The sequence below is a fragment of the Carassius gibelio genome, chromosome A5 (genome assembly GCF_023724105.1).
Source record: "Carassius gibelio isolate Cgi1373 ecotype wild population from Czech Republic chromosome A5, carGib1.2-hapl.c, whole genome shotgun sequence".
In the NCBI taxonomy this organism is placed as follows: Eukaryota; Metazoa; Chordata; class Actinopteri; order Cypriniformes; family Cyprinidae; genus Carassius; species Carassius gibelio.
Window position 1 is genome coordinate 38,340,385 of NC_068375.1, and position 121,896 is coordinate 38,462,280.

A 121,896-nucleotide genomic window follows, 5' to 3' on the forward strand; every position below is an offset into this window, starting at 1 on the left:
ATAGTTAAGCATCATGCTCTGTTGAGATTGAATCATGCAAAAATTAATTGCATTAAATATTTCCCCCAAACAAGCATTAGAAATGTGAAATTTTTCATGGAGAATATTTGGAAACTGTTTGATGCCCATCATGAATTCTCATATTACACTTGTGTGCAAATAAATAAATAAAAAAAATGTTTTATTCCGATCTGCCACAAGATAAAACAATGAAAGGCACCAACCTCTGGTCTCTGGGTTACTTGATCCAGACGTGTTCAAATATGAACTCATGCTGAACACTAAGTTCTGCAGCTCAGAAACCTTCTTTTCTAGATCACCTCCTGTCAAAATAATCCGTAATTAAAAGTCCATTACCAAAACTGATCTGTGACAATGATGATGATGAAGTTCTCACCTGTGTACTGAAATTCAGATTTGACTGAGGTTAGATCAGAAGTATGGCTTTTCATCCAGCTCTCCAGCATTGAGAACTTTCGTTCCTGATGGGAATCTTTGAACCAAAGTAAACAGAAAAGAAAAAAGATTTTCACTGGAGATTATGTAAAATCTGTTCAGAGCCTGCAAGAACAAGATTCATAACACAGTTTCTGGTTTATTAGTTAACTGAGCTGTTTTTAGAACATTGCAACACTCTTCATATAAATTTATTCTAAAAAAAAAAAAAAAAAAAAATCTTTATTTTTTATTTTTTATAATTAAACGGCTTTATAATATCATATTAATAGACAGAATACTGTAAAATGTAATATTTTTAATATTTTAAAAATGAATAGGTGATACTACATGACATGAAAAATACTAACACAAAATATAAATAAAACAATTTCTTATAAAATAATATTAATAATAATAATAATAGTAATAATAATAATGTATAACCATGGTGTTTAATCCACTCACAGATGACAGAAGTCAAAACCATGAAAATAATCATGCAGACTGTTCCCATAAGCACAAAGATGCCAGTTTGTCTCCTGTTTAGAAGACCTGCAGAAAATAAAAACATCCCCTTGATTCCTGCTGTTCATTTCGTCTCCTCTTTTAGACTTTAATACTCTAAAAGAGTTTAGAGTAATAATACAAGCACTGTGTACTGTATAAGCAAAAGAACTAATGATAAACATATCAGTACAAAACATTAATAACCATATACTTAGCACATGAATGTGAAAAAGTTTTACTAAATGTCTTTCTCAATTTCAATTACATTCCAAATATAAAAGTTGCTTTTAAAATGATAATTAAAAAAGGTGTCAACACATTTTAAAAAAGTGCCATTGCAGGACTTAATGAAACATTTTCCATTTCACCTGAACTGTAAAAGTCAAATGAAGTTTAAAGTCTCAAGATTCAAGTTAGTTTCTCTATTTCTCTTTCTGTATCAAATAGAATGTAATTTTAATAAATCTTTCAAACCTCTCTGAAATGATTTCTTTGGTTCACACTCCATCTCCATTTTACTGTATTCTTCCAAGCGATCCATTCCCATTTTCTGAGGCCGTGAATTGTTAGTAAAATAAGCAGTTGCTTGCTTCTTCCAGCGAGAAATTAAAATACCTCCCTTATATCATAATCCATTATGCAATCATGTTCCTTAAATGAAACCAAAGGTACATTCACTTCCACATTCTGATATTTAGGGAACTGGGAGAATTCTAGGTATTTTGTTACAGAGACACTGATGAGAACATTTCTAGAACAAAATTGTAACTTTTTTATTTAGTGTTCTTCATTAGAAGTATGATGCTGGTTAGGTCATGCATTAGCTAAATATTATCTGTTAATAACCAAAAAAAACTGTATTAATAATAAATAAATAAAAATAAAATAAAATAGAATTCTCCCAAAAAAGGGGCCCCATTCCATGGATCTAGTTTGCCATTTTGATATACAGTATATACACATACACTCACTGGCCACTTTATTGGGTACACCTTGCTAGTATCAGGTTGGACACCCTTTTGCTTTCAGAATTGTCTTAATTCTTTGTTGCATTGATTCAACAAGGTGTTGAAAACATTCCTCAGAGATTTTGGTCCATATTGACATGATAGCATCACGCAGTTGCTGTAGATCTGTTGACTGCACATCCATGATGTGAATCTCCCGTTCCTCCACATCCCAAAGCTGATCTATTGGATTAAGATCTGGTGACTGTGGAGGCCATTTGAGTAAAGTGAACTCACTATCATGTTCAAGAAACCAGTCTGAGATGATTTGAGCTTTGTGACATGGTGCATTATCCTGCTGGAAGTAGCCATCAGAAGAAGGGTACATTGTAGTCATAAAGAGATGGACATGGTCAGCAACAAGACTGTGGAGTTTAAACGATGGTCCATTGGTACTAAGGGGCCCAAAGTGTGCCAAGAAAATATCCCACCACACTATTACTCCACCATCACCAGCCTGAACTATTGAGACGAGGCCGGGTGGATCCATGCTTTCATGTTCAGAGATGTTATTCTTCATCCCTTGATTGTTACGAGTGGTTATTTGAGTTACTGTTGCCTTTCTATCATCTCTAACCAGTCTGCCCATTCTCCTCTGACCTCAACAAGAGATTTTCATCCACACAACTGTTACTCACTGGATGTTTTCTCTTTTTTAAGACCATCCTCTGTAAACCCTAGATATGATTGTGTGTGAAAATCTCAGTAGATCAGCAGTTTTTGAAATATTCAGGCCAGCCCGTCTGGCACCAACAACCATCCCATGTTCAAAGACACTTAAATCACCTTTCTTCCTCATTCTGATGCTCGCTTTGAACTTCAGTAATTCGTCTTCACCACATCTAGATGTCTAAATGCACTGAGTTGCTTCCATGTGATTAGCTGATTAGCAATTTGTGTTACTTGTGGCCGGTGAGGGTATACGTGTGTATGTGAATATATGTATATACATGTATATATATACTGTATATATATATATATATATATATATACTGTACACTATCCTGTGCAATGACTTTTTTACGTTTGTGACGGCTGTAGGGAATTTTACTTTTTACTACTTCCATATTCCGTAGCATGGTTAGTGAAAGACAAAAATAATTTTGCTGATTTAACAAAATACTGCTGTTTTGCTGATCTTGGACTTTTAAACCAGCACAAAAAAGAAAAGAAAACCTGAACTGACCTAGGGAAGTGAAAATAATTATTATGAAATTTATAATTCTAACCATTTTGGACATAAATAAAAATGGAGTTACTGTGAAAATGACGCATGAAATCTGCCATGAAAAATCCTGTACCTTTCTTTTAGTACAATCTGTATGAAAATACCAGCGACCAGACCTTTTTTATTGCTTAAACATATTGATAAGCAGATGTCAACCAAATGCATCTAATATGAAATTTCTTTAAAAGTTCTAACAATGTCGCACGGTAAATATAATACTTATAATACAAGTAGAGCACTATTGACTACATTTGTGACATAATGACAACTGCCACAAAAGTATTTGTACATTCAAATGCACACTTTAGCCAAAATACTAACCTTTAAGTTTTCACATGATTAAACTGTTCACAGGTTGACAAGTTTCTGATTTTATTACAGTTCATCAGTGTGATTATTATAGAATTTTTGACAGAATGAGTAGGGTCCGTTTGCTAGGATGAGATATTAATTTTGTCATGTTACGGGATTCCTATGGAGCCTTAAAAGCCTTAAATTTGGTTTAATAGGCCATACAATTTCAAATAGTACACAAAAAAATCTTGATTATTTTAAGAGGTCTTAAATTTGTGGGACAGAAAACAATAATTGCAATACGGATATGCAACTATTAAACTTCAAAAGGCTAATTGAATATGTTTTAGATGGTTGCAAGAGTGCATATCTCTCATTTTTCTGAATGAGCATTTGGAAGTAGCAAAGCATAGCCATTTCAAAAGTACAGTTTCCGTGTATTTCAGGATTGTTTATGATTAAAAGTCCCTCAATATGCATAAAATGCTTGGTATTGGTATTTTGGTTTCACACTAATCCGTATCTGCATTTATATCAGCGTAAACCCATGTGGCTTCTCTCTGGGTCACAGGAAAGAAAGACTAAGAATATTATTTAACACATTCAAAATGTAGAGTTTATTAGTACAATGCAATCATTTTTTTTTAAATGCTTTTCTTCAAAAACACATGATTGTATCCAGCTTAAATTGACTTGTAGTTTATGTGCATTAATAAGAGAACAGCATTTCAATAACAAATTCCAATGCAAATGTAAATATTGATAAAAAAAAACAGTTTTGATCATATAAACATGCAGTTGCCCTGTTTTGCAGTTGAATATATATTTGTTTTAAGATTTAATGGGTTTGTACTGGAATGGCATGCAGTATTAATTTTAAAAAGTCTTACATTTGATTTGTGAATCTCTGGAGAAAGGCTGTATTAGTCATACACCAAACACATAATTCATTTGATTAGTAATTTACACCCAAAGATAACACCCCCACCACACACAAATTCTTTTTAAAATATTCTTTCAGTTTTGACCACACTCAGTCCTGTTTTCTCCTTTCACATATATAGTTCATTTTGATAGAGCAGTGGGCATCATTTAGCAGCCCGTATGCTGTAATGTGCACACAGTCCTCTCCTTCCTCTCCCAGGCCATGGTCTTTCCAGTCATCTGGCTGACCAGGGCTCCACTCTCTGTGAAATTGAAATTTGAAAACCTGTTTCAGCATTCATTCACAGTTCTTGTATTATGCTATATGCAATATGCAACCCAACCAGACCTGGGTCATGTCCAATCTATTTATATTCGAGTTCTCTCTCTGACTGCACTTACAAAGGGAACTAAATATCCAGTTCTCTATATATTCAACTCACATTTTATTCATGGTGTAAGGAGTTTCATCCGCCCATCTCCACTGCCCTGTGTTCTGGTCCGTTAGACCAGTCCAGTATTCTTGTGGTTTGGCTGTACTGGTAACAAATTCCTGGTAAGGTAGAAAAAATAATCACTGAAAGACTTAATGGAAAGTTAAAGGGTGTGTGTGTGTGTGTGTGTGTTACGCACCCACTCCCTCTCAGAGCCATCTTCTATTTTTAGGAGTAGTGCGCCCTTCTCTTCACAGTAATTTTTAGCTTTGGTCCAGGTCATCGAGTCATGCGAGAACAGGTAACAGCTGTTTCTGAACGGGATCCAACCAGATTCAGTACATCCTGGTATAAGTAAGTCTGTAAGAGAACGAGCGAATGAAGGAGACAGAACAATTCAGTGAATTCTCACCAATAAACCCTCTTTGGGCAGGACTAGTTTTCTCTGAGAGAAGGTTTTGTAATTTCTCAGTACTGATTTTATCTTGTTTATCCACAAACAAGTAAAAAAACATTTTTTTTAATCACACAGGATGAATGTTTGTGCGTGCTGAACATTATGTGACCCTGGTACCTGGGGTATATTTGTAGCAACAGCCAAAAAAACATTGCATGGGTCAAAATTATCCATTTTTCTTTTATGTCAAAAATCATTAGGATATTAAGAAAAGCTCATGTACCATGAATATATCTTGTAAATTTCCTACTGTAAATATATCAATTTTTAGTTAGTAATATGCATTTGGACAAATTTAAAGCTGATTTTCCTCAATATTCAATTTTTTTTTTTTTGCACCCTCAGATTCCAGATTTTCTAATAGTTGTAACTCAGCCAAATATTGTCCAACCTAATTAACCATGCATCAATGGATTGCTATTTATTTTATCTTTCAGGTGATGTATAAATCTCAATTTAAAAAAAAGACCCTTATGACCGGTTTTGTGCTCCCAGGTCACACATTATTAACCCTATTAACCCACCCCACAATGCTTGTTATTTTGACCACCATAGCAATGGTAATTCTGACAAATGACAGCATTAGAAGATGCATATATTTCAGCACAATGGAAATCAGAGTTTACTCACTGGTAAAAGATAGTCTATAACTAAGAGACTGAACTGATGATTTCACTTCCGACATTAAATCCTTCAGATCCGTCAGTGTTTTTGACATATCCACTTTAGTTGAAGATAAAAAAATAAATAAATTACATTAGCATGATTACCTCTAATGTAGAAAAAAGCACAATTCTATAAACAGAATGATTCATAATATTTATATATATTCTATGTTTGCTGTCTTACCCAAGAAACGTTGTGTGCGTAAAATAGACCTTGGATTGTCCTCTGTTAGTTTACTCCTAAGAGTCGATACTTCTGAACTCAAACCGTCCATCAAACTCTTGACTTCAGTGTGTGACGTATCCTGCTGACGCTCTAAAGGAGAGAGAATAATAAACCAATTAATAAACAGATTGTCATTTTATATTTGAGGATTCAAAGCTGACGTGTACGTCCAGTGCTCACCAAGCTTTTGTAGTTTTTCTTCTTGTTTGGATGCAAGTGAACTCAGTGACGAGCCGAGATCGCTCATCAGGGTCTCAATATTAGACAGCTTCTTTATTTGCATTTCTTTTGCATATAGAGTCAAAGAGACAGATAATTAGGAAATAACCAATGCTTTTTAAGCACATATCATGTCTAAGACTATTTTCAGCGTCAAAATTCAAAGAGGAAAGGAATAGTCAGCCATCATGGTCTATTGAGATTGACTTTTCTGTCAAAGTCAAAATATTCTTTGCATTAAAGATGCCAAGACAGACTTTAGATGCAACATTCTTCATGGAGACAATCTGAAGAGTTTTCTGTTGAAATTTCAGATCAGGTTATAATTAAAAGATTACAATCAATCAATTCATTCAATCTCCCAAGAATAAAACATTAAGGCAAAGACAAGGCACCAACCTCTGGTCTCTGGGTTACTTGATCCAGACGTGTTCAAATATGAACTCAGGCTAAACACTAAGTTCTGCAGCTCAGAAACCTTCTTTTCTAGATCACCTCCTGTCAAAAATAATCAGTAATTAAAAGTCCATTACCAAAACTGATCTGTGACAATGATGATGATGAAGTTCTCACCTGTGTACTGAAAATCAGATTTGACTGAGGTTAGATCAGAAGTATGGCTTTTCATCCAGCTCTCCAGCATTGAGAACTTTCGTTCCTGATGGGAATCTTTGAACCAAAGTACACATATTACAATTACGGATTAGTACCGGATAGTTCATTGAGCAGTGTGTAGACTATTAACATAAAACCCCACTCTTAAAAATGCTGTGTTAAATACAACCCATCGCTGGGTAAAATATGGACAAACCCAGCGATTGTTTTGTTTTGCCCCAGCAGATGGGTTATTGCCCAACTTTGTTTAAACGTTTATTGGTTGAAACAACCACAGGTCTTTTCACAAAAAAAAAAAAAAAAAAAAGGTGGGTTGTTTCAACCCAATTTTGGGTCAAATATGGACTAACCCAACCATTGGGTAAAATTTTTACATTCAAAGGTGCTGTAGGGAACTTTTGTAAAAAAAAATATTTTTTACATATTTGTTAAACCTGTCATTATGTCCTGACAGTAGAATATGAGACAGATAATCTGTGAAAAAAATCAAGCTCCTCTGGCTCCTCCCAGTGTCCTATTGCCATTTGCATAAATACATCGCTCCCGGTAAGAAACAACCAATCAGAGCTGCGGTCCGTAACTTTGTTTGTGTTCAAAATGTAGAAAAATTAACATAATAAGCGAGTCCACCATGAATCCATTTTCCAAACCGTGTTTTTAGCTTGTCCTGAATCACTAGGGTACACCTATAATAAGTGTTTATATTCGGACTATTTTAGATTGCTTCGGGGGTACCGCGGCGGAGTAACCCAGTACCTTTGTGATTCTTCAAAGACATAAACAGAGAGAAGTAGTTCCGGCTACGATGTTCTTCCGCAAGACGCAAGCAGTTCTGTTTATTAACCGCTAGAGCGTCAAAAGTTACCGACTGCAGCTTCAATTCTTTACCCAAAAGTTGGGTTAGTCCATATTTGACCCAAAGTTGGGTTGAAACAAGAGGCGAGCTATAGCAGAGCTGCTAGAAAATATGAAAAAATAGTGGAAAAAATCATGAAATGAAAAATTTATGTCAGTGTTATTGTATGCCAAAACTGTGCCGTTTAATCCACTCACAGATGACAGAAGTCAAGACCATGAAAATAATAATGCAGACTGTTCCTAGAAGGATCACAGTTAGTCTCCTGCATGGAAGATCTGCAGAGAACAAAAACATCCCCTTGAGACATTTGTATTTTTCATTTTAAAAGGTTTCTGCTGGTCTTAATATAATCTTAAAAACACTTATTTCACTTTTGCATCAATTAAAAAAATTACACATTCTTAGAGAAATAATTTGCCCCCAAAAATATTTTAATTTGATGAAAATGTGCTCAACCTCAGTCCATCCAAGATGTAGATGAGTTTGTTTCTTAATAGTTTGTTTCTTCAGATGAAGAAGCCCATTAACAGACATTTGTTCTTTTTTAAATTATAAATTTGCTACATTTGTATCAGAAAACTAGATGACTTCTATATCATTATGATTCTCATTTGCACTGGAAAACAAGACAAAAATAGTGAGGAAGAACAGTATAGTAGTATTACAGTAAAAGCATTTCAGTGTTCAAGTGTTTGGGAGCAAAGCTGTTCAAGTCATTTAAATCATTATTATCATTATTTACAGGCGGTATGTATAATAAGCAATGATATCAATGATGCATGCATCAGCACAAAGCATTTAATTAGCACATGAATGTGATCAACAGTTGAAGCTCACTGGTTACAAATTCGTGACGATGTAAATACATTTATTTCAAACCTCTCTGAAATGATTTCCTTGGTTCAGATTCCATCTCCAGTTTACTGTATTCTTCAGTGTTATCCATTTTCCTGAGACAGAAGAGAGCAATATGAGCAGCTGCTTGTTGTTGGGATTCTGCAGATTTTAGTTCCTTATAAAGTTGATGGGAATGTTTATAATGGGAGGATTGTTATTGAGACACACTAAAAACCTTCTTTTCCATCCCATATGACTTTTCTTAAGTCTTATGACTGTTATGTCATTTCTTCACTGTAGGCCAGGGGTCGGCAACTTTTTGGTCATGAATTGCCTTTTTTTCTGGTTAACCACTGTGCCAATAAGCTTCCTGTTTTTTAAATATATTCTGTGTGCGGTTATACAGTACATAATCATAAATGTCCAGATACTCATCTGTATTTGATTATCATAAAAATAGTGCATAGTGCATTTTTTCATAAATCTTTTAAACTTTTCAAAACCTTAAATTTAAATTTTTTTATTGGACTTTGAATATCAGATTTACAGTGTGACCCTACTGAACCCCATTGTATGCGTGTGAAGGATGTTGTTCACTAAACACTGTCATTGTGTGGATCGTTAAGAACTTTGTATACACACTTAAAAATAACTAGCATTTATAGCAGTCATTTTTATTGCTAATGCAGAATAAACAGTGTACTTTACATCATGCATTTTGTTGATGTGTCAACATGTAAAACTATCATTTAGCCAACCATTTAGCTAAAGATTGCCAGTATGTTATAGAAGTTTCTGAAATGTTCCATGGATCTAGTTTCTAATTTTGATTTCTTTAAACATCCACTTTCTTATGAACTGACTTGCATGAATCATTTTGCTGAATGAACAAAGCACAGTTGTGCTGAGCTTGTACTTTGTAAAAATATAATGGGATGATAACTTGGGATATGAGAGTGGCTGTCAAACTAACGTATTTACTGTCTAATCGTCTTTCGTTCAATAAATACCTGTTTGTTTTTGAACCCACTGCAACCTAACCAAGTGACACAGAGTGTGCGCACTGTTGCCAACTTAGTGACTTTGTCAATAGATTTAGCGAAGTTTTTCCAAAAAAAAAAAAATGGTCTTCAGTGTTAAAGGTCCCGTTCTTCATGATCCCATCTTTTAAACTTTAGTTAGTGTGTAATGTTGTTGTTAGAGTATAAATAATATCTGTAAAATTCTAAAGCTCAAAGTTCAATGCCAAGCGAGATATTTTATTTAACAGAATTTGCCTACATCGAATGACCAGTTTGGACTACATCCCTCTGCTTCCTTCACTAAAATTGCTTTTTTTTTTTACCTCTGCCCACATGAATACACAAAAAAGGGGGCGTGGTCTTGTTGCGCCCACACGGAGAAGAAAGAACAGCTGCGTTTGTGTTTGTCGCCATCTCGGAGTCCAATCATCTTTGTTTGGGCTTCCCAGGGACACTGTTCTTAGAGATCAATGGTACAATTTATGTTTAACTCGGTTCCCGAAAATTATAATCCACATGTAACACTATGTGCAGCACATTTTGCTGAGGACAGTTTCCTCAATCTCAATCAGTTTAATGCCGGATTTGCACAAAGATTATTCTTGAAAGATGGAGAAGTTCCCTCTTTGTCTGGAGAAGGCGTTGTTTATGGACCACAACCGGTAAGTGTATTTTATTATTTAAGTTGGTGCGTTTAACAGTTCCTGTAATTTATTACACAAAGTGCAACACTGTTTAGCTTTGTTTACTAGATGGTAGTGCTGTGCAAAAAAAATCAAATGTGATTTTCATGCGCATCTCATCAGTAAAAGCGTTCTGTGATTAGAAGTACATCTCCAGCACGTGCGTTCAGATCAGGATTGCCAGGTTTTCAAAACAAATCCTGCCCACTTGCTTCTTAAAAATTTGATTTTTTTGCACAGCACTACCATCTAACAAAGCTAAACAGTGTTGCCGTTTGTGTTATAAGTTACATAAACTGTTAAACGCACCAACTTAATGTAACGCCACGCCAGCAGAGGGAGCCCTCACCGGAGTATTGACTGTTCACCACTTCCTCTGCTTCTACAGTCATTTCCTGTTTGGGACTATTTAACATGTGCTAGCATGTCACTTCACTGCGAAGTATTGCCAGTTAACCTGCCTTACCGAGCGTTTTCCTTGTGAGTATTCGGACTGCCTGTTTGATCCGGATTCTGCCTGTTATCTCGTTCACGTCTTTTGGATTGCCCCTTTGGATTTTATTGCTTGATTGATGTTAGTGTTTGACCTGTTCGCCTGCCTACTCGTCTCTGCTTACTGGATAACCCCTGTGTATGTTGAAAGATCAGACTGCCCTTACGGTATTGACATATTGTCTGGTAACATGACTCTGATTGTACGATCTTCCTTTAATAAACTCCTGCAAATGGATTCACATTCTGCCTCAGCCTCTTTGTTACACTTACATAATAAAATACACTTACCGATTGTGGTCCATAAATATTGCCTTCTCCAGACAAAGAGGGAACTGCTCCATCTTTCAAGAATAATCTTTGTGCGAATCCGGCATTAAACTGATTGAGATTGAGAAAGCTGTCCTCAGCTAAATGTGCTGCACATAGTTTTACATGTGGATCTAACTTAAAGGGATACTCCACCCCTCAATGAACATATTGTCATTTATCACTTACCCCCATGTCGTTCCAAACCCGTAAAAGCTTTGTTCATCTTCGGAGCTCAATTTAAAATATTTTGGATGAAAACCGGGAGTCTTGTGACTGTCCCATAGCCAAATAAATAACAGTGTCAAGGTCCAGAAAAGTATGAAAGACATCGTCAGAATAGTCCATCTGTCATCAGTGGTTCAACTGTAACATTGTGAAGTGAATAGAATACTTTTTGTACACAAAGAAAACAAAAATTACTTTATTCAACAATTTGTCTCCTCTGTGTCTCTCCATATCACCGTAGCACCATTTTGGAGAATATGGGCCATGCTACAAGGATACGTTTTTTGGGTGTATTTACGCTTTGATTTGAAAGAAAACAGAACATCAGTGCAGTGTTGGCTGACACAGAAGAGCATACGCTGCTTGCATTCAGATAATATTCTCTGAAATGTTGCTACGGTGATATGGAGAGACACAGAGGAGACAAACTGTTGAATAAAGTTGTTATTTTAGTGTTTTCTGTGTACAAAAAGTATTCTCGTCGCTTCATAACATTACGATTGAACCACTGATGACAGATGGACTGCTCTGATTATGCTTTTCATACTTTTCTGGACCGGGACAGTGTAAGTTACTTGGCAGTGTATGGGACAGTCATAAGTCCCCCGGTTTTCATCCAAAATATCTTAAATTGTGATCCAGAGACAAGCAAAATTTTTATGGTTTTGGAAGGACATGGGGGTAAGTGTATGTGGACACTTTTTGAGTAGAAATTCATATTGCAATTTTGTTTTGTTGCAAATAAAACTTGCATAGTCCATAACTACTGTAGTTTGAAGTTATTTTAATATATCAATTCAGTTAAATCAAACATTTGTATGACTTGACAGTGACTTGCTTGACCCAAGCTATGACTTGCCTTGAATTGCTTGACAAAAGCAGTGACTTGACTTGCTCACAAAAATTGACTTGGACTTGCTTGAGACTTGAAGGTTAATACTTGAGACTTACCTGTGACTTGCACATGTGTGACTTCCACCTCTGCCTCTTACCATCTGGGAAAAGGTACAGGATAATAAAATCTAGATCCAGCAGGTTGTGCCATAGAGTTATTACCAGGTAAGTCCCCATCTCAAGGCAAACTTTACACTCTTTCTATTCCTGAGATGGAGGCCATGGAGAAATGTATTTCTACTAGAAAGACTCAGGAGGTGTAGATAAGAATGAAGTGTTTATTTACAAAAACATACAAAAAACAGAATTATTTTGGCATAGGCCCCATCCGTAGCGTGGATCTGAAGTTTGTAGATACCAGCTAATCCTGCGAAGATGAAGGCAGGGCGGAGCCTACCCCAAAAGAAAGAAAAACGGACTGCAGAAGGAAATTACACTTAGATAATAGAGGAATAGAGGGGAGGTCACGGAAGGAAAGGCTAAGTTAAGCTACAGGTAGTAACGATTGGTTGAAAAGGGGTAATACAGTATTTCACCACCACCACCAGTTTTTGCAAATAGATCACTTAGCCAGACATAAGAATACAAAATCAGATTATAGCAGTCTGGATGTAAACAATAATTGTTTGTCTTTGTAATCTTTAATCAAAATCTGAACATTTACTTCCACACTGTAATGCATTTGTTTTCTGATGACGACAGTTTGACAGCATGTGCAAAATATCCTTAAACACCCCTAAGCCGTTAGTTTGCTATGAGTGAGAGACAGAAACCAGGAGCCCAACCAAACCATGCATTCTAATTAATATTCTTTTTCAGCTGGAGATGTCACTACAATGAAATGAAATAAAGTCAGCAGCAGCTTCCGGGTCACATGGACTTTAAGATGCCTGCGGAGCACTGAGCCGAATCTTACCTAGAGTCAAATGGAATAGGACCATGTATACATCAGCTTGATAGATCCAGTGATCATAACAGAGCCAGTCCGAAGAGTGAGCTGTGTAAAGATCAGGTGAGAGCAACGGTTCTCTGCATCTGCATCCATGGAATCTAATTGATTGCATTGCAATGAAATACCAAGGTTTGTAAAATTATCTAATAAACAAATAAAAAAGCAAGAAAGCATAAAAACACAAGCATAAATATTGAAACTGTAAAACAGAACTATTCTCTAGCTAACTCCCGCAAAACATGACAGACTCCATTTAACCATATGAACCCGATGAGTGAACTCCCCAAAAGAAACCAGACCAAAAATATTGGTAATGCATGGACTAGGACAAAGAGAGAAAAATAAATCTTAATACATTACCATAGCAGAAGGATAAAAACGCTTTACATTACTCAATGATGCCTTACAAGCCAATTAAACTTCAATGGCTATTGAATCCTGTAAAAGGATAGGAAGTACATAAAAACAGATTACAGAAAGGCCTTGGGAGATTATGCGAAAGTATGATGAAATGATTAGTCAATATAATGTGTATTTGGAAAACTTTAGTGTTTGAGCATAGCAACAAAACACATCTGTTTACGTTCATGCTCTTATTCAGAGGATGCTGGTGCAGGAATAGACAGCAAAGACCTCTTTGCAGAATGGTCTATGTGACCAGAGAGACGTAAGTCATAAAACTTATCCCATTCCAGTACAAAGCATTCAGGAATTGATGTAGATAGACGCGAATGAAACAATGGCCGAATAAACGAAGATGAAAGCATATGATTAAGACAACAAATACATTTAGTGTGCTAAACTTAGCATGTTTTTCAGAAATGAATAATGCGAGCAACAATCTTTATCAGTTTAAAAGATTTGATGTTTATTAACAAGTCTTAAAATGCTTCGTTACAAACGAGTTATTCCAAAAATTGTATCCATTAATTTGATCAACATCTTAATTATGCAGTGCGAGTTTGCTAGATAAGCACGAAACTCCCAGCGCTTTATCTTGAACGTGTGAGTATGTATTCTCGAAGAGAATAAAATTAATGCCCAAGCGCCACAAGTGCATAAAACATAAGTGATACTTATAATGTTGTAAATAATAATTTTTTGTTGGTAAGAAGGATGGTTCTCTGCGAACTTGTATTGATTACCGAGAGCTGAACAACATCACGGTAAAGAATACTTATCCTTTGCCATTGATGTCTTCAGCCTTCGAGAGGTTGCAGGGAGCATCCATCTTAACAAAATTGGATTTACAAACACTTATCATTTGGTCCGCATCAGGAAGGGGGATGAATGGAAAACCGCATTCATCATCCCCAGAAGGCACTTTGAATATTTGGTTATGCCGTTCGGCCTTTCCAACTCTCCAGCAGTTTTCCAAGCTCTTGTGAATGACGTGCTGAGAGACCTGGTAGACCAATTAATATATGTTTATCTGGATGACATATTGATTTTTTCTTTGTCTCTCAAGGAACACGTTAGGCATGTCAGGCGAGTACTCCAGAGGTAGCTAGAGGATGGGCTTTTTGTCAAGGTGGAGAAATGCGTTTTTCATGCACAGTCTGTTTTCTTCCTGGGTTACATTGTCTCTTCTGAGGGAGTATGTATGGATCCTGACAAGGTTAAAGCTTTGATAGATTGGCCAAGTCCAGATTCCTGTAAGGCCCTACAGCAGTTTCTGGGGTTCGCCAATTTCTATCTGCGTTTTATTCCCAACTTCAGCCAACTAGTCGCATCTCTGACCGGCCTTGACTTCCCCCAGAATGACGTTCAGGTGGTCTGATACAGCCGAAGCTGTATTCACCAATCTCAAATGTCACTTTGTTTCGGCTCCCATCTTAGTCACCCCTGATCCCACACGTCAGTTCTTGGTGGAGGTCAACACGTCATAGGTGGGGGTAGATGCAGTGCTTTCCCAACGCGCTTCCTCAGATGACAAGATGCACCCTTGCACGTTTTTTTCCCATCGTTTATCACCCGCTTAACGTAACTATGATATTGGTAACAGAATTGTTGGCCATCAAGTTAGTGTTGGAGGAGTGGCGTCATTGGTTGGAAGGGTCGGGGTTAACTTTAATCATCTGGACCGACCATAAGAATCTCGAAAATATTAGATCTGGCAAAAGACTCAACTCCGGGCAGGCTTTTCTTTGTCGTACCGTCCGGGTTTCAAGAACATCAAACCCAATTCTCCTCTGGATTACTGCATTGAACTGTTTCACTTTGCACTACCATGTTGTGTTTATATTTGTACTTAATCCAATTCTCCTTTTGTATTTATGCCTTGGTCACAAGTCTTTCCTTTGTCTATATTGCTCATTTGCTTATAAGTTTGTATATATTTTTTTTCCAATATATGTCTGGTCTTATGGTTCACATTTGATTATACAGCTAATTCTGTGCTGCAAAATAAATAAATAAATAAATATAAAAAAATAAATTAGATCCCTTAAATAATAACAATTAAGAATCTTAATCTATTTTTAATTACTACAGAAAAGCATTTGTCCTCATTTGAGGAACTAAAAGAGAACTTAAAGGGGTAGTTCACCCAAAAAGGAAAATTATGTCATTAATAACTTACCCTCATGTGGTTCCAAACCCGTGAGATCTCCGTTCATCTTCAGAACACAGTTTAAGATATTTTTGATTTAGTCCTAGAGCTTTCTGTCCCTCCATTGAAAATATCTACGGTATACTGTCCATGTCCAGAAAGGTAATAAAAACTTCATCAAAGTAGTCCATGTGTCATCAGAGGGTCAGTTAGAATTTTTTGAAGCATCGAAAATACATTTTGGTCCAAAAATAGCAAAAACTACGACTGTATTCAGCATTGTCTTCTCTTCCGGGTCTGTTGTGAGCGTGTTCACTGCAGTGTAGAGATATCCGGTTCGCGAACGAATCACTCGATGTAACTGGATCTTCTTGAAACAGTCACCCAAATCGAATTGAATCATTTGAAATGTTTTGCATCTCTAATAAGCATTAATCCACAAATGACTTAAGGTTTTAACTTTTTTTAATCTGGTTGACACTCCCACTGAGTTCAAACAAACCAATATCCCGGAGTAATTCATTTACTCAAACAGTAGACTGACTGAACTGCTGTGAAGAGAGAACTGAAGATGAACACCGAGCCGAGCCAGATAACGAACGAACGATTGACTCGTTCTCGAAATGAAATGAAGACGGACACAGTTTTTGTTATACCCACTGTAAAGACAAAGATTGAGGTGTGTTTTACCCTGTCCTGGGCCCGGAGGAGGAGGAGGTTTCATCTCAGGGATGGAGGGTCTTTTAGCATCCATCAGGAAGTTATTGAAAAAGATGACCTCTTTCTTTACTTCCTCAATCTTGTGACCATGTTTGTTTAGAATGTGCAATATATATATATACAGTATAGACCAAAAGTTAGGACACACCTTCTCATTCAAAGAGTTTTCTTGAACATGACTATGAAAATTGTAGATTCACACTGAAGGCATCAAAATTATGAATTAACCCATGTGGAATTATATATGGAATTATATACATAACAAAAAAGTGTGAAACAACTGAAAATATGTCATATTCTAGGTTCTTCTTTAGCTTTGTTTACTGCTTTGCACACTCTTGCCGTTCTCTTGATGAGCTTCAAGAGGTAGTCACCTGAAATGGTCTTCCAACAGTCTTGAAGGAGTTCCCCGAGAGATGCTTAGCACTTGTTGGCCCTTTTGCCTTCTGTCTGCGGTCCAGCTCACTCCTAAACCATCTGGATTGGGTTCAGGTCCGATGACTGTGGAGGCCAGGTCATCTGGCGCAGCACCCCATCCCTCTCCTTCTTGCTCAAATAGCTCTTGATGCCTTCAGTGTGACTCTACAATTTTCATAGTCATGAAAATAAAGAAAACTCTTTGAATGAGAAGGTGTGTCCTAACTTTTGGTCTGTACTGTATATATATATATACACACAGGAAATCGACAAAATATATTCATAGAACATTAGCTTTACTTTTAATATACTAGTGATTTTTGGCATAAAAGAAAAATCAATAATTTTGAACCATACAATGTTTTTTTTTTTTTTTTTTTGGCTAATGCATATACAATTTAACAAGGCATTTTAGTAAAAATGTACATTAAACACTTCTTTGAAAACACAGTGTGACTATGAACTTAATGTCAGCTTGTTATAAATTATAGTTTTGCATATTCAAACATCATACACATCACTACAACAATTTTATTTAGATTTAATCTAATTTTTTATTTAATTATAATCTTAGAATCTAATATACTAAATTAATGAAGCTAAAACTAAAAATAACAAAAATAACAAAGAAATCTAAACTGACAAAAATCTGATTGAATACAAACAAAATTACAAAAAAGAGACAAAGCAATAAGAATTAATTTACTATATAGTGAAAAATCTAAACTAATTCACTAAACAATATATATGTATAAGCTTATATTGATACTGTTTACTGCATTTGACTTAATGATTATTCGCAACCAAATCTATTACCTTACAGAAATAAAATAAATGTCAAATGTAATTTCAAACATTTGTTAAAAGTTTCAAATTCAAGTTTTAGTACTAAAAGGACTAAAACTAAAATAAAAATTAAATGGACGTATACAAATTTACTAAAATTAAAACCTATTTAAAATGTAAATTAATTCTATATTACTATATTAAAGTTACTATCAGGTTTCCTGAGATTCGGCCCTACAGGAACAGACAGAAAGCAGCCAACTACTTGTGAAATATTTTTATTTCTATTAAAAAGTTGAAGTTAACACAAGAAAAAGCAAGAGAGGTTTCGAACAGTCCTACACCGTGTGATGCAACAAACCACTTTAAAAGAGATCTGATCTTCCTGGTCATTTTGACCACTCTTCATCACAGACATTTTGAATTTCAGATTTGCACTCTGCAAATAAATCTCATTTTGACAGAGCAGTGGTTGTCATTTAGTTTCCCAGTGTATGTTATCTCCCCACAGTCCTCTCCTCCCTCTCCCATACCATGGTCTCTCCAGTCATCCGGCTGCCCAGGACTCCAGTGCCTGAAACAACGCATATAAATGTTAATACATGTATTACTTCTACATGCATATAGAGCATCTTTCTGACATCGCATCTAAAATTTGCTTTATGTTATGCTTTATGTTAAACATGTAAATGTAGCTCCATCTTAATGCCAAAATTTGTAAATAACCTCGTGGAGGAATAAATACGCCTGTGGTCATATCTTTGGGATAATTTAGATTTTTGTTTCTGAAAGAAGTCTTATCTGCTCACCATCAAAAATACAGTAAAAAAGAGCAACATTGTGAAACATTATTATTTCAAATAACTGTTTGAATATTTTGTAAAGCTAAAATATTCCTGTGATCAAAGCTGAATTTTCAGCATCATTACTGCAGTCTTCATTGTCAAATGATCTTTCAGAAATCTTTTGTAACTTTATAAATGTCACCACTGTCAATTCTGATCAGTTTAATGCATCCTTGCTGAATAAAAGTATTAGTATTACTATTTTTAAGCTACCCTAAAATTTTGGGGTAACTGCTTCCATAAAAATATTTTGCAGCACAGCTGTTTCAGCATTGATAATAATAATAATCAGAAATAATTCTTAAGCAGCAAATCAGCATATAAGAATGGTTTCTAAAGATGACTTGACACTGAAAACTGGAGTAATGATACTGAAAATTCAACTTTGTTCACAGGAATAAACTACATTTTATAGTATGTTATGATTAGGGCTGGACCAGAATATTCAATAATTCGTTCGATGGGTTGACATTCGATTTTAGTTCATCTGGAAGAGGAGACAAAAATGCAGAAAACCTCAGTTGTGTGGGAGCCCTTTAAATTGAGAGAGGACAAGACAAAGGCAGTGTAGGTCCGGTTTCTTTTTTTTAATTGGAAAAAACTTGTGAATACGGCGACCAAAAAAATTTAATAAAACTGTAATAATATAAACTCCATAATCATCGGGAAGAAGGAGGCAGGAACCGGCAGACAATCAAAATGAAACCGTAATTACAAAAATAAACACAAAACAGTGCATCAGCCCCTCACGGACAACTAATGCACACAAATAAAAACCAAACATAAAATAAAGCCCAGGCCTGTTCCTCTCTCGTCCTTCACTCATCCTTCGTTGCTCCAGTATTATATCCTTCCATCTCCTCTGTGGGATTTGAGACCGGTGGGTCGAGCAGGTGTCACTCACTTCCCAATCACTCCACCGGCCTCGCTCGTTCCCACGTCCCTCGGCCCCCCCCACTCGTCACATACCCCCATCGCCCCTCGCAGGCCGGGGGGTACTCCCAAGACTGTGCTCTACGCTCACCGGGACCTGCGGGAACCTAGGGGTAGGACAGACGAGGTGAGAGAAAAGGAGATGGAAGGAGGAGTGAGGGTAGACAGGAAAAAATATAAAATTCCGGTTCCCAGACGCACTGCTGCTCGGCCATCCACCAGCTGGGTGATCTCCTCCGCGGTGCGTGGCGGTGGAACTGGACGGCCCTCGGTGGACGGCACGTCACTCCTCTGCCGCCCGGTGGACGGCGACGGCTCCTACGGTTTTGGGCAGCCGGCAGGAGTCCCACGTTCCCTGCTCCTCCCCGTTCCGGGGAATGGCAGCAGGCTCCGCCCCCTGGCGAACGGCGCCAACTCACTCGCTCCCTCACGGACGGTAGCCACCCCTCCACATCCCGGGCAGCCGGAAGCGAGCTTGCCCGTCCCTGGCAACTCCCTCCAGTCCACCGCCTCGAGCGTCCATGGCGGCACACTTCCTCACCTGCTCGATGACACCGCGGATTCACCACAGCGGCGAGGGATCTTCAGCAGCGCGTCCCTCCTTCTCCCGGGCTTCGGCACCACTAGAGGGAGTGTCAGCTACATAAAAAAGTTAACAGCTTAAGTCATTTGTGGATTAATGCTTATTGGAGACGCGAACCGTTTAAATGATTCAGTTTGATTTGGTGAATTGGTTCAAAAAGATCCGGTTACATCGAACGATTCGTTCACTAACCAGATATCCAGACTGCTTTGTTTTGAAATATCTCTCACAACAGACATGGAAAATAAGATAATGCTGAATAAAGTCGTAGTTTTTGCTATTTTGGAGCAAAATGTATTTTCGATGCTTCAAAAAATTCTAACTGACCCTCTGATGTCACATGGACTTCTTTGATTATGTTTTTCTTACTTTCTGGACATGACAGTATACCGTACACACAGCTTCAATGGAGGGACTGAGAGCTCTCAGACTAAATAAAAAATATCTTAAACTGTGTTTCAAAGATAAACAGAGATCTCACGGATTTGTAACAACACGAGGGTAAGTTATTAATGACATAATTTTCCTATCTGGGTGAACTAACCCTTTTATGCTCTGATGCTAACTTAAATTTGATTCCTTTTAAAGCTAGAATGTCTCCTAAAGTTTATTTACAAAAAGGCATGAGTGGACAAAACCGAGGCAATTTTATTTTAATCAAATTTTTCATAAAACTGGGCTTACTTAAAATTTTGTTAGTTTAGTTAGTTACTTAAAGTTTAGTTAGTTGATTAAAATTTAGTTAGTTAAGAGCTAAACAAAATGGCCTGAAATACTGCAACTTTTGGATACTTTATACAAACCCGATTCCAAAAAAGTTGGGACACTGTACAAATTGTGAGGAAAAAAGGAATGGTATAATTTACAAATCTCATAAACATTATAATATATTCACAATAGAATATAAATAACATATAAAATGTTGAAAGTAAGACATTTTGAAATGTCATGCCAAGTACTGGCTCATTTTGGATTTAGTGAGAGCTACACATTCCAAAAAAGTTGGGACAGGTAGCAATAAGAGGCCAGAAAAGTTAAATGTACATATAAAGAACAGCTGGAGGACCAATTTGCAACTTATTAGATAAATTATTAGGTTGATTGGGTATAAAAAGAGCCTCTCAGAGTGGCAGTGTCTCTCAGAAGTCAAGATGGGCAGAGGATCACCAGTTCCCCCAAAGCTGAAGCAAAAAATAGTGGAGCAATATCAGAAAGGAGTTTCTCAGAGAAAAATTGCAAAGAGTTTGAAGTTATCATCATATACAGTGCGTAATATCATCCAAAGATTCAGCGAAACTGGAACAATCTCTATGCGTAAGGGTCAAGCCCTGAATGGCAGTGATGGCACTGCATCACATACAGGAATGCTACTGTAATGGAAATCACAACATGGGCTCAGGAATACTTCCAGAAAACATTGTCAGTGAACACAATCAACCGTGCCATTCGCCGTTGCTGGCTAAATCTCTAGAGGTAAAAAAGAAGAAGCCATATCTAAACATAATCCAGTAGCGCATTTTCTCTGGACCAAGGCTCATTTAAAATGGACTGTGGCAAAGTGGAAAACTGTTCCGTGGTCAGATCAATCAAGGAAAACCCAAGTAGTTATCAGCGCTCAGTTCAGAAGCCTGCATCTCTGATGGTATGGGGTTGCATGAGTGTGTGTGGCATGGGCAGCTTACACCAAAAAGGCACCATCAATGCTGAAAGGTATATCCAAGTTCTAGAACAACATATGCTGCCATCCAGATGCCGTCTCTTTCAGGGAAGACCTTGCATTTTCCAACATGACAATGCCAGACCAAATACTGCATCAATTACAACATCATAGCTGCATAGAAGAAGGATCCGGGTACCGAAATGACCAGCCTGCAGTCCAGATCTTTCAGCCATAGAAAACATTTGGTGTATCATAAAGAGAAAGATGCGATAAAGAAGACCTAAGACAGTTGAGCAACTAGAATCCTGTATTAGACAAGAATGGGACAACAATCCTATTCCTAAACAGATACACCTTAAAATTACCTTATTTATGTAATTTTACGGTTATGGCCAGTATCTAGTTACTAGTAATTTAGATATTGTAATAATATTACTTTTGCAACTAGTAGTGTAACTAATTAATAATGTTCCAGTAATAATTTTACAGTTACCAACCATGAAACAGATTAGTTACTTAGTTGTTAACCCTTTAAGTTTGATCACTATTGAAGCTAGAATATCCACTGTGTTTATTTATGAAAAGGCATGAGTGGTGAAGAGTTTTTAAAAAAGACAATAATTAGGCTGTATAAGCTGATCTATAACATGTTAAATGGTGGTTGCCTGTCTATGAATGGTACACCCCCCCTAAGCTCACAGAAGTGGTTTTGTCCTCGCAGCCAATGACACTGACCTGTTCAAACTGATTTTTAATGTGTACTTCACATATATTTAACACGTATTTAACACTATAAATTCACGTATTGACGTGCTGATTTTTTCACGCATAAACAACATGTTGTTTACTTGTGAAATACGGGTATTTAACGCGTTGTTGACCTGTTAAAATTCATGTGTTTTTGACCCTTTTGGTCTTCCATAGTTCTGTAGTTTATTAAAAGTTTATTTATTCGGAACGTGTCGCGTGTGCATATTGCACCAAAATTTGACACTGCACTACCTTTGGGTCTGCAGCAACACACCCGCCCATGCATGAAGTCGATTGGATGTACAGTTATCGACATAATAAAAATGCGTACATGAGACAGTTATGTCGCCCTGCGCCCCAATAGCTAAAGTCTGTTTACACTGGACGCAACAAAGCGACTGTCTAAAATCATTAGAAATTTCTGTCAGTACGTCATAAATAGAATGCAGCAGCACTGTACTGTCAGAAATTGGTCAGCTGCATGCACCGCATCCAGTGTATACAGCATAATATGTACTACTGTATTATGTCGTGCCGCGCCGCGCCTCTCGAGTCCGGTGTAGACATGGTGTTAGAGAGAAGAATATGATCAGCCTCCTCCCTCTGAATATTCGGTGTTGATTATTACTGAAGCTTCGAAACTCCAAAAATAGTATTCGGACCAGCCCTAGTTAGGATAGAAAACCGTTCATTTTAATTGTAATAATAATATTATTCAATATTTTTGATCAAATACATGCATACTCGCTCAGTAAACATGAGAGACTTCTGTCAAAATCATTAATACTGCTAGATATTATCGAAAGGTAAATTATTATTATAGTGTATGTTTGCTCAGAAATGTAAGTTGTTGTGAATAATGCATGATTGTTTATAATAAATCAGCTCACTCTTCATTCATGATGTAACGAGTTCCATCCGCCCATCGCCACCGTCCTGTGGTCTGATCAGTTAAACCCACCCAGTAGCTTGTGGGTATGGTATGTTTTTTCAGAAAGTCCTAGTAGGAAAAAAAAAAAGAAATAAGAAAATGCGAAAAATATGAACACCAAATATTATATTATGTATGGATATTACACACCCACTCCTCATCGTCGTCTTGTATTTTCAGGAGTAATGCATTCTGAGCTTTGCAGTAATCTCGTGCCTCTGACCAGGTGAGTTGATTACTAGAGAACAAGAAACAGCTGCTTTTGTACAAGATCCAGCCAGATTTACAGACGGCCACAGAGACGTCTGTGTCAGAGACAGAGAAGGCATGCCAAATGTGAGAGGGACGAAAGAAAGGAGAGAATATGCACTTTTTAGTTTTGATTATACTTATACTTAATTTTAAGTGAAATCACATGTAACCATGTAAATTAGTGCTAAATACCTGCTGTTTTGGCACTTATTTTATTCATCAGCTCCTTCAGAGCGTTCATGACTCTTTCCTCTGATCGAACACAAGAAGAAAACACATCAGTCAGTCAGTGCTCGGGGATTTCAATCCAATTAATTCAATGTGAAAATCATTTCAACCTTAACTCTAAAATCTCTGCATGCTGACAGTGATATATTTCTGAAATCATGTCTTCATATTCAATTGCAGTAATATTGCAATGTTGAGTTCATGTCAGGATGATGGTCTGTTTTGGTTTCATTTCCAGTGTTTCCTTTACTCTCCTTTTCCCATCTACTAAGTTTCTATGGTTTTCACTCACCAGAGGTTTGTTGTTTTGAGGAAATCGATGCGAAAGAAGAAGTGAGATCTGACAATGAACTCTTCAGGTCCCTCAATGAGCTCTTCAGAGACTCTTTAACACGAGACAAAAGCCGTAAATGTGATTTACTGCATGAGACAGGCTTGTAGGCAATGCAGTTAATTTAACAATTAAAAATACACAAAACAGGTATTCATCCTAATGTTAATGTCAACATTTATTAATGCATTATTAATATCAAAAGTTGCATCTTTTAATATTAAGGAACCAGAGCTAACACGAACAAACAAATGGAAATATATATTTTATTAAATCATGTTAACAAAGATGCTGTATCAAACGTATTGACTAATGCATTAAAAAACAGTAACTAATGGAACCTTATTGTAAACTTTTATCGTAAAGGTCTATAATAACATACAAACATTTATGTATTCATGCTTCTGTAAATATTAGCTGTGTGGTTTGATGTTTTTGTCTCACCCAAGCCACGCTGTTTGTTTTGTTGATCAGATTGTACAGAAGACTTCAAACTGTCCAGGGATCTTTCTGTTTCCCTCTGTTTCTGTTCCTGCTTTTTAACTGGGAGAAAACAAAGGATGCAGTTAAACAAATTATGTCCTTTAATACAGAGATAATATGAACAGTGTGAAAATATGAAAATATTTCCACACCTGCATTATTTAGTGTAGATGTCAGTGCTGATACTGTAACATTCAAACTATTCATCAAGCTTTTCACATCCTGCTGTTGCACTGTGAAAAAAGAAGAGTTATGACAGATGCATTTAGATGTCGAATGAACAATGATCAGCAGCGCCAGCTGGTTTCAATTGTTTGTTGCCTTTATAAGTTCACTATATAACCTGTGTTTCATGTTGTCAGATCGTTGTTCTCCCCGGTGTGTGCCTGTACCTGTTCCCATGTCTGTATTAGTCAGCTGGAGTCCCCGTGTTGACGTCGTTCTTCCCTCAATCTTCACTCAGCACTGGATCACCGAGCACCGTCACAAGGATTATTCACTCACTGGGATTCATTCGAGGGATCATCACTGGACTGAGCACCACCATCCGTTGTCCACCGAAGTCCCTGCGTTACCATTCCACCCTGCCTTGTGTCCGCCCGCTTGTGCTGCTGTGCTACTTCATCATTTATGATCTTTGTGCTGAAATATAATAAACTATGCTTTGCATTTACATGCTTTTTCTGTTTTACGTAACAGAACGATCTGACCCATCATGGATGTAGCAGGCGCTACCACGTGGGATGAGTTTGTGGCTCGAAGCATCGCTCGAATGGACACCCAAGAGGAGAACATCTCTCTCACAGGAAGGGCAGTCCAAGCGCTTGTGACGCAGGTGTCCGAGCTCACCCAACAGATACAACAGCTAAGAGTTTCCACTGCGCCACCCACACCGCCATCTCTGCCCCCTCTGCCCCGCGGCGAGAACCGAGACTGCCGACGCCAGAAGCATATTCAGGTGAACCAGAGTTTTGCAGAGCTTTTCTGACCCGATGTTCTATGCACTTTGCATTACAGCCTCAGACGTTTAATCAGGAACGATCCAAAGTGGCGTTTGTGCTGACGCTACTATCCAGCAGGGCGGCTCTCTGGGGAACGGCGGCGTGGGAGAATCAAAACCCATGCTGCGCCTCGTTCCAGGCACTCTCTGAGGAAATGTAGAGGGTTTTCAATCGGGCGGTGGCGGGTAGGGAGGCGGCCAGACTACTCGCCGATCTCCGCCAAGGTCACGGTTCGGTGTCGGAATATTCCATCCAGTTCCGCACCCTGGCTGCAGAGTGCTGATGGAATGAGGAGGCGCAGTGGGACAGATTCCTGCATGGGTTGGCTGACCGTATTCAGAGAGAAATTTATATGCTGGACCTTCCCACTAGTCTCAATGGACTGATCGAGTTAGCACTTCGAGTGGATGCTCAGCTGAGCAGAATGAGCCGTTTCCAACAAGACCATCCGTTTTGTGGCACGGAGACCAGACGCTCTGAGAACCTGGATACGGTCAGTCCCCTTTACGACCCTGAGCCCATGCAGGTGGGTAGAGCTCGGCTTTCCCGGGAGGAGAGAGAACGGTGGAGATCCCAAGGACTGTGCCTTTACTGCGGGAGGGCGGGCCACTTCATCCACTCGTGCCCGTTAAAAGATCAAGCCCGGTAGTAACTATGAGGCTACTATCGGGTGGGATCTCCACCGAGAAGACCTCATCCTCACCATCATCATCTACTCTCCTTCCGGTAATACTAAGGTGGGCAACCAACACACACGACACCCAGGCCTTACTGGATTCGGGGGCAGAAGGTAACTTTATGGATTTAGAACTGGCTCACCATCTTCACATTCCTACCACCCCCCTCATGTACAAGATATCTGTCAATGCTAATAATGGACAACAGCTTCCCAGCATTTCACATGCCACAGAACCCATTACTCTGGCTCATCACGTCCGGCAACCACACCGAGACTATAACATTCTTCCTCATGAACTCACCCCTGGCACCTATCAAACTTGGTCATCCTTGGTTCACTCAAGCACAATCCTAGAGTCGATTGGGGGCACAATTCTGTATCCATGTGGAGTAATACGTGTCATGAGTCATGTCTAGTGTCTGCGTGTTCATCTGTACCTGTGTCTGTTATATTCACTTTCTGTTCCAGAGAGGGAGGCTATGGAGAAATATATTTCTGATTCTCTAGCATCCAAATTCATTAGACCTTCCTCATCTCCAGCGGGGGTGGGGTTCTTTTATGTGGGGAAGAAGGAATGGTCTCTGCGACCGTGCATTGATTATTGAGGTTTGAACAACATATCATGGTATAGAATACTTATCCTTTGCCGTTGATGTCTTCAGCTTTCAAACGATTACAGGGAGCATCCATCTTCACAAAATTGGATTTACGTAAGGCTTATCATTTGGTTCGCATAAGGAAGGGAGATGAATGGAAGACCGCATTTAATACCCCCAGGGGGCACTTTGAATACTTGGTTATGCCCTTCGGGCTATCCAACTCGCCCGCGGTCTTCCAAGCACTCGTCAATGACGTGCTGAGAGATATGGTTGATAAATTCATATATGTTTACCTGGATGACATATTGATCTTTTCCTCTTCTTTCCAGGAACACGTTCAGCACGTCAGATGAGTGCTTCAGAGGTTGCTAGAGAATGGGCTTTTTGTCAAGGCGGAGAAATGCGTTTTTCATGCACAGTCCGTCCCCTTTCTAGGGTACATCGTCTCGTCTGAGGGAGTGCGTATGGATCCTGACAAGGTTAAGGCTGTGATAGATCGGCCAAGTCCAGATTCCCGTAAGGCCCTACAGAGGTTTCTGGGATTCGCCAATTTTTATCGACGTTTTATTCGTAACTTCAGCCAACTAGTCGCTCCTCTGACTGCCTTGACCTCCCCCCGACGTTCAGGTGGTCTGATACAGCGGAAGCTGTATTTGCCAAACTTAAGAGCCGCTTCGTTTCGGCTCCCATCCTCGTTGCCCCTGATCCATCACGTCAGTTCGTGGTGGAGGTCGACGCATCAGAGGTGAGGGTAGGAGCAGTTCTTTTCCAACAATCTGCCACAGATGATAAGACTCACCCTTGCGCATTTTTTCTCATCGCTTATCACCTGCCAAATGTAATTATTACATTGGTAACAGAGAGTTGTTGGCAGTCAAGTTAGCACTGGAGGAATGGCGTCACTGGTTAGAAGGGTCAGGGGTACCTTTTATCGTTTGGACTGATCACAAGAACCTAGAATATATTAGGACCACTAAAAGACTCAACTCTAGGCAGGCTCGGTGGGCACTTTTTTTCGGGCGTTTTGACTTTTCTCTTTCATACCGCCCAGGTTCCAAGAACATCAAACCCGATTCTTTATCTCGTATTTTTGACCATTCCGAACACCCATCCACTCCCGAGTGTATTTTACCCGAGACATTAGTGGTCTCCACTCTCAGATGGGAGGTCGAATCGAAGGTCATGAAGGCCTTAGAAGGGGTAACGCCTTCGCCCGATTGCCCACCGAACCGGTTTTTTCGTGCCTGAGGAGTATCGGTCTGAAGTCATTCAGTGGAGTCATTGCTCCAGTATAGCGTGTCATCCAGGAGTAAATCGCACCAGTTTTTTGGTTAAGCAATGATTCTGGTGGCCTTTAATGGCTCGTGAAATCCACAGTTTTGTTTTGGCTTGTTCGGTTTGTGCCACTGGTAAGACTTCCAACCGACCCCCTGATGGGTTACTCCAACCGCTGTCAGTCCCTTCGAGACCCTGGTCCCACATTGCACTAGATTTTATTACCGCCCTCCCAGGGCAAGACTGTCGTTTTGACGGTTGTGGACCGGTTTTTTGAAGGCGGCTCATTTTATCGCCTTGCCCAAATTACCGTCAGCCAAGGAAACATCGGTTGCTGTCGTAGATCACGTCTTTCGTTTACATGGCCTCCCGATGGACGTGGTTTCCGACAGGGGTCCACAATTTGTGTCCAAATTTTGGCAATAATTATTGTAGATTATTGGGGGCGTCTGTTAGTCTCTCTTCGGGGTTTCATCCCCAAAGCAATGGTCAAACTGAAAGGGCCAACCAAGATCTGTAGAGAGTGTTGTGATGTTTGGTTTCGAAGAATCCTTCCTCTTTGAGTCAACAACTTTCTATGGTGAAGTACGCCCACAATTCATTACCAGTGTCATCCACGGGCCTTACTCTGTTTGAATGTAGTTTAGGTTACCAGCCACCAGTTTTTGCCAGTACGGAAACCGAAGTCGCGGTCCCCTCTGCTCACGCCTTTGTCCAGAGGTGTCACCACACTTGCACTAGAGCCCGTGAGACTCTTCTCCAAGTGGGGGCGCGCACCAAGGCCAAGGCCGATCGCCACCGGTCAAAGCCTCCCGTATACGTCGTTGGTCAAAAAGTGTGGCTTTCTACTAAGAACATTCCTCTCCGCTCCGTGTCTAATAAACTTGCTCCCAAATTCATTGACCCTTTTCCTGTCACCAAGATCATTAGTCCAGTGGCAGTCCGCCTCAAACTTCCTCCTACGTACAGGAGAATTCATCCCGCCTTCCATGTATCTAAAATTAAACCCGTGTTTTGGGCACCCATTAATCCGCCTGTCCCGGTTCCTCCCCTGCTGCGTCTCGTAGATGGGGAACCTACTTATTTGGTTAATCGTATTCTGGACTCGAGAAGGAGGGGACGCGGATTCCAGTACCTGGTTGACTGGGAGGGTTACGGTCCAGAGGAGAGAAGTTGGGTTCCTGCTAGAGACATTCTTGATCACTCTCTGATCGATGATTACAATTGTCAGGTAAGTCCATCAGGGAACGACAGGAGGCGTTCTTAGGGGTGGGGGTACTGTCACGGTTCATGAATTCACTCTCTCTCTCTCGTCTAGCGTGCTGTTGTTTGTGTGTGTGTCTGTGGGCGTGGTCACTGATCAGCGATGATCAGCAGCGCCAGCTGGTTTAAATTGTTTGTTCCCTTTATAAGTTCAGTAACCTGTGTTTCATGTTGTCAGATCGTTGTTCTCCCCGGTGTGTTCCTGTACCTGTTCCCGTGTTCACTCCCTGAGTGTAGAGTTATTGAATCGAGTGCTGTATTGCACGTGATGTAAGGTTTACTCACTGTGGACTGATGATAGTTGAGAAGAAACAGTTGAGACAGAAGAAGAGAGATCTGAAACTGAACTCTTCAGGTCCCTCAGTGAGCTCGACAGAGACTCTTTAACACAGAGACGTAAATTAGACAGAATGTTTCCCCAGATGGAGCAATTATAGAAGTGCATAAAACAATAATGACATTCTATTATTCTTTTGCAGATTTATTTAATTTACTTATGCTTCGATGAATAGCTTATAATAATGCTTTTACTTCAGGTCCCTCAGTGAGCTCGACAGAGACTCTTTAACACAGAGCCATAAATTAGACAGAATCAGCAAGGTTACTGTGCGAATAGGAGTTTATAGTGATTTTTTCCCTAGTTGGAACAATTATAGAAGTGCATAATGCAATTATGACTTTTTTATTATTCTTGTGCAGTTATTTTTATTTACTTCTGCTTCTATGAATATCTCAGTAGCTTATAATAATGCTTTTACCGAAGTCACGTTGTTTGTTTTGTTGATCAGACTCTACTGATGTCTTCAGACTGTCCAGTGATCTTTCTGTTTGACTCTGTTTCTGGTCCTGCTTGTTAACTGGGAGGGAAGAAGCATTGCAGTTTAAAAATCCACAGATAATAATATTAATGTGATGCAATTGAAAGATTTCCAGACCTGCATCATTCAGCTGCACCGTCAGCGCTGACACTGCAGAACTTAAATTATTCATCAAACTCTTTGTCAGTTTGTGACACATCTTTCACTGTGAACAAGACGTTTGTGGGAAGATGTTGCATTTACTGGACTGTTATTGAATCGAGTGCTGTATTGCACATGATGTAAGGTTTACTCACTGCTGACTGATGATAGTTGAGAAGAAACAGTTGAGACAGAAGAAGAGAGCAGCCAGCACTAATTCGGAAGTAAAATCAGCAAACACTTTAATACAGTTTGTATGGTGCCCTAGTGGCCTGTATACAGTAGCCAAAATAAATATCAAAGGGGATTTATCATTAACACTTGTTTCTCTGGATAATGTTATATGCATTACTTCGAACAAGTTATACTTAAAGCCTGCCCTCTGAGAAATCCTGAAAACATTGTTATAAATTGAAGCAACACCTCCCCCTTTGCCTTTTGGATGTGGCTCATGTTTATAACAGTAATCTTTGGGGATTACAGCACTACCACTTTGTGTTGTATATTTGTATTTAATCCAATTCTCCTTTTGTATTTATGCCTTGGTCACAAGTCTTTCCTTGTCTATATTGCTCATAAGTTTGTATATATTTTTTTTGTAACATATGTCTGGTCTTATGGTTCACATTTGATTATACAGCTATTTCTGTGCTGTAAAATAAATTCAATAAAATAAAATAAAAATAGATCCCTTAAATAATGACAATTAAGAATCTTAATCCGTTTTCAATTACTACAGAAAAGCATTTGTCCTCATTTGATGAACTAAAAGAGAATTTAACCCCAGTGTCAAATTAAAAAGGTTGCGCAGAGGTCCTTAGAGAACAAAAATATGTTCAAAAAGTAATGATTTTTATTTTCTTTTTTAACCAACATTAGTTAACATTGTGAAACCTTGCCAGTGAAAAACAAAAACATTCAAAAAAGAGAATGCATGAATCTATGCTAAAATGACCCTGGTTTAAAAAAAAAAAGTGTTTCAAGGTGGACATTTAATTAGTCGAAATATTTTTTGATTAAATGAGTGAAATATGATTAAAAAAAAACATTTATGCTGTTTTTAATAAAACAAATGAAAAATACAAATGTCCCCAAGGACATGTAGTTAAAATGGAAGTACACAGGACAATGCAATAAACAAAATTTCAGAAATTCATCCACCTAGAGAAGGACAGTTTACTTCTAAAAAGGTCCATTAAATAAAAAAAAAGATATGGATCAAATAAACTGGCTTTTTAAATTCACCCATATGCAAAAATACAAGCAACCCATTTGTTTTAGCCCCTCTGCAATTCTAAGAGTTTAAAGTACTTCCAACGGAAGTGAACATGATTTTGTTGTCGTTTAAAAATTTTTTTGAAAATTTTAATTAATAATTTAATAAAAAAATTGATATAAAATGTAATTTAAAAACCAATACAGCACACAAAAAGTCCAAAATGAAAGTTTTATTGGAAGAACAAAAAGGCGACAAGCACAAGCTAAATATGCAGTGAATTCAACAAAGGACATGCGTTCATTTCAGGTGCAGCACTACATACGAGCGAACAGAGGACAGTAAGGGGCAGCTTCTGCAACCAATGCAAAAAAAGTATTCTGAGACAACTGTTAAATAAAAATAGAAAAGGATTAAAATGGAAAGAATAAAACTGGAACTCTAAAAGAAGTCCACATCATCTGGAGCGTCTAAATCACGATATTCAATGATATTTCGAGGATCCCCACGCATCATTCTGGAAAAGACATAGACATTTTATTAGATTTTGTCTATTATAACTCTAAAAGAGCTTCTAAAATGATCACTTCTGTTCCCTAACGGCAATTAAAATACAAAAAAGATTCACCGGTTGTTCCTAGGTTTTCCAGGGTAACCGCCTTGTCCACGGAAGTTGTCGTAGTTGCCCCTGCCGCCTCCACCGTACTGGTTGGGAGGGTAAGGAGGACCACCTGTTAAAGTGTCGAAGAAACACCTCAAAAATGTGTTTTACAGATGCACCACACTTATTTGAATTTCTATCACTGCGTAACTTCAATAAATGCACACAAAAAAAATAACTAGCTTGATAACCCCTGGACCACAAAATGAGATTTATACATTATCTGAAAGCTGAATAAATAAGCTTTCCATTGATGTGTGGTTTGTTAGGAGGACAAAATTTGGCAGAGGTACAACTATTAGAAAATCTAGAATCTGAGGGTGAAAAAAAAAAAATCTAAATATTGAGAAAATCATCTTTAAAAGTTGTTCAAATAAATTCGTAGCAATGCATATTACTAATCAAACATGAAGTTTTTAAATATTTACAGTATGACATTTACATAATATCTTAATGGAACATGATCTTTACTTAATATTCTAAAGATTTTTGCCATAAAAGAAAAATCCATAATTTTGACCCATACCATGTATTTTTGGCTATTGCTACAAATACACCCCAGAGACTTCAGACTGTTTTTGTGCTCCAGGGTCACAAATACATTATGTCTGTGAGAACCCAGCTATTTTCTCAATTCTGTAGAGAACTTGAGCAAATTTCAAAGCTTAGATAATTTTGAAAAAAACAAAAGGCTAGATCTATATACACATGTTTTAGGGTTGCACCCTTGTTGAATAACTGAGCAGCAAAAACACACCTCCATAACCCATAACTGGAGGTCTGGGCTGGCCAAAACCCATGAGCCCCTGAGGACCCTGAGGTGGGAACGGAAGACCTCCAGGTGAAAGCACTCCTAACAAGACAAAGAACAATTAAAAAAAGTTTCTGATCATGTGTTTTTCTTCTCATATGCAGTGGCTTTAGAAAAGATCACCCCACATTTGGTTGATTCGCAGCTTGAAATGAAGCCGGACACAGTTTTTGTTTAACCCACTGTAAAGATCAAGATTGATGTGTTCTTACCCTGTCCTGGGCCTGGAGGAGGAGGAGGTTTCATCTCAGGGATGGAGGGTCTTTTAGCATCCATCAGGAAGTTGTTGAAAAAGATGACCTCTTTCTTGACTTCCTCAATCTTGTCACCATGTTTGTTTAGAATGTGCTTCCTCACGAACTCTGGGCCCTTGAGAGAGATTCATATCTTTATTAATTTGGTCCAAGATGAACAATCTCCCTCCACTGGAACAACTGGTGTATGAAATAAAGTTTCACTCATGAAATCACTAGTAAAGGTCACACACACTGAAAAAGAAATGTCAAGAAAACATTTACTTGTAAACTGTAATTAACGTAAAAAAGGAGCATGTTATAAATCACACACCTTAAACTTTTTGCCACTCAGAGGACAAAGCCACTTGTCTTTGCCCAGTTCCTGTGTGTTGGACAGCACGAACTTCTCCACTTCCTGTTCTGGATCCTTGCGGCCCATCTTTGCTGCCTCGTCTTCAGACAGGGTTTCCTTCACACTGAACAAGTGTCCCAGCTTCTCTTCGAACGTCTTCTGCCAGTCGGCCACTACAAGACGGTCAGTTCATTTCTCTGTTGCTAACATTTAAATCACATCCTACACTTTTGGTTGAGTCAGAAATATTTAGACACGGTTTAGGAAGTATTTACACATCAATCACACTTCAGTTATCAGTAATGTCAGCGTTACCCTCTCTGAGAGAGATGCGGTTGGGGGGAATGGGTCCTCGCACATGGATGATGCCGCAGCGGTTGGGCATCTCGTCCTCGCTCGGGTACTCACAGGTGTTGTAATAATCAATAGAGTGAACGATGCGCAGATAGAACAGGAGACGATCCAACACCTGGGAGAAGACGAACACACAACACTCCTGAAGCTCACTCAAAGCAGCACCAGACTGAAATAAGACTGAAAGTCTCAATTACACTTTTTCCTGACCTTGACCAGTTTCTCATCTCTCTCCACAGTTATCTCGGTGGGGTTCCCCTCTTTGGATGCGTCCTCCGAATCGACTCCCCCTGAACTTCCCAGAAGCTCTTCCTCTTCTGCGCTCACTTCCTCAATCAGGTAATCAGTGATGTTCTTCAAAATAGGGTTCTGTGCAGGGAGCTTCAAGAAATTTGAGAAATGGGGAAAAAATAAGCCAAGTAATCACTTTTAAAAGCTCAGTGTAAAAACAAACACATATCTGATGAACCTCCAGAGCGTGCGTCTCTTCTCTGGGTTTGGGGTTCCACAGCCTCTCCCTGTCATCCAGTGCATGGATCAGTTTAGCAGCCAGCTTGATGTCATTACGGAGAACCTGTTTGTGCTGAGTGACTCCGTTCACGTTCCGCACACGGCGTGCCAGATCTCGATTGACCCCAGGAGCCAGCTCACAGTCCCGCAGCTGCTCAGAGAGGAACAGGAGGAGAGAGAGAGTGAGCGAGACGTCTGACAGACGCTGTGGTTCTCCCGGAGGATGGTTCTGAACTCACCCGGATGTTCTGCAGGTTCCAGCAGATCTCTTTGATGTTCACTCCTCGGTCGAAGGTCACCCAACAACGCCTGAAAAACCTGAGTCACAGAGATGGATATATTTGAGCTTTCTCCTCACTTCTGCTTTCATGTACTAGAATAATTCAAGGAAACATTTCAACACTGGCACAAATGGAGATAACATTAAGATTCAAATTGAATTTTTCTCATTTATTTGTGTTCTGGAATTTGAAAGCCTTTAGTCCTAAAACTAACCCTCTGTGCTCCTTGTGTGGCAGTCAAAAATGTTTTATTTCAATTCAATAAAAGTACTATATTTTAGCTTGTTAATTGTTTTTATAGAACTTTGTATTTTTAAATTGCACTAAATCTAAATGTATTAGTTTATCCTGTTAACCACTTTTTGACCTTCGCTTAGACTTTAAAACTAAATATAGCTGCAAGCAGCGATGGCGGGCTCAAGCCACCAATGCCATCGCCACCCCGGTGGCATCGGGAAAACTGTGCCCAGCGGGCACATGCATTCACAATATCCCTCTGGCAGTGAGGTTTTAAAGGATATGGCAGTTAAAGGGTTAATCAGAATCATCAAGACTTTAAAATCACATTCACAGAACAATATATATATAACTTTAGTAACACTTTACAATAATATTTCATTTCTAAACATTATGTTAACATGAACAATATTTATATAGCATTCATTCATGTCAGTTAATATTCCAAACTTAAACATTAAAACATTGTTTTATTGTGATTTTTTTCCAAGCACATTTTACCAATTCCAAACCATATCAATCTTAATAACTACCATTATTTTTTTATTTAATCATTTATGAGTGCTATACAATAGTCCAGGAAAGCTGGAAGAGAAAAACTCCTTATATTCATGTGTGCAGAATTATTGGGCATGTTTTCTTTTACAGATGAAATGCGCTAAAAAAAGAGTTTTAACTCAAACTATAAAGCCCATGAGAAATATCAAACACAAATGCAATACAGAAATTGATAAGTTAAGACTTGGCCATTGTACAAAAAATGCTGACTGGGTCATGAGGTCAGAAAAGAAGAAGAAAAACAGGTCAAGAAGAACTGACAAAAAGAATTGCAAAATAATTAGGAATTAATGTGAAGATTAATTTTTAGTCAATTCTGCAAGACAGACTTTCAGGAACAGAGATGGAATAAAAAAGAGCTCCTAAATCTTAATCCCAGATTCTGGAAGATATATTCTTCAAACCATCGGACAAGAGGAGGTGGTGCTGGTCCTTCATGAGTCACTCTAATCTGTTCATAAAGCCTATATATAAAGTCTTAATATATAGTATTTCACAATACTTCATGGTATTCTAATTAAATCATTTTTTGGAATCTTTGATCTCTCAGAACCTGACACAGAGTAATTCTGAGACTCCAGGAAAGTGGCAGTTCTGTAAAATGTTGGCGCTGGAGACTAAATGCACCCTGATAGTTTCACCCCTAATTCACTTACACACACACATTACCCACAGTGACAGAGGGACAGAGTTACATCAGATGTTTGATAGTTTTTTAATTTTCTATCATCCATATAGTGTTGTATAGTCATGAAACTGCATATTTCCTCAGAATGACTTGTCTTCTATGTGTACATTTTTTTAAGTGTTTAGAAGCTGCACTTTAAAAAAATAAAAGATATTTACTGGTTACTTTTTTACTGTTATTTCAATAAATCACCACAACAAAACCATTCAAGCTATCCAAAATTCATTCGCACCTGTTCTGTAAGATAAATTCTTTAAACAGTGGTAAAAGAGGATGTGGTGCTGATCCTTCAAGAGTCACTCAAAACTTAACTGTCCAAAAAGCCTATAAAGAATTATTCTTAATATACAGTTCACAATACTTCAACTTGTTATTCTAATTAAGTGAGGGTCATTTTATCAGTAAAATACATAAAATTCATATTATTTTTCTTTGAAAGATTTCTATAAATGATTTAAATCATACTCGTTTCTACAATAATTATTTAAAAGTAATCCTATAGCGCCATCTGGTGGCCATTATTGGTACTAAGAATTGCCAGCTTGATTTATAAGTTAAGATAGTTTTAATTTTATGCTGGCTCTTGAAAATGATAAAGCTATGAAACTTACTGTGCTTCCTTCAAATGATGACTTCTACATATATAAAAAATTATGAAGAGTTGAAATGAAAAATTTTAAAGATATCGTAAAATAACTATTGTATTTTTTTATGTTACTTTAATAAATCGCTATGGCCACACCATTTAAGGTATCCTAAACCCATTCGCAATTTAACATCTTCAGTATATTAGCATCATGTTGAAAAAGTTTGGTGTGAACTACTTATGTCTTCTCGGAGGAGTATGAATTCATTTTTACATGCTGATTTTATCATAAATCCACAATAAAATTTCTGAGTTCTGTATCAATCTGTGTTGTTTTTTTTTTTTTTTTTTTTTCATAGGAAGATAACTGACCCTTTACTCTCCTTTTTAATAAATGTGCTTATAAACCAAGAACAAGCTATTTATAGCTGTATTTATAAACTGCTTACTACTGACTATTAATATTGGGACATGGCTCTATAAAGCATAAACTGACTATTTACTAATGAGTGCAGTTATTATAAAGTGTTACCAATGCATTTACTAATGTTAACAAATTAGACATTATTTTACAGTGTTATTAAATCCTTTAATGACTTATAAGCATTTGTGAAAGAAGCTTAGTCTTGATCTGTGAACTGAACAGTTTTACTGTTACATCCATGAGATTTTAAAAATGTAGATACATGTCATGTCACAGGATGGAATAGGTCAGTATCAAATGAGTTGAAATTATTATTTGCAGCACAAATAAGTATTTTTAGAATTTTGTTTTTAATTCCTGAAACTGTCAGAAAGGATAAGGCCTAAGAGATTTCTTAAGCTGTAATGAAAACAGCAATGTTAGCAACAGCAACAAAAAATAACAATTTAAAATACATTTTTTTTTCTGGTGATTAAAGAGATGATTAAGTCTCTCTCTCTCTCTCTCTTTCTCTCTCTCATTGTGTCTGCCACTCAGCTCATGCCCATCCCCCACTCACACACACACACTCACACACACACATGCACTCAGTCAGCACACATACATTGCTCAAACAGAGGGACAGAGTGAATTGAGATGTCTGACAGTTTTTTTAATTTTCTGTTGTCCATACAGTGTTGTAAAGTCATGAAACTATGCATATGTCCTCAGAATGATTTGATCTCTGTAGGATTTTTTTTTAAGTGTTTGGAAGCTGCAATTTAAAAATACAAGACAATTAATGATTCCCTTTTTACTGTCATTTCAAAAAATCACCACGACAAAACGGTTCAAGCTAACCAAAATCCGTTCGCAATTTAAGTTCCTCAATGTTTTTTCAACATGTAGACAAAGTTTGGTGAGTATAGTGAACATTTCCTCTGAGGAGAATGCATTAAATCAGAGCTCAATTTAAATATTCAAATAAAAATAGCCGACTTCCTGTTGGTCGTAGCTGATGACTGTGAATTAGAAAGTTGTCCGTCTTGATAAGAACAATTTATGTACCAAGTTTGGTGTCTGTAGCTAAAACTAACCCCCCCACTTTTGACAAAAGGTGGCGCTATAGAGTGCCTCCTTCACGCCCTTTTAAAAGCTTTTGCCATTGTCTAGCTATCACTAATACTGATATGTGTTTTGAGTTTCATGTAAATCTGAGCTTGTTGTCTGCCTCAAACTCACCATAACAGAACATTCCAGTTTGACACATTGCCATGGCAACACTATATCAGATATCAATATCCCCACAGCAGATTTACATCGGCCGTGTTTTGTCATTATTCTGATGAAGTTTTAAGGAAATTGAGTAAAAATAAGATGCTGAATTCAAAGCATTTGGAAAATGACACACTTCCTGCTGCCAGTTGGTGGCGCTATAATGTTGACTCTTAATAGTCACATATAAACGATCGGTATCATACATCGAACAAACCAATGAAGTTTGATCAAATTCAGGAAATGTATGTGGATGTTATTAGACATTTCCTGTTTCTCATTTCTCGCCATAATTTCAACGCCTCGCCACGGGCAAACCGTTCGAGATATCAAAAATCCCCTCGCAATTTTCCATCCCCAATGTCTTGAGATCATGTTGACCGAGTTTGGTGGCAATCAAGTAAAAGACCTATGACAAGTATATCAAATTCCAGAGCATGCTTTTTATAAACAGCCCTAAATAGCTGACTTCCTGTTGGGCGGAGCCTATGACATAGAGTGCGAAAATTGTTCGGCTCAATGAGATCTATAAGTGTACTGAGTTTCATATAAATACATGAAAGTGTGTGTGAGCTATGGTTCAAGATTTCTGACTGTGTTCCAGGGGGCGCTGTAGAGCCCCTGTGCCACGCCCGGGTCCCAGTCTCTGTGGCGTCCTGATGGCCGCAGATTCCAATGTGTGTGCCAATTTTCAAGAGTTTTTGAGCATGTTAAGGCCTCCAAAACCCCCCGGAAGGTTTAATAAAAAATAAAAAAAATAATAATAAGAAGAAGAAATATAGCTGCAAGCAGCGATGGCGGGCTCAAGCCACCAATGCCATCGCCACCCCGGTGGCATCAGGTAAACTGTGCCCAGCGGGCACATGCATTCACAATATCCCTCTGGCAGTGAGGTTTTAAAGGATATGGCAGTTAAAGGGTTAATCCGAATCATCTAGACTTTAAAATCACATTCACAGAACAATATATATATATATATATATATTTAGTAACACTTTAAAATAAGATTTCATTTATAAACATTATGTTAACATGAACAATATTTATATAGCATTCATTCATGTCAGTTAATATTCCAAACTTAAACATTAAAACATTGTTTTATTGTGATTTGTTTCCAAGCACATTGTACCAATTCCAAACCATATCAATCTTAAAGCTGCGGTAGGGAACTTTTGACGCTCTAGCGGTTAATAAACAGAACTGCTCGCGTCTTGCGGAAGAACATTGTAGCTGGAGCTACTTCTCTCTGTTTATGTCTATGAAGAATCACAAAGGTACTGGGTTACTCCGACGCGGTACCCCCGAAGCAATCTAAAATAGTCCGAATATAAACACTTATTATAGGTGCACCCTAGTGATTCAGGACAAGCTAAAAACACGGTTTGGATTCATGGTGTACTCGCTTATTATGTTCATTTTTCTACATTTTGAACACAAACAAAGTTACGGACTGCAGCTCTGATTGGTTGTTTTTTACCGGGAGCGCATGACTTTCTGCAATTGGCAATAGGAGCACTGGGAGGAGCCAGAGGAGCTTGATTTTTTTCACAGATTATATGTTTCATATTCTACTGTCAGGACATAATGACAGGTTTAATAAATATGTAAAAAATATTTTTTTACAAAAGTTCCCTACAGCACCTTTAATAACTACCATTATTTTTTATTTAATAATGTATGAGTGCTATACAATAGTCCAGGAAAGCTGGAAGAGAAAAACTCCTTATATTCATGTGTGCAGAATTATTAGGTATGTTTTCTTTTACAGATGAAATGCGCTAAAAAAGAGTTTTAACTCAAACTGTTTTAACTCAGTCGAAAATTATGAAATACCCATGAGAAATATCAAACACAAATGCAATACAGAAATGGATAAGTTAAGACTTGACCATTGTACAAAAATGCTGACTGGGTCATGAGGTCAGAAAAGAAGAAGAAAAAAAAACGGGTCAAGAAGAACTGACAAAAATAATTGCAAAATAATTAGGAATTAATGTGAAGATTAATTTTTAGTCAATTCTGCAAGACAGCCTTTCAGTAAAGGAGGTGGAATAAAAATGAGCTCCTAAATCTTAATCCCGGATTCAGGAAAATATATTCCTCAAACCATCGGACAAGAGGAGGTGGTGCTGGTCCTTCACGAGCAGAGATGTATAAAGTACTAGAGAACCATACTTGAGTAAAAGTACAAGTGCTCTATCAAAAAAGTGACTTGAGTAGAAGTAGAAGTGCTCTTTAAGCACCACACTTAAGTAGAAGTACTAAAGTATTCAACATTTTTTGTACTTAAGTATTGCAAGTAGTCTATTTTAAAATTTACTACTCAAGTACTGAAAGTAAAAGTAGAAGTATTGTGTTATGTAGCTATTAAAGAAAGTAGTCAAAAGTTTGAACATATTGTTTTTACTATTTCAAATGATTAACCTAAAGGACAATCACAATTCCTTTGACTGTAACTTCTTGTAAACAAAAAACGGTTACTAGGGTTAGTTAGCCCAATTTGCAAAATGATGTCATTAATAACTTACCCTCATGTTGTTTCAAACCCATAAGACCTCAGAGGGTCATTTAGAATTTTTTGAAGCATCGAAAATACATTTTGGTCCAAAAATAGCAAAAACTATGACTTTATTCAGCATTGTCTTCTCTTCCGTGTCTGTTTTAAGACAGTTAAAAACAAAGCAGTTTGTGATATCTGGTTCGCGAACGAATCATTCGATGTAACCGGATCTTTTTGAAACAGTTCACCAAATCGAACTGAATCGTTTTAAACAGTTCGCGTCTCCAATACGCATTAATCCACAGATGAATTAAGCTGTTAACTTGTTTAATGTGTCTGACACTCCCTCGGAGTTAAAACAAACCAATATCCCGGAGTAATTCATTGACTCAAACAGTACACTGACTGAACTGATGTGAAGAGAGAACTGAAGATGAACACCGAGCCGAGCCAGATGATGACTCGTTCACGAGTCAAGAACCGTTTGTGTCAGACGCGTCCGATTCGTGAACCGAGGAGCTGATGATACTGCGCATGTGTGATTTAGCGTGAAGCAAACCGACACACAGAGCGTCTGGAACCGAACTGTTTTCTTTTGGTGATTGATTCTGAACTGATTCTGTGTTAATGTTATGAGCCCATGTGCAGTCAACGCCAATGACGCCATTGCATCGAGCGCAAAAGAATCGGTGAACTGTTTTCTTCAACTGGTTTATTGAATCGAACTGTCAGAAAGAACTAACGTTACTGGTCATCCGAAAACCGATGCAACCGGTTCTTGACTCGTGAACGAGTCATTATCTGGCTCGGCTCGGTGTTCATCTCTCTCTTCACAGCAGTTCAGTCAGCACGCGCAGTGTCGCTTGATTCGCTCAATGATGTGCCAGCTTCATCAAATCTGCCATCTACAGTTCTGGCAGTGGTTTGTAATGGAATGATTCGTAACATTATTATAATTGTAACGAGTAACGATGCCGCACATAAAAAAAATATCGGAGTAAAAGTATTAAACTCAGCGAAAATATGTACCGAAGTAAAAGTGGAAGTAGGAGAAAAAAATAATACTCTAGAAAAGTACAGATACCGCCTTTTAGTACTTAAGTACAGTAGCGAAGTAGTTCTACTTCGTTACTATACATCTCTGTTCACGAGTCACTATAATCTGTTCATAAAGCCTATATATAAAGTCTTAATATATAGTATTTCACAATACTTCATGGTATTCTAATTAAATCATTTTTTGGAATCTTAGATCTCTCAGAACCTGACACATTGTAATTCTGAGACTCCAGGAAAGTGGCAGTTCTGTAAAATGTTGGCGCTGGAGACTAAATGCTCCCTGATAGTTTCATACCTAATTCACTTAACACACACACACACACACACACACACATTACCCACAGTGACAGAGGGACAGAGTGATATCAGATGTATGATAGTTTTTTAATTTTCTATCATCCATATAGTGTTGTATAGTCATGAAACTATGCATATTTCACATATTTCCTATGTGTACATTTTTTTGAAGTGTTTAGAAGCTGTACTTAAAAATAAATAAAATAAAAGACATTTACTGGTTACTTTTTTACTGTTATTTCAAAAAATCACCACGACAAAACCATTCAAGCTATTCAAAATTCATTCGCACCTGTTCTGTAAGATACATTCTTTAAACAGTGGTAAAAGAGGATGTGGTGCTGATCCTTCAAGAGTCACTCAAAACGTATCTGTCCATAAAGCCTATAAATAATTATTCTTAATATACGGTTCACAATACTTCAGCTTGTTATTCTAATTACGTGAGGGTCATTTTATCAGTAAAATACATAAAATACGTATTATTTTTCATTGAAAGACTTCTATAAATGATTTAAATCATACTTGTTACGACAATAATTATTTAAAAGTAATCCTATAGCTCCATCTGGTGGCCATTATTGGTACTAAGAATTGCAAGCTTGATTTATAAGTTATGATAGTTTTAGTTTTATGCTGGCTCTTGAAAATGATAAAGCTATGAAACTTACTGTGCTTCCTTCAAATGATGACTTCTACATATATAAAAAATTATGAAGAGTTGAAATGAAAAAATTTAAAGATATCGTAAAATAACTATTGTATTTTTTTATTTTACTTTAATAAATCGCTATGGCCACACCATTTAAGGTATCCTAAACCCATTCGCAATTTAACATCTTCAGTATATTAGCATCATGTTGAAAAAGTTTGGTGTGAACTACTTATGTCTTCTCGGAGGAGTATGAATTCATTTTTACATGCTGATTTTATCATAAATCCACAATAAAATTTCTGAGTTCTGTATCAATCTGTGTTGTTGTTTGTTTATTTTTATTTTTTTTTATTTTTCATAGGAAGATAACTGACCCTTTACTCTCCTTTTTAATAAATGTGCTTATAAACCAAGAACAAGCTATTTATAGCTGTATTTATAAACTGCTTACTACTGACTATTAATATTGGGACAAGGCTTTATAAAGCATAAACTGACTATTTACTAATGAGTGCAGTTATTATGAAGTGTTACCAATGCATTTACTAATGTTAACAAATTAGACATTATTTTACAGTGTTATTAAATCCTTTAATGACTTATAAGCATTTGTGAAAGAAGCTTAGTCTTGATCTGTGAACTGAACAGTTTTACTGTTACATCCATGAGATTTTAAAAATGTAGATACATGTCATGTCACAGGATGGAATAGGTCAGTATCAAATGAGTTGAAATTATTATTTGCAGCACAAATAAGTATTTTTAGAATTTTGTTTTTAATTCCTGAAACTGTCAGAAAAGGATAAGGCCTAAGAGATTTCTTAAGCTGTAATGAAAACAGCAATGTTAGCAACAGCAACAAAAAATAACAATTTAAAATACATTTTTTTTCTGGTGATTAAAGAGATGATTAAGTCTCTCTCTCTCTCTTTCTCTCTCTCATTGTGTCTGCCACTCAGCTCATGCACATCCCCCACTCACACACACACACTCACACACACACACATGCACTCAGTCAGCACACATACATTGCTCAAACAGAGGGACAGAGTGAGTTGAGATGTCTGACAGTTTTTTAATTTTCTTTTAATCATACAGTGTTGTAAAGTCATGAAACTATGCATATGTCCTCAGAATGATTTGATCTCTGAATGAAATTTTTTTTAAGTGTTTGGAAGCTGCAATTTAAAAATACAAGACAATTAATGATTCCCTTTTTACTGTCATTTCAAAAAATCACCACGACAAAACGGTTCAAGCTAACCAAAATCCGTTCGCAATTTAAGTTCCTCAATGTTTTTTCAACATGTAGACAAAGTTTGGTGAGTATAGTGAACATTTCCTCTGAGGAGAATGCATTAAATCAGAGCTCAATTTAAATATTCAAATCAAAATAGCCGACTTCCTGTTGGTCGTAGCTGATGACTGTGAATTAGAAAGTTGTCCGTCTTGATAAGAACAATTTATGTACCAAGTTTGGTGTCTGTAGCTAAAACTAAACCCCCCACTTTTGACAAAAGGTGGCGCTATAGCGTGCCTCCTTCACGCCCTTTTAAAAGCTTTTGCCATTGTCTAGCTATCACTAATACTGATATGTGTTTTGAGTTTCATGTAAATCTGAGCTTGTTGTCTGCCTCAAACTCATAATAACAGAACATTCAAGTTTGACACGTTGCCATGGCAACGCCATATTAGATATCAATATCCCCACAACAGATTTACATCGGGCGTGTTTTGTCTTTATTCTGATGAAGTTTTAAGTAAATCGAGTAAAAATAAGATGCTGAATTCAAAACATTTTGAAAATGACTCACTTCCTGCTGCCAGTTGGTGGCGCTATAACGTTGACTCTTAATAGTCACATATATACGATCGGGATCATACAACGAACAAACCAATGAAGTTTCATCAAATTCAGGAAATGTATGTGGATGTTATTAGACATTTCCTGTTTCTCATTTCTCGCCATAATTTCCACGCCTCGCTACGGGCAAACCGTTCGAGATATCAAAAATCCCCTCGCAATTTTCCATCCCCAATGTCTTGAGATCATGTTCACCGAGTTTCATGGCGAATGGGTTGAAAACCTCAGAGGAGTATTTCAAATTCCAGAGCATGCTTTTTTTAAACAGCCCTGAATAGCTGACTTCCTGTTGGGCGGAGCCTATGACATAAAGTGTGAAAGTTGTTCGGCTCAATGAGATTTATAAGTGTACCGAGTTTCATATAAATACATGCAAGTCTGTGTGAGCTATGGTTCAAGATTTCTGAAGGTGTTCCAGGGGGCGCTGTAGAGTCCCTGTGCCACGCCCGGGTCCCAGCCTCTGCGGCGTCCTGATGGCCGCAGATTCCAATGTGTGTGCCAATTTTCAAGAGTTTTTGAGCATGTTAAGGCCCTTAAAAACCCCCGGAAGGTTTAATAAAAAATAAAAAAAATAATAAGAATAATCCTTAGAAGAACAATAGGGCTCTTCGCCCCTTCAGGCTTGAGCCCTAAATATAGCTGCAAGCAGCGATGGCGGGCTCAAGCCACCAATGCCATCGCCACCCCGGTGGCATCAGGTAAACTGTGCCCAGCGGGCACATGCATTCACAATATCCCTCTGGCAGTGAGGTTTTAAAGGATATGGCAGTTAAAGGGTTAATCCGAATCATCTAGACTTTAAAATCACATTCACAGAACAATATATATATATATATATATATATATATATATATATATATATATATATATATATATATATATATATATAACTTTAGTAACACTTTACAATAAGATTCCATTTATGAACATTATGTTATCATGAACAATATTTATATAGCATTCATTCATGTCAGTTAATATTCCAAACTTAAATATTAAAACATTGTTTTATTGTGATTTTTTTCCAAGCACATTTTACCAATTCCAAACCATATCAATCTTAATAACTACCATTATTTTTTATTTAATCATTTATGAGTGTTATACAATAGTCCAGGAAAGCTGGAAGAGAAAAACTCCTTATATTCATGTGTGCAGAATTATTAGGCATGTTTTCTTTTACAGATGAAATGCGCTAAAAAAGAGTTTTAACTCAAACTGTAAAGTCGAAAATTATGAAATACCCATTAGAAATATCAAACACAAAGGCAATACAGAAATGGATAAGTTAAGACTTGACCATTATACAAAAAATGCTGACTGGGTCATGAGGTCAGAAAAGAAGAAGAAAAAAACAGGTCAAGAAGAACTGACAAAAAGAATTGCAAAATAATAAGGAATTAATGTGAAGATACATTTTTAGTCAATTCTGCAAGACAGACTTTCAGGAAAGGAGGTGGAATAAAAATGAGCTCCTAAATCTTAATCCTGGATTCTGGAAGATATATTCCTCAAACCATCGGACAAGAGGAGGTGGTGCTGGTCCTTCACGAGTCACTCTAATCTGTTCATAAAGCCTATATATAAAGCCTTAATATATAGTATTTCACAATACTTCATGGTATTCTAATTAAATCATTTTTTGGAATCTTAAGTCTCTCAGAGCCCGACACCGAGTAATTCTGGAGACTCCAGGAAAGTGGCAGTTCTGTAAAATGTTGGCGCTGGAGACTAAATGCACCCTGATAGTTTCACACCTAATTCACTTAACACACACACAAACACACACACACACACACAGACACACTACCCACAGTGACAGAGGGACAGAGTGACATCAGATGTATGATAGTTTTTTAATTTTCTATCATCCATATAGTGTTGTATAGTCATGAAACTATGCATATTTCCTCAGAATGACTTGTCTTCTATGTGTACATTTTTTTGAAGTGTTTAGAAGCTGCACTTTAAAAAAATATAAGACATTTACTGGTTACTTTTTTACTGTTATTTCAAAAAATCACCACGACAAAACCATTCAAGCTATCCAAAATTCATTCGCACCTGTTCTGTAAGATAAATTCTTTAAACAGTGGTAAAAGAGGATGTGGTGCTGATCCTTCAAGAGTCACTCAAAACATGTCTATCCATAAAGCCTATAAAGAATTATTCTTAATATACAGTTCACAATACTTCAGCTTGTTATTCTAATTAAGTCAGGGTCATTTTATCAGTAAAATACATAAAATTAATATTATTTTTCTTTGAAAGATTTCTATAAATGATTTAAATCATACTTGTTTCTACAATAATTATTTAAAAGTAATCCTATAGCTCCATCTGGTGGCCATTATTGGTACTAAGAATTGCAAGCTTGATTTATAAGTTATGATAGTTTTAATTTTATGCTGGCTCTTGAAAATGATAAAGCTATGAAACTTACTGTGCTTCCTTCAAATGATGACTTCTACCTATATAAAAAATTATGAAGAGTTTGGAATGAAAAAAATTAAAGATATAGTAAAATAACTATTGTATTTTTTTATGTTACTTTAATAAATCGCTATGGCCACACCATTTAAGGTATCCTAAACCCATTCGCAATTTAACATTTTCAGTATATTGGCTTCATGTTAAAAAAAAGTTTGGTGTGAACTACTTGTGTCTTCTTGGAGGAGTATGAATTAATTTACAGGCTGATTTTATCATAAATCCACAATAGAATTTCTGAGCTCTGTATCAATCTGTGTTGTTGTTTGTTTATTTTTATTTTTTTATTTTTCATAGGAAGATAACTGACCCTTTACTCTCCTTTTTAATAAATGTGCTTATAAACCAAAAACAAGCTATTTATAGCTGTATTTATAAACTGCTTACTACTGACTATTAATATTGGGACAAGGCTTTATAAAGCATGAACTGACTATTTACTTTTTGAGTTTGAAATTATTATTTGCAGCACAAATAAGGTTTTTTGGGATTTTTAAAAATCCCTAAAACTGTCAGAAAAGGATAAGGCCTAAGATTTCTATGTGAGTGGCTAAATTTATTTGTTTTTATAACTATAATGCATAAACTATGAAATTATACAAAATGTATAAAAAAGTACAACAGTTATTGTTTTCCAATGTTTTTTATTTATTTATTTTTTTTTTTTTTGGGGATTTACATTTAAAAAAAATAGCCTACTGCAATCATTCTAAACAGCTTGACTAAAACCTGTTAATATTTATTATAGACCACTGTAACTGTGTATAATCTAACAAACAAGTTTATTATGAAAATAAAAGTGTGTACACCAGATAAATTGGACGATAAAGAAATTGCTAACAATAGTATAATAGAGCATGTTTTATGTTTTTAGGCGTTTAGATGCAGAAATTGACAAATCAAATGTAAAATAAAATGTAATTGATTTAATTAAATGTAGATTAATTATTGTTAGAGCAAAATAATAAATAAATAAATACGTACACACATTAAAAAAGCACCCAAGATGAATGAATTTCATTTTTTATATAGATTAAAATTGAAGACAGAAGCAGCTGGTATATGCGGTCACTTAATATTAAAATCCAGTAGATCCGTTTCAGATATATTTCTCAACAGTTTATGTTCACGTGGCTGTTGTTGTTTATGGTCGCCAAGCTATTATGTATTTTGAAATAATCTTGTCCGTGATGTGTTCGTTCGTACGACGAAAGGCAGAATCCTGCAGCTCGAGAGATATATGTTATTCTGCCAGTCGCGCTTTCAAATAGTCTTGCACACTTAAACGGGTCACAAACACCTGCATTTAGCTCTTGTAGTGTTACAATGGGTTTATTGTGTGCATTTGTGGTAATATTTTATTTAAAAAAGCTCTTAAACAAGAATAAATTCGTTTGTTTTGAGCTCGACACTGTACGCGCTGATCGGAGGCGGTGATTTCAGATAGGCAGCCGCAAATAATTCATTTTCACACAAACAGTTCAAAAACATCTGAATTTAGCTCTTGGTGTGTTCTAATTGGTTGATTGTGTGATATCGCTGTAATAATTTATTTTTAAAAGCTTTAAAACAGGAATAAATTCGTTTTTTCTGAGCTCTTTACTCCAGACACTCGTGATCACAGCGGTGATTCATCTCTCCTATTTCTCACGTATCTCTGGCCAGAAATAATTTATCCATGAGCCCTGAACCGGTAATAATCAGATATGTTGGTTTAGCTTGTCAGTGTGAATTAAATCTAAGTATCTATTTGTATTTTTAATCGATTTAAAAGTGAAAGTAAAAGTCCGGGAATTGAACCTGTAGGGGCGCTATTTCTCTCAGACAATGGAAGTCTGAAGCACATATACTCAAACAGAGGGACAGAGTGAGATGAGATGTCTGAAAGTTTTTTAATTTTCTGTTATCCATACAGTGTTGTAAAGTCGTGAAACTATCCATATTTACTCAGAATGACTTTTTTTCTGTACGAAAAAAGGTTTTGAAGTGTTTGGAATTTAAAAATGCAGGAAAATTAATAATTCCATTTTTACTGTCATTTAAAAAAATCACCACTACAAAACCGTTCAAGCTATCCAAAATCCATTGGCAATTTAAGTTGTTTAAAATGTTTTGGCATCATGTAGACAAAGTTTGGTGTGTATAGTGTTACTCTCCTCTGAGCAGTATGCATTAATTCACAGTTAAATGTAAAAAAAAATCCACATTCAAATCAAAATAGCTGACTTCCTGTTGATCGTAGCTAATGACTGTGAATTAGAAAGTTGTCCGTCTTGATGAGAACAATTTTTGTACCGAGTTTGGTGTCTGTAGCTAAAACTAACCCCCCCACTTTTGACAAAAGGTGGCGCTATAGAGTGCCTCTTCCACGCCCTCTTATGAACTTTTGCCAGTGTCTAGTTATCATAAATACTGATATGTGTTCTGAGTTTGATGAAATTCTAAGCATGTTATAAGCCTCAAAATCACCTGAGAAGTATTGCAGTTTGACATGTTGCCACGGCAACAATATTTTTAGATATCAATATCCCCCCAGCAGATTTATATCGGCTGTGTTTTAACATTATTCTGATGAAGTTTGAAGCAAATCGAGTAAAAATAAGATGCTGAATTCAAAGCATTTTGAAAATGACACACTTCCTGCTGCCAGTTGGTGGCGCTATAACTTTGACTCCTAATAGTCACATATATGCGATCGACATCATACAACGAATAATCTGATGAAGTTTGATTAAAATCAGGAAATGTATGTGGATGGTATTAGACACTTCCTGTTTCTCATTTCTCGCCATAATTTCAACACCTCACCACGAGCAAACCGTTCGAGATATCAAAAATCTCCTGGCAATTTTTCATCCCCAATGTCTTGAGATCATGTTGACCGAATTTGGTGGCAATCGGCAAAAAAACCTATGACAAGTATTTCAAATTCCAGAGCATGCGCTTTTTACATAACTCTAAATAGCTGACTTCCTGATGGGCGGAGCCTATGACATGCAATATGAAAGTTGTTCGGCACGATAAGATCTATATGTGTACTGAGTTTCATATGAATATGTGCAAGTATGTATGAGCTATACATCAACATTTCTGACTGTGATCCAGGGGGCGCTGTAGAGCCCCTGTGCCACGCCCGGGTCCCAGCCTCTGCAGGCTCCTAAAGGCCACAGATTCCAAAGTGGGCGCAAATTTTCAAGAGTTTTTGAGTATGTTAAGGACCCCAAAAGCCCCCACAACTTTGACGAAAAATATGAATACTAAACCCTAAATATCCAACTTCCTGTTGGGCGGAGCCTATGACATGCAGTAAGAAAGTTGTTTGGTTTGATGAGATCTACATGTGTACCGAGTTTCGTGTGTCTACGTGCAAGTATGTATGATATATGGCCCTCAGTATTCCAGGGGGCGCTGTAGAGCCCCTGTGCCACGCCCGTGTATCAGTCTCTGCCCGGCCCTAATGGCCGCAGGTTCCAATGTGTGTGCCAATTTTCAAGACTTTTTAAGCATGTTAAGGACCCCAAAAGCCCCCGAAACCTTGGAAAAAAATTAGAGGAATAAATAATAAATATAGCTGCAAGCAGCGATGGCGGGCTCAAGCCACCAATGCCATCGCCACCCCGGTGGCATCAGGTAAACTGTGCCCAGCGGGCACATGCATTCACAATATCCCTCTGGCAGTGAGGTTTTAAAGGATACGGCAGTTAAAGGGTTAATCCGAATCATCTAGACTTTAAAATCACATTCACAGAACAATATATATATTAGTAACACTGTACAATAAGATTTCATTTATAAACATTATGTTAACATGAACAATATTTATATAGCATTCATTCATGTCAGTTAATATTCCAAACTTAAACATGAAAACATTGTTTTATTGTGATTTTTTTCCAAGTACATTTTACCAATTCCAAACCATATAAATCTTAATAACTACCATTATTTTTTATTTAATCATTTATGAGTGCTATACAATAGTCCAGGAAAGCTGGAAGAGAAAAACTCCTTATATTCATGTGTGCAGAATTATTAGGCATGTTTTCTTTTACAGATGAAATGCGCTAAAATAGACTTTTAACTCAAACTGTAAGGTCGAAAATTATGAAATACCCATGAGAAATATCAAACACAAATGCAATACAGAAATGGATAAGTTAAGACTTGACCATTGTACAAAAAATACTGACTGGGTCATGAGGTCAGAAAAGAAGAAGAAAAAAGCAGGTCAAGAAGAACTGACAAAAAGAATTGCAAAATAATTAGTAATTAATGTGAAGATTAATTTTTAGTCAATTCTGCAAGACAGACTTTTCAGGAAAGGAGGTGGAATAAAAATGAGCTCCTAAATCTTAATCCTGGATTCTGGAAGATATATTCCTCAAACCATCGAACAAGAGGAGGTGGTGCTGGTCCTTCACGAGTCACTCTAATCTGTGCATAAAGCCTATATATAAAGTCTTAATATATAGTATTTCACAATACTTTATGGTATTCTAATTAAATCATTTTTTGGAATCTTAGATCTCTCAGAACCTGACACCGAGTAATTCTGGAGACTCCAGGAAAGTGGCAGTTCTGTAAAATGTTGGCGCTGGAGACTAAATGCACCCTGATAGTTTCACACCTAATTCACTTAACACACACACACACACACATTACCCACAGTGACAGTGGGACTGAGTGACATCAGATGTATGATAGTTTTTTTTTAATTTTCTATCATCCATATAGTGTTGTATAGTCATGAAACTATGGTCATGAGACCAGTCATTCTGAGGAAATATGCCTCAGAATGACTGGTCTTCTATGTGTACATTTTTTTTTTTTTTAAGTGTTTAGAAGCTGCACTTTAAAAAAATAAAAAGACATTTACTGGTTCCTTTTTTACTATTATTTCAAAAAACATCACGGCAAAACCATTCAAGCTATCCAAAATTCATTCACACCTATTCTGTAAGATTAATTCTTTAAACAGTGGTAAAAGAGGATGTGGTGCTGATCCTTCAAGAGTCACTCAAAACGTATCTGTCCATAAAGCCTATAAAGAATTATTCTTAATATACAGTTCAAAATACTTCAGCTTGTTATTCTAATTAAGTGAGGGTCATTTTATCAGTAAAATATATACAATTCATTTTTTTTTAAAAGATTTCTATAAATGATTTAAATCATACTCGTTTCTACAATAATTATTTAAAAGTAATCCTATAGCTCCCTCTGGTGGCCATTATAGGTACTAAGAATTGCAAGCTTGATTTATAAGTTATGATAGTTTAAATTTTATGCTGGCTCTTGAAAGTGATAAAGCTATGAAACTTACTGTGCTTCCTTCAAATGAGGACTTCTACTTATATAAAAAATTATGAAGATTTAGAATGAAAAATTGTAAAGATATAGTAAAATAACTATTGTATTTTTTTATGTTACTTTAATAAATCTCTATGGCAACACCATTTAAGCTATCCTAAACCCATTCACAATTTAACATCTCAGTATATTGGCATCATGTTGAAAAAGGAGTATGGAGTAGTATGAGTAGGAGTATGAATTCATTTGCAGGCTTTATCATAAATCCACAATAAAATTTCTGAGTTCTGTATCAATCTGTGTTGTTGTTTGTTTATTTTTATCTTTTATTTTTCATAGGAAGATAACTTACTCTCATTTTTAATAAATGTGCTTATAAACCAAGGACAAGCTATTTATAGCTGTATTTATAAACTGCTTACTACTGACTATTAATATTGGGACAAGGCTTTATAAAGCAAGAACTGACTATTTAATAATGAGTGCAGTTATTATAAAGTGTTATCAATTAATTTGCTAATGTTAACAAATTATACATTATTTTACAGTGTTATCAAATCCTTAAATGACTCATAAGCATTTGTGAAAGTTCTGCTTGTATTACAGCTTAGTATTGATCTGTGAGCTGAACAGATTTACTGTTACATCCATGATATTATGTAAATTAAAATAAATATAATGTCACAGGATGTCATAGGTCAGTATCAAATGAGTTTGAAATTATTATTTGCAGCACAAATAAGGTTTTTTTTAGGATTTTTAAAAATCCCTAAAACTGTCAGAAAAAGGTTAAGGCCTAAGCTATTTCTATGTGAGTGGCTAATTTTATTTTTGTTTTTATAATTGTAATACACAAACTATGAAATGATACAAAATGTATAAAAAGATAAATAAATAAATACGCACACATTAAAAAAGCAGCCAAGTCGAATGAGTTTCCTTTTTTATATAGATTAAAATTGAAGACAGAAGCAAGTGGTAAATGTGGTCACTTTAATATTCAAATCCAGTAGATCCAGTTTATGTTCACGTGGCTGTTTTCGTTTATAGTCGCCAAGCTATTATGTGTTTTGAAATAATCTTGTCCGTGATGTGTTCGTTCGTACGACGAAAGCCAGAATCCTGCAGCTCGAGAGATATATGTTATTCTGCCAGTCGCGCTTTCAAATAGTCTTGCACACTTAAACAGGTCACAAACACCTGCATTTAGCTCTTGTTGTGTTACAATGGGTTTATTGTGTGCATTTGTGGTAATATTTTATTTAAAAAAGCTCTTAAACAAGAATAAATTCGTTTGTTTTGAGCTGGACACTGTACGCGCTGATCGGAGGCGGTGATTTCAGATAGGCAGCTGCAAATATTTCATTTTCACACAAACAGTTCAAAAACATCTTAATTTAGCTCTTGGTGTGTTCTAATTGGTTGATTGTGTGATATCGCTGTAATAATTTATTTTTAAAAGCTTTAAAACAGGAATAAATTCGTTTTCTCTGAGCTCTTTACTCCAGACGCTCGTGATCACAGCGGTGATTCATCTCTCCTATTTCTCACGTATCTCTGGCCAGAAATAATTTATCCATGAGCCCTGAACCGGTAATAATCAGATATGTTGGTTTAGCTTGTCAGTGTGAATTAAATCTAAGTATTTGTTTGTATTTTTAACCGATTTAAAAGTGAAAGTAAAAGTCCGGGAATTGAACCTGTAGGGGCGCAATTTCTCTCAGACAATGGAAGTCTGAAGCACATATACTCAAACAGAGGGACAGAGTGAGATGAGATGTCTGACAGTTTTTTTAATTTTCTGTTATCCATACAGTGTTGTAAAGTCGTGAAACTATGCATATTTCCTCAGAATGACTTTTTCATCTGTATGAAAAAATTCTTTGACGTGTTTGGAAGCTGCAATTTAAAAATACAATAATGATTCCCTTTGTAAGGTCATTTAAAAAAAATCACCACGGCAAAACCATTCAAGCTATCCAAAATCCATTCACAATTTAAGTTCCTATCAGAAATACTGATGTGTGTTCAGAGTTTTGTGAAATTCTAAGTATGTTATTTGCCTCAAAATCACCTGAGAAGTATTCCAGTTTGACATGTTGCCACGGCAACAATTTTTTAGATATCAATATCCCCCTTGCAGATTTATATCAGCTGTGTTTTAACATTATTCTGATGAAGTTTGAAGCAAATCGAGTAATAATAAGATGCTGAATTCAAATCATTTTGAAAATGACACACTTCCTTCTGCCAGTTGGTGGCGCTATAACTTTGACTCCTAATAGTCACATATATGCGATCGACATCATACAACGAATAATCTGATGAAGTTTGATTAAAATCAGGAAATGTATGTGGATGGTATTAGACACTTCCTGTTTCTAATTTCTCGCCATAATTTCAACGCCTCGCCACGAGCAAACCGTTCGAGATATCAAAAATCCCCTGGCAATTTTTCATCCCCAGTGTCTTGAGATCATGTTGACCGAGTTTGGCGGCAATCGAGAAAAAAACCTATGACAAGTATTTCAAATTCCAGAGCATGCGCTTTTTACATAACTCTAAATAGCTGACTTCCTGTTGGGTGGAGCCTATGACATGCAATACGAAAGTTGTTCGGCACGATGAGATCTATATGTGTACTGAGTTTCATATGAATATGTGCAAGTATGTGTGAGCTATACATCAACATTTCTGACTGTGTTCCAGGGGGCGCCGTAGAGCCCCTGTGCCACGCCCGGGTCCCAGCCTCTGCAGGCTCCTAAAGGCCACAGATTCCAAAGTGTGCGCAAATTTTCAAGAGTTTTTGAGTATGTTAAGGACCCCAAAAGCCCCCACAACTTTGACGAAAAATTTGAATACTAAACCCTAAATAGCCAACTTCCTGTTGGGCGGAGCCCATGATATGCAATACAAAAGTTGTTTGGATTGATGAGATTTATATGTGTACCGAGTTTCATACGTCTACGAGCAAGAATGTATGATATATGGCCCTCCATATTCCAGGGGGCGCTGTAGAGCCCCTGTGCCACGCCCGTGTATCAGTCTCTGCCCGGCCCTAATGGCCGCAGGTTCCAATCTGTGTGCCAATTTTCAAGACTTTTTAAGCACGTTAAGGGCCCCAAAAGCCCCCGAGACGTTGGAAAAAAAAAATAATAATAATAATAATAATAATAAATATAGCTGCAAGCAGCGATGGCGGGCTCAAGCCACCAATGCCATCGCCACCCCGGTGGCATCAGGTAAACTGTGCCCAGCGGGCACATGCATTCACAATATCCCTCTGGCAGTGAGGTTTTAAAGGATACGCCAGATAAAGGGTTAATCCGAATCATCTAGACTTTAAAATCACATTCACAGAACAATGTATATTTAACTTTAGTAACACTTTACAATAAGATTTCATTTATAAACATTATGTTAATATGAACAATATTTATATAACATTCATTCATGTCAGTTCATATTCCAAAATTAAACATTAAAACATTGTTTTATTGTGATTTTTTTTCCAAGCACATTTGACCAATTCCAAACCATATCAATCTTAATAACTACCATTATTTTTCATTTAATCATTTATGAGTGCTATACAATAGTCCAGGAAAGCTGGAAGAGAAAAACTCCTTATATTCATGTGTGCAGAATTATTAGGCATGTTTTCTTTTACAGATGAAATGCGCTAAAAAAAGAGTTTTAACTCAAACTGTAAAGTCGAAAATTATGAAATACCCATGATAAATATCAAACACACATGCAATACAGAAATGGATAAGTTAAGACTTGACCATTGTACAAAAAATGCTGACTGGGTCATGAGGTCAGAAAAGAAGAAGAAAAAAACAGGTCAAGAAGAACTGACAAAAAGAATTGCAAAATAATTAGGAATTAATGTGAAGATTAATTTTTAGTCAATTCTGCAAGACAGACTTTCAGGAAAGGAGGTGGAATAAAAATGAGCTCCTAAATCTTAATCCCGGATTCTGGAAGATATATTCCTCAAACCATCGGACAAGAGGAGGTGCTGCTGGTCCTTCACGAGTCACTCTAATCTGTTCATAAAGCCTATATATAAAGTCTTTATATATAGTATTTCACAATACTTCATGGTATTCTAATTAAATCATTTTTTGGAATCTTAGATCTCTCAGAGCCTGACACCGAGTAATTCTGGAGACTCCAGGAAAGTGGCAGTTCTGTAAAATGTTGGCGCTGGAAACTAAATGCTCCCTGATAGTTTCACACCTAATTCACTTAACACACACACACACACACACACACACACACACAGACACACTACCCACAGTGACAGTGGGACTGAGTGACATCAGATGTATGATAGTTTTTTAATTTTCTATCATCCATATAGTGTTGTATAGTCATGAAACTATTGTCATGAGACCAGTCATTCTGAGGAAATATGCCTCAGAATGACTTGTCTTTTATGTGTACATTTTTTTTTAAGTGTTTAGAAGCTGCACTTTAAAAAAATAAAAATACATTTACTGGTTCCTTTTTTACTATTATTTAAAAAAATCACCACGACAAAACCCTTCAAGCTATCCAAAATTCATTCACACCTGTTCTGTAAGATTAATTCGTTAAACAGTGGTAAAAGAGGATGTGGGGCTGAACCTTCAAGAGTCACTCAAAACGTATCTGTCCATAAAGCCTATAAAGAATTATTCTTAATATACAGTTCACAATACTTCAGCTTGTTATTCTAATTAAGTGAGGGTCATTTTATCAGTAAAATACATAAAATACATATTATTTTATTTGAAAGATTTCTATAAATTATTTAAATCATACTCGTTTCTCCAATAATTATTTAAAAGTAATCCTATAGCTCCCTCAGGTGGCCATTATAGGTACTAAGAATTGCAAGCTTGATTTATAAGTTATGATAGTTTAAATTTTATGCTGGCTCTTGAAAATGATAAAGCTATGAAACTTACTGTGCTTCCTTCAAATGAGGACTTCTACTTATATAAAAAATTATGAAGAGTTAGAATGAAAAATTGTAAAGATATAGTAAAATAACTATTGTATTTTTTTATGTTACTTTAATAAATCTCTGTGGCAACACCATTTAAGCTATCCTAAACCCATTCACAATTTAACATCTCAGTATATTGGCATCATGTTGAAAAAGGAGTATGGAGTAGTATGAGGAGGAGTATGAATTCATTTACAGGCTGATTTTATCATAAATCCACAATAAAATTTCTGAGTTCTGTATCAATCTGTGTTGTTGTTTGTTTATTTTTATCTTTTATTTTTCATAGGAAGATAACTTACTCTCCTTTTTAATAAATGTGCTTATAAACCAAGGACAAGCTATTTATAGCTGTATTTATAAACTGCTTACTACTGACTATTAATATTGGGACAAGGCTTTATAAAGCATGAACTGACTATTTACTAATGAGTGCAGTTATTATAAAGTGTTATCAATGCATTTGCTAATGTTAACAAATTAGACATTATTTTACAGTGTTATCAAATCCTTAAATGACTCATAAGCATTTGTGAAAGTTCTGCTTGCAATACAGCTTAGTATTGATCTGTGAGCTGAACAGATTTACTGTTACATCCATGAGATTATGTAAGTTAAAATAAATATAATGTCACAGGATGTCATAGGTCAGTATCAAATGAGTTTGAAATTATTATTTGCAGCACAAATAAGGTTTTTTTAGGATTTTTAAAAATCCCTAAAACTGTCAGAAAAAGGTTAAGGCCTAAGCTATTTCTATGTGAGTGGCTAAATTTATTTTTGTTTTTATAATTGTAATACACAAACTATGAAATTATACAAAATGTATAAAAAGGTAAATAAATAAATACGCACACATTAAAAAAGCAGCCAAGTCGAATGAGTTTCCTTTTTTATATAGATTAAAATTAAAGACAGAAGCAAGTGGTAAATGTGGTCACTTTAATATTCAAATCCAGTAGATCCAGTTTATGTTCACGTGGCTGTTTTCGTTTATAGTCGCCAAGCTATTATGTGTTTTGAAATAATCTTGTCCGTGATGTGTTCGTTCGTACGACGAAAGACAGAAACCTGCGCTCAAGAGAGATATGTTATTCTGCCAGCCGCGCTTTCAAATAGTCTTGCACACTTAAACAGGTCACAAACACCTGCATTTACCTCTTGTAGTGTTACAATGGGTTTATTGTGTGCATTTGTGGTAATATTTTATTTAAAAAAGCTCTTAAACAAGAATAAATTCGTTTGTTTTGAGCTCGACACTGTAAGCGCTGATCGGAGGCGGTGATTTCAGATAGGCAGCCACAAATATTTCATTTTCACACAAACAGTTCAAAAACATCTGAATTTAGCTCTTGGTGTGTTCTAATTGGTTGATTGTGTGATATCGCTGTAATAATTTATTTTTAAAAGCTTTAAAACAGGAATAAATTCGTTTTTTTCTGAGCTCTTTACTCCAGACGCTCGTGGTCACAGCGGTGATTCATCTCTCCTATTTCTCACGTATCTCTGGCCAGAAATAATTTATCCATGAGCCCTGAACCGGTAATAATCAGATATGTTGGTTTAGCTTGTCAGTGTGAATTAAATCTAAGTATTTATTTGTATTTTTAACCGATTTAAAAGTGAAAGTAAAAGTCCGGTAATTGCACCTGTAGGGGCGCAATTTCTCTCAGACAATGGAAGTCTGAAGCACACATACTCAAACAGAGGGACAGAGTGAGATGAGATGTCTGACAGTTTTTTAGTTTTCTGTTATCCATACAGTGTTGTAAAGTCGTGAAACTATGCATATTTCCTCAGAATGACTTTTTCATCTGTATTAAAAAATTATTTGACGTGTTTGGAAGCTGCAATTTAAAAATACAATAATGATTCCCTTTGTAAGGTCATTTAAAAAAATCACCACGGCAAAACCATTCAAGCTATCCAAAATCCATTCACAATTTAAGTTCCTATCAGAAATACTGATGTGTGTTCAGAGTTTTGTGAAATTCTAAGTATGTTATTTGCCTCAAAATCACCTGAGAAGTATTCCAGTTTGACATGTTGCCACGCCAACAATTTTTTAGATATCAATATCCCCCTTGCAGATTTATATCGGCTGTGTTTTAACATTATTCTGATGAAGTTTGAAGCAAATCGAGTAATAATAAGATGCTGAATTCAAATCATTTTGAAAATGACACACTTCCTTCTGCCAGTTGGTGGCGCTATAACTTTGACTCCTAATAGTCACATATATGCGATCGACATCATACAACGAATAATCTGATGAAGTTTGATTAAAATCAGGAAATGTATGTGGACGGTATTAGACACTTCCTGTTTCTCATTTCTCGCCATAATTTCAACGCCTCGCCACGAGCAAACCGTTCGAGATATCAAAAATCCCCTGGCAATTTTTCATCCCCAGTGTCTTGAGATCATGTTGACCGAGTTTGGCGGCAATCGAGAAAAAAACCTATGACAAGTATTTCAAATTCCAGAGCATGCGCTTTTTACATAACTCTAAATAGCTGACTTCCTGTTGGGTGGAGCCTATGACATGCAATACGAAAGTTGTTCGGCACGATGAGATCTATATGTGTACTGAGTTTCATATGAATATGTGCAAGTATGTGTGAGCTATACATCAACATTTCTGACTGTGTTCCAGGGGGCGCCGTAGAGCCCCTGTGCCACGCCCGGGTCCCAGCCTCTGCAGGCTCCTAAAGGCCACCAATTCTAAAGTGTGCGCAAATTTTCAAGAGTTTTTGAGTATGTTAAGGACCCTAAAAGCCCCCACAACTTTGACGAAAAATTTGAATACTAAACCCTAAATAGCCAACTTCCTGTTGGGCGGAGCCTATGATATGCAATACAAAAGTTGTTTGGATTGATGAGATTTATATGCGTACCGAGTTTCATACGTCTACGAGCAAGAATGTATGATATATGGCCCTCCATATTCCAGGGGGCGCTGTAGAGCCCCTGTGCCACGCCCGTGTATCAGTCTCTGCCCGGCCCTAATGGCCGCAGGTTCCAATCTGTGTGCTAATTTTCAAGACTTTTTAAGCACGTTAAGGGCCCCAAAAGCCCCCGAGACGTTGGAAAATAATAATAATAATAATAATAATAATAAAAAATAATCCTAAGGAAAACAATAGGCCTCTCGCCCTTTGGGCTTGAGCCCTAATAATAATAACAAATAATCCTAAGGAAAACAATAGGGCTCTCGCCCTCCAGGCTTGAGCCCTAATAATCCTTAGAAGAACAATAGGGCTCTTCGCCCCTTCGGGCTTGAGCCCTAAATATGGAATGCTTTGGATCACAGGCTCACGTTCGGTCTCTTTTTGAAGACGACACGTGGCCAATTCTTACTTAAAAGGTGCACTAAGCATTATTTGAAAAACACTTTTGACCACAGTGTCGGAGCGAGTACATATTACAGATATGCCCATTTATTTCTGGACTATTTAACCTTTTCGAATCACGTCCAAGACATATTGAAATAGCAAGTACCAGTATCTTTACAAAGTTTTTTACCATTCCGATAAAGTATTAATAGTTCAAAAAAAAAAAATCTATGCAGAAAATTTCAGGGTCAAAAATGACAGAAGAGAACCAGAGGGCTACGGCCAGGTGGTGACCCTGAAAACACAGTTTACATCAGCGTAACAGAAAATGCAACCCCTAATATCCTCAATAAGCTGAAAATAAGAATTTCATCTACACCATCCACTCAAAAGCATCTCCAACTTCAACTTACCTGCGCTCTGGCTGCGGTTCCGACAAACACACTCGCACAAATCCCGGATAACGTCGACACAGCTGCAAAAAAAATAAAATAAAAATAGCAGTCTTTAGATCATTTATGAACAGTTATTGTTTTGCAGATGTCTTGTGATTAGGCAAAAGCTGCGACTGTCATGACTCTGTGTAGTAAATGCACATGATGGAGATTTCCTACTAATCACAGAACTGGCTTTTACTGACAAGATGCGCATGACTATAGCATTCAATTCAATCATGCAACCCCCATTTTACGTGCACACTTACAGCGACGATCTCCGCCTTCGATATGCTGGGAGCGATGCTCCTCATGAAGAGAGAGCATGTCCTGTGAAGAGGTCGAGGCCGCGGAGGCTGATCGTCCTTTGGTTTCTTCTCCTTTTCTTTCTCCTTTTCCTTCTGCTCCTTCACATCAGTGGCTTTAAAAGAGCAGAAGCACAGCGGTCACAACCATGACACTTGACACGGATTATTAATCTTCAGAAGCCTTGAGACTGACCTTCCCCCTCCTCTTCTTCCTCTTCCTCCTTCTCTTCTCCCTCGTCGGGTTCTCTCGCTCTTTCTGAGGGTTTCTCTGAGCAGCGAGAGTTCGAGTCGGAGTCAGAATCGGATTCGCTGTCAGATGCACTAGCTTCGTCTTCACTGTCTCCACTGTGTTTCCTCTTCCTCTTCTTACTTAGCTAGAGAGAGAAAAAAAAACTGTAGAATGCAATTATTGCAAACCAATATCCAAGTTACAAAACAGAACTTAGCTAACTAACCTTCTTGGGTTCTGGGATTGGTTCAGCAGGTGCTTCTTTCTCAGTCTTCTCCTCTCCTTCACAAACAGCTGCATCCTTCTCAGTGCCCTCATCACCTTCGCCCTAAAGACACCAAATTCACCATAAGTGATTCTCAAAACACTGTGATCCTTTGCTCGGTTACGCAACAATCCCTCACCATCTTGTCTTTTTCAGTCGAGGGTTTGCGCTCAACATCCGCCGGCTTGGGCTCGTCCCGTTTGGGAGGTTCAGAACCAGGCCCACCGGATGACAGTCTCTCTCGCTCCTCCTCTTCCTCATTGGGCTCTTCCAGGATACGTAGGTCATTTTCCGTTCCTCCTTCCATCTTTATTACAGCTAACAGAACCACAGATCATCATTATCAGTGATCATACGTTTGGATAGACATGACATTTAAAACTAGCACATGAAAAGCACTTCTCTATACCTGTATCTAAAATCTTGGTGATTTGTGGAGCATGCTCTATGTCCAAAGAGACCGGTTCAAATGCGTTATTATCCATCAGATACATGTAGACGTTCAGCCGGTTCTGTAGAGCACTGTGGGCTTCTGCTTTACGCCTCCCAGCCTCATCCGGGTGGTACTTCATACGAAACCTGACAGGAAGACAGAAATGGAGGAAGAGGGACAAAAAAAAAACCAGCATGTTAGCAACTATTTCAACCTGAAGTCAACCTTACAAACTAATCACCAAGAGACCTGCTAGATATAACCTGCCTTCTACACATCTAAATGTGCTTTGATAAATCAACGTTGGATCCAATAACCCATTATCTTACTACACATGCTTTAAACCAAACTTGTGTTTAAGTGTGTGTTTGTGTATATACAGTAAGGTACACTCACCACCAACGAAGTAGAAACAAATAATTAGTAAAAGCAACACTAAAAACTGATGCATTATCAAGAAACTAGAGTCAAAACATTTCCCGTTGTGTTTTTACCTGATGTACTCCCCGCATTACAACGCATTTACACAGAGAGCGTCTTCTTAGAGGAGTGTGTGCATACACACTATTTCTGCATTTTTGGGGAGGTTTGATTGATCCAAATATCAAAAGTGAAGAAGTGGAAGAAAAGTATCACACACTACAGAAAAAAAAAAAAAAATCAAAATAACAAAGCTCTCCGTGAACGCCTCTAGCTAAAAGCCCTGGTACTTGGATTCTAAAGGCAGCTGCATTGTGCGCAGTGCAAACCCTGACTAACTAACAGCGACTCCTGCGGCGCGTCCAAGAGCTTTTCTCATCTTCCAATACCTTTTGGTGATGGAGGGAAGAAGGGTTTTTGTTAATTTGTAAACCAGAGAACAATATGCAAAAACCTGAAATGAACAAGTCAATGATGAGACCAATTCAGTCGCTGTGGACACAAACTGATGAGATAACAGACAGACATTAATTAGAATCATAAATCAGAAGCATATAAAACACTCAAACTTTAAAGAAATAGTTCATGCAAAAAAGAAATAAAATTTTCAATTTTGGATGAACTACAACTTTAAAAGAGTATTTCGCAAATGACTGTCATAATTTACTAAACACCTATTAAAAGGATAGTCACAGTTGTACTCTGTGTTACAAGACAAAAGCCTTTTCACATTATTAAACCATCTTAACTACAGACCAAATGTATTATTAACAGAACAGAGTCAAATGTTCAGAGGCTGATGCTTTGTGCTTCACAAACAGAAAGCTAAAGCAAAAACAGTAATTGTTCTCGTACCACTCTTCGTCTTTATGGGCCAGGAAGAAGTCCTGCATCTGCTGCCGCCTGAAATCGATCTTGTACTCATTGTAGCGTTTGACCGACTCCGTCTCATCCACAGAGTCGTCCAGGGACAGCAGGAACTCCTTAAAGGTCTTCATCACAGGAAGAGGAGGACCAAGATCCATGTCATGGATGTTTCCCAGCCTGAAAGGAAGAGCAGGAGAAGGAGGTGACCACACAGGATCAGTGCAAGGGAACGGTGCACAGTAGAGCCGCTCGTGTTGTTCCTGCTCACCTGGCCTGGATGGGGATCCCATGATGGGGCTGCATCAGGTGCATGTCCGGGTGACCCCACGGCTGAGGAGGGGCATAACCGGGCCCTCCACCGCCTCCATAACCCAGATCATAGCCACCATGGTAAGGGTCACCTCCATGGTCATCCCTGAGAAGAGAGCAGAAGAGGCATTTTATCTCTTTGGCTTCATTTCAAAAGCTAGTGAGCTGCCTACATGGCATTACAGACGTATACTTTATTTCTGTGCTCTTTGTATTTTTATGCTTAAAGTATAGGACCCTACAAACAACTATTTTATTTATTCCTCAAATTTGTTTTTTCCATTTCTGCTTTTTTTCTGCAATTTAAATTATGGATTTCATTTAATGGTCAAATTAAATTTGATACAAAAAAAAAAAAGGTAATTAATAAAACATGTCAAAACTATTTATTAAAGTTAAAGACTTGAAGGTTTTTTTTCTTCAAGTTTTCCATTTTCTTTGGATTTTGAGATTTAAAAAAAAAAAAAAAAAAAACACGTCTCGATTAAAATGATGATTAAAATATTTACAATAATATGGCCTCTGCTTAAATCTTCCCAAAAAATATACAAATAAATAAATGTGGTAATCAATTGAAGGCCCAATATTAGCAATTTAACCAATCTTTTAAAATATAAATAAAATGTATGCATTTAACAACTCTTGTTAAAAAAAAAAAACCTGTTAAAATTAAAACATGGAACATTTGATATTCCTTAAAAAAAAAAAAGTTTATTTTTTTTTTTATTAATATTAATACTTTCTACTGTGCATTAATAAAATATCTGTGAATAATCTTAAAGTCAAATCCTAGGTTTTATACTGGAGTGGAATGTCTTAAAACTCAAAGGGCACTCAGAGAACCACTTTACAAACTCTGTTGAATTGTCTTGAATGTGCGTCATTTCCAAATGTGTCCCATTTTAATTCGAGTACTGTCTATGTGGCAGACAGGGAGCCAGTCGGTTGGGTTTCAACACAGAAGTTTAAAAGAGATCTCTTAACCTAAAAACACAGTAATTCTTACCAGTCTCTCCTCATGCGCTTCTGCTGAGGGCTCATGTCATGACGTGGAGGGGAAAATCTCTCTCGTCTGCCTCTGTCGTAGTCACGATACTCCCCTCGGCTGCGTCGCTCGCGGCCCCGGTCCCATTCTCTAGCCGAGGGCCGCCAGTAAACGACAACCACAACAAATATACATAAAAATATGCAAGCATACAAGTCTCTTGAGCAGAGCATAACCATCAGAAACATTAAAGAGGGTAATAATCAATCAGACTTGGGCAAATTATTGATAAATTTAACTGGCTGCAATATATTCAGTAGACGTGTTTCTATCATAGTTTATGCATGTCATCTTAGGGGTGTTTTTACACGACGATACCTTTCTCAACTATAAATGTAAAACTTAGTGTGTTTTGGCTGTTCATTTAGTCAATTAGTGAATTTCTGAGACCCTACATGCCAGGAGTTTTACAGGACATCCAGGGCTTTTCAGGGATATCACATGTTTGGAGGTTTGATCAGAAACACTCCCTCTGCTTGGCCTTTAAATACATTTTGATTTAATCGTTTAGCAGACGGTTTTATTCAAAGTGACTTACAAATGAGGACAATGGAAGCAATCAAAAAACAACAAAAGAGCAATGATATATAAGTGCCAAACAAGTCTCAGAAATCTAGTGCAGTACATGTATCAAGTTTGTTTTAAATAGTATAATAAAAAGTAAACCTATAGAATAGAAAAAGAACAGATCAAGCTGGTGTTAGGTCTTTTTTTTATAATTGCATAATAAATGAAAAGAAAATAGAATACAAAGAGATTATAAAAGTAGTTGGATTTTTCTTTTTTAATAATAGAATTAGAATAGTGAGTGTTAAAGTTAGAGTGTGAATTAACGACCAAATAACAAAGTTTTACATTTATAGTTGAGAACGGTATTGTCGTGTAAAAATTAAATTTTTATTTTTTCTCATTAAAAATCATTATTACTGATACTGACAGAATGATCACATTAGCACTCTCAAGGAAATATGATAATGTTTTGTTATTATAATTTAAACGTGGCTACATTTCAAACTGTTTGTCATGAATTGTTGCGTTAAGAAAAAAGTGCACCTTGAATAAACTGAAAGCGATGTGTGACAATCACCATGAAACCACACTTGTATGACAATTATTTTCGTTCTGTTATAAAATACTGAGATGAATGCCTCGCTCGTCCTCACCGGTCGCTCCAGTCGTCTCTGCGGCGCTCCTCTCTCTCCCGGGACCGCTCGTAGTCGCTCCTCTCGCGGCGGAACTTATCTCTGCGTCTGCGGTCGTACTCGTCATCGCTGTCGGCCATCGTGTCTCCGTCTGAGCGGGAAGGTTCGCTGTAAACACGAGAGAAACCGGTTCATTAACTGTAACGTTATCACATGGCGTCACTGACTGGAGGTCATTCAAATCACTACTCTCTAAAAATCGACCTGTCGTTAACGGTCAAACATTCTAGATCTCCAACGGACGTGACACGCGACTCATATTCATAAAATAATCGCAAATGACGAACGCGAGGCGCGCGTTCTTGTACGGAAAAGACTCGATAAGGGCGAGCGCGTTCGGACAATATGGAATTGTCGCCACGTATAACGTTCAGTAGATGTTAAAAAGTGGTAGTAAAACATAAAATAATAGGTTTATGACCGATACTAACCGGTTCCTAGGTTTAAAAGGCTTTGATCATGCGAACTCCCGCCGGCGCTCGAGCGTCCGGAACAACTGCAGCGGAAGTGACGATCATATACAAAACAACTGCGTAACCGTGTTTTTTAAGGATTTTTTTTTTTTTGCACATTTTATTTGTTATTTGCTTTAATAATAATAATAATAATAATGCTTAGCATTTCCAAACATTTTTATAATCCGAACATTTACCTAATATATTTACTTTCAGTAACGTTACACCTGAGATATAAATAAAAAATATTTTATAAATATTGTTCACGGTTCTCGATTTTCGTTAATGGTCATGACATTCAGGTAAACAAAATAAAATGAATATTTTTGCATGAAGGGTTTTATTTATGATGTATTTATTTGACGTTATCAAAATAAAAATAAAGGATAACAACAAATACTGTTACACTGTTGATTAATAATCAAAAAAATATTAATAAAACATTACATTAATGAATTCTTCTTTGGTACGTGACTGACGATGGATTCTAATGGAGGAAAATAAATAAATAAATGATTTGTAATGGCGCGCTGGTGCGGAAACCTCAGATCTCTACATCATAGCAATCGTCGTCAGACCCGCTCAATAGAGCGCAGCTGCAGCCCATCCGATCATCATAGAGATCGACGATGTGAGCGCGCGCTCTGAAGGAGGAATAATAATCGAACTGAGAGAGACGCGCTTCCTGCAAGACTCAGCAATGGATATCAGTCGCTGCGTTAAGACTCCCAGAGAATGGCTCGGCGTGGTTTGCGCGCTGCTTTTACTCACCGAGTCGGTTCTGTGTAACGGTGCAGACTGGAAGAAGGAGCAGGAGTGTCATAATTACGCCGGTGGACACGTTTATCCAGGAGAGGCTTTCCGCGTCCCCGTCTCTGACCATTCCCTTCACCTGAGCAAAGCCAAAAGTGCGTTTCTCTCATTTATGCAACTACATGCATGCTCAATGCATGGATTTTAATGAAAAACATGGTCTTAAATAAATCTCAATATTTTTTAAATCTCAATTAAAATGTTAATTACAATATATATATCCAACAGCTGTCACTACGATGATATAGCATAGCGTTAAATCAATTGTTCCAGAAGGATTGTCAGCATGACCGTTCATCTGATGCATTATCAGAATAATTCATGCACAGGGTTTGAGATACTAGTATGTGCTGTTTATTTGTGCAAAGCACACAGCTTTTAAGGACACGTCATGCTTGAAGACTTGGATCCAAGACAGTTTTTTTCAGCATGCTACCGAATCTCTAAAGATACAGCAGTTCACATTCATGCATATGCACACTAACATTCATGCAATAATTATAGACGTTGTGATATGTTCCTTTCTTTTCAGTTTCAAAGCCAGCTCCACACTGGGAAGGAACAGCTGTGATCAACGGCGAGTTTAAGGAGCTGAAACTGTCCGATTATAAAGGAAAATACCTGGTTTTCTTCTTCTACCCTCTGGACTTGTGAGCTCTGACTACACAAACCTCAGTTATTCTTCAATTTAGATGACTGAATGCACAAAACACTTATCAGAAGTTCACAATCATTAAGATTGTCAATGTTTTTAAAAGAGGTCTCTTGTGTAAATGCAGTAATGTTGTGAAATATTATTATAATTTCAAATAACAGTTTTCTTTGTGAATATATTTAAAAATATAATTAATTTCTGTGATGCACAGCGGTATTTTCAGCATCATTCCTCCAGTCTTCAGTATCACATGATCTTCAGAAATCAGAATGATATGCTGATTTGGTGCTCAGTTAATTAACAATGGTTCTAATTATTATTAATGTTGAAAACACGTTTGTGTTAATTCGCAGCACGTTTGTGTGTCCTACCGAGATCATCGCCTTCAGTGATCGTGTGCACGAGTTTCAGGCCATCGGCGCAGAAGTGGTGGCCTGCTCGGTGGACTCTCAGTTTACACACCTGGCCTGGTGAGGAGAACACACTCCTTCATCTCTTAGATAAGCGAGGGCTAAGAATGACACCGCTGGTTTCTTTCATCAGGATCAACACGCCCAGGAAACAAGGAGGTCTCGGACCAATGAAGATCCCTCTTCTTTCTGACCTCACTCATCAGATTTCCAAGGACTACGGCGTCTTTCTTGAGGATCAAGGGCACACGCTACGGTACTGAAACTGGGACTTTTCATTTGTGGACCTTTAATATTGTACAGTAAATGAATATTTACAAATGCATCCTTGAAAATGTAATCAGAAACAAATGGAAAGTGAAAAACCAGAACCCTGATTTTAAAGCGTATGTTCCAGTATCACACGAATGTCTTGCCTGCTGAGTTCTGTGGTGATGGGTTTATCCTCTGCTGTCTTTTAGAGGTCTCTTCATCATCGACGGGAAAGGTGTCCTCAGACAGATCACTATGAACGATCTGCCGGTGGGACGCTCTGTGGACGAGACCCTCCGACTGGTGCAGGCCTTCCAGTACACCGATAAACACGGAGAAGGTACGCCATTTATTGTGTTGATGACACACGTTTGTCAAAGTTATAATTTGAAAAATAGTTTATAACAGTGTTTACATGGGCTGCCAATGTTAACATAGTGATTTATGAGATTAAATGTTTTTGATCCTTAACACGTTTGGATGCAAATGCAGAGTTTGAGAATTGAGAGGAAAAAAAAAACAGCTAGACGGTGGTTTATCCAATCAGCTCACGTTCAGAACAGAGTTGTTATTGTTTACTAGAACTATTAAAAATTGGAAATAAAGTGGAAATAAAATAAAAACAAATAGAATACATGCAAACAATACAAATATAAAATGAAAAACTTAGAGGGAAATTAGAAATGTTGCTTCGGATAGCTAAATTTGAGATAAAACTGAAAAAAAAAATTATATATATATATATATATATAAATATATATATATATATATATATATATACCGTATATATTATATCTTATTATATATAAATATATATGTTTGATTTAAGTAAAACTAGCATCACATTACATACACGTCAAAATAAAAGTCCGGTTTAGTTTAAAGAATTTAAAAAAATATTTGCCAGAAATGTATTACCATTGTTCAGCAGAATGTACATAGCCTACTACTACTATTAAAATGAAACAAACTTAAAAAATTTTAAGGAATAATCGCACAACATTTCCTCCATGGTTTATTTAAAATAATAAATCCCTTTTGTTTACCAAAAAATTAAGTTAGCTTAATTTTCAATAATTAAAAGATAAATTAAATGAATGTTTTATGCCTTCATTTGATAACCAGAAAAAAGAAAATACACTGAATTTCAGAGGGGAAAAAAACATTTCATAAGGCTATTTTAAGCAAAAAAATTTACAAATCAAGTTGTTTTTATGCATTTAAATGATTACACATGCTAAACAAACAATAGACCAGAATTATTATTTTTTTTAAATGTACATAAACACAAATAAAGAAAACAAAAACAAGTATATTCTTGAAATGTGTAATAGAAGATATGTATAGATATATCAGTCAATCTCTAATTGTACAATCAATGCATTATCCACCAGAATGTTGCAATATAAATATCTTATCACACATACTTAAGTACATGAGTGTGCATGAGATAAACATAACGGTTTGGTTTTGGTGTTGCTGACTCTGTCTGTCTCTCTGATGTCAGTGTGTCCTGCTGGATGGAAGCCTGGCAGTGATACGGTAAGAGTTCAGTGTGTGTGTGTGTGTGTGTGTGGTCTCTGGTTACAGTATCTCTCTTCTTTCCTCACAGATTATCCCAGACCCCGCTGGAAAACTCAAGTACTTTGATAAACTTTGATAAACTGAGCTGAATGTTTTGACTACACGTGTTTGTTCTGAAGCACAGAATAAAAGGAGAGTTTTGATAAACATGTAGTCCTGTTTCTTCCCTGCAATGTGTGTCTGATTGTTCGTGTCATAGAAATTAAAGAAATGTTAAAAAGTGGAAATATCTACTGAGAAAGTCTAGAAAAATGCACTGGAAAAAATGACTTTCCTTCTCAGCATTTTTTACTTTTTTCAAAAAAAAAAAAAAAGTTATTTTTCTTGGCCATGTTGGCTGATTTATTTTATTTATTTTTCTTATTTCTTTCATGATTTTTTTTTTTAAACTTATTCTAGAAATATAAAATCATGAAAAAAAGAAAAAAAAACATTTGTTAATTGAAATATGTTTGTTTTCTTTATTTGATTTTTATTCTAGCTAGTTGCTGAGTATACTTCATATTTTCATTCATGTTATCTATGTACTAAAATATCAAAAACTGTATAGAGATATTAAATAATGACAAAATTAATAAAATTTTAAAATGATGCGTCTGACACAAGAGGGCGATGTAGAACCAGCTTTTATAGCACAATCCCAACAAAACGGGTGTTTTTCTGAAATTAAATGTGTAGAAAATCATCAGGGTGATGTCACTGCAGTACATTGAGCTGTATGGAGACTACATGAGCATCAAATGACTGTGAACAGGAAACATGGGACTGTTTTTAAGGAAAGGCCTGTGTTACTGCAAACATAACAGTGTCATGCTTTTAAATTTTCCTGACCCTGTCCCAGACAGATGTTAAGGTCAAAGTGCAAACGTAGGAACTGCTAGACAATAAAGTTATGCATTTTGGGCAATATATATATATTTTTTTCTTTTTTTTTTTGATGATTCCCCTCATCCCCTGAGGTAACAACAACTATATTGAAGGGGTTTTATATACAGCAGTCAACAGGCGATCTTAATAATAAATCTTTTTATTAGTTTGTGGATTTGCTTGAGCAAGAAAGAACTACTGAACATAAATAAAATGTGCAAAAGTATTTTGAAAAAATTCCCTTAGAAAGAGCTACTGCATTACTGCATTCAAACTCCCGAACTGACTCAAATGATTCACGCTCCGAACTCCCAAACTGACTCAAATGATTCGCGAACCCGCTACGAACTCCCGAACTGATTCACATGATTCGCGATCCCCAAACTGAGTCAAATGATTCGCGAACCCACCTTGAACTCCCGAACTGACTCAAATGATTCGCGAATCCGCTACGAACTCCCGAACTGATTCAAATGATTCGCGATCCCGCTCCGAACTCCTGAACTGACTCAAATGATTCGCGAACCCGCTACGAACTCTCGAATTGATTCAAATGATTCGTGGTCACCAAACTGACTCAAATGATTCGTGAACTCGCTTTGAACTCCCGAAACTGACTCAAATGATTCGCGAACCCGCTACGAACTCTCGAATTGAATCAAATGATCCGCGAAGCCGCTCTGAACTCCCAAACTGATTCAAATGATTTGCGATCCCCAAATTGCCTCAATGATTCGCGAACCCGCTCCGAACTCCCAAACTGACACAAATGATTCGCGAACCCGCTCCGAACTCCCAAACTGACACAAATGATTCGCGATCCCGCTCCGAACTCCCAAACTGACTCAAATGATTCGCGATCCCGCTCCGAACTCCCAAACTGACTCAAATGATTCGCGATCCCGCTCCGAACTCCCAAACTGACTCAAATGATTTGCAATCTCCAAACTGACTCAGATGATTCGCGAACCCGCTACGAACTCCCGAACTGGTTCAAATGATTCACACTCCATACTCCGAACGAGGAAGAATTAAGAAGCGTGCATTGTGAAGGGCGCTCTGAAAAGCAGCAGCGCAGCCAAAAGATTAAAACCTCTATTGTCCAAATGAGCGTCCCGAGTACTGAGTACCTGTGCGTACCGGCCCACTTAAAGCACTGTTATAATCTGGAATTAAAAGCTTTTGTTTTTTTCTGTCACAGAATTTTCATCAGTTGGTCATTTTTTTTGCACTGCTGAAAATAAATGTATAAATTGAAGTGGCCAGTTTCTTTAGTTTTGCATGTTACTGTAATACTCTGTGTTTGTGTGTGCAGCGGGTCAAAGGTGCGGTGTGAAAACTCTGGAAAGTTTTCCATGAAAATGCTGTCTGTGTCATGTTGCAAGAAAAATCAGTAGTCACACAGTTTAGGATATTCTGTTGCAATATTATCTATATTTATACATTTATATATCATCCAGTTGCACGTGCAAATGGGTTTCCATTCATCAATCCGTTTTTTTTGTTTTTTTTACATATTTTTTGTTTAAAATCTATATTTGCAGAAACACTTGATCAACTTGAACTGTCATACCAAAGAAGGTGAAATTACTAATTGAGATTTTAAAATCTGAAATATCCAGAAGCTGTGCTTCATTTGGACTTTGTCCTGCATTTTTACTGTAACTGTAATTTCCATCAAGCCACCAACTGTAAGTCGAGTTTTGTTGATGATACACAAAAGCACCTCATGGCAAAATACACCACAGATTAACTCGTGGCAAAACAGTGACCCTCCTCAAGCACGCTGGCCCTGATTTATATCAAGTCATATACAAACTTGACAGAATACCGTTTGTATGTTTTTTTTTGTTTTTTTTATGGTTTTTGCAGGTTTCCTTCAATCCTCAGGGATGCATTCATATTCAAGACACATTTTTGATTGTAAAATCGTGATGCCATTTTCTTTTGTGAAAAATGTTTTCTAAATGATGACTTTCTTTTTATTGCTTTTATAACAGTTTGATGATTATTATTTTTTTCATGCTATGCAACTTATTTATTATATGCTTTTTATTAATACTATAATTTATATTATTTACATTTTGTATATTTTTAATGTTATTGCTATTTTTATCCTATCATTTAATTTTATTTATAATTTGTATTACTTTAATCAACTGATATTTGACTATTTTGTGATTTTTGTAGTCAGATTACTTGTTTAAAATTACAAATATGCACTGATTTTCTAGTTTTGACTTTACTTTGATCATTTTTATAACTTATTTATACTATTAATTTATATTTACATTATTTTTTATTTAAAATTATTATTTATTTCAATTTCTTTTATTCATTTTATATTTTATATGTATAATATTTATAGTACAGTATAGTATTTATAGGATTATTTGCATTACTTTTATTGACTGCTATTTGAACATTTGGTGAATTTATTTATTTTTTCTTTTTGGTGATCAGATTATTCACTTGTTGATTAGCAAAAGTGTCATTAGTAAAATCTGTGAATTTATAGTAAATATTGTGTTAAATAAGTGTTTATTTTAGTGCACATTTGTATTTGTCTGTAATTAAAGTGGATATTTATATATATATAATTAATAAATATATATTGCAAGTAATACAAGATTGCATTTGCAAATTCAAAGGTCTGTTTTATTTGATGCTTATGTACAGAACATGATCTGTGGTTTGAAAATGAAGAACATGAACGAGTGATGATCTTTCTAGAATGATAAACATTAACCCGTGTTGCTTTGAGTGCACAAACAGACCACTTTTTTTCAGGAAGGACCCGATGCACAGCAGGTTTTTCTGGGAGTGGCCTGAAGGTTTCTGCCCCTCATGAACATCAATAAAAGGAGGAAGCATCTCAGCTCTGAGCTCAGCGGACGCTTCATCACACCAGCCACTGGATGCCTTTCCAAGCAGAAGAAAGCAGATCTGAGGCTTGTAGCTGAGGGTAAACCTCTGAGAAGCGGATGAAGAAACAGATCTTACTACGTTTCACATACAGAGGACTAGTCAGCAAAGGAAAAAAGAGCAAAAGAAGAAAATGGCCAATTTTATATTACGGAAAGCCGAGCCCAAGGACGTGTCTGACATACTGCGACTCATAAAGGTATGAAATACTTGCAGTTTTCTTCATAAAATAATTTTTTTTATTATAATTTATTATATTGTTTTATATTCATTGTTATTTATAATTTATTTCATTTATACTATTGTTTATTTATTTATAATATGTATTTTTTGTCTATTTTTGCTATTATTATTTGTAATATTTAATAAAGGTATGTAACTATTGGATGGATCCTATTAAAGGCAGTTTAAAATCTGTGTAACAAAAATGATTTTCCAAAGTTATAAATAAAGACTATTGAAGTATGCTGTTCAAGAAAATAAGAGTTCAGGTTTTTTTTCATGTTTAATGTGTTGCGTAAGTTGTAGTTTCCTTTATTTTAAATTTTGTTTTATTTTTATATTTATATTCAAATGTTTATATTTATTTGTTGAAATTATGAAATTTACTAGTAATTTATTAGTAAAATTTGTTTCTAGACCAGTGTGATTTATTTATTTGTTTTTCTGTTCCCTTTTAATTTGACCTTAAATAATGTGATGATGAAATCTGGAGAGTTACAGTATAGTTAGTAATCCTAACTTTATGATTTTCAAACCTGAATATGCATGTTTCTTGTTAGGAATTGGCAAAATTTGAGGAAATGGAAGATCAAGTTATTCTCACTGAGAAAGGTAAGTACATTTGGAGGTAAATGCAATGATGTTTTCAGAGTTTGTAGCTTGTGTTTTGACTCCTCTAGCTGCTCTTTGGCTCGTGTAGATCTGCTGGAGGACGGGTTTGGAGATCATCCGTTCTATCACTGTATCGTGGCAGAAGTTCCCAAACAGGAGCAGAGCGTTGATGGTAAGTTTGTGTTTCAATGCACAATATGTCATGCTGTTCTGCTTTTTTCCATATCTCCCACTGACACTTGGGTTACAAAGCGTGCTTCTGTGCATAATGACCAAAAACTGTGTTTGGTAACACTTTGCATTGCAGCGCACATTTTACACATACAAGAAACATGAAGTGCATGTAGTTCATTAGTTTCATTTCACCCAAAAAAAAATTATTTTTAGGAAAAATATAAGTATACACACTGCCAAAAATGATTTTCTTCCTCTGTTTCTTCTTAAATCAAGACACAGATATACTTGACTTAAGAAGCAAAATTGTTTAAGATAATAGATATTAAGTCTTGTTTTCTGAAAAATGTCTCAAAAAGACTTTAATCTGTGTTCCTAACCCTACTATATTTAAATTCTTAGTATTCTTGTCTTATTTTCAAGTACAGATATAAAAAATAGTCATAAATCGAAATGTTTGCTTGAGAAGCAAAATGACATAAGAAATTAAGAAAAATGCATCAGTAACTTTAAATAAAAAAAATATTTTAGATATGAAAATATAAAAAAAGTAAGAAAAGATTATGGATGCATGATAAATCGGCCACCATATCGGTATCGGCCAATAAATGTTAATATTTTTCTATTATCGGTATCAGTCCGATAAGAAAATTGTGCCGATAACTTAAAGCTGATAAATAATGGATTATATCCTTCAGAAACTCTGACCTGAGCCAACTCGATTACATTATTTATGCATTATTTTATTTATTTTTAAGACTTTTTATGGTGAAATTTGGTATTGGGAGAGTAAAACTATCTTTAAAACATACAACGTTCAAACCAGGCTGTTCAAAACAGTGTTTGGGATGTGGCTTTTAATGATGAGACCTTTTTATAACCAGGCTTTCAAAAAGTATATAAAAACTTGAATAAAGATTTATCGGCCAAGATATCAGGCTTTCAAAAAAACAAGAAAAAAAAAAACTAATTATCGGTTATCGGTATCGGACAATATGTTCTTATCAGTGCATCCCTAGAAAATATGTTTGCATTGTGGTATAAACATTCAAATCAACAGAATAAATGATGGATCCAGCCAAACTGTGACTCCTGGAATGACGTGACTGTCGTGTATGCGAGGGTTGTGGTGCCGATAATCCCATCTGAAATTAATTTAAACAAATTTAAGCAAGTTGCAGACCAACAGCATTTGTCTTCATGCAAACTCTGATTCATCTTTGATTTAGAAATGCTTTTCTCTTGCTGGAAACAATGATTGAACTGTGTTTCCAGGTCATGTGATCATTGGCTTTGCCATGTATTATTTCACCTATGACCCCTGGATTGGGAAACTGCTCTACTTGGAGGACTTCTATGTCATGAAAGAGTTTCGGGGTATGAATGTGACCTTATACATTTAAGATGTCAAATATTATGAGACACCGTCATGTAACACAGTTTTCTTTCTATTAAAATCAGGTTTTGGAATTGGGTCTGAAATCCTGAAGAAACTGAGTCAGGTAAGTTTAAACTTCCTTTATATATAACACCAAAAGGATCAATAACATTTATTTCTATGGCCAGCGAGGAAACCCTTGTGAAAACAAAAGTGCGCTTAATTGTATTGAATGTGCAGTTGCAGTATACAATCATATAAGTGTACTTTTAAAAAGTAAAAATAATGTAATATTTAAAAAAACAAACAAAAAATTATATTAATGGAATTTAATCCTACATAAATGTACTTAAAAATACTCTTTCATGACTTCGTTTCTTAACACACTTAAGTACACTTTTAAGAAGTGCACTTTGTAATGATATTTTACTTAAAAGTGCATTATAAATCATGTTTCAATCAACTTTTGTCATGCTTTAAAGAAGTACACTTATGTCCATGTGTTGACTAACATACTACAGCACATATAAAGTACTGGACTATTATTTTAACTGTAGTGTTTTATTAAATATTGAATTGAAAGTTAATATATTTTAAATGTACAAAATATCAACATCATCATTAATACATGAAATTACAAATATCCTTAAAACATCACATTAAAGAATATTTTAGTTAACCATAAACATAAAGATGTACTGCTTAGTCCTACATAAGTGAGTCAAAAAACTCATAAGTATGCATTTGATTTAATATAAATTTATTTTATTTATGTTTATTTTAAGTGTCTGTAAACATCACATTCAGTTTGCACTTAAGTATTTACGTTTTAAATTATATACTCTGTAAAAAATATAAAATATGAGGGAGCAAAAAAATCTAAATACTGAGAAAATCGCTTTTAAAGTTGTCTAAATGAAGTTCTTAGCAATGCATATTACTAATAAATAAATAAGTGAACATTTTTAATCAAAAAGTACAAAACATTTTAATATAATTACGGTAGGAAATTTACAAAATATCTTCATGGAACATGATCTTTACTTAATATCCTAATGATTTTTAGCATAAAAGAAAAATCTATAATTTTGATCCCAAACAATGTTTTTTTGTTGTTGTTGTTTAACGCAGTGACTTAAGACTGCTTTTGTGGTTCATGGTCACATTTGTGAAATTAACAAACAATATCTGACTGAAAATTGTTTCAACACCAGCTCTTTTTTTCGGGTTATTATTAGTACGCTGAAGTCTACTTCTTTTTCACAAGGGTACCAAAGCTCAAAGTATACAATACTAGTTAATAATTACTCCCCGGTTAATAATCTAACATTACAGCACCTCCCGGTGTTCTTCCCGGCTGTATTTCTTGTACTCAGTCAGTTTTCTCCAATCATTTGCTGGTTTTCTGCAGACGGCGGTCAGGACTCGGTGCAGCAGCATGCACTTCATCGTGGCGGAGTGGAACAAGTCCTCCATTGAGTTTTACAAACGGCGTGGAGCGTCTGATCTCTCGCTGGAGGAAGGATGGAGGCTCTTTAAGATCGACAAGCAGAACCTGCTCAAGATGACCGATGAGGAGTGAACACGGGAGATCGTTGCAGTCAGTGATTAAACCTCTGGTGTTCACTAAAGTGGACAGATCTTTAAGTCATTTTGAAGCATTCAGGGTGTGATGTTACATCCCAAACCTTTAATTCTTACCCATAATACCCATAAATCATTGAGTTCACACCTTAAAAAAAAAAAAAAAGTGAGATGTGTAATTCTCTCGACATCATTTCAAAAAAAAAAATTCTTGTTTTGAAGTAAAAATATACATAAAATATGTATTTTCTTTTGTGATTTAATCATTCATGAATCAGGATGTAATGTAATGAATCATATGTACTGATGTGGCATGTTCACTTCTTCTGTATACTTCAATCTTAAATTCGTTTCTTAATAAAACGTTTAAAATAGAACATATTTTTTACGCTTTATTCCCTCATCTTCCTCATTTTATACTTGGCAACAAAACGATTCTACCAAGGTGAGACAAGCGTTGGTGGGTAAAGCAAAAATGACTTCTTGAAATGAAGTTTTTTTTTTATTATTGCTGAAGAGCATTGAACTTCTAATGCATTCCTATTCTTCATTCTTCAGGTTTGTTTGAGCTGCGGTACAGACGTGAATTTACATTTCCTTCAGCTTGAGGCTTATTAATAATTTCCCCTTTTGATGTGAAAGCCCAGCCCAGATGTGAAAAAGTAACTCAAAAGTAGTGTAATGCATTACTTACCATAAAAACACAATTAGTTCCTTTTTAAAGAGAGTATAATGCAATATTCTAACACAGTTCTTTTAAAAGTAACTTTCCCCAGACACTAAACTTCAGGCACCTTATCTATTGCCATTTCTAGAGATTTCAGTCACAATAAATATAATTTAAAGGCTATTTTCTAAAAAAAATTATTTCCCTTACAGCAAACTTATCAGGTTTCTTCATATTCTGAAGGTTTTTACTGAGGGGTTTGTTCAACATATAATATTTTTACCCTAATCATGGTGAAATTTGTTTGTTTTCTGGCTGTTGACAGTATTTTCTGATATAAGCAATGATAAAAAAAATCCCTTCTGTAAAACCTTTAACTGTAATATGCTGACCAAATGAAACAAGAAGATTTTTGTTCAGGAAATGTATATAAAGTAGGGCTGTGATTAATCAGCTGAGGAGGTATGGTGATGTCTTGCATAAGTTACTAAGGCGATGCACACAGGATTAAAGCAGAGACACAGTCGTAGTACCTATAACCCAGAGTTTGCACAAACTAAACTGAAACGTACCGGGCTAGCCAGCTAAACCGGCTTTATGCTAGGCCCCAGATTCCAGCATTGAACAAAACTCCTGCGTATTGAGCGGTAAGTGGATTTGAATGTAAACATCTCTGATTAAGCATTGCATTGAAGAAATCAAAAGACATGTCTGTGATTGGCTACAATGCTCAACACTGCAAAAACACTTTGTAAATAGAAACCTGCCCTGCGTGCCAGTGTTCATACTATTCATCCTAAACAGTATGTGAGATTCGAATAAGTGTGTCCCAAAGCAGAGTATGCCAGAAGTCCCCATATGGTTTGTTATTTCAGATACATTTTTGAAGTATGGATCCGTGCACACTCTAACGGCTATAATGCCCACAATGCATTGCGCTTCAGCAAAGGATTTGGCTCAGAACTACAGAAAGTTTGTCTCAAAGCATGCCTACTCTTCTACTAAACACTCAAAGTGTGTTATTTTTCTTCACCTAAAGAGTACATAGTTTAAGGGCATAGTATAAGCAGTCACATTGGGACTTGCAGATTGATGGGATTGGTTAAATGATTGCAAAGAATCATATCAACTTGTAGACAATGGGCATCCTATGATGACCCCTTTAAAGTTGTCCTGCAAGCATTGCTCAGTCCAGCTGTGTTACAGTCAGTTGTTTGTTAATGTGTGGAGTGGGAGTGCAATGCACTCTGAAGGATTCCTGAGACATTACCAAGTTCAGAGTCAAACTGAATGTGAATTGCATGCTTATTCGTAAAGGCCTGTCCATTATTGCATGTGCTGCTCCTGCGATTGTTCTGTTTAACTAAAAAATGTAATTAAACTCAAGAGATGGTCAATGTGTGATGATGTTCCTCTTTCTTGAATGTTTCAGTTGTGCATTTGTCAAAACTAAAGGAAATAAAGCTGTGAGAATATCAAGGACTTCCTGCCCAGTGACTTCCGAGACATATGCACGCCTTTAGTTGTTTATTAAAACTTCTTTAACAGGTCTATATCTTATTTTCCAGATATAAGAAAAAAGCTTTTGTTGGGTAGAGGGTGCTGGAAATGACTAAGTATCCATATCCTCAGAGGAAATCTCCCATAAGTCTTTGCATTTGAAATGTCTATGATCACACACAGAGCAATGATGCATGATATTTGCCTTTGCAAATCAATATCTGATAACGTCATCAATTTACATAAAGCTGTGTTTATTAATAGCCGCTGATCCAAAAAAAAATCTGATTCATATTTCTAAGGAAACCAAGCAACAGCTTCTCCAAATCATCAGCAGCTTTGTTTAAATGCAAGTGAGAAATATTGGAATATTATTTTAATATATTAATTTCACCAATCAGTGCATTAGCCTTTGATAGTTATAACAATTTCCCCTTGTTTTATTCCTGTGAATGAACCGACAGCGTTTAATCTCATATTCTGTAGGTTTTGCCGATGATTTAAACACATGTTAGTTTGCACACTATACTGTAAGTATATGCAGTAATATTTTTTTAGTGTATTCCTTTATATGTTAGAAAATCTAGCTTAAAATCACATGCAACTAAAATGAAGATGGGTGTAAAAAGTGTGTTGTCGGTTATCTAGAGATTATAAAGCAGAACAACCATTCGTCATCAACCATAATAAGAAACACATGAAAATATAATAACTAACAGATTGCAGGCCTGTTTTCACACAGATGATTGCACAGTACAGGCTTTTGTGCAAACTGTGAAATATGTTGTTCCTGTCTTGGCTTGAGGTTATGACACCCTATGAGCTGTAACACAGCGTAGACTGTCCCTATTGAAATGTATTATGGTGGTATATTAATAGTAGTTGTGTCCCAAATGACTTCAGCCTAGTGTATGAACTATACAAGGTTATTCTGTCATCCAACATCAGCGTCTGACAGATTTTATTTAACTGTATCATTCGGACATTTAAAGTGCCCTTTTTTAGTGCAAACACACTCATAACCTAAAATACTTAAATTAAAAAAAAAATAATAATAACGAACCTTGTATGTGACAATGCTATGGTATTTTGATATGGTCCAAAAGTCTAAAGCCACACTAAATCCTAGGATTGAACTTCAGTTGAAATCAATTAGATTTTTTTTTTTTTAATTAGAGGTTAAAACATTAAATTAAGAAATAAAGGAATATTTATTGTGATCCACAACATGGTCATCAGATTTTCAAGTCAGTTTTTCCAGTTGACTTTTAGTTCAAATTGTTGTGCTCAATGCCAAACTATGTTAGAATTAAAAAGATGTATCTTTAAATGGAATTCAATTAGAAATAATTAACCTGTCTAATGAAAATACAATAATAGATACTAATTGATTTTTAATAAGTTGTATTAGAAATGAAAATATAAATATATAATTAATATTGGTTGTGTATATATGTCATAATAAATATTGTCACATTCTTTACGTGCATAATAAAAAAATATATTAAATATTTATTCATACATATATATATATATATATATATATATATATATATATATATATATATATATATATATATATTCATTATTATGTTATTTATTCATTATTATTTAATTTATTCATTTAATTATTTTTAGGGCTGTCAAAAATAGCGCGTTAACGGCGTTAATTAGTTGTTTGTCGTTAATTACGTCAAATTTTTTAACGCATTTTACGCATGCGCAGTGTGACAGATTATTTAGGTCAGGAAAGTCTCGTCGATCTCTGAATTCTCAAGATAGTAAAAAACAGCGGCGAGCGCTGCGACGAAAACACCGAAGAAGCTTAAGGTTTTACCCCATTTACTCTCAAATACATTCATGCCAAGCTCGATAAACAGAGACGACTTTAGTAGTTGATTCGCTGGAGCTTTTTCCTGTTATAGCGTCCTGTGTTTCACACTGCGCATGTGCAGAACGCCTACATGCAATGCAGCGAAAATTACAGCTGTTTGGAAAAGCATTTGCATTTTTACTTGGTTTTACTGGCACTTGAAGCCTTCAGAACGTGAAAATATCGATCCTAAAGTATTGTGGCAGAGCAAATGAACACCTCCTAAAAACAAGAGTGCCCAGAGTGCTACTTATGTGATGGTGGCGCATGTTTGTGTTTCTGAGTTCATTCTTTCGAGTTTCTCTATGCATAATTTCATAGATATGTGGCTATATTTAACCACTGGTTCACCTAAAACTCTTACAGTATCTGTAGTTAAATGGTATGGTTTGATATAGTGCTCAGGTAAATTTGATTAAGTAAATGTTAAACTTTTGAAATTCAGAAAAAAAAAGAACCACATATTGATGAATCAATACATGAAAATTATGTATCTGTGTCCTGTTATTTATCTTTTGGTATGCATTTCAGAAAAAAAAAATGGTTAGGATTCAGGTGTAATTGCAAATAGTGATTAATCCTGATTAATCCACTGAAAATTCTGATTAATTTGATTAAAAATTTTAATCATTTGACAGCCCTAATTATTTTACTTTATTTGACTAATTTTATTTATATTACAATTTATTACTTAACACAATAAATTACAATATTTTGTCAGAAGTTACATTTTTCACTCAAATTGTTGTGTTAACACTAACAGTGAAATTAAAATGCATACTCATATTTTGACTTTATACTAAATTATAAATATATCTACAAACAAACAGTTTATTAATTTTAATTACTCGATTGTAATATTTTGTTTGCAGTGTTTTGTGTTTTCTCAAGTGCCAAAACAAGAGTAAAATAAAACAAGATGTAAGTCTGAAATATAAAAGGACTGAACCAGTGTCTCGTATTTCCTTGGTTGAATTAGCAGCTTTGACACAATATCTGACAGCCTTCTCTTCTTCTTTGATCAGGACTGCGTTTCTCAAAAGCATCGTGAGATAAGTTGATCGTAGAGACCATTATTTAAGTGGTAATAGATCTACAGTGAGACTGAGTTTACGATGATTTTGGGTCGCACTGGTCACGTGACTCAGGTTTAGCCTGCTAGCTGACGTCAGCGCTCCGTCTATAAATACCGCTGGAACGCGATGTTCTCTCAAAAGCGCTTCCAGCGACTCTAGACTTCATATGTTTCCTCAACTTCAGGGTGAGAAACGCGGACTTTCTGCTGAGGGTAGTCCCCTTAGAACCGAATGAAGAAACAAATCTTACTGCTTTTCACTTACCGAGGACTAGTAAGAAAAGGGAAGAAGAGTAAAAGAAGAAAATGGCCAATTTTATATTACGGAAAGCCGAGCCTAAGGACGTGTCAGACATACTGCGACTCATAAAGGTACAAACACGACTACGGCGCATGCGTCAATTATTGTTTTTATTTTTTATAGGCTATTAATGTTTGTGGAAAAAAATTAACGTGTTGATGTTTGCGAAATAATTTACGATGTTTCATTAATTTAAGGAACTTGCCAAGTTTGAGGAAATGGAGGAGCAGGTCGTCCTGACCGAGAAAGGTAGGCCTACAGACCGTTATTCGGCCTTTTAAAATCAGACCTTATGATTTCCTTGTATAATATATGAAGGTCACGTTTTATGAATATTTTATGGTAACTTGTTTATTTTTTTAGAGCTGCTCGAGGACGGTTTCGGAGATCATCCGTTTTATCACTGCGTCGTCGCTGAAGTACCGGGAGATAAACAGTCCATTGAAGGCAAGTCAGAAACAGAAATTATAATCTATATAAATCAGTTTATATCACGGATACAATATTTTTACAGTTGAGCTTCGATTTATGATGGAATGGTTACAGTGTATCTTTCTGCGTCACGCGTTCGATGTGACGTCATGGCCGCTGAATCAGAGTGCAGATATGCTTTTCCTCTTCAGTTTCTCTTCTTTTTAACTGTTTAACTTCTTTATGGTTTCCACATTAGGTTACACAGTAGTTGGCTTTGCTATGTACTATTTCACCTATGACCCTTGGATTGGGAAGCTGCTTTATCTGGAGGACTTCTATGTGATGAAGGAGTTCAGAGGTATGAAGATATAAAGTTTTTTTGTGTGCAATATTTATGATTACAATTGTAATTATTTTTATAGATCATACTGCTTCTACTTTGTATTTTATTAATAAAATATTGTATACTTTAATAACTAATTATAAACTGACAAATTTATTATTGTTATTATTTTATTATATAATAATAATAATAATAATAATAATTTATATTAATAGTAATAACAATCTTTTTTTTCCTTTCTTTATCCTTTCAGGTTATGGGATTGGATCTGAAATCCTGAAGAGGCTGAGTGAGGTACTTATAATTCATTACAACAACAAAAAATCATGCCCTAGATAAATAAATAAATTTAAAAAAATATATATATATATATAATTAAAACGTGTTTTACCAATGACAGAAACAGATGCAGTTCGATTAGCAAAATGTTTGAGAGAGCATTGCTATTGTGATTATTGAATTGCAATAGATAGTGCCTCAATGCACAATTTATAAATGACACACTGTTTTGTTATGGTTGCACTTGAATTGGTTACAAAATAGATGGATCATGAAACGTACAGATAAATGTATCCAGAATGTATGTAAAATATAACTAGAAAGACAGCGGGAGAAAAGTCTAGAAAAGAGACCGAGCAACCGTTACAGACGTCACTTATCCCTTCCTTGACCGTGTGACTTCAAAAACAAATCTAAGACATTCAAACTGACCAATTAGCAGATGACAGCTTTCCCCACCGTGCAAAAGATGTGACAATCAGCAGATCCCTACATGAAATATTAGCAGAGAAAATGTATTGATTGTTTTTGTCTCTGTCTGTAGACGGCTGTGAAGGCTCGATGCAGCGGCATGCACTTCATCGTGGCCGAGTGGAACACGTCATCCATCGAGTTCTACAAGCGGCGCGGAGCGGCTGATCTCTCGCACGAGGAGGGATGGCGTCTGTACGAGATTGACAAGCGCAACCTAATCAAGATGACATCAGGGTAGACGCCGGAGCAGGAGGAGACGCTCAGAGGAGGATCATGAGCACAACTATTGTTGTCCGCTTTTTTGATTACACATGCAATGTATTGTTCAATAAATAAAACTTCTTCTTTGAGGAAAGAGACTGTCGGATCAGTATGTAAACTCTTGCTGTCCTCTATAAAAGAAACTCTTTTAGGTTTCGTTTTATTAACCTCAGGGTTCCCACACTTCCAAATACACACACGAATTTTGGTTGCATTTTGATTTTATGCTTCCTTCTATTCAGCATGGAAAATTATACATACTTCTCACCAGTAAGACCGTGATTTCATAATTTCAGGAAGTGTTTGAATCGTGTGATTTGGAAACGAGCAGATTTCTAAATCTAGACTAAACCAGTTCAGAGGTTGCTGCAGTTGCAGTTTTGTTTTTGTGCTTTCATCGGAAGAGGAAGTTCAGACTGACACGCAGCGCTGACATCAACATGCAAACCCCAAAATGTGACCCTGGAGCACAAAAGCAGTCTGAAGTCTCTGGGGTATATTTGTGGCAATAGACAAAAATACATTTTATGGGTCAAAATTATCCACTTTTCTTTTATGGCAAAAATCATTAGGACATTAAGTAAAGATCATGTTCCTTGAAGATGTTTAGTTAATTTCCTACTGTATATCAAAACTTAATTTTTGATTAGTAATATGCATTGCTAAGAACTACATTTAGACAACTTTAAAGGTGATTTTCTCAGTATTTAGATTTATTTTAATTTTTTTACCCTCAGATTGTCACATAATTGTATATCGACCAAATACTGTCCGATCCTAACAAACCATACATCAATAAAAATCTTATTTATTCACCTTTCAGATTATTAATAAATATCAATTTCAAGGGGTCACAAATAAAGATAACATTTTCTTCTAACTTTTTTTGTATAATTATTTTTTTTAGTCATAAATCACACCACCATCAAATAGTATATAGCATGTATTATAGTTCACCAGTTAATTTTTAATACAATCTCAGTAGTTTGTTTATAAGTTCAGAACTTCACAGTCAGACCACTAACTCCTGTCTGATGATTGACAGATGAAAGAGGAAGTGGCTAGTGCAAAAGTAGGTCATGAAGATGAGCGAAGGATGAAGATCCTGTACCATGTCCTCACTGTCAGAGAAACAACCCGAGAGGTGATGATGAACCTGCAGACCAACACCAGGACTTCTGGGAAAAAAAACATGTCTGAATGTCATTGTGGCATTTTACATAAAATATATTTGAGACTATATGTTTGGAATATATTTAATGTATAATTTGAAATAGTTTTTTATTTAACAGTCTAATGCACATAAAGATTTAGAGTAAAACTAACTAAAGCAAAGACAAAAATTATAAAAAAGGGGTTGTGTTTGTTATGCATGCATAAATCATTTCATTTTACTCTCTCATTAGACACATTTCCACGTTTTTCAGCAGTGATTAATGAATTTCTGAATGGCAAAATTTGAAACTTAGCATTTATTTTAAATAAAGATTTCAACAAAACAACTTAAGCACGTAATGTGTTTGTTATTGGATGATGTTGCTAGTTGATGTGATTCTCGACACCCGTGTGAACTTGAGAAGAACTGACTTCATCCACGAAAAAAAAAAAGAAATTCTGACAAATGCAAATATGCATTTTAGTGTACAACATTTACAGAAAAAGGTATTTGGGCAATTGTTTAGCAATCTAACAGGTTTTAGTGAAAAAATAAATCTAAGTGCAATGCAAACAGAGTTGGAAAAGGATTAATGTGACTATAGTAATGTTTGTAGATTGTGTGCACCTGTGTTGTGCCTCCGTGATATTTATGATGATCCTAAATCTTTGATTTTGTACCTAAACTTTGATATCCCCCCCTTTTTTTTTTTTTTTTTTTTTTGAGGGATAGATGGATACCATGCTATTTCACTAAAGTAAATGTCTCTTTATTTAAGAATGTTTAGATTTGTTCTACTGGAAAAAAGAACAAATATTGAGGAAGAAAGTCACTTTTTGCTGTGTGAGAATAAGTTACTGTATTTGAATGCTGAAAAGATGCAGAAATTAATAGCGATTTCACTGTGGTATATGATTTATTTGTCTCTTCCTATATGCCCATACAGCATTGATAATTAACACTCAAAATTAATTACTTCAATCACTGAAAAACACTGTATAAGAGAATGTCCTCTTTGGTGCAGACCTGAGTCTGGTTCATTGTGGTTTTTTTTTTTAAATAACAACATATGGGCAATAATATATCTATTATAATAATTAGCAATGTGTTTCATCTGCTGTTTTTAACATGATAACATCTCACAACCCTAATTGCATATTAATTGCATGTCAATTGCATATTAAACTTAAACTAATACAATGAATACATGAAGTACAAAAATGACAAAAGCACAACAACCTAAAATTAAAATGACATTTTTAATAGTTCAAAATATTAATACTGTAATAGTTTGGACATAATACTAAAATAACGCTGTGCTCATTTGTTAAATATTGTCTTGTTGCAGTATGTTTTCAGCTAATGTTTCTCCTGCTTTTCTCCCACAACTTTAAAGATTGAATGTGTGATGTCTCACCAAAATGGGCTTGCAATAATACTGACTGTTTTCAAACACTGCTTCTGTATGCAATTGTTCAGACTCACACCATGTACAAGGCAGAGCTTGACATATTACATTCGCTTCTTGGTTTTATTTTGAAGGCTGTGTTCTGCTTTCAGATGTGGGTCAGTGTGTCCTGCCTCCTCACGTGGGTTATGTCAAATAAAGCGCTGCAGGACAGAGAGACTGACTGGCAGCGTGTCAAACGCTTTATCAGCTGCTGTGAAGTGTTGTCTGCAGCGCTCTGACACACTCTCTGGCATTATGATATTGCATGAGATCATTTTTCCACTTTGTGTTGTTGTTGGACAGCCTCTTCATTCAGACACACCGTGCCATTAAAGGTCTTTCTGAACAGATTCATGCATGTTAAAAGCAGAACCTCTCAAGAGAACATTGTCTGTTGATGGAAAAACATTAGTGTTGTTATTGTTGAAAAACTATTAAAACTAATAAAGATTCTCTCTCTATATATATAGAATAGAGAGAGAAAGAGAGAGAGAGAGAGACAGAAAGAGAGAGAGGGAGACAGAGATATGATATATATATATATATATATATATATATATAATTTTGGCAATTAAATGAAAATAAGTAATAAAATCAATAACACTGAAAAATACAGCTAGATAGAATTTGTTTAAAAAAATAAAACTAAATCAAATGACAAACACAATATTTCTAAAATGAAACTTAAAAACTGAAAATAAAAATAAAAGCCAGTTCAACATACACTATAATACTCAATTAATACTGTTTAATAAAATTGTATAATGTCATAATTTGCATTTTTTTCTAATCATGTACGTTTTATATTGGAGCATATTTATTTTATGATTTTTCATAATATAGTATGAGATCTGCATCAGTTATTATCATACATTATGGTGATTTTCATCAAATCAAATTATCACTTTTTTTTTTTTTTTTTTTGCTTGTCTTGATGTTAAATGCATTGTTTTGTCTCTCAGTTGCTGTTAGGGTTCAGAAGTGACTGTGATCATCTACACTCGGAGTTGTGTAGGGGTTTTCTTCATCAGAGGAGGATCTGGCCGCCAGGCTGAGATCAATCCCAGAATCCCAGAGACCTATCAGAGCAGCCAAAGCGACATCACATGATCACAGAGAGCATGAATGAACCGGTCAGATGGAACTTCCTGACCTACTATGCCCATATTTGGTCAAGACATTCCGGTTTGTGCTCACTGTCAACACATGCTGAATGTTTCTAGTCTAATCAAGAATAACTATTTACTCAAACCGCTGTTTTGAGGACATTCAAGGTCTCTCGGTCTCTCTGCAGTCGTAGAGGGGTTTAATGAGTAACAGTTACATTATATCAGCAACTGGAGGTCAAATCATTTTAAATATGGCCAATGTAGAGGTCAAGGGTTGAATACACAAAAACGGGTTACATAACTCTGTTTTGATCCTCTTTTCTTTCCCTTTGATTTCACTGATATTTACTTCTATTTGCAAATGAGAAATTGATAACTTTGCAATTTATAGATTTTTAGTATGAAGTTAAGTTTTGTAATTTTGTTGTGTAACAGTTAGTGCCTTTTGGAAATCGTTTTTGGTCATTGCAATTAGCTAAATATAAATATTACATGAAAATATTTAAATAAAAAAACTGAAACTAACTGAAAGTACTAAAATCACTAAAACGGAACTGTAAGGAAGATACGTTTTTTTATAAACAAAACTAATAATAATAATAATAAAATTACAAAATTAAAATGCTAAAATTAAACTAAAATGAAAACCGACAATATAAAGGTAAAAGCTAATAGTATATAAACATGTAATGTATATAAATAATAATAACAGAGCACTAAATGTCATAACATTTTCTTTGCTGTTTTAACATTCTCAGTTTTTCTAATAATCGTGTATATTTTATATTTTGGCATATATTTATATTTCTTTCTATTGCTGCACAAGTGTTGCCACCAGGAAAGATTATACTATTTATATAAAAAATATGGGATTATTTTAGGTTAATATCATCCCAGAAATATGGATATATTTATTATTAATAAAAAAAAATTAATATTCTTTTTTTTTTTCAGTTTCTCTTTAGGATTTTTTATTTTATTTTTTTACTGTGGCCAAATGTGGAAATAATAAATAATAAAAAAAATAGCCGAACCAATATAAAATGTAAGATTGGTATCAGTGGATTTATAAACTTTGATTTCATCTGATATTTGCAGCACAGACAGTGGCAAAGTCAATAAAAGCTTTTAGTCCTGGCATAATGATCAGTCATTACAAAGCGCGCAGATTTATTTAAATTTTTAAACAATAAATAATCAAAGTAGCCTAAAATTGTAGATAGAATAGTGGTATTAGGTTTATTTCAATAAGGAAAATTTGCCTTTTATCTCTTATGCAGTGTCATCAAACGCTTCTTTAAAGCTCAAAAAATATAATAATCTTTAGAACAACATCATCCCATCTGAAACCCTTGTACATGTTTATTATTAAAGACTTTATCCGTGTGTCAGCAGGAGAAACAGAGTCAAAAACACGAACTGAACACAACTGAAGGTTCTAATGCATTGGTCCAGTCTTTTTCTTCTTCTGTCCGATTGAGTGACTGCGATCAGACTTTCATCCGATGAGCGCCATCTAGAGTTCATCAAGGGCAATATACTCCCGTAAAATGTACTCTTTTTTTTATTTTTATTTTTTATTTTAAACAGGTTGTTAAAATGTATTCCATATATAATATAATATAATATAATATAATATAATATAATATAATATAATAACAGTTCTACAGTGCAAGGGCGTAATGCATAAACATTACAATATTTAACATGAACATTATTTTTTAATTAAAAAAAATAGCAATAGGATAGAAATGGATATTTATTTATTTATATTACATGTTGATGGAATCTGTGTATTGAGTGATTTTGTTTTATTAATTCCTAGTACATTTCACGAAGAATGAAAAAATAAAGTAACACATTGAATTAAACGTGGCATTTTGTAAATATTTATAAAAACGGAAGTATTTTCTTCTACAATGTAATCCAACCCATAAGACAAACATATTTATTATAATATATGTTCAAAATATATCAAGCTATGTGTATTCAATTATTTTTTAATTCATATAATTATATAGTTGAATAAAATTAAAACCTTTAATATTTATATATATATATATATATATATATATATATATATATATATATATATATATATATAATTCACAAATAATGAAAAAAGAAATGAACACATTGAATTAAACATGACTAAAGGGTTAAAAACCCTTTTCTCTATTTATATATTAATAATTATAATATATTAATAAAAATATTAAGATCGGAGAATCTCCCCCACCTTTCGGTTTAGATATTGTGATTTCTGCTCTTAATATTTGATCTAATATATTAAGACTCATAATGTGGGCATGCAAATGCTTTGCATGGGATGACCAACCAGTGGTTGCTTTTAAAGGCCAAAGCAATAAAAACATACATGTTTAGAGTCAGTGAAGTTTAAACAACGAGTTAAACACACAGCTCTCATTTTTATTATTCTACTGGGAAAATATGCATATGCATGATCGAACAATTTTTAAAACATGAAACAAAAAGCCTCATGCATGTCTTTTATTTAAAATAATACCCTCCCACTAAAAATAGGTTAAAATTAAAAATATTTTGAATTGAGATTAAAGATCGGGAAAATCTCTAAAATTAACTGATATGATTTCCGTCTTCCAAATTGTGCGCTTAATATTTGATCTAATATATAAGACTCGTGAAGTGTGTGTGCATGAATATGCTGTGCATGGGATGACCCAAGCAGTGGACGCTTTTAAGGGCCAGAACTATGAGAACATAAATCTTTGATATTAATACGAGGTTTAACAGGGAGTTAAAAACATGCTTATGCATCAGGCTCGATCGTTAGCGCTGTAGCTTGTTGTTAGCTTCGCGTTCTCCGGATGAATGTTGTTGTTCCGCGTGCTCCTGCGGCTCTGCGCAGTGTGTGTCTGCGGAGCTCCGCCCTCCCTGCGCACTGCGGCCCGCCCAGCGCCCGCTAACTCCCGCTCCAGCCCTGCCCGAGTCTGGGGGAATCCGACGGCCTGCCTGCCCGGGGAAAATCTGGAGGCCGCCCCGCGCGCTGATCTATGGTAGGTGCGCCGATGGCGACGAATCGAACCGCGCGGGTTTCATCCCACGCCACGAGAGCTTAACGCGCTGTTTTTGCACGTTTTGTTGCATTGTGTTGCGGCTGGAGACGTGAGGCCTCGGATTGGCCGCCGGGCCCCGGGCCTCACGCAGGCCGCGATCAGGCCTTGTGCACCGGGGGTGGGTTATTGTTTATAAACGCTCGTGCAGGAGCGCGAGACCAACCGCCCCTTTGTTTCAAAGCAAAGTGCGCGTACTCGCATGCATACATGCGTGCGTGAGAATAAAGCGCGTGATATTTAGTAACTCAAAATGGCGCGCAGGCTGGTTTTGTTTTCAGTGCAAGGGGGGAAATTATGGTCACAAGACGCCATGTTTATGTCCGGTTTCAGGTGCTGAAATGCGAGGAAACCTTCAGCGCGCGGGGGGTGGGATGCTACTGCTTGCTGCTGCACACATTCTTCTCGAATGCATGAAGCTTCGACTGTTTCCTGACGTGCACGAAGCATTTAATGCGTTAAGCGTCGGGTTTCAAGATGCATTGCATCATTTTATAAAATGCATTACCGCTTATTGGTGCTCATGTTTAAATTCACGTCGCTCTTCTTGTCGCAGTCATTTGCACATTAAAGGGACATGCACGTCCGTCAGTAATCTGTTCATATTTATCAGTAGCCTGTCTATCTGCTTTCACATTTCTCTGTTTGCATGCATATTCATTTATATGTCATTCAAGCCTATTGCATGTTTACATTGACAACTAACCTAGTTCTTGAAGACTGTCACATTGTTATGATTCCCACTAGTCCTAAAGCTATGAGAGCTTTATTCTCTATTTACATTGTTACTTCTGCTGTGAATGGTTATTTAACTATTTTTGTCTGTGGCAGACATTCCAGATTAACGGTTTGTGTTGCTGTGTTAGTTGTGCCGTGGCCAATGAAGAATAAAGACGATGAATGAGGAGGTGACAAGGCTTGCTCTGCGTTCCCAGGAGCCGAAGATTATTCTGCATGGTTCAGGTAGGAAAGATGCCATGATGTTTGCTCAATCATTTGTCTGTCGCACTTAATACTGTGTTGTGTTGGTATTGTTCTAAGAGACAGTACAGAAACAGTGTTATTGACCACAGAAGATGATTTAAAAATGTAACGTTTAAATCTGTATTTTTTTTATTAAAATATTGTATTTTGTTTACTTATGTTTACTCTAGCATATACATATATAGGCATATACGACATGTGAATATGAATACATCATCAATTATGTATTGTAAATCATAAATAAAGCTATAGTTTTTAATAATATAGAATTATTATGAATAACATACTTTTTCATGTAATAAAAATGTATAATGCAATTTTATATAACTAAATGAAATGTAATTATGAATATATAATTGTATGTATTGTGTGAAATGTTTTATATCTGATATTTAATTATTAATATGTAACTAAATATTATATAATAATATTCTTAAAATTGCAAATTTTGTAAATGCTGCAACACACAACAAAATTATTAAATTAAGAATATTTCTTAATACTTTTTACATATTAAAAATTATGTATATATTTTTTATTTATACATTACATTTACATATTTTTAATTATAATTAAATTTTATATATATATATATATATATATATATATATATATAAAATTTAATTATAATTAAAAATATGTAAATGTAATGTTATTATGTGTCATTTAAATGTAAACATTTATATAATTATAATAAAAGAATACATAGTTTAACTCATTTAATATATATTTAATTATGCATAATTATCATTATTATTATTAACATTAAAAATATATAAAATGCTACAATATGCAATGAAATATAAAAAAAAAATTGCATTGAAAATATATTTTTATAACATAATCCTAATAAATTATAATTAGAAATAAGCTTTATATAATACAATTTTTAATGCATATAAATAGAATAAAAAAAAATTTTTTACATAAAAATGTGTGTGTGTGTGTGTGTGTGTGTGTATATCTATATCATTATGAATAATAATAATTATAATATATCATCATGATGTATGATTTAGTGTTGTATTACAGTGTCACAAAGCCGATATGATACAGAATAAATCTATAGAGTGAACTGGTGTGTATGGATGGGTCATTATGTAGGTGTGTGTGTTGTCTCAGATGAGGGCGGAGCTGGGGAGGAGGAGGAGTACGTGGTGGAGCTCCAGGAGACGGTGCTGGTGTCAGAGGTGGAGGGCGAGGCCGCCTCCGTCCAGGGCTTCTCCTCCGACGAGCTCGTCATCCAGGACGCAGTAGAGGATGTGGTCGCCGAGTACGTGCACTGTGACGATGACGAGGGTGTTGCTGTGGAGACCTGTGTGATGTCACTGGAGGAAGAGGAGGATGGTGTTGCCATGGCAGAGATGACGGAGGGGAGGGATGCTGAGCACGACTCGGACGGCTGCGGAGATTACCTCATGATCTCCTGTAACTCATTCACTCACTCTGTGCTTCATTAGATCTGTTGAGCGTTTGTTTCAGTGTTCTACTGTTTCAGCTCGAGTTATTGAAGTAATTCTACTTAAACTCATTCCAGTTCGTTTACCAAGGCTACATTTATTTTTTTCATTTTTTTTTAAAACATATTTTTATTGAAAGACATGGGCCATAACAATAACATTTAAAAAAAAAAAAAAAACTAAACATTTTAAATATATTTTAACTATCTTCCCACACCCACCCACAGCATCCAAAAAAACCAAAAAAAAAAACAGTTACACAGGAATAGTTATTATACAAAGGCTGCATTTCTAATTCTCATGAAATTTCTTTTCTATGTTTTTCATCTGAATGTTTAATGTCTTCACATACACAAAAAAATAATAGTAATAATAATAATAATAAATAATTTATATTTTTTTATTTATTTCTAATTTTAATTCAAGTTTTTAGTAATTTATTTATTTGATTTATTTCAGTTTTTGATATATTTTTACTTGTGCATTGTTAGTAGTTATAATATAATATAATATAAATAAAGTTATATTTTTTTTTATTTGTTATTTTAAGCTTTATTTCATTTTTAGCTACATTTCCTAGTTTTTTTTTTTACATTTTCATCTAATGTTTGTTTAATTTTAGTTGTTAAAAATCGTATATATTCAGTTTTTAATAAAGTTTTTTTTTATATATTATTCTCATTATGTGCTTTTGTAACTTTTATTTATTTATTTATTTACTTATTTTGTTCTTTTGCTCACTTATGTGCCAGTTCATTATTAAATCAGTTGTTTGTTTGTTTGTTTGTTCGTTTATTCAATTATTCGTTCATTTGTTACTGTTTGAATAGTTTGGACAACGTTTTCAAACTGTACTTAATTGTCATAAAATAGACATTAACACTTGATTGTGTTACCATAATATTTAATAATAAGTAGTATTTTGTTTTACTTTTATTTTGTAAATACCACCATTGATGTGTTCATGTGATCTAAGGTTTTAGTAATGCCACTCGTCTTTAGTTTAGTTTTCTTCTCGTTTGTCTTCATCATCAGTTGATAATGCTGCAGTGTGTTGTTCCCTGTGTAGTGGACGAGGCGGGGAAGATGGTGTCTGGAGACGGAGACGAGGTGACCGTCGAGGGGGCGATAGATGACCAGGAAGTGGAGAAGGACGAGGACGGACAGGAAGTCATTAAAGTTTACATCTTTAAAGCAGACTCTGGAGAAGACGACCTCGGTGAGTGAACAACAGACTTCAGCCTTTATTCCTGAACAGTTACAGTATTTATTAAGTATCTTGAAACAGCTTTTATTTGTGTGTTTTTCTTTTTTCTTTGTGTTTTAGGTGTTTTTATTTATTTATTATTATTTAAATGTTAGTAATTTTAGTATTTCATCTTAAATGTTTGTTTTTCCATGTAATGTTTGTTTTATTTTATATCTTCAGTTTGTCATTAAAAATTAATTTACTTCATAGTTATGTGCTTTTGTCTTTATTACTATTTTTTATAATGTTTTATAATATTATATTTATATATATATTTTTTTTTATATTCATATTGTTTTAGCAATTTTAGTATTTCATCATAAATTTTTTTTTTTTATATATCTTCAGTTTGTTATAAAAAATGTATTTAGTTTATAGTTATAGTTTGCCATAAAAATAATTTAATTTATAGTTATGTGCTTTTGTTATTGTTATTAGTTTTTGTAGTGTAATATAATATAATATAATATAATATTATTCTTTTTTTAATATTTGTATTGTTCTGGTTATTTTAGTATTTTATCATAAATGGTTTTAATTTTATATTTGTTTTATTTTACATCTTGGTTTGTCGTTAAAAATGTATTTACTTCATAGTTATGTGCTTTTGTCTCTATTACTATTTTTTATAATGTTTTATAATATTATATATATATTTTTTTAAATTCATATTGTTTTAGCAATTTTAGTATTTCATCATTAATGTTTTTTTTTTTTTCATTTTATGTTTTTCTTTTTTTAGATTCAGTTTGTTATAAAAATATTATTTAGTTTATAGTTGTGTGCCTTTGTCTATATTACTAGTTTTTACTAATATATATATATATTTGTAATCATCTTAGAAATTTGAGCATTTTATTTTAAATGTTTGTTTTTCATTTTGTGTTTGTGTTTTATTTTATTTTATATCCTCAGTTTGCCATAAAAAATTAATTTAATTTATAGTTATGTGCTTTTCTTATTGTTATTAGTTTTTATAATATAATATAATATAATATTATTCTTTTTTTATATTTGTATTGTTCTGGTTATTTTAGTATTTTATCATAAATGTTTCTCATTTTATGTTTGTTTTATTTTATATCTTCAGTTTGTCGTTAAAAAATTCATTTAGTTTAGTTCTATGCCTTTGTCTTTATTATCAGTTTTTATAATTTTATATAATATAATAATATACTTAAAAAAAATTATTTGTATTCATTGTCTTAGTTTTTAGTAATTTAAGTACTTCAACTTATTTAAGATTTCTATTTTCGTTTGACTGTATATTATTGATATTTTAATTATATTTTAATAATAACAATATCTATTTTAATAGTTTTAGTCAACAGTAGCAGCACTACCTTCAGTTCAGTGATGGAGAAGTTAAAACACGCTGCAGATTCACGTTCTCTGTCGATCCTAATGGGGTTTTTCTTCAGTTACAACTTCAGTAATGATCCAGTTATGATGCATCATGATTGCAAAGATTTGTATCCAAATGTGATTTTTCGGACTATAAGTCGCACCTGAGTATAAGGCGCATCAGTCCAAAAATACATCATGATGAGGAAAAATATATATATAAGTCGCACTGTACTATAAGTCCCATTTAATTAGAACCAAGAACCAAGAGAAAACATTACCGTCTCCAGCCGCCAGAGGGCGCTCTATGTCTTCAGTGTAGACTACAGGAGAACTGAGCAGCATAGAGCGCCCTCTGGCGGCTGCAGACGGTAATGTTTTCTCTCGGTTCTTGGTTCTAAATAAATGTGGTTTATAGTCCAGTCCTGGGGCTGTTATTTAGTGCTGTGTCTGTGTGTAGGAGAGCCGGTGGATCTGGCTGAGCCCGTGGTTCGTCCGCTCAGAGAGAAGATGGTCTACATGTCTGTGGGAGACGCTCATCACACACAGACTGATGGTGAGAAACTCTCAGCAAATCAGTATATTTTCATGATTTCTGAAGATCGTGTGACACTGAAGACTGATGCTGGAAATACAGCTGTGCATCACAAAAATACATTATTTTTTTTCACAATATTACTGATTTTACTGTGTTTTGAAGCAATAAATGCAGTCTTGAAAATGCCATGCAACTATAGAAATGTGGCATATATTTGTTGTTGCTTATCAAAATGCCACATCAATGTAACATAAAACTAATTAGCTCACATCAAACTGTTTCACAAACTAGTATGATGAAATAAGTGGGTTTTGAGTCTTTCGTTCTGAACCGAAGTGTTTTGCATAACGTGAAGCTGTTTTATCCGTGTTGTTATCGTGAAGTAAACCTAAAAATACAAAAATATTATGTTTATTGAAATAATGCTAACTCAAAATAAAATATGTAATGGTTGTAAAATTGCTAGAAATAAAACTGTTATAAGTTAAGAAGAATTAAATGGACTTAAAAACTAATGAAAATTATAAAACCATACAACAAAATTACTAAAATGAAAACAAAATCTATTATTAATAAAACGGATTTTTACCCTTCATTTGATATGAATCCTCTGATCTTTTGATTTGCATCTTATAAGCTCCATGTACAATGTAATTTGAAAAGTATTTCCTTCACTGGATTGTCCAAAAATAGCATGATTATTAAATAATAATATGACTTTAATATATAACATTTCCTATTAAATACAGTTTTAATTAAATGTATATTATTCTATATTAAGTACGGTTTTATTTTATTTTATTAAATGTGTTTTCAATAAAATATGGTTTTATTTAATATAAAATATTTTATATGAAATAGTTAAGTATTTTTTTTAATGACTATATAATGATGTTTAGTGATCTAAAGTGATTCACACTAATTTAGCACATGATTTATTATATAATTGTTTAATATTATTATTTAATATGTAATAATTTATATTTAATTCTTTTTAATTTAAAGTATATTTTATATTAAATACAGATTTATTTAATATATACTATTTTAAATTAAATACTGTTTTGTTACATTTTTTATATAATTTTTCTTTACAAATAATATTAAAATAATATTTAATATTATTTATATATATATATATATGTGTGTGTGTGTGTGTGTGTGTATGTATGTATATATATATATATATATATATATATATATATATAATTTTTCTTTCTTTTTTTTTTTTCTTTTTTTTTTTTGTATTAATGTTTTTAATTTCCATCAGAAATAAGTGTAGTGTGATCTATAGCATTAATGTGATATTAAGTAATATAACAGTAAACATGTTTGCTTAATTTCGGCTGCAAAAGCTCAAATAGCCATTTAGTTTTGCTTAAAGCACTTTGTTCTTTCTGAGCTACAAATGTCAAATGATGTCACTTTTTTTGGGAACATGTAAAACCATTGTAGACTTTGAGGAGGACGTGTTTCTGAACGTCTGACACCTTTGGTTCCAGTTTTGAGAATGCAGTCAGAAATGAGATGTTTTCAGAGCTGATATGAAGGATGTGTTGGAGATGCTCGTCAGCTGGTGACGTGTAGTTCCCGTGCTGTGTGTGCAGGCGGCTCCAAGCTCTCGGACGAGGTGTACATGGAGGTGGTGGTGGGAGGAGAGGAGCCGGTTCCTCACGACAGAGCGTATGACAGCACGGCCCTCAGCAAGGACTTCATGCCGGTCGCGTGGGCCGCTGCATACGGTCAGGAGGATGCACTTCACTGACACCACACACCCTGATCATGTAGAAACAGCAGCCTTAATAGAGTCGGTTCATTACGAAGAACACGCTGCATGCACACAAGACGAGCGTTATCAAACACAGCGCTGGCTATTGATTCACAAGCTTTTGATTCAATTCTGAGATCGATTTGATTAAAAACAAATATATTTTTTGGTATCTCTGAAAAAAATTATAGTTTTTATATTCTGTTTTCACTTTAATTTTACAGTTTTATTTAATTGTCAATTTTAGTTTTTGTTTCACTTCTTTTAATATAGTTTTTGAAGTACTAAAATAACTAAAATAAAAACATTTTATTAACATTTTATAAATGTGTATAATAAAAATTTTTTTTTTCAATATTATTTTTATTTTATTTATTAAAATGTTTTATTTTATTTTTTAACTAAATGTAAAATTATATAGACATTGACGAAAAAAATAAAAAAAAAAATATATATATATATATATATATATATATATATATATATATATATATATATATATATATAAATAAATATAAAATGAGTTATTATGAATTTTTATTTAACTTTTAGTAATTTTTGTAAATCTATGTCAGTACAATTTAGTTAAACTAAATTAAAATGGTAAAAATGACAGACACACAATAAAATTACTTAAACCGAAATTAAAATTAATTTGGAAATATTAAACACTTACTTAAAAAAAAGTTACTTAAAAATGTATAAAAACAATATTGTTTCAGTTCTCTGTAAAATAGAGCCAAATTAAAGAGTGTGAAAACGGGATTTACTTGAATTTCATGTTTTGAAATTTGAAAGCTGAGACTTTGTTTCTTATCAAAAGTAACAAAGCACAAAGTTTATTAATTGTGATTTTCGTTTGTTAGGTGCTACAAACAATGTTTAGTGAAGTTTTGTTTGCGAATCAGTAGAAAGCAGTACAGACTAAAAGACTGATCTCGAGTGTTTTTCTGTTTATTTATGGATGTAATCCTTGCGTGTTCAGTGATAGAGGTTGACTGATGTGAGCGTCTCAAAGTACAGTGATGTTGTGGTCGTGTTTCTTCTGGTTGTGAATCTGCTGGTGTGTGTTTGGGAAGCAGGTGCGGATGAGGGCTGTGAGAACCGGAACGGAGCAGCGAGCGCATTACTGCACATTGACGAGTCAGAAGCACTGGACAAACTCAGCCGGCAACACGGCAAGAACAAGAGACGAGCCGAACCCCGACAGGTCCAGACAGGTACCAGCACGCTCCGCTCTCACTACATGATCAATACATCAGGAATTGCTCTGAAAGTGCTGAACTTTAGAGAAAATCGCAGGTTATGTCGGATGTTTGTGGATTTATGCATCACGCTGCAGGACCGTTTCAGACGAACTAGTGAAATCAAAATAAAAAAATAAAAAAGTTGACCATTCAGAGCAGAAATGTACATTTTGTAATATGCTAAATTATATATACATTTCTACCAAATATTTTATTAATTTGTAAATTTTAAATTGACATTTCAGTTTTAAATGTCTCATTTGCTTTGTATTTTAACTGTATGTTGTATCCAGTATTATTTTAGTAGTATTATTTTTTATTATTTTATTTTTAAGTTAAGTTTAAGTTAGTTTAAACTAATTTTTTATTTTTTTATTCATCCACTATTTTATTTGGTTTCATAATTATTTCTTAAAACAAAAATATTTTAATAGTTTAGTTAAAAAAATCCAGATTGTTTCTACATTATATCAGCTAGTGTCTACCAAGTGTTTTATCTTCTCTTTCTTTTTTATTTTTGTTGTTTTCAGTTTACATTTTGATTGATAGTTGATAGTTTAATTTTAATAATTTAGTTGTTTTGTGTGTGTGTGTATATATATATATATATATATATATATATATATATATATATATATATATATATATATATATTAGGGGTGTAACGGTTCACAAAATTCACGGTTCGGTTCGATACGATACACTGATGTCACGGTTCGGTTCGGTTCGGTTCGGTTCGGTTCGATACGTTTTAGATACAGCAAAATGTAAAAACATCTCAACTTTTCAGAATGCCGCAAGCGCACCGCGGGTCATGTGACAAGAACTAACCAATCAGCTTCATCCTTTCCCGTAACAACGTTGAGAGCTCAGCCAAGATGAAGGATCAGCTGATCATAGTTGTATATGGATTGCAATTTTGAAATAAATTTAGTAGCAGAGCTACTGCAAGCGATTTTTAGAGCTGCAAATCCATTTATCCTTCGCTGAAATTTCCGCGTCTCATGGAGAGAGCACGTCATTGTTGCTTAGCAAAGACAGACGCCTCATGAGCGCTTCTGCCCGAGCGCTTTGGAAAGGAGGAGAAAGACGCGCTTAGCGTTTTCCATGCGTTTTTAGGCACGATATGTGAACGGCCCCTAAGGCGCTCGCTCACTCAGCACGCGCTGAAGGCTCGTTGCAAAATGTCGAATGCCTTTAACAGACCAGAAATATAAGATCCTAAAATAACCAACAGGTCTGGTGTTTGGGTTGGATTCCCTGTAAGCTATAGTTTCTAAATGCTGCAGGGATAGTTTGCTGCGTGCATGTTTCTCCTTTTTTTTCGTCTTTTCCCAGATAGTACTGACGCATATATCCCAGATATTCCCGCTGGTGTTTTTTTTTTTTTTTTTTGTATTCCCGCTGGTGTACCCTGTCATGTTGCAGATGCGACATACCGTTGTTTTTTTATCCACCACTCTCTTGCCATCACCATTATAGCTTAAAGGGAATCCAAAGTGCACCCAAACACCAGACCTGTTGGTTATTGGAGGATCTTCTCATTTCTAGTCTGTTAAACGCATTGGCTATTTTGCAACGAGCCTTCAGCGTGTACTGAGTGAGCGAGCGCCTGCTGAGTAGCCTAACATAAACATATAAGATGGTGTTTTTTTCTTCTTCGGGAGTGTCAGGGGCGTTGCCTGTTACGTTGTTTGGGTTATTGGGCTACCTTGTTGAACGCATATCATTATATTTCTCTCTCTCTTTTTTTTTTTTTTTTTTCAAATATAATTAATTACTCCAACGAACCGTTCGGTATACATAATGCGTACCGCGTACCGAACCGAAAGCGTCGTACCGAACGGTTCAATACGAATACGCGTATCGTTACACCCCTAATATATATATATATCTCCTTTTTTTTTTTTTTTAGTTCCATTTTCATTTATTTATTCCCGGACAGTAATTTAGGTGTTAGTCAATTTAGTTTATCAATTTAAATTAAGTGAAAGTTTTGTGGATTATCAGCTTCTTGACACTAGAAATATTTTTAAATAATAAATTTCTTAATTTCAGTCCGGTCGATACGATATAATTCCGATGAAAAAATTATAATAAAAAAAAAAAAAACAATAATACAGCCTCCAAGCTTTTGAATGGAATGGTGTATTATGTTACAAAAGCTTTTCATTTCAGATAAATACTAATCTTTGGATATTTCAATTCATCAAAGTATCCAGAAAGAAAATTTACTTAACTGTTATAAATATTAATAATCAACAAATCAGTATATCAGAATGAATTCTAAAGATCATGTGACACTCCATATATATGCATTATATCGGTTATTGGCTTCAAAACTGGTTTTCTTTTTTATCCTCTCACTTTTCGGTCTTCTCTCATTTCTCATCAGCAATCATCATCGGTCCATACGGACAGCCTCTTACCGTCTACCCCTGCATGCTGTGCGGTAAGAAGTTCAAATCCCGCGGCTTCCTCAAGCGCCACACTCGCAACCACCACCAAGACTTGTTGAGTCGCAAAAAGTACCAGTGCACGGACTGCGACTTCACCACCAACAAAAAGGCCAGTCTGCACAACCACATGGAGGTGCACGCGCTCAGCAACAAAGTGCCGTTCGAATGCGAGGACTGCGGTAAGGAGTTCCACCAGCAGGCGGCGCTGTTCTCGCACCGTCTCCAGCACCACCAACAGGAGCAGAAATCGCCCACGGCCATCGCGTCGCCGCTTTCTCCCGCCGTTGCAGCCAAGACGCACAAATGCAAGTTTTGCGATTATGAGACTGCCGAGCAAGGGCTGCTCAATCGCCACCTGCTGGCCGTGCACAGTAAGAGCTTCCCGCACATTTGCGTGGAATGTGGCAAAGGTTTCCGCCATCCGTCGGAGCTAAAGAAACACATGCGCACGCACACCGGCGAGAAGCCGTACTCGTGCATGTACTGCGATTACAAATCGGCCGACTCGTCCAATCTGAAAACGCACGTCAAAACGAAGCACAGTCGCGAACTGCCTTTCCACTGCGAGCGCTGCGGCCAAACCTTCAGTGAGGAGGACGAGCTGACGCAGCATGCATCCACGCATGAGGACGCTCGGGGACACCAGTGCAGTCACTGCGACCATCGCAGCTCCAACTCCAGCGACCTTAAACGGCACGTCATTTCCGTGCACACTAAAGACTACCCGCATAAATGCGCCGTCTGCGGGAAAGGCTTCCACCGGCCGTCCGAGCTTAAGAAACACTCGGCGTTGCATAAAGCCAAGAAACTGCACCAGTGCCGCCACTGCAACTTCAAAATCGCAGACCCGTTCGTTCTCAGCCGCCATATCTTGTCTGTTCACACTAAGGAGCAGCAACAGCAGGCACAGTCGCCGACTCCGCCCACACAGGCGTCGCCACCTCAAGCCCCGCCCACAGAAAAGCCCGCCCCCAAGAGGACTATAGGTGCGGCGCAGTTAGCAGCACCCGCTGTAAAGAAATCCGGCGGCTCGAAGGGTCCACGAGAAAGGAGGGTGTATCAGTGTCAGTATTGCGACTACAGCACAGGAGACGCGTCTGGCTTCAAAAGACACGTTATTTCCATCCATACTAAGGACTATCCTCACCGCTGTCAGTACTGTTCGAAGGGCTTCCGGAGACCTTCAGAGAAAAACCAGCACATTATGAGACACCATAAAGACCTGGTGCCGGCGGAATGAGCACTTCCCTTTTTCTCAAAACACACTAAACAGCCAGTGATTGAGATCACCATCCTTCATGTTGGCAACCTCTGTATTGGGCTTCTCACCAAGACCCCTCATGCAAAGCAGTTGTGTGTGTTGTGTCTGTATGCAAGAGACAAATAGTTGATTTAGTGATTTAGACTGGAAGTGCTTTCACATTGCTTATGTTCACATGGTCTGCAGTCTTAAAGGCACAGTTCAGCCTGAAATGACATTTCTGTTGTTGTTTATGCACCCTCCTGTCTTTGTTTTCTGCTAAAGATAGTTGGCGGGAAAACTGATTTGGTTCGCATTGACTTCCATTGGAACACAAAGAAGATATTTGGAAGAATGTTGGTAACTAAAACCATTTGGGTTCTCATTGAATTTCATCATTTGGACAAAAAAATACAATTGAAGACAATGGGAACAGAAACTTTCTTGTGTGGGACATAAAATAAGGCATTTTGTCGAATGTTGGGAACTAAACCGTTTTGGTTCCAATGGACTTCTATTGTTTTTTTTTTTTGTCCATACAATGGAAGTCAATGGGAAGCAAAATATAGGACTTTCTTTCTTGTGTGGAACCATATACCATTTTGGTTTCCATCAACATTCATTGGAACACAAAAAGATGATATTTTGAAGACTGTTGGTACTTAAACCATTTTGGTTCTCATTGACTCTCATCATTTGGACTAAAAAATTAAATTGAAGACGATGGGAACCAACACTTTCTTGTGTGGAACATAAAATAATACATTTTGTAGAATGTAGGGAACTAAACAGTTTTGGTTCCGATGGACTTCTGTTGTTTTGTTTTTTTTGTCCATACAATGGAAGTCAATGGGAACCAAACATTTCTTGTGTGGAACACAAAAGAATACATTTTGTAGAATGTTGGTTCCAATGGACTTCTATTGTTTTTTTGTCCATACAATGGAAGTCAATGGGAACCAAAACATAGGACTTTCTTCCAACAATATGTTCTGTGCCATTTTAGTTCCCATTGAACCCAAAATGAAGCAATTTTGAAGACTGTTGGTAACTAAACCGTTTTGGTTCCCATTCACTTTCTTTGTAACACAAAAGAAGATATCTTGTAGAAAGCTGGGAAATTAACATTAATGGTTCCCATTGATTTTCCATTGAAGGACAAAAGATTAAATGGAAACCGAAAAGCTATGGCTTTCTTCTGTGGAAGAATGTTTGGAACTAAATGGTTTTGATTCCCATTGACTTCCATTGAAACACAAAAGAAGATATTTTAAGAAATGCTGGGCGCCGAAGAGCTTCGGTTCCCATTGACTTACTTCCATTGCCTTTTTTGTCAATACAATGGAAGTCAATAAGAATGGAACATTCTTCAAAACATATTATTTTGTGTTCCACAGATGAATGAAAGTGGTTTGGAATTTACATTTTTGGGTGGTCTATCCCTTTAAATAATAAGTAAATTATGACACTTCATTTTGGCTGGATTGTTCCTTTAACTTCAGATGCATTTCATGTATCTTAACGGATGAAACTAACCCGTTGGCCTCTGGGATCAGGTGTGTATTCCTGAAGCATTTTAGAGTATTAAAAGCAAACATATCCTCTCTGAAATGCTTTATGAATATTGGACAATGTGATTGATCTTGCACTTTACCAGAATGCCTGTCTGATTGCTAGCTGTTTGAAAAACATGGACACCAGGAAATGTTTTTATTGTTCAGATTAATACCAGGCTGTTTTCCTTTGGCACTGAGGACATTGCCTTATTTTGCAACCTCTAGGGGATATCTGGTCTCTCAAACCTTTAATGATCGCAAAAAGAGCACATGATCTGATCTGATGAAGACGATGAGGGAAAAACAGATGCAGCATCATCTGTATTGACCAATATATCTGAAACGAATAGCTCACCATGAAATCAAAAAAGCCATTTACTCTCCAAACATGAAATCGTAGTCCTCTGAGTCCAGATGAAATGTTAGTTTTAGCTCAAAATCAAGCTTTCATGTGAATTCACGTTTGCTCGGTTCCTTAGAAGTGTGAAGACTTGGAATATTTAATGTTAAAAAGTTGTGTAGTCTGTTTTTATGGTGCTTCCACAAATGCTTTCACTGTATGAGAAACATATTCTTGGACATTCAGCTTGTCTTTTTATGACCCGTAGAAGATGAAAAAAGTAAACGTTTGAAACTACATGGAGAAAAACTTTTTATTTTTTTGGTGAACTATTCTTTAAAGGTTTACGCAGAACTAAATGTCTTCTGCATTACTTGCTGGATCATGAATGGTTATTTTAAAGTATCTCTGGTGTTTTGGCTCTGTGAGACCAGATAACCCCTTTAGAAAGATTTTAATCATGCAAACGTAATGTTTTCTTAAGTTGTAAGATGACCCTTAATGTATTTCACTTGGATGTTTGGGACCACAGAGATGTGAACTAAATAAATCTCATGTAAAGAGCATGCCTGGGTCAAATTAAACCCCAAAACCATGAGAAAAAAACAGATTTTCCCTCCTAAATGTATGCTAATTTAAATACAAATCATTTTATTGCAGTAGATTTTTATTTTATGTATTTTTTTATCTTACTTTACACCGTGATGTAAACAACCATCGTAAAAATAAACAATAAATTATTAAAACTAAAAAAAAAGCACCTGAAAAATAAATTTGGTTGTGCAACAATTTCCACTCATTAAATTTCACAATTAATTACAATGAAACACTGAAATAGATGTGACATTTTAAATAAAGACTTACATAGTACTCCAATCTTATTTATTGACAGTGTATTATCATCTTCATACGTCAGTGATTCACATTTAATTCAATGTGTTACATGCTCACTCTTCATAAATATTTATGAATTTTAATAGCAAAAATAAAATAAAAATATTTACCGCAATGCAATGATTTGTATTTAAATTTTCACTAGTGTTAAAAAAATACATTAATTATGTTGCGATGCAAAAATAGTTTCAAAATAGAATTAATCATTTGTTTCTCTTTAGTTTTTGGGGTTAAATTTTACCTGAGCATTTTTTTTTTTTTGAGATTCAGCCATATGTAATCTTTTTATATTACAGAATGCCAATCAAAAAAAAAATAATAATAATGACCTCTTTGAAGCCAATTTTATCCATGATGTGCAGGTTTTATTTGATTTAAAAATGACCAATTACAAATGATCTTTATGTATGTATGTATGTTTATGGTTTCTACTCAAAGCAATGCATCAGATATGTTTGCCGTTGCCAATAACCTTTTCTCCTGGTGACTCTCTCGTCTTGCCGACTTCATAGTGCTGGTCCTGTTTGGCTGCGTTCACAATGCAAATACACACTAATGCGCACTATTTGTCTTAACTAGGCTGGCATCCTTTACTAGAGACAAAAAGCTGGAATCGACAAGGTGAGTCGTGTTGGAAATGCACTGTTTTGTGTTTGTATGTACCGTGAATCGGATCAAATAACGCTTATTCGGGTCACTATTCCACTGATGGATGATGTCACATCCAGCTTGCATGTGATTGGCCGGGGGTTTCCAGAGGAAGCACTGAAGCAGCGTCTCTTTGTGTCCGAACAGCACCATGATTGCAATGATTGGAGGAAAGGATGGCATTGGTCGAGAAGGCCCTTCCTCTCTCTTCTCTCTCCCTGTGATCATTTTTATACCGCAGATATTTATTTGGTCACCGTTTGAACTTTGTTGTATAGTTAAATGTAAGTAGGAATCTATGGGACTATAACTTATTGTTTTGTACACAGAGAGAGTGTAGATGTTAATACTTCGGAAAGAGGAGTTTGTGTTGTCATGGATGTATCTTCACATTTGTTTATAAAATGACAAAACAGGAAATAAAAGGCAAAGTATTTTCCTGCATCCTCTGTTCTTTATTATGGAAACGCCATTGTGTTAAGTGCACAACATTTAAGAGATCTGTTCATGTGTGATATAGTGAATGTATTTTATTTCCATTTATTCATGTGGTAGATGCTTATGTCTAAAGCAATTTACTGTGATTTACTTCAAGATTTATCAGTAAGTGCATCAGATTTATTATTTTATATGCATGCAATATCAGTCAAGTACTTCGGACACACATGACTTGTTTCTCAAAAATGTATTGTATTAACTGTTTTATTAGTTTTAATGTTTTTCTGTTTTGATTTGAAAGGTTTTAGTCATTTTGTTGTGTTTTTGTCAGTAGTTTTTTATGTCTATATAAATGCGTCTATATAGTTTCTATACAAAAATGAGATATTTTGACTTGGCAACTAGGTGAAATAATTTTTTTTTTTAATTACTTAAACTTTAAGATTTTTTATTTGGATGTTGCTTTAGTTTTAAGTTTGTTTAGATTTACGTAATTTTGTTTTAATTTCAGTTTATAACCATATTTTTTAAAATATATTTTTTTAAAAATTACAAATCATTCATTTTTATATTCTGTATTTTTTGTTTACTATACGTTACATTTTTATTTCTTTTAGTTAAATCCTAAAAAAAAAAATTGTTACATAATAACACTAATTTTATGGAGACATACGTTGTCACATGTTACGTTTTTTTATAAACAAACAAAAAAGATATATTTTTTTATTTAACTTTTGCATTTTTTCACTTCTTCGATAATCTGCCGGATGTCTTTAAAAATAACTCAAATGCTCCAAAGCGTTCAATATTTAAAACAATATAAGTAGGTAATCTCATTTTCAGATCTATGCTCACAAAGTGAGACGTTTAACAGGTTAAACACATAAAATCACAACACAAATGCCTCATAACAGAGATTCACAAAAGATTTTATTGGTCCAGTCTTGTGAAGAAATAAGAAGAAAGGATGGAGAGCACTTTAAGAAGGTAAAAGCACTGATAGTGAGAGAGTGAAACACTTAAAAGATTCACTACAGTCAGAATAAATGAGTCAGGATTCACAGAGCTTCACATCAAGGGCACTCGTCTGGAGAGAAAAGATGTTCACGTCAGGCCTCCATACATTTATATTTAGTGTTTAAACGAGTGTTTTTAACAGCACTTTACCATTTTTAGGCAGGATGGCGATGTTCTCAGACAGAATGCCTTGCTCCAGAGAAAACTGAGTGAACTTGTCCAGGACGTCCTGGCTCAGGTCTGGGGCTCGGCCTGTGGTGACAGCACACACACACACACACACACACACACACATGTCCAGAGAAAACCATTCAGAATCAATGCAAACATTAGTAAATATTCTCACTATCTGAGCTGACGCTTTTTTTTTTTTGCAGCAGCACACATCACAGTCTAAGAAACGTGAGATTTAAGCTCATGAGAAATCTGTTTGACTTTCAGTGTGAAATGAAAAAATGTGGTCAAGTACTTCACTTTACCCATCAAGAACTGACTGGACTGTCGAAAACTGGGTGTTTTAGGTTTAATAAGGGGACTGGAAGGAAACATTAAAACTTGAGCTGAAAACGCAACATTTACAACAAGGTTTTAAAGCGTTTATTAATCTTAGCGAATGTTAATTTCAACATTTACTAACACATTCAAAAGTTGTATCTGTTAATATTATTTAACCGAACTACGATACAGCAAGAAAATATGACTGGCATAAACATGTTTAAAATATAAGCTTGATACTGTATATGTTTAAACAGTGAAGCTCAATTGCATATATTCATAAATATATTTAGTTTTAACCCTCACATACACATTTTTTTAAATGCATTTCACGGGCAAGAAATATAATAATATAAATTGATATATATACACATTTTACATTTCAAATATATATTTTGTTTAACATCATTGCTTACAACATATTTAAGGCGGATTTAGTTTTTTTCATCTATATGGCATCTAACCTGTATATAAGTCTGTAGTTGTCTTTAGTGAAAATGCTTGTATTCAAAGCCTGTTAAAAATGTAAAAAATGCTCCTTTTTAAAGTTCATACCGTAGAGTTTGTTGAGAAGCGTGGTGGAGTCTGCTTTGGTCTTGATGGTGTGGATCAGAGCATATTCATCATACTTCACATCAACAACACGCATGTCATTGTCAGTCTCCCAGTCTGAGGAAACACAGCATTTCTCCTTTTATTCCTGTGTAAATCACTGCTGTATTTCACGTCTAGATCAACGTTTCTTCCTTACCTTCACTGCGGAAGCTGAACTTCCCTGGGATATCCGTCTTTTGAGCCAGATGGTTCATCTTCCAGCACGAGCCATCAGGACTGGAAAGACAGGATAAAACATGAGAGGACTTTATTACTAGTTTCTTCTTTTGTTAGTGGTCAGATTCTCTTACTTGAGACTGGAATATGCCATCTCCAGATCTCCTTCATCACTGGGTGTCATCATGGCGATGCCCATCTTCATGTTCGCTTTGCGGCTGACAAACCACTCGGCATTGGTGGCGAAACCAATCAGGTACCATTTCCCAGCCACCTGTTTATAAGACACGCATCAAACATTTGGTAGCTGCCATGAAACTAAGCACCCAAAACATACACTGTCAAAATTTTAATATAAATATATATTTTTTTTTTGACTGTGTTTTGGGTATATATATATATATATATATATATATATATATATATATATATATATATATATATATATATATATAATTGTATATATACAAAAAATTAATTCAAAGTTTCATAATTTTTTTGTTCGTTTCAAAATTACACATCTAATGTTTGATGCAAGTTTTGCAATATAAAACTTTATTTTTATATATTTATATATTATATATTTTATTCTTTTTCCTTCTTTGCATGAAATAACTGAGTAGCTGCTATAACCCAGAATTCAACACTTTCTGTAAAAATAAAGTTAAGTGACATAGGTTTTAAATGATATAAAATATTATAAATAATATAAAAAGGCGTACCATTTTTTTAAATGTATTTCTGCATGAAATAATTGCTTGCTTGTATTTAGTGTAATTTTAACTAAAATTTGAACTACATTTGAACTACTGAAATAACTGAAAATATAGCTTAATCTTTTTTGCATTATAAATTTAATGTTTGATACAAGTTTTGTTCTAAATTTAAACTCATTAAAAAAAAAAAAAAATATATATATATATATATATATATATATATATATATATACACACACACACACATATAATTTATTTTGTTTTGTTGTGGTTTGCATGAAATAACTAAGTAGCAGTCACGACACTTAAACAACTCTAGTATACACTTTCTCTAGAACCTAAAATTTAGAAGTTAAAAACATTTATACACATTTTCACTACAGAACCATAATTTTTGATCATTTCTAAATTATTAATGCCATGTTTCATAACAGATTATGTAATATAAACATGAAAAACGCAAAAAATGAAAGATAGAATCAGTGTTATGCATTCTTACCCCCTTGACATCGAAGTCAGCTTGTGGCGTGACCTCTGAACTAACGGCGAGGGCACAGAGCAAAACTCCCAGCATTCCCAGCAGGACGGTTGCCATGGCTACTGCAGAGCTCAGTCTGGGGTGTGTGGGAATTCGGGGCTCGAGCTGATTTCTGAACGCAGAGTCACGCTGCAGGACCTTATATAGAGCCAAACCCCATTACATAAACACACGCCCCCTACACACACACACACACACACAAAGTGGATTAGAATAACTAAAACTAACACAAACCCTATGAGAAATATGTTTAACTTTCAGCTGCATTAATACATCATATTACTTTTTTTTTTTTTTCAGATTTAGCTAACTTGTGCAAACAGTGTTTACTGACTTTATGTAAATACAGAAACACGCACACACACACACACACACACCTCTAAAACACTTGTATATCTGTGCTGCCGGATACTCAGCACTCACATATAAATCTCAGAATCATCCATTCAGTTCTCACTTTTCATTGCGTGCAATCACACACACACACACACACACACACACACACACACACACACACACACACACACACACACACACACACACACACACACACACACACACACACACACACAGGCATAATGTTGGGTTGAGGGCCCCTTTCATTTAATTACTTTGTTATACAACAGTTGGCACAGAGGTTTGTGAGGGGGTGCATTTCCTCCTTAACCAGAGGCTGCAAGCACACACACACACACACACACACAAACACACACACACACACACACACACACACACACACACACACACACACACACCACCCCTAAAAACTCCAACATGTCAAGACAGGATCAGCTTACTTGGGTCAAAGGGGTTACACACACACACACACACACACACACACACACACACACAAAGTGAGGTCCAAAAGTTATATTTTGAACCAAACACACACATTTCACACACAAACAAAGCCTCCAGCCTTGTTTGAGATGTAAGAAAGAGCATCTTTGGATCTGTACAGAGAGTCACATGATCAACAACAATCATTTACTTCAGCTTATATATATATATATATATTTTTTTTTTTTTTTTTTTTTTTTTTTTAATAAATATATTTATAAAATTAAAATAAAATACAAACAATAATAATAAAAATAAGTGTTTTGGACCCCACCGTATGTTGTATATAATATGCCAATTTTTGATTTCATTAAAACATCAGAAGTATCAGTAAAAAATGATTTTTGACCATTTTTACTGATTTTAAAGTGTGGGGTCAGTATGATTTTTTGAAAGTCTCTTCTGCTCACCAAGGCTTCTTTATGATCTAGAATACAGTATAATTTCACATATTTTGTCTTTGTTGTCACTTTTGATCAGTGTAATGCATATTTGCTGATTAAAAGTATTAATTGATAAAAAAACAAACATTATATCAATGCCAATCCCATACCTGTGAGTTTTTTTGTGTCATAATATGTAGGCCTATTTGTATGTGTGTGTGTGTGTGTGTGTGTGTGTGTGTGTGTGTGTGTGTGTGTGTGTACACGTCTTTAAATGTGTTCCATCTGTGGTTAAAGGTTGGAAAAGAGGCAAAAATAATTAGCAGGAAAAAACATCACAGCAAACACACAAACAGTGTGATAAAGCACAAAGAGCTGCTGTATCTGTTTCTCCGGCTCGTGTTCAGGGCCGTTCTGGAAGCTGGAACGGCGAAATGAACATGTCAGCATTTCATATTGAAAACACAACGTTTACAGTGAAAACCCTGCAGTCACACACACACACACACACACACACACACACTATATCAGCTGCAATCACATTCGGACTGTAAGACTCGTTGTTTTTGCTCTCCGGTTTTAGATTTGTGCAGTAATCAAAGTTAATAGTGCAATTATAGTGAGCTTTAAATGAATGGTATTTTCATCCGTACCCATGAAAAATCACAGCAGGAAATGTTTTTAGTTTGACCCCATATAAAGCTCCCCAAGGAATGTGCTCTTTACAGTTGTTTCCTGTTGTAGATGTGAGATACGCCTATACATTTACCCTATAAGAGCCCCAAACGCCTGCAAACAGTCACGGCATTTTCTAAAAAACTGCTTTTTTTCAGAACAAAACAGTGTGTGTCTCTGTCTAACATATACTGACACATTTATGATTCAGGTAAAGCAGGTATTTATGGATGTTTTTGCAGGTGTAAACTCGCCGTCTGAGCTGATAACCTGATTAACCAATACCTCAGAGGTTTCAGCTAGAAACACAGAGCTCTATTTAATCTACACTCTCAGAAAAAAAGGTACAAAAGTTGTCACTGGGGCGGAAGCTGTTCAAAATGCATGACTTTTATACATAAAGAGTCCTGGTTGATACCTTAAACTACAGTATCAGTGCCTAAAGTGTACATCTTAGTACTTAGTATCTAAAAAAAAGAGACAAAAGATTACTTTTTGAAAAGATACCGCCCCAGTGAAAGCTTTTGTACCTTTTTTCTGACAGTGTATGATCAGACTTATATTTTAATTAAATGCAAGACATTGATTCACTAATTTAACTACTAAAAATATTAATAAAAAACTAAAATACGAAATTAAAAAATAATGAAATAAAAATGCTTTTCTCTAACACTTTTCTCTATAGAGAATATTTTTTAAAAGGGAATTAGCGCCTTGCAAAAAATAAGATTGCAAGAAAAAAGTCATGATATTTTGAGAAATTCTGAGAATAAAGTTGTAGCATTGTGAGATTAGAATTTTAAAATTTAAAGTCAAAATTACTTTATTCTCAAAATATTATGACTTTTTAATCTCACAGTGTAACAACTTTTGTTATTCTCAAATAACAAATGTAATCTCTTATTGCTGTAAGACTTTATTCTAATATTGATACTACTTTATTCTCATAATTTTTACTTTATTCTCAAAATATCACGTCTTTAATCTCAGTGCTATGAGTTTGTTCTCAGATTATTACAAATTTGATCTCGTTCAAGACTTTATTCTCATAATTTTGACTTTATTATTAAAATATTAAGATAAAGGTCAATCACACAATGCTACAGCTTTGGTCATTTTTACTCTCTTCTCCAATTATTACAAGTTTAATTCTGTATTAAAATATTCTCGTATTGCTATGACTTTTTTTATTCCCATAATTTTGATGCTATTATCTAAATATTTTGACTTCAGTCTCAAAATGCTACAATTGTGTTCTTGTAATTTTGACGTTGTTCTCAGACTATTACAAGTTTAATATCATATATTAGACTCTGTTTTTATGATCAACCAGATCTCATCTAGTTGTCCAGCCAATGCATAAAAAAAAATCAGATCATTTTTATTTTTAGTGCAATATGCAATTCCCTGTATAACACGTTATAATCATAAAACTAAAACATTGAGGTGATGATTACAACAGTTTTCTGACAACTTAACAGTTGAACATTTTCAAAGCAGCCTGAAGAACAAGAGCAACTCCTGATCTAACAGACTGAAGAGCGACACCTACTGGTCAAATACACTGGGCTTGTGACGTCATGACTATGTAACCTAATCAACATTCCTGCTCTTCAGGACTTATTGAACCCTATGTAACTTCTAAATTATTTGAATTATTGGTCTGAAATGGTGTAGAAGACTTTCACAGATGTGCTTTAGTCATTCATTTGTTTACACAGTACAAATTAAAGGATGGGGGAAAAAAACTAAAGTTATTCACTGGCTTACAAGGACATCAACGTGATGTTCATTTGGATAGTCTTTTAAGAATTTATTTTCATATTATCATAGCAATTCCTGTAACTAATCAAACAGGATGAATGTTTTCAGTGATACAGACCAGCTAGCAGCTCAAAACACCACAGAATCAGTGCGAGTCATTGATACTCTCTGCTGTCTGTGCTCGTGTTTTCCTTCCAAAACGACATCACTTCCTGAATGATGATGTCATCCGGTATTTTCTCCCACAAATGTAAACATCTATGATGTAAATATCATTATGCAATGATTTTTTAAGTATTCATAAGGTGAGACTTTTACAAAAGTCATAGTCATAGTCTATAGTAAAGCAAGCTCGCAGGGGACGTGTCACATGACAATCCCGAATATGTTGCTATAGTATTAATCAGATTATAGTATTAATTGGGCCCAGACTGGGACACAACTTAAGGCCGGGAAATCTCACACTCATCCAGGGCATCATATACACAGGGGTCTCCAAACTCGATCCTGGAGGGCCAGTGTCCTGTAGAGTTTATCTTATAAAGTTTCTAGTATGTGTAGTAAGATCTTGATTAGCTGGTTGAGGGGTGTTTGATTGCGATCAGAGCTACACTCAGGACTGAGTTTGAACACTACTGCTATGCACCCACAACAAATTTGGAAACCACTATTATCCTATTATCTGTGTATGACCGTCACATAAATAATAATTTAAAAAAGTCTAAATCCTTCATCTTCAGTTCATCACAGCAGTTCAGTCAGTGTACTGTTTGAGTAAATGAATTACTCCGGGATATTGGTTTGTTTGAATTTAGAGGGAGTGTCAGCCACATTAAACAAGTTAACAGCTTAAGTCATTTGTGGATTAATGAGTATTAGAGACGTAAACCGTTTAAAACGAATCAGTTCGATTTGGTGAACTGGTTAAATAAGATCCGGTTACATCGAATGATTCGTTCGCGAACCGGATATCACAAACTGCTTTGTTTTGAACTCTCGTCGTAGTTTTTGCTATTTTTGGACCAAAATTTATTTTCGATGCTTCAACATATTCTAACTGACCCTCTGATGTCACATGGACTACTTTGGTGATGTTTTTCTTACCTTTCTGGACATGGACAGTATACCGTACACCATGGGCGTAGGTTTGGTCTCAGCTTTGGTGGGGACACCCCCATAATAATTATTTAGTTGTAAGATGCTAGTGATTTAATGGTGATTTAGTATAACTGTATAATCTCAAAAATGCACTCTCAAAAAATAAAAATCTGAGACTGTGTAATGTTGAACAACTAAACGTTTTATTAAGATAAATTATTATGTACATTAGTATTTACACTAACAACAAATACTCTGCCACAAGGACACAATCTAAATAAATAAATATAATAACGTTTTTCTATTATAAACACTATTTACCCTCCAGTAGACTCACGTTTATGTTGACTGCAAGATTCTAATTTAAGGTAATTTACAGGCTAATTGACATTCAGTTACTTGCTAAAGTAGCATTCTATCATCCTGGGTAATACTATCGCCAGTTAATACTATTTTCCACAGAATATGCATTTGAAAGCCTGGTCAGTCACTGCTAGTTTATTTTTGTGGCTAGCTAGTTATTTTGCCGACTCTGCTTTATGAAAAAGCTTTTTATGTCCCCTTTCTTCTTCTTGGGTGGCATCTACAAAGTACAAAAAGGGGCAAAAAAACCCCGGAATATTAAAATGTTTTTACTCTGGCCTTTGTATGTGGCAGAGAGACAGCCCTTGTAACTTACCGTCGGTGTCGTCAACATGCGCGTGCACACAAACCACCCGCTCGCTGCTAGTGCAAGCACAAAAGTAGTCCCGGCCCGCGCGTGTAGCCTGTCAGATACCCCGCCGCCAATCAAATTATGGCGTTTCTTGTACTGTCGTTGTCCTGGCCGTTAGAATCGATCCAAATAGCAGCGCAAAGATCCAAATAGCAGTTCAAAGGAGCTTGCTAAATATTGGTGGGGACAAATTTGTCATCTCAAAATATTGATAGGGACTAGTACCTAGCGTCCCCCCCTAAACCTACGCCCATGCCGTACACACAGCTTCAATGGAGGGACTGAGAGCTCTCGGACCAGGGGCGGATCTACCTGGGTGGCAAATGCCACCCTAAAAGAAAGCCTTGCCACCCTTGCTGCCACCCCAGTTGGCAGCAACGAATTAAAAGTTATGGCCCGCTCCGAACTCCCGACCTGATTCAAATGATTTGCGATCCCCAAACTGACTCAAATGATTCGCGATCCCGCTCCGAACTCCCGACCTGACTCAAATGATTCGCGATCCCGCTCCGAACTCCCGACCTGACTCAAATGATTCGCGATCACGCTTTGAACTCCCAAACTGATTCAAATGATTTGCGATCCCCAAACTGACTCAAATGATTCGCGAACCCGCTCCGAACTCCCAAACTGACTCAAATGATTCGCGATCCCGCTCCGAACTCCCGAACTGATTCAAATGATTTGCGATCCCCAAACTGACTCAAATGATTCGCGAACCCGCTCCGAACTCCCGAACTGACTCAAATGATTTGCGATCCCGCTTCGAACTCCCGAACTGATTCAAATGATTTGCAATCCCCAAACTGACTCAAATGATTCGCGAACCCACTACGAACTCCCGAACTGATCCCTAGCACAGAAACTGCACTTGTTAAAATTACAAATGACCTGTTTTATGCACTTCCAGGTGGTTGTCCTGCTTCTTCAATAAACAAGCTACAGGTCATCCAAAATGCAGCAGCTAGAGTTCTTACAAGGTCAAGAAAATATGATCATATTACCCCAATTTTACAGTCTCTGCACTGGCTACGTATTAAGTTCCGTATCAGTTACAAATTATCATAACTTACCTATAAGGCCCTAAATGGTTTAGCTCCTGCGTACCTAACTAGCCATCTACCACGTTACAACCCATCACGCTCCCTAAGGTCACAAAACGCTGGACTTTTGGTAGTTCCTAGGATAGCAAAGTCCACTAAAGGAGGTAGAGCTTTCTCACATTTGGCTCCCAAACTCTGGAATAGCCTTCCTGATAATGTTCAGGGTTCAGACACACTCTCTCTGTTTAAATCTAGATTAAAAACACATCTCTTTCGCCAAGCATTCAAATAATGTATCTCTTAAATTGTGAGTGTAGTTGCATCTGATCAAATGTACATTCTTATTAATTGGGTTAAACTAATTTTACTTTGTATGATCAGCAGCTATGCTAATGATGTCTCTATTTTGTTTCTATGTTTTGCCACGGAACTAGGATTTACGCAAACTCCAGTCTGGATCCAGAACACCTGAGAAGAGATGATTGCTGACCCTCAGAGGACCTCACATGATGCTAACCCTGAATCAACAACAGAACTAACAAATATTGCTACAAGTGTGACTGCATCATATAATAATTATTAATTAATAATGTTAATAATGTTCATCGTCTGGCTGACTACGTCTTGTATTAAGTTTTTCAAAAAAACCTGTCATACGTGCACAAACTGACAGTCACCACCATAAGCTACTACTAAATATTGTAGAAACATAATTTTCTGTAAAGTTGCTTTGTAATGATTTGTATTGTAAAAAGCGCTATACAAATAAACTTGAATTGAGTTGAATTGATTCAAATGATTCGCGATCCCGCTCCGAACTCCCGAACTGACTCAAATGATTCGCGATCCCGCTCCGAACTCCCGAACTGATTCAAATGATTCGCGATCCCCAAACTGACTCAAATGATTCGCGATCCCGCTCCGAACTCCCGAACTGACTCAAATGATTCGCGATCCCGCTACGAACTCCCGAACTGATTCAAATTATTCGCGATCCCCAAACTGACTCAAATGATTCGCGATCCCGCTCCGAACTCCCGAACTGACTCAATCTGCCAAGGGCACCAGAGGGGGCACAATCCCAGTTGTAAAAAATAAAATAAAAAAACAATAAAGTTGTTTAATAAAAAAAAATATATAATAATAAAAAATAAAAAATTATATATTTTTTATTTTTATTTTTTAATAAAAAAAAAATAATAATAATAAAGTTGGCTTGACGTTGGAAGTTGGACGAGTCTCAAATCTAGGGACCGTCTCTAAAGTTACATGCGATATTGGTATACACTTTTCTAAGGTCAGTAGCATTTGAGGAGAATGACTTATAGTCATAAAAACAACTGTAATTGTTTATGTAGGTGTCAGCTATAATGCACAACTGAATTAAATGTTTGATATTTATTAAAATAAACTTTAAATCATATGTAAATTATGCTACTCTTTCACATGGACTCAAACGTAAATTTAAAGCTCAATAGCATTTGAGGAGAAAGATTTAAAGGCATAAAACAATTGTGTTCATAAAATAATGTGTTCATTTAGGTGTCAGCTACAATGCACACCTTATACATTTTTTTATATATATTAAAATAAAGTATAAATCATTTAGGTAAAAATTAGACCCGTTTATCACTTTCAGGCACATTCCTGTGAAAGTTTTTTTTTTTTTTTCAGGTTCCCTTACGAAAAAATTACCCATGGTTTCAACAATAACACCACAAATCATTGTTCTTGTAGCCATGGTAACTGCAAATTAACCATGGTTTTGTTACTTCAAATAATAATTTACAAAGTATTAATGTACTGTAATATTTTTTGTTGTTGTTGTTGTTGCTATAAAAACAGACCTAAGCCATCAATAGCCTTTAAAATGACTTAAAATGCATTATATAAAAAAATAATGAGGCAATAATGATTGGTTAATAATAACACTGTTAAAATACATAATGTAGGCAAATACAAAATAAACAATTTATATACATGTTATTACAAATGCCTTGTAATTGCTGCTGTTACTTACAGGACGATCAAATCCTTGTTTAGGCTACCGACAAAACATTTAATTCAGTTATTCACTTAATTTTTATTTTTGGCCACCTTTTGCTATAGATGACACAGCCTTTATAATTTCTTCAATAAAAAACGTGCATATCACAACCCTTACAAAAATAACCATGGTTTTATCATAGTAAAACTGCTTAATTTCCTTTTGCATGATTTCTGAATCCTTGAGACTATAAAATAAATTAGAGTCATAATAAAGTTATAGCCACAGGTAAATGTTGAGAGCTACAATTGTGATTTGTAAATAATACAATTTATTCATTTAGTTTTTTATTTGATTAAAGTTATTTTTTCACCCCTATAGTAAGTGATTATTTCATCATCATATTTGAGGAAGGGGGGCAGAACAATACAATCCTGCTCAGGACACCCATTTGGCCAGCAGCGGCCCTGAAGGTGTTGTTATACACGTCTCTGGGAATGTGTGCTCTACTACTACTACACACACACACACACACACACACACACACACACACTGAAGCACACGTGGTGTTTTCAGCTCTTCACTATATTGAGGCATGATGTAGGCTACACATGTGCATGCAAGCACGCTATGAGAGGATTTAACCATTTAATTTGATAAAACTATCGTCATTGATTCGTATCGTATACACAGACTGACAGAAATGGCAATGCCTTTACGACAACCTGTCAAAATACAATTTCGGTATAACTTGAAGAAATTCAAACAGAAATATAGTACTATTGCACAGTAGAGTATGCTATACTTCAAGTAGGCTTAATAGCTAATAATAATAGTTAATCAAAAAACACAGAAACTCCGGTTACAACCCACCAAAATAAAAGTTTGGTCTAACTCAAATAAATTAGGTAAGAAATTGCACAGTAAAATATAGCCTACTTAAAAAAAGACAGTGGTGGACAGTAACGGAGTAGCTTTACTTCGTTACTGTACTTAAGTACATTTTTCAAGTATCTGTACTTTACTGGAGTAG

At 35.6% G+C, this 121,896-nt stretch overlaps 9 protein-coding genes across 16 annotated transcripts in view; 4 read left to right on the forward strand and 5 right to left on the reverse strand.

Annotated features, from left to right (window-relative positions):
- LOC128014889 (asialoglycoprotein receptor 1-like) overlaps positions 1-1,540 on the reverse strand; it is a 4,955-nt gene extending 3,415 nt beyond the window's left edge. Inside the window, exons 1-4 of the mRNA XM_052598581.1 lie at positions 1,420-1,540; positions 904-990; positions 398-493; positions 225-323 (exon numbers count right to left, since the gene is read on the reverse strand). Coding sequence (XP_052454541.1) covers positions 225-323; positions 398-493; positions 904-990; positions 1,420-1,492 — 355 coding nt within the window. The 5' untranslated portion in view covers positions 1,493-1,540. The remainder of the gene's footprint in view (positions 1-224; positions 324-397; positions 494-903; positions 991-1,419) is intronic.
- Positions 1,541-4,064: 2,524 nt separating this feature from the next.
- Positions 4,065-8,918, reverse strand: LOC128014890 (asialoglycoprotein receptor 1). The gene is made up of 10 exons (XM_052598582.1): positions 8,753-8,918; positions 8,068-8,148; positions 6,973-7,068; positions 6,799-6,897; positions 6,361-6,465; positions 6,139-6,270; positions 5,920-6,012; positions 5,032-5,192; positions 4,842-4,951; positions 4,065-4,661 (listed from the first exon to the last, which is right to left on the reverse strand). The coding sequence occupies exons 1-10, from the start codon at positions 8,817-8,819 to the stop codon at positions 4,508-4,510; spliced, it is 1,098 nt and encodes a 365-aa protein (XP_052454542.1). The 5' UTR covers positions 8,820-8,918; the 3' UTR covers positions 4,065-4,507.
- A 9,120-nt stretch (positions 8,919-18,038) lies between these two features.
- LOC128014891 (asialoglycoprotein receptor 1-like) lies at positions 18,039-30,594 on the reverse strand. The gene is made up of 10 exons (XM_052598583.1): positions 30,513-30,594; positions 30,336-30,434; positions 29,863-29,958; positions 24,913-24,993; positions 24,722-24,820; positions 24,239-24,331; positions 23,911-23,970; positions 23,617-23,771; positions 23,426-23,535; positions 18,039-18,338 (listed from the first exon to the last, which is right to left on the reverse strand). Exons 1-10 carry the CDS (start codon positions 30,592-30,594, stop codon positions 18,191-18,193), a joined length of 1,023 nt encoding a protein of 340 aa, XP_052454543.1. The 3' UTR covers positions 18,039-18,190.
- A 1,375-nt stretch (positions 30,595-31,969) lies between these two features.
- On the reverse strand, positions 31,970-67,305 carry LOC128014892 (serrate RNA effector molecule homolog). 3 transcript variants are annotated; one of them, XM_052598587.1, is made up of 20 exons: positions 67,160-67,305; positions 66,690-66,836; positions 65,488-65,616; positions 64,441-64,587; positions 64,161-64,349; positions 62,862-63,031; positions 62,592-62,770; positions 62,414-62,515; positions 62,152-62,332; positions 61,920-62,071; positions 61,630-61,691; positions 34,916-34,994; positions 34,636-34,827; positions 34,377-34,547; positions 34,128-34,281; positions 33,792-33,985; positions 33,437-33,593; positions 33,171-33,266; positions 32,381-32,483; positions 31,970-32,269 (listed from the first exon to the last, which is right to left on the reverse strand). In XM_052598587.1, the coding sequence occupies exons 2-20, from the start codon at positions 66,806-66,808 to the stop codon at positions 32,194-32,196; spliced, it is 2,652 nt and encodes an 883-aa protein (XP_052454547.1). In that variant the 5' UTR covers positions 66,809-66,836; positions 67,160-67,305; the 3' UTR covers positions 31,970-32,193. The 3 variants fall into 3 exon arrangements, with proteins under 3 accessions (XP_052454547.1, XP_052454545.1, XP_052454546.1); XM_052598585.1 differs by having other exon boundaries at positions 65,488-65,630; positions 66,689-66,836; XM_052598586.1 differs by lacking the exon at positions 67,160-67,305 and adding an exon at positions 66,933-67,089 and having other exon boundaries at positions 65,488-65,630; positions 66,689-66,836.
- A 532-nt stretch (positions 67,306-67,837) lies between these two features.
- Positions 67,838-71,044, forward strand: LOC128014893 (peroxiredoxin-4-like). The gene is made up of 7 exons (XM_052598588.1): positions 67,838-68,091; positions 68,529-68,646; positions 69,005-69,121; positions 69,195-69,317; positions 69,523-69,653; positions 70,821-70,855; positions 70,926-71,044. The coding sequence occupies exons 1-7, from the start codon at positions 67,884-67,886 to the stop codon at positions 70,971-70,973; spliced, it is 780 nt and encodes a 259-aa protein (XP_052454548.1). The 5' UTR covers positions 67,838-67,883; the 3' UTR covers positions 70,974-71,044.
- A 3,590-nt stretch (positions 71,045-74,634) lies between these two features.
- On the forward strand, positions 74,635-79,036 carry LOC128014894 (diamine acetyltransferase 1). The gene is made up of 6 exons (XM_052598589.1): positions 74,635-74,888; positions 75,472-75,523; positions 75,612-75,695; positions 76,973-77,074; positions 77,159-77,199; positions 78,487-79,036. The coding sequence occupies exons 1-6, from the start codon at positions 74,823-74,825 to the stop codon at positions 78,655-78,657; spliced, it is 516 nt and encodes a 171-aa protein (XP_052454549.1). The 5' UTR covers positions 74,635-74,822; the 3' UTR covers positions 78,658-79,036.
- Positions 79,037-83,902: 4,866 nt separating this feature from the next.
- Positions 83,903-85,940, forward strand: LOC128014895 (diamine acetyltransferase 1-like). The gene is made up of 6 exons (XM_052598590.1): positions 83,903-84,146; positions 84,273-84,324; positions 84,439-84,522; positions 84,746-84,847; positions 85,086-85,126; positions 85,656-85,940. Exons 1-6 carry the CDS (start codon positions 84,081-84,083, stop codon positions 85,821-85,823), a joined length of 513 nt encoding a protein of 170 aa, XP_052454550.1. The 5' UTR covers positions 83,903-84,080; the 3' UTR covers positions 85,824-85,940.
- Positions 85,941-91,959: 6,019 nt separating this feature from the next.
- LOC128014896 (zinc finger Y-chromosomal protein 1) lies at positions 91,960-108,827 on the forward strand. 6 transcript variants are annotated; one of them, XR_008183727.1, is made up of 9 exons: positions 91,960-92,599; positions 93,523-93,619; positions 94,763-95,068; positions 96,170-96,319; positions 98,154-98,249; positions 99,839-99,973; positions 101,082-101,219; positions 103,642-108,356; positions 108,464-108,827. XR_008183727.1 is itself a non-coding variant. In XM_052598593.1 (8 exons), the coding sequence occupies exons 2-8, from the start codon at positions 93,553-93,555 to the stop codon at positions 104,943-104,945; spliced, it is 2,196 nt and encodes a 731-aa protein (XP_052454553.1). In that variant the 5' UTR covers positions 91,960-92,599; positions 93,523-93,552; the 3' UTR covers positions 104,946-108,827. The 6 variants fall into 6 exon arrangements, 4 of the variants coding, with proteins under 4 accessions (XP_052454553.1, XP_052454552.1, XP_052454551.1 ...); XR_008183726.1 differs by having other exon boundaries at positions 92,263-92,599; positions 94,745-95,068; XM_052598593.1 differs by having other exon boundaries at positions 103,642-108,827.
- A 907-nt stretch (positions 108,828-109,734) lies between these two features.
- On the reverse strand, positions 109,735-112,485 carry LOC127988131 (lipocalin). Its single transcript, XM_052590690.1, has 6 exons — positions 112,320-112,485; positions 111,239-111,378; positions 111,085-111,164; positions 110,889-111,002; positions 109,989-110,090; positions 109,735-109,908 (listed from the first exon to the last, which is right to left on the reverse strand). The coding sequence occupies exons 1-6, from the start codon at positions 112,413-112,415 to the stop codon at positions 109,895-109,897; spliced, it is 546 nt and encodes a 181-aa protein (XP_052446650.1). The 5' UTR covers positions 112,416-112,485; the 3' UTR covers positions 109,735-109,894.
- Between the last annotated feature and the right edge of the window lie 9,411 nt (positions 112,486-121,896).

Bases quoted from the DNA above. Each gene is read 5' to 3' on its own strand.
- LOC128014891 (XM_052598583.1), bottom strand. From the start codon at position 30,594: ATGTGTCACAAACTGACAAAGAGTTTGATGAATAATTTAAGTTCTGCA. The intron at 24,332-24,721 runs GTGAGACAAAAA...CTCGTGTTAAAG, and splicing joins AAACAAACAGCGTGGCTTGG to AGTCTCTGAAGAGCTCATTG. The intron at 23,971-24,238 runs GTGAGTGAAAAC...GTGTTCGATCAG, and splicing joins CTCAAAACAACAAACCTCTG to AGGAAAGAGTCATGAACGCT.
- LOC128014890 (XM_052598582.1), bottom strand. From the start codon at position 8,819: ATGGATAACACTGAAGAATACAGTAAACTGGAGATGGAATCTGAACCA. The intron at 6,466-6,798 runs GTTGGTGCCTTG...TATATGCAAAAG, and splicing joins AAGTAACCCAGAGACCAGAG to AAATGCAAATAAAGAAGCTG. The intron at 6,013-6,138 runs GTAAGACAGCAA...CTTCAACTAAAG, and splicing joins ACGCACACAACGTTTCTTGG to TGGATATGTCAAAAACACTG.
- LOC127988131 (XM_052590690.1), bottom strand. From the start codon at position 112,415: ATGGCAACCGTCCTGCTGGGAATGCTGGGAGTTTTGCTCTGTGCCCTC. The intron at 111,165-111,238 runs GTAAGAGAATCT...CTGTCTTTCCAG, and splicing joins ATGGCATATTCCAGTCTCAA to TCCTGATGGCTCGTGCTGGA. The intron at 111,003-111,084 runs GTAAGGAAGAAA...GTGTTTCCTCAG, and splicing joins GTTCAGCTTCCGCAGTGAAG to ACTGGGAGACTGACAATGAC.
- LOC128014895 (XM_052598590.1), top strand. From the start codon at position 84,081: ATGGCCAATTTTATATTACGGAAAGCCGAGCCTAAGGACGTGTCAGAC. The intron at 84,325-84,438 runs GTAGGCCTACAG...TTATTTTTTTAG, and splicing joins GGTCGTCCTGACCGAGAAAG to AGCTGCTCGAGGACGGTTTC. The intron at 84,523-84,745 runs GCAAGTCAGAAA...TTTCCACATTAG, and splicing joins AGATAAACAGTCCATTGAAG to GTTACACAGTAGTTGGCTTT.
- LOC128014892 (XM_052598585.1), bottom strand. From the start codon at position 66,808: ATGGCCGACAGCGATGACGAGTACGACCGCAGACGCAGAGATAAGTTC. The intron at 34,548-34,635 runs GTTCATCAGATA...AATTTCTTGAAG, and splicing joins AAGAGACGCACGCTCTGGAG to CTCCCTGCACAGAACCCTAT. The intron at 33,986-34,127 runs GTAACGCTGACA...ACCGTCTTGTAG, and splicing joins CCGCATCTCTCTCAGAGAGG to TGGCCGACTGGCAGAAGACG.
- LOC128014893 (XM_052598588.1), top strand. From the start codon at position 67,884: ATGGATATCAGTCGCTGCGTTAAGACTCCCAGAGAATGGCTCGGCGTG. The intron at 68,092-68,528 runs GTGCGTTTCTCT...CTTTCTTTTCAG, and splicing joins TCACCTGAGCAAAGCCAAAA to TTTCAAAGCCAGCTCCACAC. The intron at 69,318-69,522 runs GTACTGAAACTG...GCTGTCTTTTAG, and splicing joins GATCAAGGGCACACGCTACG to AGGTCTCTTCATCATCGACG.
- LOC128014896 (XM_052598592.1), top strand. From the start codon at position 93,553: ATGAATGAGGAGGTGACAAGGCTTGCTCTGCGTTCCCAGGAGCCGAAG. The intron at 99,974-101,081 runs GTCAGGAGGATG...TTTGGGAAGCAG, and splicing joins CGCGTGGGCCGCTGCATACG to GTGCGGATGAGGGCTGTGAG. The intron at 101,220-103,641 runs GTACCAGCACGC...ATTTCTCATCAG, and splicing joins ACCCCGACAGGTCCAGACAG to CAATCATCATCGGTCCATAC.
- LOC128014894 (XM_052598589.1), top strand. From the start codon at position 74,823: ATGGCCAATTTTATATTACGGAAAGCCGAGCCCAAGGACGTGTCTGAC. The intron at 74,889-75,471 runs GTATGAAATACT...GTTTCTTGTTAG, and splicing joins ACATACTGCGACTCATAAAG to GAATTGGCAAAATTTGAGGA. The intron at 77,200-78,486 runs GTAAGTTTAAAC...GGTTTTCTGCAG, and splicing joins TCCTGAAGAAACTGAGTCAG to ACGGCGGTCAGGACTCGGTG.